The sequence below is a fragment of the Eschscholzia californica genome, unplaced genomic scaffold (assembly GCF_041429995.1).
Source record: "Eschscholzia californica isolate CP2 unplaced genomic scaffold, dmEscCali1.0.p SCAF_1, whole genome shotgun sequence".
NCBI classification, from domain to species: Eukaryota; Viridiplantae; Streptophyta; class Magnoliopsida; order Ranunculales; family Papaveraceae; genus Eschscholzia; species Eschscholzia californica.
In genome coordinates this window covers 51,722,418-51,866,596 of record NW_028238198.1, presented here as the reverse complement: position 1 = coordinate 51,866,596, position 144,179 = coordinate 51,722,418, and the positions used below count along the sequence as shown (strand labels likewise).

At 36.3% G+C, this 144,179-nt stretch overlaps 6 protein-coding genes, 2 long non-coding RNA genes and 1 other non-coding gene across 11 annotated transcripts; 3 read left to right on the top strand and 6 right to left on the bottom strand.

Annotated features, from left to right (window-relative positions):
* Positions 1 to 33,170: 33,170 nt before the first annotated feature.
* Positions 33,171 to 36,436, bottom strand: LOC147567517 (protein terminal ear1-like). Its single transcript, XM_086654131.1, has 5 exons — positions 35,320 to 36,436; positions 34,526 to 35,066; positions 34,268 to 34,387; positions 34,020 to 34,161; positions 33,171 to 33,937 (listed from the first exon to the last, which is right to left on the bottom strand). The coding sequence occupies exons 1-5, from the start codon at positions 36,056 to 36,058 to the stop codon at positions 33,542 to 33,544; spliced, it is 1,938 nt and encodes a 645-aa protein (XP_086510257.1). The 5' UTR covers positions 36,059 to 36,436; the 3' UTR covers positions 33,171 to 33,541.
* Positions 36,437 to 63,082: 26,646 nt separating this feature from the next.
* Positions 63,083 to 74,568, bottom strand: LOC147567516 (oxysterol-binding protein-related protein 1D-like). The gene is made up of 8 exons (XM_086654130.1): positions 73,352 to 74,568; positions 72,111 to 72,467; positions 71,408 to 71,495; positions 68,537 to 69,012; positions 66,952 to 67,107; positions 66,263 to 66,571; positions 65,304 to 65,648; positions 63,083 to 63,456 (listed from the first exon to the last, which is right to left on the bottom strand). Exons 1-8 carry the CDS (start codon positions 73,886 to 73,888, stop codon positions 63,274 to 63,276), a joined length of 2,451 nt encoding a protein of 816 aa, XP_086510256.1. The 5' UTR covers positions 73,889 to 74,568; the 3' UTR covers positions 63,083 to 63,273.
* Positions 74,569 to 84,557: 9,989 nt separating this feature from the next.
* Positions 84,558 to 93,146, top strand: LOC147567515 (uncharacterized). Of its 3 annotated transcripts, XR_015237744.1 has the most exons (6): positions 84,558 to 85,085; positions 85,920 to 86,010; positions 86,643 to 86,728; positions 92,184 to 92,302; positions 92,515 to 92,636; positions 92,865 to 93,146. It is a non-coding gene; the product is annotated as an uncharacterized LOC147567515 (long non-coding RNA). The 3 variants fall into 3 exon arrangements; XR_015237743.1 differs by lacking the exons at positions 84,558 to 85,085; positions 85,920 to 86,010; positions 86,643 to 86,728 and having other exon boundaries at positions 92,096 to 92,302; XR_015237742.1 differs by lacking the exons at positions 84,558 to 85,085; positions 85,920 to 86,010; positions 86,643 to 86,728 and having other exon boundaries at positions 92,094 to 92,636.
* Positions 93,147 to 98,510: 5,364 nt separating this feature from the next.
* LOC147567514 (uncharacterized) lies at positions 98,511 to 99,921 on the top strand. The gene is made up of 2 exons (XM_086669655.1): positions 98,511 to 98,862; positions 99,355 to 99,921. The coding sequence occupies exons 1-2, from the start codon at positions 98,511 to 98,513 to the stop codon at positions 99,768 to 99,770; spliced, it is 768 nt and encodes a 255-aa protein (XP_086525781.1). The 3' UTR covers positions 99,771 to 99,921.
* A 3,669-nt stretch (positions 99,922 to 103,590) lies between these two features.
* Positions 103,591 to 104,280, top strand: LOC147567513 (uncharacterized). Its single transcript, XM_086654129.1, has one exon. The coding sequence runs from the start codon at positions 103,694 to 103,696 to the stop codon at positions 104,177 to 104,179; it is 486 nt and encodes a 161-aa protein (XP_086510255.1). The 5' UTR covers positions 103,591 to 103,693; the 3' UTR covers positions 104,180 to 104,280.
* An 11,640-nt stretch (positions 104,281 to 115,920) lies between these two features.
* Positions 115,921 to 117,494, bottom strand: LOC147567512 (uncharacterized). Its single transcript, XR_015230779.1, has 2 exons — positions 116,512 to 117,494; positions 115,921 to 116,009 (listed from the first exon to the last, which is right to left on the bottom strand). It is a non-coding gene; the product is annotated as an uncharacterized LOC147567512 (long non-coding RNA).
* A 533-nt stretch (positions 117,495 to 118,027) lies between these two features.
* On the bottom strand, positions 118,028 to 119,877 carry LOC147567511 (transcription factor FER-LIKE IRON DEFICIENCY-INDUCED TRANSCRIPTION FACTOR-like). Its single transcript, XM_086669647.1, has 4 exons — positions 119,332 to 119,877; positions 118,777 to 118,980; positions 118,506 to 118,679; positions 118,028 to 118,403 (listed from the first exon to the last, which is right to left on the bottom strand). The coding sequence occupies exons 1-4, from the start codon at positions 119,824 to 119,826 to the stop codon at positions 118,314 to 118,316; spliced, it is 963 nt and encodes a 320-aa protein (XP_086525773.1). The 5' UTR covers positions 119,827 to 119,877; the 3' UTR covers positions 118,028 to 118,313.
* Positions 119,878 to 127,995: 8,118 nt separating this feature from the next.
* On the bottom strand, positions 127,996 to 128,069 carry TRNAV-UAC (transfer RNA valine (anticodon UAC)). The gene has a single exon. It is a non-coding gene; the product is annotated as a tRNA-Val (tRNA).
* Positions 128,070 to 129,859: 1,790 nt separating this feature from the next.
* LOC147567509 (very-long-chain 3-oxoacyl-CoA reductase 1-like) lies at positions 129,860 to 133,389 on the bottom strand. Its single transcript, XM_086654127.1, has 3 exons — positions 132,190 to 133,389; positions 131,021 to 131,090; positions 129,860 to 130,270 (listed from the first exon to the last, which is right to left on the bottom strand). The coding sequence occupies exons 1-3, from the start codon at positions 132,825 to 132,827 to the stop codon at positions 130,016 to 130,018; spliced, it is 963 nt and encodes a 320-aa protein (XP_086510253.1). The 5' UTR covers positions 132,828 to 133,389; the 3' UTR covers positions 129,860 to 130,015.
* Positions 133,390 to 144,179: the final 10,790 nt, after the last annotated feature.

Sequence of the window (144,179 nt, the reverse complement as noted above, 5' to 3'; positions counted from 1 at the left end):
AAGTTTGGGGATCTTGATGTGACACGAAAATGTCACATTTGGAGAGCCTAACTTAGACTAATTAGTCCTTTTCGAGTGTTATCAATAATATTTTATGTGTTTTTCATGTTAGGTACCTATTTTGCAGTTAGACATGAAAATCGAAATAAAGGGAACGAATTGTCACTGTCATTTCATGTGCCGAAAACGAGAGAAAAAGACTTCAAGCAAATCAAATGACAAGAGGAGTTAATGACGAGTCCGACAAAGAAAACGGAATTCAATTCGGAGTTCGGACGAAAAAATTGTGAAAGATAGAAGCCAAGGTCTTTTCTTGAAGACACCCCCCTTTGGTTCCAATTGTAGAAGCTAGATTAAGGCACTCCCTTGGTCTCTAATTCAAAGCCCAACATCTAAGCCCAAGTTCAAGAATACCCAAAGAAGAAGGATGGATTAGAGATTTTATGGGCACCCTCTCTTTATGGATCCAAGTCAACAAAGTCTAAAGAAATTGACTAAGTCTTGACCTAGGGTTTTAGTAGTAGAGAGTTACTATTCATCTTCTTCTTCATTCGTCAACAAAGGAATCAAGCAACTAAGGAAACAGGCTAGGGTTTTCCAGGGTTTTGGTAGTTCTTGAGTTTGAAGCTAAAGGTTGATGAGGGAAAAGAGAAAGGAGGAGGACTGTCGGCCAAGCTTAGGCCAGCCAACACTCAAAGCCGGCCAAGCTTGGCAGGCTTAAGAGCAACAGCTCGGGCAGCAGCACGGGAGGCCGGAACACCAAAGAAGATGCTCGGGATAGCTATTGAAGTGCACGAACAGCTGTTGGCTCGGGACTGGTAGCAGATCGGCAGAGGACAGCAGCCGCTCGGGTTTTTGAAGGAGAGCTGCTCGGATTGGAAGCTCCACAGCTCGGGTTTCACGTCATGGAGCATGGGACGGCTGTGGGACGTGCGCAGTAGCTCAGGACAAGCATGGAACGGCTAAGGACATCACCTGTGTGGCCGGATTTCCAAGTTCTTGTGGCCGGAATCTTCATGCTATGGCCGGACTTATCTAGGGTTTCCGGCCACTTTTTTGGCCGGAAACTTTAGGGCTTTTGCTCCCCTCACTATTTGCTAGCTACCCCTTGTGTTTGATTTGATTTTGGATTGAAATTTCTAGAGAGAGAAAGCTAGGGTTAGCTTTAATGGAGGTTGTGTTCTAAATGGAGAAGATGATGGTGGTCACTATGGGAAACCCAGAATTTGCTAAAGGGAGACCGGCTGCACCTTAAAGACTCATATTTTCCGACGATCTTAGCCTCAAACCACATCGAAAAAGGGGGATTCTCTCATCATTTTCTTTCCATTTATTATTCAATCATCATGTTTAGCTAACTTTAGTGTGTCGATTATATGAGATGAAATGTGATTAATTCATGATTATGTTTGATATGATTTGATGTTTTGATTACAAATTGATGTTCATACATTTCGATTATCGTTTCGATCGTATTTTCATGTGTCTTGTCAAGCACTTCGCATAGTTAATAGATGAAACGAAGTATTCGATATCAATCGTAGTCTAAGTTATAATTTCATGTGTCTTGTCATGCACTTCACATAGTTAGGCGACTAGACAACACTTGCTATGACTCGGGATTAACCTATTTAGACGTTTGTTTGACTAAGTATCATCTCCGGATATACGTAGTACTTAGAGACATCTACTTTAGGAGTCGAACATCGATTATACTTTGAAACATTAAATCGGACTACATATAGTCGTATGTTTATCATTATGGATTCTCGGACTTCGACGCCTCACTTAGTTGTTGCCTCCCGACTCTTGTTCCTCCGACTCTTCTCTCGAATCTCTCTTGCCCATTTACTTAGATTGTTTAGTAGTTTTATTTGTTTTCATTATTTCATCCTAAATCAATCTTTAAACCCCCCCCCCCCCATTTACCTTTGTCCTTTCCGTTTTTGTCTAAGTTAGCTAGTAACACTAAAACCGACGGATAAGATCCTTCGATATCCGAACTACCTTCCTATCCTTGGATCGATTACTTGATATCTCCGCTTGGGTGTGCAACCTTTTCGGGTGTGGATGTGTTTTCTTCCCAAAGATTCTTCTTCGACAATGACAGAGGTACAGTTGAAGGCAAAAGAAACTGATTTCTTCTGCGATGCCTTTTGTTATTTCTTTAGAGAAAGTATAGTTGAAGAAAAAAGAAACGGAGTAATTATTTGGGGAATATTCTTTGGGTTAGAAGATTAGAGAAACGTTTATTTAAACGAAAAATGAAACTTTTTATACGGAAGGAAACTTGTTATTGGGTAATTATTTTCACGAAATTAAAGAGACTATTTGTATCTTCTAATTTAGGTGATTTTTTTAAGGTGGGGTAGGTTAGGAAGTAGTAGAGAAAAGAGAGGTTAGATATGTAAATTACTCCTAATGGATTTATTTTCTATTTCATATATATTTTGACTCTAGACCCATTGAACCTGTGATTTTGGACCTAAAACTCATCCCCCTGTTAAAATTTTTTAATCTAAGGTCCAAAAATAGGGAGAATGGACATTATATCATAAAATTCAAGATTTAATGCTTTTAATGTCATTCAGTGTTTGCTTATTTATTTGCTTTTTTTCTAATAGTTGTTGCTCATAGATATCCTTCATACACATGCATCCTTAATGTGGCTCATATCTCTTAATTTTTTTGAGTGCTAGCAAAGAATTCTGATGTATTTAGAGACGTCTCAAAACCATATCGAGCTCATATATATAAATTTTAATTTTGTATTCGCAAAGACAAATTTACAGGCCTTCATCGTGCTTTTGTATATACTAGATTGATGCATGTACCCAGATATAAAAACAAATGATTACTGCAAGAATTTTGTCTTTGACATGGACTCCGTTACTGCCAAACAACTATGATATCAATAACATTTTCTGGTTATTATTTTCTTGTCCAATTCATTCCAAAAGTTGTATGGCAGTCACACTTTTCCTTGTGTATAATCAATTACAATGGTTACAGGTTGTATGCACACAGGAAATGTTGTTCAAGCTTTCTGAATCTTGGACCATAGTGTATACATATATTTTAACGGGGTTGTTAGTACGCGAATAACTATATGTTACTTGTCGCGCTTATAGTTTAGTTTGTGTTCATGAATGTCATCTACTTTAACGGAAAAATGTCTCTAAGCAAGTTTCAATTCCACTGTAATCCAAATTGTTTAAGGAAGTAATCTTTGTTCAATTACTGTAGAATAAAAGAATTTGTCACGTCGGTAAAGTCTCTCGACAATCTTATCAAAACAGACTATGATCTGAAAGCCGAGAAAATAAATCTAAAAGCTCACACTTTAAAGAACGTATATTAAAGACGCACGTCAAAAAACACAAACCATTGGAATGAATACTCCCTTTCCGCCCAAAATTTATTAGATCCAAACCTAACAAATGAAAGTCAATTGATACACATATATAGGCCAATTCTATCTCAATGTTACCCTAATTTTGAATTTTTTTTCTCAATAGATGTCATGCCCCTAGGTTTAGGGTTATTATGTTAATAAAACATGAATTGGGGACAAGAGGAAAGAGGTCAATGAGAAGACACAAGTAGAAAGCAAAAAAGGATCCGTATAGAAATTTTTTTCTTTTACTCCTTTACATAAGGAAGATTTGACCTTGGTTTCTTCAGTCTTCCCTCCTCACGTTCATGCAGCTGGTATAAGTATATAGTATAATATATATATTATATTATATATATATAATATTAATACGTCCACCATCCTTTGGTCCACTGTTGAACACTCCTTCTTAAGTCCATGAGGTCTTGGAATCGAGTCTTGGTGGAAGTAGTTTGTCATCAAGATTTTTCCAATGTAATTTCGACAATAAGTAGATGGACTTTCAGACCCCTAGAATAACCTATGGGTCTTTATATTTAGGGCCCAATATGTCTCAATATGGCGGTTATAGTTCTCATCAAAATTCATGATATATTGCATATTATATTCATGATGTATCAATGTCATCTAAATGTAATGATTCTCAGAGTCCAATCTAAATAGAAGCTAATATAATATTAATATTATCATAATATTATAATACACTATTATATTATAATTAATATTATTATATCATTATTAATATTATCAATATTATTATAATATATTAGTATTACTTATCTAATTATTATCATTAATAGTTGTAGACGGTCGGAAGTCTGAAGGTCGGAAGCGTTAACGTCTTAAGGAATTCCAAACGTCGAGATCTTGATTGATGGACACCAACAGCATCTAGAAGAAACCTGCAAAAAAAATGAACAAACACAAACAACCCCGTGAATGCTTGGGGGCACCGAGATGGTGTCTGCCGAGGGGCCTCCGACAGTCAAGTCATCAAAGTATAATCATGAATAATGAATGAATGATGAGGGTGTCGCCGTTGACGTGTAGTTACCAGAAGCATCGACCAAAAAGAAAGTTATGGCCTGGTTGAGGATGTCTAGAAACGTCGAGCAAGTAAGAATCTTCAATATCCTTGAAGACGTCCAGTCGATCCGAGTAGTGTGAACATTGCGCATGTTATTCAGTAACTGCTTTGAGTGTACGTGTATACTATCTCATCAACGGGTGAGATGCTTCCACGCTACGTGTGTCATTAACGAAGGGAATAATTTTCTAAGGAGGCTTGTTGAGCAAGTCTGAGATCTCTATCGTCTTGGGTGCATTTGACACGTGGAGGATCTCTTCGTTAAATGATTTTTTCCACATGGTGCGTGGAGATTTAGACGTGTCAAGCTCTGACCGTGTCGAGATTCACACACGTGGGGTTTTGTGCATGTGGAAACTCTTTGAACGTGTTTGGCTTCAACATGAGCTTTAGGGGTTTAGTCGAAAAAAGTCCATCGAAAGACTTTTGGGTTGGGGTCTAACAAAAACAAGTGTGTCAAGTTGTGTTTGACGTCTCGATGGAGATTCTACCGCCGAGAGCCCTGGTGTAGTTTTTGGTCAACACAGTTTGTCCCCACTCTCTAAGTGAATAGTTTTATTCTCTTAGAGTGTATATGAGTGAACAAATAATTGGTGAGAGCGATCTCCCTGATTTGGGTAGTTCTCGTGCCAGTCACATCACCCAAGTTAGAAGATGACATCGATTCAATTTAAGGGGAATCTTCGAGATATTCTACGATTGACCGAGTTTTGTAGTTTCGAAATTTTTCTAAGTCACAGAGTGGTGGAGGTAGGGTCCTTATGGACAATACGGAGATCCCTTATGTTATCGGGCAGGCATAAAGGTGTATCCCACATTATCGGGCAATGTGAAGGCACCCTTCGCGATGTTGGGCAGTGTGGGGAGCTTCTCCATGTTGCTGGGCAACGTGGAGGCCGAGGTTCATCCCTACTGGTCGTGGTGCCTGCTATGTGGGGGCAGCCGTCGGATTGACCATGCCCGGAGGCGTGGGAGACCGGTTTTTTCCAAGGCGTCGGGTAGCGTGGGAACTTTATCCATGCTTGTCGGAGTTGTGCGAAGTGTTTCCTCTGTCGTTCCTTGGCGCCGCAATTCTTTTCAGGATAATGAGATTTTGTGACTTGGCGAATTTGTGACATGTGGACACTGACGTGGCGCATGTGTCATGGATCGTTACGATCTTTCCGTGTGGCGATGTGACCATTAGACCGATGTGACCCTTTGATGAAGGGTTGAGAGGCGAATAAAAGGGATACTTGGTACCTTAGAATTCATTGTTGTGTAAGTGAGTTTTGAGAGATTGTGGAGCTCTAGTGGTCTAGAACGGTTTTCATCCATGGAGATGTGCACGTAAAACTCGTAGTACGTGGAGATGTGCACGTAAAACTTGTAGTACGCGTAGGTGTACATGTGTGCTTATAAGTAAGATGCGCGTATAAACCTCTAGTAGGTGTTTTGTGCGTGTATATTGATTTTCAACAACTGCTATCTAGACATTAATATATGGATGTCGCGATTGACTAGAGCAGTGTACGTGATTATAAGTGAAAAAATTATTCGGCATTTAGATAGTGTAGAAGGTACCTCAACGTAGTGCAGCTCATCTGTACACGTTCTTGTTTTGTAAACGTCTTCATTTTGTACGCGTTTCTATTTTATGTGCGCTCTTTGGTTAGCTTGTTTTGTACTCGTATATCATGAGAGACTTTGCAAAGAGTGTTTTCCTTTGATACGTAGGATGGCGAGAGCTTTCCCGTATTCCGTTAAGCAACGCAATGTTGATATCTCTCCGCACCTAGGTGATGAAGAGCCTCATGTTGATTCCTCTTCTGATGATGAAGTTGATGTGGAACAATAATTTTCAATATTGACTGAGGAGTATGTGGAATGACTTAAAGTGAAGTATGAACTTCCGGCGACCCTTGTGATGAGAGTGCCCGGCCCTGATGAAACCGTAGTTGAGTGGCTTCAACCGGGATATCTTGCTGCTTATGAGAACTTTTTGGAAGCGGGTATTCGATTCCCCATTTTTTGCCTGGTGCAAGATGTGTTGGTTCGGCCTAGGATAGCTCCCACTCAACTCATACCAAATGCATGCAGGTTCTTATTGGCTTTGAGAAGCTCGGTGAGAAGCCTGAGGAACCTCTGACCGCACAAGATGTATCTGCCCACTATTTTTTAAAGGAAAATGATCATGGGAAGAGGCAGTACCAACTTAAGATCCGTTGATGAATGCCTCCGATAGTAATGGTTTGACGCGTTCCGAAAAGAATTGGCAGCGCCGGTTCTTTATGTTAAGAAAGACGACATGTTTGCTCCGCGCGAGAATGGGGATGTCCCGTTCAAATGGAGAGAAGCTCGTGAGTGTTGTCTGTATCATTGGTTTGTTTTCACATGATTTGTCTTCATGCTTCTAACATTTCTTTTGTGTATGGCAGAAGTAGAAGACGGAAATTCGCATAAACTTTCTCGTGAAGATCAGCTGACAAAGTTTCAGGTTTTCTAGAACGAGCATATGTTGAGCATAAATTGGAGAAAGTTGATTATTGGAGAAGTTGAACCTAAACCTCGCAAGCAAGTACACAGTACGTGTTCTACTCTTTGTCTTCTTTGCGTGTATTAGCTTTCTACATCTATTCACCCTTTAATTATTTTTTACAGGTGGGAATATGTCCCAAGAAATACTTTAAGGGTAGCGTCGGCTAAGGAGGTGGCGAATAGAAAGAAAATTCAAACGAAGAAACCGGGAGTTGAATTTTCCCCCGATTGTTTGTCGCTTCCTCCTCCTCTTTCTTGTGTTGGACCATCTTCTTCGAGAGTTAACGCGCAAGAAGAGGATTCTGATGCAATGTGTGTGGACTTTTCTTCTTCGGCGTCGCTGTACGAGGATCCTTCATCCTGTGGACGTGTATCTGGCTCCTTGACCTCTGAGTAAGACAAGGCCTATCTCCGGAAGGTAGGTGTTCAGAAAGCTTTGGAACAGTCGACGTTTAGCAGCTACCAGGTTTATAGTCGTTGTTTCCTGTATACTGTTGGTTTTCTTGATTTATGGGACGTTAATGTTTCTTCTCTTTTTCGTAGGCGATGATGAACGCGAACTACGCTGAGAAACATATTGACGCTTTCAACAAGCAGGTCGAAGCGGAGAGTAATCACCATGCGGAGTCGGAGAGAGCGATGCAGGGGCTTACGAGGAACTGGAGGTCAAGTACTCCAAGCTGAAGATCTCGCATAAGAAATGTGCATACCTATTTCCGGAGATCTCTGGCAATATCGTGGAGGTATCTCGGGGGGGGGGGGGGGGATGATGAAGGTGTAAGTTGTGAAAAAACATAAGGAATGGGATATCACAGGTGAGATTGCGCGTTATGAAAATCTGAAGGGCATGGATTATGAACTGGATTCTTGTTCCAACTGGAAGGGTTTCATGAGTCAGGGGACTCTATCTTTTTTCTTTCACGTTTGTTTACCTTTAATTCTGTAGTAGTTGATAGATTTTGTGAATAGGTGTGGTTTTTACCCCATTCTTGGTTTTAAGTATTTTGTGATCTGAACTTGGTGAGTTTTTTATTCTCACTTGTTATATTTTGAATGAAGTATTTCGTTTACGCTTATGTTGTGCATACAAGTGTTGAATGCGTTTTTTTAGGCAATCGGGTTGCCTTTTGCAAGTCGTGTTGACTTACGTTTTGTAGATGTAAACGAGTATTGAACTTGTGCCTGTAAAGAGACAAGTAATAGTAAGTGACTTAAACTTTGGCGTGCACACATAAGTGAGTTAGTACCTTAGGCAATCCTTTATTGAGACAAGTGAAAATTTTTCGTATACCAGTACTAGAGGAGCAAGACAATCGAGCAGTCATATGTGAACCTTTTTCAAGTGTAAATGAAGAGAGGCAATCGGGTTGCAGAGTACACGTAAAAAAGGAGCAATCGGATTGCCATTCTATCGATGCTTGCGAACATTGGTAAAGAGAGAGACAATTGGGTTGCCTTGTAGCCAAGTTCATGTAACGTGGAACTAGGACTTCATGCCTGGTTTCTGTTACTTCTGCAAATGGTTTTATGGCTTCTTCGTCTACGTACACTTAATTGTTTCTTCACCTGTGTTTGCTATCTAATGTGCACTTTGTTTCTTCATATGTATTCTCATGATTTCTTCATCTATGTTTGTAGAACTGAACTTTGTATTAGACTTAGGTTGTGTCTTCTTTCAGGCAAGAGGTGTCCTCGTTTTCCTGTGGAGGAAGAAACAAGTGGTCCATGGCAGCGTCATTGGACGCGAAAGCTACTTCCCACTCTTTATTGACATGTCAATTGAAGATATTTAGTCAAATAATAACAGACCAAAGGGATATGCAACAGATATTCACTGATCACTTCTCCAACATTGCACAATCCTCCAATCCAGAGTCTGATCCTATTATCTCTGAGCTATTTACTCCACAAGTATCTCATTTAGAGAATGAAATCCTATTATCTATTCCATTTAGGGAGGAAATATCCGAGGTTGTCAAACATCTTAAGGGAGAGAAAGCTCCTGGTCCAGATGGGTTTTCACCTATCTTCTTTCAAAAAAACTGGGATACAGTTGGAGAAAATATTACATCCATGGTTCAGGACTTTTTTAAGCATGGTCAACTATCTAGAGTAATAAACTCAACTCACATATCTCTTATCCCCAAAACGAAGAATCCGATGACCCCAGCCGACTTTCAACCCATAAGCTTATGCAACACTTCTTACAAGATTATATCAAAGCTTCTATCAAATAGGCTCAAACCTCTTCTCAACGATATAATATCTCCTAATCAAGCTGCTTTCTTACCCGGTAGGCAAATTACGGATAATGTCATTCTTGCTCATGAAATCATTCATTCCATGAGGAGTAAAAAAGGTAAGAAGAAGTATCTGGGGCTCAAATTAGACATGTCAAAAGCCTTTGATAGGGTAGAGTGGCCCTTCCTATTATCCATTCTTTGTACCTTGGGTTTCTCTACACAATTCTGCGCGATAATTCACCAATGTATCTCCACTACTGCACTTTCAGTATTCCTCAATGGACAACCTTCTCAATTCTTCGTCTCGTCTAGAGGTCTGCGACAAGGTGATCCCCTTTCACCCTATCTCTTCATTTTATGCATGGAGGCACTTAGTAGACTCATCCACAAAGCTCAAACTGAAGGTTATATATCGGGTTTCAAACATTCTGTACATGGACCTGTCATTAGTCATTTACTATTTGCAGATGATTGCCTCATTTTTGTGAAGCTTGGCCTTGAAGATGAACACTACTTATTCAACTTATTACATCATTTTGGAGAGATGTCTGGTCAGGTCATCAACTTTCAAAAATCAGGAATATTTTTCAGCAAAAACACTCATCATAGGCTAGGAAGAATGGTGGCTAGAATCTTAAAAGTTAAGAGAATGAGCGAAGAAGAAAAGTATCTGGGAACTGGCCTATTTATAGGAAAGTCCAAAATCAAAAGTTTCGAGAGCTTAACTCAACAGATGCAAAAGAAATTAGCAACTTCGAAATCCAAATTGCTTTCTCAGGCAGGAAGAGCGGAATTAATCAGATCCTCTCTTTCTGCTGCCCCAAAGTACCAAATGCTTTGTTTTGATATTCCTAGGAAGATCATAAAGAGCATGGAATCCCTGCAAAGGGACTTTTGGTGGGGGAAAAAGAAGTCGAAAGGACTATGTTTGAAGGCCTAGTCCGTTCTGACAAAAAAAAAATCTCTAGGTGGATTGGGATTTAGAAATTTGAAGATGGATAACATGGCTCTCTTGTCCAAACAAATATGGAGACTAAAGACAAGTACAAATTCTCTAGCCTCTAAATTTATTTCTTCTAAGTATTATCCCAACAGAGAATTCAGACACGCCAGAGTTCAGGGATCCTCTTGGTGGTGGAAAAGCTTACTTAAGTTACTTCCCACATTCGATAAGGAAATAATATGGGAAGTTGGGGAAGGTAAGGCCATTAATATATGGCAAGACAGATGGATTCTAGAGACAGATCCAATTAATGTTTCTATTACTAGAAATGTTATTCAAACGGTGGATCAACTTATTCATACTAATCCAAATACAGATCAACGGGAATGGAATCTTCAATTGCTTGGTGTGCTATTCTCAGAGGATATAGTTAGAAAAATCAAGACCATTCCCTTACATTCCATCGGTGTAGACCAACTCCATTGGAATCCCTCTAAGTCAGGTGAGTATACAGTGAAATCCATGTACAATATTCTCACCAGGAATCATCAACCAGAATTACAAGAGTCAAACTACTGGACTAAGTTATGGAAACTTCAATTCACTCCGAGAATTCTACTCTTTCTATGGAAAGTATCAAATAAGTCTCTTCCAACAACTGATGTCCTCTCGAGGTTTATACCTCTAAACTCTAGTAAGTGTGGATTATGCAACACTCAATATGATCATTGGCAACACATATTCTTCGATTGTCCATTCACAAGGGCGGTTGCTTTGCTCTACCCCTATCCCTTCGCATTGAGGCATTCAAAAAGGAGACTTTCATTGATTGTATGAAGGAATTACTGTCTCTCGACAAGGAGTTCAGCAACTCCCTAATTTACATAGTCACTGCTTGGTGGATAATATGGAAAATCAGATGTGAAGCATTATTCCAAACCAGAAGCCATCTATCCCGAATTGTCTGGCACGTATCCAAAATCTAGCTTCGGCTCAAATTAATCTAACAGGTTCTTCTAGACAACATGACACTTCATCCAGAATTATTCAGAATTGGTCTCCCCCACCAGCAAACACGATCAAATGCAATTTCGATGTGTCATTCACAAAACTTACTGAACATGCCGCAATTGGAATGGTATTCCACGATTCTCATGCTAATTGTATTGCAAGTAAATCCTCCATTATTCACTGCAGAACAGTAGACGAAGGGGAAGCTTTAGCGGCTGGCTCTTCATGCTCTATACATGGCCAAAGATTTGAATTTTGAATCTCTCATATTGAAAGGAGACTCTTCCAACATCATCAAACCTATCAACGGAGACAGAAAGGCGGCCCATTGGACCAGCAAAAACACCATTAACTTAATCAGATCCATTAGATCTTTTGTTTCCCTCTCTTGTAAATTTGTAAGTAGACTTGCTAACAGCAAAGCGGACATGCTTGCAAAGCAAACCAGAATCTCGTTTTCCTCTCAAGAAAGGCTCTCTTCTAGGCCTATCTTGTTGATGAACTGTTAATTGTATTTCCCCGTTTGATGTAATGGAACAGTTCACATTAAAAAAAAAAAGTCACAGATTTTTCAACAAAAAAGTGTAGTTTTTTTTTTGAAAGACAAAATAGTATAGTTGTTCAACATAAAAAAAAAAGACAAAATAGTATAGTTAAGCTTCCTGGGAATGTGAGTACCCATTACAGCCTCGAAAGGGCAAAATCAAGGAGGGGAATTTATCTAAGTGTTTGGCATGTATTGAAATATCATACTTTCATCATTTTATGCGCACGAGTCCAAACACAGCAAAGGGCCGTACATAATACACATGCCCTTTTGTCCTGCACATTTATCCATATGGTTTTATGTTGCAAACCAATGTTCAAAACACTAAAACAATATATTAACAAAATTTAATAATTGAGCGTATAAGATAAAAAAAAAAATTAAAAAAAACAGCAATTAAATTTGACAGTTGAAAAATGTTCACAAGTAGCAAACCAATTAGTTGTCTTATCCAAAATTCAACAAGTTGTGGTGTTGTTAAATACAATAGTCGGAAAGTCCACATGAGTTAGTAAACTTATTGGTTGTGTATCTCCTCCAAAGTTCGGGGGGTTTGATATTTTGGATGCGTGAATCGTGATAAAAGTTTCCATGTCATTTATGGAAAATGCTAAAGTTACAAAAGATTTTGACAAAAGAAGTTACCCAGCTGATGTGGCGGTTGTGGTTTGAAAGTTTGACTAAATCACATGCGTTGAAAGATGAATATCACAACCGCCACATCAGTTGGGTAACTTCTTTTGTCAAAATATTTTGTGATTCTAGCACTTCCCGTCATTTATTGGTCTAAATATGAGTTGCTAGTTATCATGGCTTTCAAGATTTGTTTGTTTTATTTTATGTAATTCTTTGTGTTGATTTATCTGCTTAATTCATTTTTATGAGATATCTATGCTATAGTAGTATGATCTTTTCAGAAATAGTTAAAAATGGTTAAAAGAGAAACACAGATTAAATGATAGTCACTTAAAAAGCTCAATATTCTAAAGAGGGATTGGGTTAACCATCCAAAATGAGGGAAGAAATAGGTTTCCCATCCTAGGTAGCCAAAAAATGAAAGGCAGGTCCAAAGAGTCAGGTTGGGAAAAAAATGACGAAATGGCCCTTGGAAAACAACGTATTTACGGTTCATGCCATCGACAATTACAAAATTGCCATCGAAATTTTCTCGGGAAACGATTTTTTTTTCTGAAAAGAATCTGACAACCCGTTCATCAGAATCTGTACTGTTCAGAAATTTACGGAATTGCCACCGAAAAATTCCCGGGAAACGAATTGTTTTTGAAAAATTGTTTGACGCACCGGGAAATTATTTTATTTACTGGAAATTTTCTTTTGTACTAGACACTTTTGTACCGGGAATTTTCTTGGGACCGGGAAATTATTTTATTTAACGTAAATTTTCTTCTGTACTAAACACTTTTTTTACCGGGAATTTGAAATTTCGTTTGAAAATTTCAAATTTTTAAAAAAATTTGAAAATTCATGTGTACGGGAAATTATTTTATTTACCGGGAAGAGATGGTTTGCTGGGCGGGAATTTCAAATTTCAAATTTTCAAATATATTCTTGTGTATGGGAAATTATTTTATTTACCAGGAAGAGATGGTTTGCTGGGCGGGAATTTGAAATTTCATTTGAATTTTCGAAAAAATTTGAAAATTTGAATTTTTGTGTACGAGAAATTATTTTATTTACCATCCAGTTTTTTTTTGTCAGGAAACGTCAGCATGTCCCGTCCAAGGGCAAGAGGGGGATAAAAAAAAATCAGGAAACAATGAGCCGTCCTGACATTTGGACTGGAAACTCGTTTTTTGGCAAGGTTGGATTTATTTTGGTTTTACCCCCCAAAAATTGGACCTTTCACTCAAAAATCCTATTCTAAAATTATTTGTGAAATTAGACATCAGATAAAGTAGTTGCTATTAGCATTGTACGTAGTACATGATCAATATACAAAACTTAGACAATGGTATCTCTAGTAGACTTTCCCAAGAATATAAACACTGGTCCTTTGGAGAATACAAGTTTGATTCTAGAGAACACAAAAGGTCAGTTTTTAATCCAGCTTTTTCATCTTCATCCCTTCTCGCGGCCACCACAATATTTCTCGCCCTCTCTCTCAAGTGGTCAAGTTATGCCCAAGTAGTTTCTCTTTGTCTGAACTTTCTCTCTCGTACTGTTGAAACTTTCGATATCTGATGTGGGTTACAACCTGCCAACTCGCTTGCATTATCGGCACGAAATTTTGAATCCATTCGTTGGACTGATCTCGGAAGCAGGGTTGGTATGCGAGGCAGAGCCTATGGTAAAGTGGTTATGAATGTTAGCGGTATCTATATATATTTCGAGAATTATTAAGAGAGTCGTTGGGACGGTGGGCCAGTGGCATTAGGTTTCAGTGGCTATATAAACTAAAAATTGTAGGGATATCTAAGACATGAAATGGTTAGCTCGTGGCATTGATACATAAAATTAAGATGTACGAAACTGCCGAATTCAAACTATGACAAAAAATGGGCCTATAGCCCAACTAAACTATGGCCTAAAGTCCAACAACATTATTTATACCGTTCTCGGGAGAATCGAACCTGAGACCTCCAGGATTTTGGAATTTATGTCAACATATTGGACCATTTGGCAACCAATTGTTGACCATGTATCAATACTATTACTCTTTAATAATTAATGGTCGCTCCTTCTGGTCATCCAAAATAGTCTTCCCAGCATCAAAAGTTTTGTCAATAGATTTTGATTTAGGGACAATATGTTTTGAGTCTAAAAGTCTACGCATTTGTCTTTTACCCCCAGATCACCTAAACCTCTCTCTCTTCGCAGTTGGACTAGGAATATGAGAAGGTTTACATTTTACGGTTTACAATATAAAAGTTGAAGATTCATAAGTAAAACAAAAAAGTTGGTTTTCAGCTCAAAATAAAGTTGTCTTGATTCACTGAAGTCTTTATGCTCGGGAATATTAGAGGTGCACAATTCCACGCCTTAATTTATACACAAGATACCATCATAAAACAACTCGTGTGTGTGGGTGTGTTCTGATGGACTGATTTTAGGAATAGTGGATAGAGACATTTGTGGACATTCATTGAAATAATGGTTCATAGACATTTGTTAAGATATTTCAAATATTGCATCTACAAAATGTCTGGTGGACATTGAGATCATTCTCTGTGTGAGAGGCCGTTTTGCAATATGATTGTAGGTTGTTTGTTTTGCTTAGGCGGTTTATAAGCACTCAAATTTAGAAACCAAAGAGAAACCAAAGTTCCTATTATTTTGGCTTGCTTAGTCGGTTTCAATACTATATATATATAGGGGATTTGAGTATTGGAACACATCAACAACAACACAACAACTACTCAACATAGAGTGAGCTAGAGAGAGACCAAGCGAGAGAGAAATTTTATTCATTGTTTTGAGCGGTGTTTAATTTCTCGGTCGTCGAAGATCTAGTGTAGAAGGTTAATTTCTATACGGTACCATCTTGGGACGAACTTGCGGGTTGTGTGAGTTGTCTTCATCTATCCTTCAATAAAGATTTCTTGTTCTCCCGAGGACGTAGGCCTTAAGCCGAACCTCGTTAATTCTGTTTGCATATTTAGTTTTGGCATAGCTTTTCGATTAATTTTCATAATCGGATCAATTTCTAGGATAGGTTCGATAGCTTCCGCGAACTTTTAGTACTAACACTCTGAATATCTTGTAGACATCCCACGATGTTGAGGGTATAGACTAAATATCTTCTAAACATTAATATTTCGACAAAAAGAAATATAGATAAAATATCTTTTGAACATTTTTAAAGCAATTTCTTCTTATTATTATTAATTTTTACTATTATTAGTAATATTATTATAGGAAATGACATATTTGAGTAGTGATATTTCAAAAATATCTTGTCAGGTTTTCATGGACATTTATGGACAAATTGTGGGTGTTTATTATTATACATTGTCTTATTATATAAAATAACATATTTTTACGGAGATTTCAAAATATCTTTTTCTTAACACAGAACATGTGGAAATTCATGGATAATTGGTGGGCATTATTATTTTTATTACTCCTTCATACGAAACAACCTATTATTACTAATATTTTTAAAATATTATCTCGAACTCTCATGGACACATGTGGACATTGAGGAAAAATTGGTGTATAATTATTACTATAATATTATATTATTATTGTTATTATTATCTTATTTATGAAATAACATATTCTTACAAAAATTTCAAAAATTTATTTTCGGACTTTTGTTCACATCTATGGACAATTGGTGGATATTTATTCCTATATATGATATTATTATTATTATTATTTACTCAAATGAGTAATTTTAGTCATTCCAACCTCGAACTTTCATGGACATATGTGGATATTGATAGAGAATTGGTGGAACTACTACCATTGTTATTATTACTATAATTATTATTACTATATTATTATTGTTTTTGTTATTTTATTAATATTATTATTGTTATTATTATTTGTTATTATTATTAAGTATTGCATTGTAATTTCTACAATTGTCTTCCCCAATTGAGTATCCAAGATATCTCCAAGTTTATTCTGAAAAAACTACAATTCTATCAATGTCTGTGCAATTAAAACGGGATAAAATATTCGTTATCCCAAATTAACAACACGGACTTTGATAGACATTTGAAGTTTCCCAAACCTGTAAGATATACTCCCTCGGTCCCAAAATGAATGACCTATTTTGAAAACTCAACTTGTTAAGGAAACATCATTAATTAGAGCTTGACTTTCAAAAATAACATGAGTTTTCCAATTGTATCCTCATTAACTTTTTTAATTTATAATGAAAAGATTGAACTTACTTTTAAATAAAGTTATCATTAAATATATAATAATGAGTATTATTAGAAAGAGCGAAAAGTTCTTTTCTTTATTTTTAGAAATAGGACACTAAAATGAGACAACCCAAAATAGAAATTAGGTCATTCAATTTGGGACGGAGGGAGTATATTATTAGCATTTGAAAGGTCCTAAACCAATAACATAGACTTTGGTGGACAATTAACATGACTCAAACCAATACCACAGACAATAGTGGACATTTGAATTGTCCAAAATCAATAACACAAACCTTGGAGACATTTAAATTATCTGAATTGATTAACACAAACATTGGTAGAGATTTAAGGAGAGAAGATCAAGACATTGATGGACATTCCGCATTCTTATGATTATCTTATTATATAAAATAATATATTTCGCTCATATTTCAAAGATATATAATTTGTTGGATTTTGGAGGACATCGTAGACAATTGGCGAATGTTAAATATTATACTTTTTGAAGGTCACAGTTTTGGGAAATAAAGAAAATTCTCCGGGGAATAAAGAATTTGTCAATAAAAATTGATTTAAAGAGCATATTCTTCTTTTAATCCAAAAATTGACTTCATCAAATATTGCCCCTTAATCTTCATCTTCTCTCTCTCTCTCTCTCTCTCTCTCTCTCTCTCTCATTGACTATCTCATTGTCTTTCTCACTCTAGATCTCTCTCTTTCACTGTAGACCACTCTCAACTCTCTTGTTGTAGACATATCTCTCAGTAGATTAGTTTTTTTCTCTCGCAGTCTTTATCTCTCTTTCTCGCAACCAATATCTCGTCATCTCTCTCTCTCTCTTGTATTATGTATAGATTTCTCTGTGGGGATCAGAGAGTTCGTGGCCACGAAACGTTTTGCAGTCACGAAACGTTTTGTGGCCACGAAATGGTCAGCGTCACAAAACGTTTTGTGTTCACGAAATACTTGAAGGGTTTTGCCAAAAAACCCTCCTTGAGGTCTGGTTCTGGCAAAGGGAATACTTCCCTTCGCCGAAATAGTGTCTGTGAGTGAGAGAGAGAAAAAAAAACAATGGGAGATCGATCAAGAAACAATAAAAGATTGAGAGAGAAACAATGAGAGATCGAGAGACATAGATAGGGAGCGCAATAGAGAGAGATGGTGAGGGAAAAGGAGAAACCGAGAGAGAAGGAAACGGAAAGTGAGAGAAGAGAAGAAAAGAGAGAGAAGAGACAATGGTAGTCAAAATGGTGGTAGTTGGAAGTTGTGGTGGTGATGGTGATAGAGAAGATGAAAATTAGAGGAAAATGTTTGATCAAGTTCATTTTTGGGTTAAAAAATAATATTCCTCCGAGAATGTACAAAAGAACATGGATTCCCTAGAGAATTTATTCCCCGAAGATTATTCTTTATGCCCTAAAGCTGCGGCCTTTTTTTAATATGGTCTCAAAAGTCGTTACATCATTACACGACATGGATATACATCATGAATATGTTAATATCATGAGTTGAATAAGCTCTATAACTACCATCACATATACATCTTGGGCCCTAAAGGCAATATAAAAACCCATTAAGGTCATCCTATAAGGGTCGAACGTTCATTTATTTCAACCTCTACTTCGATTTCCCAGTTAAACAATTCATATATTTCTACTTCCATGAGAATTAAACATGGAATCTCAGAGATGCAGAGTGAGCGTCCAACTACTGTACTGTGTTGATGGATATTATTGTAATGTTCCTAATACAGTATTATTATTATTATATAAATTTTGGGGGACATCAGTGGACATTTGGTAGATAGTATTTATATCTACAATGTCATTGTCCCTATTATCATTATTATTATTATTATCATTATGGATAAATATGGATTTTCGTACTCCTAAGTCTTATATATATTGATTGCCATTTGTTTTCCAAAATTATTCCAAAAATGCAATAAAATGTCTTTAAAAGTCTACGAAACTAAAATATTTTTCAATTGTCTGTAAAATAATTTCTCAAATCCATTCCTAATATCAATATACATTTTAAATGTCAGTACAAGCCAATATGCTGAATATTGATGGATATTGCCAACAACTGGTAGCTTAGTTGGTAGTGAACTTACTCCAAGACTCTGGAGAACCCAGATTTGATTCCTAGGAGAGGTGAAATTCATGATCATTAAATTTAAGTTATCTGTATAACAAAACACAACTTGTTTTGTTGACTGAGACAAAATAAATGAAGATGACTAGGACAAAATAAATGTTGATGGTGATGACTAGGACATTGTGACTAATTATCCAAATTGTGCACTTCCATATCCACATCTTAAAGTTTCAACCTCCCAATAACCTTCCATATACCTTCAACAAAAAAAAACCTTCCATATACTTACCCTATGCCTATGGTAACTCTCCTTAAAAACTCCTCACTTCCTCTACCAATTCAATTGTTCAAGAAGGCAATGGGTTTTTGGGGAATAAAGAAAATTCTCCAGGAAATAAATTCTCGAGGGAATCCAGATTTTTTTGAAAATTCTCCGGGAAAAAGTTTTTATGGGGAATACAGAATACAATTTTTTGAAAGTTCTCTTCCATCTCATCTGTTCTCTCTGCCACTTCATCTTCTCGCTCACCTCATCATCTTCTCCGGCGAAGGTTGACGGTCGGCTAATTTTCCGGTCGGCGACCTTCAAACATAAAAAAAAATAAAAAATTTATGTTTGAAGGTCGCCGGTCAGCGACCTTTGCCGGAGAAGATGATGAGGTGGCGAGAAGATGAGGTGGTAGAGAGGGGTGATGAGATGGAGGAGCCTTTTAAAATTTGTTTTATTTTGAACTCCCAAAATTAGAAGCCCCTTAGCAATAAAAAGAAACATAAAAGTCAATCTTATTTGACTAATTTTAAGAAAAGTCTTTATTCCCCGGAGAATTTTCTTTATTCCCCAAAGTCGCGGCCTAGAATTATCAACAATGATCGACTTTCTCTCGCTAGAATTTCTTTAACGACAACTAATTCATTATCATCATCAATTTCACATCAGAATTTATGTCAACCTTTAGATTATTTCCGTTATGATTAGTGTCGGAGAATCATTAATTTCGTTTTAATGGAGAGATTTTATATTATAAATGACCATTTGGACAAATTTTCCAATCCCATTTCTATGTAATACTCAGCTCCAAATGAGGCAAAGGTTCTCAACATTGATTGGTGATTCTTTTCCTTCTTGATTGTTATCTTATTTGTTTTTTCTTATTTACTTTCAACCTTTCATTTAAAACTGATTTTCTTCTCTCACAGTAGCTCCATTAGAGCAAACAGATCAACTTTAGGTGAGTTAGTTACTTAATTGTGTTGTTTTTTTTTTCAAATGGATGTATATTTTCTTTGAATGTGCACACTTTTCTCATCCTAAATCACAAAATAGAAGAACGAGTGTTGACCGGGACAAACCCCATGATAAATCATGGTGATTCCTTTCGTTTCCCAGATTATTTGGACAACCATCCCAAATCCCATGGAAACCTTGTCCATTTCATGCATAAAGTTTTTCTGCCATCTATGTATATCTTACATCTTTCGTCTCTTCTTCATAAAATCCACACTATTTCATCTTTTTAAACTAAACAACTACAGAGAAGTTTCATTTTCTTTCTCTTATTATTTTTTCTTTTTAGAAATCTTTTTAGTTCTGTAAACTTAAGTAACTTAACAACTCTGAAATAGTTTAATCTTCTTTTTCATACTTGTCTTTCTTACGGTTTCATCTTTTTTATCTAAAGACACCATGTTTATAAATTGGCGGTATAGTTGCTGAATTTTCGCTTACACAGGAAAAATCCGAATTTGAAGGATAGTTCATTAATGACGCTAACAAAGAAAGCACGGTACAATTAAAGGGGCATAGATTAGTAGGTGAAATGTGAGGTTCGATTGACAATGCAACGCCTTTAGCACGAATTGAGAGAGGGTTGCTTTTGTGAAGGATTCCAAGAAAGACATGCTTGATGAATGTTCTTAAATTAATCCTTGCTTTCAATTTTGGTTGTTCGGGTGGTTTTATTCTGTATTTCTTGCCTTTCTTTTCATCTTTATTTTTTTTCTTGCCCAAATAAAGTTGTTATTATAATTTTATTAATGAAAGGACCATAGAAGCGTAGAATTTTATTGTTTAGTTCTGCTTATTTTTCAGGATAGTAAAAAAGTATGTTACTTTGTTATGTTTTTCTTCTTATTTTTCATTTTAAATATAGCAAGTCCCCGTCATTGATATCCTGCATTCCCCGGACGACTATTTTAGATTTAGATTACAGATTTATTTCAATAAAATTCCCAAAAGTCCATTTCGTTCACAAATTCTTATGGTTTATGTTACAATTTATTTTCGCGATATGTGTATAGTATACACTTTGGTGTGAGTTGTGTTGGTCAATTTATATGGACTTTTGATTTCGCTTCCCGCTGCATTCAAAATCATGAAAATAAATTTTACAGCAATAGAAATTCAAAATCTTTTAAATAACATGTTCAATGAATTTCACCGTGCTGGAGGCACAGGCCATACCTAGTATAGTGTAAAACAGATAATTCAGTATCAACAATATCTAATATTTCATAAGTTTATTAAAATCTCTAAACATTTTTTTCTTTTAATAATTATTTTTCAAATTCTATAGTAAAAATTAATAAAATTAATTTAATCATTTTATTATTATATATCTTTAGCTTAAAATATAAATTTATTTTAAATATGAGTGGAATGTTTTATTACAAATAAATATAATTAATTAATAATAAAAAATATATCATAATTAATAAACAGTAGAAATACATACGTAGATGAAACTGATAATTCGGTATCAATATTATTTGATATCATGTAAGTTTATTAAAAGCATTAAACTTTTGACTCTTTTAGTAATTGTTTCAATTTTTATAGTAAAAATTAATGAAACTAATTTAATAATTTGATTATTATTTATATAAATATTTAATTTAAAATATATGTATAAATCTTCGAATATAATTGTAATATTATTAAAAATAAATAAATAATACAATCATTACAAAATTGTAATCGAATATCGTAAAATAATTAAATCAAAAGACAGAAGTTAGATAATGAAATAAAGTCGGTACTCAGTTTCATCAACGACAAGACACAACTACTTTAATGACTAAACTTTCTATTTCGAATGAGGAGAGTGCGGATCCGGATTTTTCGAAGTGAAGAGCATGGAAGAGTTTCAAAAGAAAGTACAAGTCGGTGGTCAGATTTCAAGTGGCCTATTTTTCGTTTCACTGTCTACAATTTTTTGGTCTTAAGCTTCGAATGAGAGGGTGGGAAGGATTGGGATTGATAAGCTTGTCAAAGTATTACTTCCTATTGAGAAGAAAAGATGTTACTAGTAATTTGGCAAAAATATATTTATTAAGATAGTCACAAATTCTGTATGCCAACTCATATATATATATATATTATAAAACATATATTTCAGTATCAACAATATCTAATATTTCATAAGTTTATTAAAAGCTTTAAACATTTTGTTCTTTTAATAATTATTTTTACAATTTTATAGTAAAAAATTAATAAAATTAATTTAATAATTTTATTATTATATATCTTTAATTTAAAATATAAATTTATTTTAAGAATGAGTGGAATGTTTTATTCAAAATAAAATATAATTAATAAATAATAAAAATATATCATTATTAATAAACAATAGAAATACATATGTACGTGAAACTAATTATTCGGTATCAGTTTTATTTGGTATCATGTAAGTTTATTAAAAACATTAAACTTTTGACTCGTTTCGTAATTTTTTCAATTTTCATAGGAAAAATTAATCAAACTAATTTAATAATTTGATTATTACTTTTATAAATATTTAATTTAAAATATATGTATAAATCTTCGAATATAATTGTAATATTATTGAAAATAAATAAATAAAACATTCATTACAAAATTAATCAAACATCGTAAAATAATTAAATTAAAACACAGAAGTTAGATAATGAAATGAAGTCGGTACTCAGCTACTTTAATGGCTAAACTTTCTATTTCGAATGAGGAGAGTGGGGATTCGGAATTTTTCCAAGTGAAGGGTATGGAAGAATACAAAAACCCAGTAGGGATAAATTTGAAAGAAAGTTTAGCCATTACAGTCAACTCCTTGACAGGTTGTTTTGACATTCATATTTTGCATGATTTCATTGGGTACTCGTACCATGTTGAGTTTATCACATTAAATTTTTTTTTAATAAAATATTTATTTACAAAAAAAAATATTTATTTACCAAAATTTTCTTTTGGGATAAATGAAAATCCTCTCCACTCAGCTAAAGAGGGATAAATTTTTCTCTCTTATTTAGGAAAAAGTAGTAAGATAGTATTTTTCCTTCCCATAACACCTTTACTTTCTCTACAAGCGTAAGGCTTATTTTAGTTGGTTATTTTTGTCAAAAGATAAGGTTTTATATAGCAACATCCTAAAACGACTTCCCTCGAAATAAGGTCATAGACTCATAGATGAGATAAAAGAAAGAGAAAGGGAGCTTCAGAAACAGATCGGTTACAACAGCTAATAGATTAAATATTTATTGGAGAGGAGATCGGGTCAGCTTCCTTTCTTTAATCAATTATTACTTTCTTAATAAACCATTATATATATATATATATATGTGTGTGTGTATATATACATTGATTAGCAAATTCTATTTATTGATTGCAAGGGAAAAAAGAAATCAAGAAGATTGACAAAACAAATAGTGGGACCATATGTGGAAGGGAGACCTCCTCCTAAGTAGTCTAGTGAAGATATAAATAAGGTAAGTTAGTTGTAGTTTTAGGTTTTCCACTAAGTTAAGGCTTTTGGTATAGGAAGAGCACTATTTAGTAAAGGTAGTGGCGTTAGAAAGGTCAATTTATGTATTTGCTATTCCTTTACCAAATTAGTTTAAGGATGACGTTATAAGGATCATATAATAAATAGTGCCAAAATAGAAGGACTTAAATAAAAAATAATAATAAATCTAATATTTCTTCACTTGTAGTTTCTCTCACATAGCAACCAAAACCCTAATATCGTCACTACTATCAACATCACCATTAGTATTAAAAAACTTGCAAAGTTTACTATCACTATAGTCTTAGTTTCGAGCTTTTAATGATGCCTCAAGATCTCATGGATGATGAACCACCGTTAATGAAGGAGGCAACCTACATCAAGAAAGAACTTAAACGTAGACATCGACTTAAACGAAAACATCGACTTAAACAAGGACATTGACTAAAACAAAGTTATAGACTTAAACAAAGACATTTATAATTAAGATAATATGTCTCAAGTAAAGAAATATCATTTTCTTGTCTTCTTCTATGGTTGAACAAACATTTTAGGGTTTTAGGTTTTTTTTTTCGTAAACAATTTTCGGTTGGACCGACTGAAAAAGACAACAAATTTCGGTAGGGTCAGCTGAAAAAGACAACAAATTTCGGTCGTAACGGCTGAAAAAGATGACAAATTTCTGTTGCGTCGATTGAAAAAGATAACAAATTTCGGTCGGTCCCGCTGAAAATAGTAATAAATTTCGATTGAGATGGCTGAAAATAGTCTGATGGGAGGGACCAAAGTATAAATTTGATATATTTAAAAAAAAATGTTTATCCCTCCCTATTCTAAAAAGAGTGCTCTCCACATCTAATGCACTGCATTTGCTAAAAAGTGTTCTTATACCAAAACCCTAAGTTAACTGGGCTTTAGGCCCCTTTTGGTTAGTATGTAAGAATCTAATTTGGGAGATTTTATAGGGCCCTTCATTTTTGTTAAAAAGCCTCCCCTCAATGATAATTTACCAAGTAAAATGGTTTATGGGGAGGCCTTATAAAACTTCCCATCTAATTTAGACGTCGTTTTTATCACATGTAAATGATTCATTAATGACTATAAAACATCATTAATGGACGTTCTAATGTGGAACGAAGTACTGATCCACTCCGAGGCCCGGCCCCTTAGGAACAAACAAAATAAACGGAGAAGGTATGTTATTATTGTCAAATGTGACAAAAACAAATAAAAACCCGAATACAAGACATAAAGAAATGGTTCGAACTTGTCAAAAATTGAGTAGAAATGAAAAGATGGCTGTGAGGGCTGACCCATTCATTAGACGGCAAGTTTTGATCAGAATCATTTAGAGAGAGAGAGAGAGAAAGAAGTAAAACAAAGCAAGGTAGATGACAGAACTGATGACGTGGGTGAGAGAGAAAGTAAGAAAGAGTCACGAGAGAGAGAGAGAGAGGGAGACGCGACGAACGAACACTAAGGTTTGCAGATAAAAAGTGACAGTACAGTAGTACGGGATTGGTCAAACCTTTTGACCTTGAGAAACTAAACATGCATGTCATCTACCTTCTTTTATTACTTCTCCTCCCTCATCTCTGTATCCGCCACTTCCTCTCCTTCAAGTCTTTTCCTTGGTTTTGAGTCTCAAGTATCCTTCTTTTATCACATTTCTATCAATGAACAAGGGATGGAATATTGTTTTTAATCTATATTAATTTGACCATGGAAGATCTCCCTCTCTTTCCTCCCCCAATTTGTAGATACCCCACAATTTAAATAGAGGAAAGGAAATTAAAAGCTAAAGAAAAATAAAATTAATAGTTAACGAAAGAAGAAATTATCAAAACAAATATATTAAGTAATATATAGTAATTTCATCAAAAAAAAAGTAATGTAGAGTAGTATAGATGTTTATTAAATCAAAAAAGTTTATATTTTTAATCTATAAGTTACCACAAACAACAACGTACTTTTACATAGTAGGGCCGTTTACAGATCTATGCCCTACGTTTTATATGGTATAATTGCTAAATAGATCGTTCTAAATTCTCCCTTGTCCTAATGCCGTCATATTATTAGTTTTTTCTCTCTTTATTTTATTAAATTAAAGTCAAGTATTCTCTTTTATTCTTAGGAGGTTAAGATCATTCTCTAACTGACATAGAAAATGATGCCCTCACATGATTGAAAAACCTTCTTTGATTACATTGTTTAGGAAGTAAAACTTAAGATCCGCCAAACTTCGTGTAGTGGTTGGACGTCCATCTTAGAGTCATGAGGTTCAAAGCTCGATTCTCAAGGAAAGTATAAATTCATGATTGACCCTAAGAATCTTTAATAACTTTTATTATCTCGTTACCATTGACAGTTATAAGACTTATTCAATCCATAATTAACGTACATAATATCTCATGCAGCTTATGTCCAAAAACTACAACTTAAATGTATAAACAACATATAGGGTTATAGTCTAGCATTTATTTGCATATATTTATTGGAAATTCTAGTTATAAATAAAGTATGTAGAAGTTGTCTTAAAAAGTATGTGAAAGTTGACTAAACAATGCCATAAAGTACTCAGTGGGTCTAATTTCATACATGAAAGACTGGAACCCCTAAGTCTAGGAGGGTCTGGCTTTGCATAGCTTTTAGCTTGAACATGGAAACACGAAGTAACTGGATACTTCCTTTCACCCTGGTTATTTTCTTTTTAGGGTATATAGATTAAAGTACATTTATTAGGATTATCTTGTGCCGAGTCCAAAGTTGACTCCAAGATGACATCTTCTTTAAATTTGGACTCATATTTTGGAACTCTACTTCAATAATGAAATATTATTTAGTATCTTAATTGTTTTTGTCTATAATTTAAATATAATTATTTGTACTTAAACAAACACTCAGTAATAAAATTATATTATGATAATGTCTAAAAATGATTTTTATTTTATCATTCAGGATATGAAAATTCAGCGAACTAAACAGTGAATTATTTTTCGTGATTTTGATACAAAATCAACAAAAAATTCAAAAAAATAATTTTGACGCTCAAGTCATTAAAGATATTTCGCAGTTAAAGAATTGAATTCAAATTCAAATCTGAGTTTAGAGACTTGCATGGTTGATTAGGGCGAACATGTTACTTTAAGTAGGCTCGGTTAGCCCAATGTGAATCTCTGACATGATGCGGTGGTGAATCACCGATTTAGATTGAACAATGATTTCAATGGTCGTAGAAGGATAAGTTTCTTTATTTGGATATATTTCATATTTGATAGATCTTATTTCTGACTTTGTGTTTGTTGTGGAAGTTGTTTTTCGTCGTATTCTCGTCTTTCACATTGCTTAGATTATGTTTATTTTGCCGCGCCGGATCTTGAATCAGGTTAAACCGTTAAAGCTTAGGTTGGGAAACCGAGATTCGGATTCGCGTTCCCGTGCCTTAAGACAAGACGGGCTTAAGAACTGAGTTAATCTCCGCAGACCTCTCTTACTATTTTAAAATCCGGACCAGAGCTATGAATATGGATGACCTGGTTGGTTTTAGAGTCAGAGTAAGACTTAAGGCGCCTATGATACTTTTGTTGACCTGTTTTATTCTTCGTCTTCCTTTAACTTACTGATTCAATCAACTGATGATCAATATTTCGATCGTGTATTATATTAATAAAATAGTCGTTACATTTAAGAATTAATATTCTAATATAAATATATTACTATTTAGCTTTGTGTTTGTATATCAAATTGTATTTTTTTATTTCTGTAACTAAAATTTTACTTGTGTTACTTTTTCAGAAAAGTATTATTAATTTATTAAATATTTTTCAATTAAAGTATAAATGTATAAATTTAAATGAGATGTAAATATCAATTTCAAAATTATATTTTCCCAAAAAAGGTCAAAATAATATTAGACAGGTAAAATTAAGAACCTAAGGCATATGATTGAAAACTAAAAAAACACACAAAACTTAATATTGTATATGGACCCAAAATTTTTGGTTAAGACTGAAAATGAAACACATATCTTTCAAATTTGTAGAAGTGAATAGTGTCCCTCCATATTCAGAAGGACATAAGTCAGCTTGATCCAAAGCTATAGAATTTGGAGCAAACCAGAGTCTTCCTCCAAATCTTGTCCACTTGGAGGTTTCGACCTCCCCTTGGAGATGCTCTTAGATAGTCACATTTTTTTTTTAAAACAAACATAACATCTATGCCATAGTTAATAAGTTTGTTACATTGATGCTATGATGAAAAGAGTTACCGTTAGGAAAACAAGATGAGTAGGAGGAGCTCGAGTTCCTAGAGTTAATAGCAACATGATGAGCTTTGTTATTGAACTTTCTATTTACATACAAAAAGGAGATAGAAGTGAAGGAGAGAGATCGAAATTTGATTTCCTAAGTGTTGTGCCTAGCTGTCCGGTGTAAAGAGTTTTTGTGGCCATTCAAAAAGTTGCTAAGGTTGAGAGAATCTCATTCCGAAAAGAGGTGCTTTACTCCATGATTTGCAGCCCACAAAATAGCTTTCAAAGCTGCCTGACTTTCGCTTTCATCTACCGATCTGATGGAGGTGATGTGAGATTCTCCTGCGACTTGCTTGCCTGTAGAATCATGAACCACAAAAGCCAAGTATGACATTAGAGAGTTAGACATAAATGATGCATCATAGTTGATTTTGATGGTGTTAGGAGGAGGTGGTTGCCATTGATTTGACTATCTAGAAAGAAGTGAGTAGGCTGCAAGATTGGTTGTTTGGTTATGTAAATATGTTCATGTGTTCTGCTTCAGGGTTTCCAGGTGAGGAAACAATCTCTGAAGGTGTGAGGGTAAAGGAGTGATCAAGTGAACAAACCACATATGGAAATTAGTGCGGGTGGTATGTGGGACATAAGTAGGGGATATCTCTTGAAGAAAGGCCTTAGATAGTTAGATGAGACACTTATTATTTGGATGCCTCCCCCTGTACATGACCTTCTAAAATGATATTCTCAGAATTTAGACCCTCTCTCAAAGCTTCATTCAGATGGCAAATTACTTTTTACCGCTCGTAACTATTTTAACTCATTATTCAAATCTAGTTGATTACATATGAGCAAAAATCTTTAGTACAAGTATATTAGAGTAAAAAAAAAATGATATATTAAAACTTTTACTCTGATAGTCATATTATTCCAAACTTATTTCTGAAAGCATCTCAGTATCCACTTCAGGATCCATTTCTGTACCATCCTCTGTAGTCACTTCCAAAGATACTCCAACGATGTCTATTACTGATAGAGAACAAGCGTTGATAAATACGATCGAGGCCGTGTATTCGGATGCGCAACATATATTTTATTTGTGGCATATAAACAAGAACGTCCAATCGAAGGCTGGAAAACACTTGGAGAACAATGTCAAAAATATGAAGATGGATGAAACTGAGAAGAAACTTGAGAAAGAGAAGATGGTTAACGATTTTTTCAATAAATGGCAGCATTTGGTTTGGGCAGCTACTTAAGAATTATACAACAATCTCGTAAACAAATGGACCAAAAAATCGTTAGAGTTAGTATCTTATGTACAAGATACATGGTTGTCACCCTACAAAGAGAGATTTGTTAATTATTGGGCGAACCAGATAAGACACTACGACACCACATCAACCAGTAGAGATGAGGGACACCATGGTAGGTTGAAGTGTTTCTTCAGTAATTCGACATGTAATTTTATTTCATGTTGGGAAGCTACTCGTAAGTGCTTAGAACATCAGATTATTGACATCACAAATGATGTTCCAAAAAAAATTGAGGACGGTATTGCATGTCCATCAAAGATGCTTGTTTGACAAATTAAGAAATGTCGTTTCACATCGGGCAATGTCAATTATTTTGGTTGAGATAGAGCAGGTTGATCATTATGAAAGTGAAAATGTTTGTCTTTGTATACTTAGGCGCACACATGGGCTACCATGTACACACAAGTTGTTCGAGTACAATAGTAGTAATGTACCTATACCCCATAACACTATTGATACATATTGGGGACAGATGTCATACAATGTCTTGAGAAAAGTCGAAATGAACTACGATGACCTACGTGAGCACGTGATAGCTAAAGAAATGTGACAAAAAGTCTCACAACTGCAGAAGGAGCAAATGAGAATCGAACTAAGGTTAATTGGGGCTCCTAAAACAAGAAAGATGAGAGATCGTGAAGATCCTATTGTTGGAAAAGGTCGCCCGTCAAAAAAGCCAAGTCAGAAGGATAAGACTACAAAACGAGTACCATCAAGCTTTGAGGTTTTTTAAAGCAAAAAAACAGTGAAGGAAAAATTAGAATAAAAAGTGGAAAAAGAAAGGCGTTGAAGGAGAAACAAGAGTAAAGGCATAAAATGAGAAGGCAAAAAAAATGCCGAAACAGAACTATTCATATATAATATTCAAATAAACATCCAAAAACCATTGTCACAAATAAGCAACGAAAAAATTGACGACAAGTTAAAGAACATGATGCAAATAACTGAACGGAAAGGACTCGTACCACATAAAGGCACGACTCGCGTGATATATCCGCCATTGATAGAGTCACGTTTGTTGCGTTCAATTCCCTATCAGATGACAAAGTACGTCCAAAACATAATAGATGTTTCGAAGGGACAGACATTGTGGTTTTCATTTTGTTGGTAAAGCAATTACTGATGGACGTCATGAGATGGGAAAAGAAACTTGTCGAATGTATGACCATATTGTTAAGAACATTGACTTTTACAAGGTCACGAAAAAGGGATCTTCTCCTACGAAATTATTTTTTTTTTCCGCAAATCATTTTTTTCGGTAACTGAGATTTCATGAAACCTTTTTTTTCACGAAAATCATTTTTTTCCCCCGAAAATCAATTTTTTTCGTGGAAAGCAAACGGTCTTCATGAAGCAAAAAAAGTTCTAGGAAATTTCAGTTATCGAAAAAACGGTTTTTCGAGAAAAAAAAACGATTTTGCGATAAAACACAGGTTTGGAGAAAAAAATCAAGGAACAATTTATTTTCGAAAAAAAAGGAAAAAAATGATTTTTGGGAAGAACATTTTTCGGAAAAATAAACAATTTTGGAAAAAAAAATATTTTAAAGTATTTTTTTTTTGTTGTTGATTTTAAGTTCGAAATCTAGGTTTATTAATCTAAAATCCTAACAAGTCCTCATGGTAGGGTGAGATTTTGGTCTAATACAAATTGGAATTAGGAATCTTTAGGATTCAAGAGTCTTAGGATTCGTGGTGGCCAAATAGACCAAGGATTCTTGATTCTTACCAACTCTCATTTTTTATAGAAATCCTGCAGCCAAACACACCATTAGGGTATCTTGACTTCAAACATTTACAATATGCAATACATCATTGAATTTGGATAACTACTATAACTGTCAATTAAGACATTTTGGACTCTAAAGGTCATACAAAGACATTTAGAGTCATCCTAGGGGGGCCTGAAAGCCCATCTATTTCTACCTTTATTTATTGCTTAAATTAAATTAGATAAATTTTGATAGCAAACTGCTTCCACTGTAATTCCATGCACGACCTCATAGACTTAAGAGGGAGTGTCCAAACTACTTATCTATTTCTGTGAGAAGTTAACCTGTAGTATACATTAAGTTTTAAGATTGTAGACAAATAAAAAAATATAGACTGGAAACAGAGAACACATAAAATTATGTGGTCCAGTAGAATGGTTTCCTTTTACCATTTCTACCTGTACATTCACCATGAAAGCCGTTAAAGATTTTTTTAACATGGGACTCCTAAGAGTTATTTGATTCATCATATGAAATCCATATGTCATGAAGAAATATAGTGAATTACAAAAGCCGTTTCAACAACAAAAAAAAAAAAGAATTACAAAAGGCGATATAAAATTCCTGAGGTATCATTAGAGGCCATTGCCCCTATTTCTTTCTACATGCATTTATTTTATGTATAATCTGTAGATTTTCACTTTTATGAAGTTTTGAGCCTATGCATACATTTTTTTTTGTTCAACTGCCTATCCATACATTAGTTTCATAAATTATATTCCCTGTATGCACCTGAATGTGACAAAATACTCACAACTTTATTCATATTTATAGATTGATTTAGGTTCTTAGTTTCCTGGACCCACAACTAATTCAAGAACTAGATACATATATTCTATTCATCTCTCCATTTTGATCCCTCCCGCTGTTGTGGCGACATATCACTAAAGTATATTGTCTCACCATACTCTCCATATGCTCCACACTCAAGTGATATGTCGCCACATCGGCGGAGGGGTAGGAGAGGGACCAAAATGGAGGAATGAATATAATTTCTCTTGATCGGTCGAATCTTTATGTTCTCTTCTGAATCCTCAATATGTGAATGGTGGAACTAGAATGAAAAATGCTAGGGTACAAGAAAACCTATGCCGACTCTAGCCCACGATTAGTGTTTTCGTTAATCTAAGAATTTCTAACTATAATGTACTTAGCTTTTTTGTTCTCTATAATTACTCGTATTAAGGCCTCAATTTGTTCCGCTTAAAAAAAAGCTAAAAGCCAACTTTTGGCACATTTTAAGCGCTCATTGAAAATTTTGCGCATTTGGTTGAAAAAAGTTGTAGCTTATTTTAAGCTAGAAAAGCCCATTTTCTCCAAAAAGCAGAAGCCACGATTTTATGGCTTTTTTATAGCTGCTTTTTAAAAGCTAGCTATGAAAATAATTTTCTTCAAACAGCAGAAGCCACGATTTTATTGCTTTTTTATAGCTGCTTTTTCAAACCTAGCTATGAAAATACAATAAATTTTTTTTTTTTTGTCACTATCAATAAATATCCACCACCATCACAACCACCCCACCACCTCTGCCCCACAATCACTCCACCACCTCTGACCATCACCCCACCACCTCTACCACCATTCCACCACCAACACTTCACCACTCCATACCACCTCCGACACAACTCCATCACCACCACTTTCACAGCAACCCCACCACAACTATTCTACAACCATCAAATGTTTTTTACAACCACTCCATCTTCGCCACCACTCTACCACCATCACCGACGCTTCACCAACTCCACCCCAACTCCTCGACTTCCGACGTAACTTCACCTTCGGCGCAACTCCATCACCACCACTCCAGTTTTGCCCCAACTCCACCACCACCACAACTATTCCACAACCGCTTCACCACCATCGCCACAAATCAACCACTCCACCACAATTCTATACCACCTCCACCAACACCATTTCACTACCGTTGTTGCAACTTTACCCCCTAACCACCAACACCCCCTCCATTCTACCCCCCACCATCACTACCATAACTCCGCCACTATTAAGCACCACCACAACACGTACCACCATTGAGCGCCATCACACTACATAAGGTTCAAATTTTGATCTTTATGTGTTTATGAAAAAAATTTAAAACTTAAAATTTATATTAATTTAGTTTTTAATATTAGATTTTTTATTAATATAATGATATAATCATATTTGTTTGATAACTACTATATGAAGATTACATTTTTTTTACCAAATGTCATATTTCAGCTTTTTAAGATGTAAAAACACTTTTTATGTAGCGTACCAAACAATTCAGACAGATTTTTTAAGTATTTTTTTTTCGAAAAATCGACTAAGATCGACGTTAGTTGTTACAAGGCAATGATACATCATTAAGATATGATAAACACGATCACTGTTTAAGTTAAATCAATAATAAAAAATGCCTAAAGCCCAGAAACCTAAATATTTGATTATAAAACGAATAATACATACCCAATTAATACAACCATGAGTCTAATTAAGTTATTACATAAAGCTTGGATGACAGAAAATAGAAACATCATAAAACAAGAAAACTTCATTAGTAAAACCATTTCACACATACGATCATAAGCATCTCTTTTCTAGTGAGAGGAGAGAGGGTAGAGAGGGAGAAAGTATAGAGAGATGGAACATCCTCGATCTCTGCGGATTGCATGCATGTCGAGAATGTGTATTAATTCTTTTCATTATAATTTGCAAATCAGAGTAGAGAGAGAGAGTAGGAGATGGAAGCACAAGTTGAAGCTTTGGGGTGCGGATGTTGGGGTAAGTGTTCAACGACAAGCACCCATTGGGTGGTGCACCTGCGCTTGTAATTTCGAAGCAACACTAGTCATGCCCATACTACTCCTCTCACTTCTTCCTCCAAACATACCTTCTACTTCTACTAATGACGATCCTGACCCACCTTCATCATTCCCATCACCACCGCCGCCGCTGCTACTGCCATCGCCGCCGCCGTTGCTATTCCCATCTCCATCATCATCAACAACCTTTCTCTGACATTTTTTTATTCTCAATTCTCCATCAGCCGCCTGACCACCCATCACCAAAGGCTCCGTTAACTGACACTTTCCATCACGCGGGGGAGAGAAAACCACCGGAAGATACTCTTCTGTCTCACAAGCGAATTTTGAGTTCTTGAAATGCTCCTTTAATGCTTCCAACCCCTAATCTCATAATTTAAAACAGATCAAATTCATTACATCAACTAAAGATATATTCTAAAGAGAGAAACAAAAATAAAAATACCTGGAGACGTGCATAAGTAACCTCACAGATTTTTCTAGAATTAAAGACCTCCCATGGCTGCAAATGGAATGCTTTATACAATCTCCATGCCGCTTGAGGAGACGTTAAATTCACAAACCCATATCCAACATTGCATTTGTTACTACAAAATTTCATTCATAATTTAATGTTGGAGGTGACTGTAATTATATAAATTAGGGTTTTTAATCATTCATCACTAAAAGAATATATTTAATTATATTACTTACTTGAAATCAATTGGAAGATAGAGGAAGTCATAGGAAGACAAGGGCTGATCGTCGCCGTCGTTAATCTGTTCATTGCAGTGAATACAGTGGTTGTCCAGCATATTCAAAAGTAACTTCTGACTACATCACCCATCAGATCAAAATTTCAAATTAATAAAAGATATTATTGATCGGAAGATAAAGATTTATATATAGAGAGAGAGAGTAGAAAGGGCATGTTGTGATATACTAAAAAGAAAACTAGAGAGAGAAAGATACCTGTACTTGTTAGGTATGTTCTTGATCATGACAGTAGTTCTGGTATCTCTGATACAATTTGATTCCATTATAGCAGCTTCATCTATTAAGAAATTTGAACCTAAACCCTTTTGTCTACTACTACTTCCACTACTACTACTCCCACTCTTCCATGATCTACTTCTCATTAACTGTTTTCTTTCTGTTAACTCTTCCCCATTGTTTTTCTTCTTCTTCTTCTTCTTCTTTCCAGTATTCTTCTTTGAAACTGAAGCATTACTGAAGTTATTGTTTCCTTGATCATCACAACCAACTAGAGACAATGAAGATACAGAATCAATCATTATTTTTTCTTCTTCTTGTTGTTGTTTTTGTTGATCAGAGAATTTGATTTTAATCTTGTTCTGACCACCTGGTCTACTAAATTCAATCAAAATACATTTCCCATTAATTTCTCTTCCATTCATCTCTGATAAAGCTTTAGATGCATCTCTAATATCATAATATTCAACAAATCTTTGATTCCTTTTGGATGGTGTTTTTCTCAATTCCTTTACATCCCCTGAAATTAATCAAGAAATGGGCAAGTCATAAACAATTCCCAATAAAATTATACTTAATTTTAGTATCAAATTGGAAAAAATAGGACCACTTGATATTAATGACTAGCTAGGTAGAAACCCTAAAAAGAACAAAGATATGTTTACTCAATCATATAAACAAACAAATTATTCTTCAAACTTAGAGAAAGAAATAGATCAAATTATAGAAACCCATTAAGAATTGAAACAAAATTGAAGTTTGTTTTTTCATACCAAAAGCTTCAAAGATTTCTCTAAGCTTGACTTCAGAAACACCAGAATCCAAATTGAATATAACAATAGTCCCTTGATTACGACCACCATGACCCGGTAAAGAACCCGGAATTGTAAACTGAGCCCAAACAACCCGACCCGCTATAAGACCAGGACCCGGCGGTGGAGGAGGAGGCGGCGCCACCATCTGGACTGAATAACAATAATTCATATAATGAAGTCTAGACCTTAGTTGTTGCTGCATGTGTTGTTCCTGAATCTCTTTCATCGCCACTTGTGCATGTCTCAAGTCATAAAAATGAACGGTCACGATTCCATCTTGATGAAGTCTTTCCATCTGAACGGCTCTTACTTCTCCAAAAATTTCCATATCTCTTCTAACCATTACTTCTGTTACTTCTCTGGGAACTGAAGTAAGTAATAAAACCCGGGTCGCCGTCGTGGAAATCGGTGGCCACGGTGAGTTACTAGAAATTTGTGCGGCGGTTGAGCTAACGTACGCCGTGGCTGAAGTAGGTTGTTGTTGGTAACCTAAACCTCCATCATAAAAAGACATCATTTGAACTGATCCAGTTGATGATCCTGATGGAGGAGGAAATATAGAAGGGTGGTACGGGTAGTAAATTTGAGGGGTTACGAGGGTAAATTGATTTTCTGGAGAGTGGTTTCCAGGCCGGAATTCTTCCGCTCTTGGGTCTAATAAATATCCTGCCGGAAACCTGATTCCGGTTTCTTCCATGGTAAAATTTAACCGTAAAACCGCTTAGTAAAATATGGAGCTGTTTTCCGATTAGGGTAAATTTGTAAAAAAAAAAAGAGATCGAAGATGACTGATTTTCTACCCACAATAAAAAAAAAACTACTCCAGTAATAAGGTATTACAAACACTATTCATCTTCTCCTTCCTTTCCAAGTAAGGAACGGTCCGGTCCCTTCATTACTACTACTACTTTCTCTCTCTAGTTTCTCTCACTAAATGAGTATTTTGTGTGTCGTCTCTCTGTCTTCTCTAGGAGTACAAAGAGTCAAAGAGATAGAGAGAGAGAGGTCTTTCATTATCAATTCAACCTTTACGAGGCCTTAATTTATTTTTTTTGCATTATATGGGGTTCTCTGCTTAAGTATGAAAATGACCAAATTACCCCTATTTCTAGTACTTCATGTCTTTTTTTGTGTTTCTATAAATCGTACACGTAGCTACTGCAAAAAGTTTAACTTGTTTGGTGTATAATACCTCCTCCTACGCGGTAATCAATGGTTGGATGAAACGAGTGTATTGTACACCTCTACCTACAAATGACCAGCAAGTCTAATGTAGAGGCCTCGAGCTTCCAATTGGCCAGCGCTTTGGAAAAACTAAATATTTTCTGGGGTAAGAAATTTTTAAGCGAAAAAAAAACCTCTACCTCACCTCTCTGTCTTCTCCGACAGGTCGCTGGCCGAAAAACAGAGAGGTGAGGTGGAGGGAGGTGAGGTGGAGGGTTTTCTATTTCCCTCTAACATTTTACAAAATAAATTTGTCAAACTAAATTGACCAAGTCTTCACACCCCGGAAACTATTTAGCTTTCCCCAAAGCGCTGGCGTTCCAATTTTGGGAGTCCCTGATTTTATTGAACTCTAATGTCGAGCTTCCAATAGTTACTTTCAAATTCAAATTATGTATATGTGTGATGTACGTGTGCGGGATTTGTGTCTCATATTTCCACCATGAAATTTTTGGTTGTAAAAATTTAAATTTAAAACTTTCCAAATTTTTGGAGGGAAATTGAATTTCAAATTTTACGAAAATTTTGGGGGGAGTTTGAAATTCGATTATTTTTTACGAGTTAGTGGATATGATCATCCAAGGTGAGGTATAGGCTAGGGAAGACGATGCAATTTTACATGAAATGTGTCTAGAATAGAGAAGGGTTAATAACTGCGTACCCATCATGTTGGTTCTGTTTCTGGTCGTTGTCATGGTCCAACAATCATACTACAAGACGTTGCATCGTTTAATATATGGATGGCATGCATTTTTTAGGTTACCTGAATCATGTAATGATATCAATGTGTTGGAGCGTTCCCCAAATATCGCAATGACTGACGAATCTTTTATTGTTAATTTATTTGTTTTCAGTTATATGCAGTTTAGTTTAAATATGTATCTGGCTTTTCAATCTATGAAATATCTACTAAAAAATTGCATTAAAAAAATAATAATTTAAAACAAGTAATTAAAAAAAACGAATTTAAAATAAAATAGAGTAGATCACCATATTTCACTGTTGGGAGTGCCCAACTAGTCGTTGGGGACTCCAAACAGATAGAAATTGGGGTTGGTAGCCCAACCGCGACCAACCCTAGTCCCATCACCTTGGAGATGCTCAAAGTTATGAAAGTATGAAGGGTGTTGCTAATGGCGACCACCAGAAAAGTTGTTCTTGAGAGACATTGTTTGATTGCTGACCCGACATACAAATTTGTGGAGTGAGAAAACGCGTACAAGACTTGGTCAAGCAGGTTCACCCCAGTGACTTATGGGCATACAAGACCTGATCAAGCAGGTTTGACCCCAGTGACTTACAAATACACAAGACTTGGCCAACTTCATATTCATCACCCTTCCGCCTGCTACCACCTTCGACCGCCACTGTCACAATTTTCATCTGCTTCACTGTCCTGTTTGTCCTTATCTTCTTCCCCACTCTCTCTTCTGTTAAGAGTAGGATTGTATATTTAGTATCAAAACCGACTAAATCAATCCGATCCAAAGGGATTAGACATTTAATTACTGAACTGAGGGTTATTCGGATCGGCTAAGATACTAAAAGTGCATAACCAAAAGGTCGGTTCGGGGTTTGTATACGGATTTGTTTGATCAATAACCTAATGAAATTGAACCAAACTATTGTTTTGATGTATTATCTATATCAATAAAACAGATGGAAAAATTGTTGACTGGGACCAACATCCTTTTGTAATAAAGGATATTGTCTAGAAGTCCTTCTCTAATATTACAATATCATGTAAGTCTCCATGAAGAAAAGCTTTCTTAACATCTAACTGATGGAGAGGCCAATGGCGAATAGCAGCAATCGAGAAAAAGACTCATAAGGAGTTGGTCTTGCCAACTGGGGCAAATGTCTCAGAATAATCAACACCTGCAACTTCCTTCTTAGAAAAAATAACTTACTTAAAAAAAATAAGCCTTATAAAGAAGAAAAATTAGAAATAAAATAACCCATATAAATAATTATTTCTTGCCTAACATATGTTTAAAAATAAAATAACCTATTTTCTTTTACATTTTTCTCATAATAACGGTTTCTAAATTTGAAACACTAAATATCAAATTGGAAAATAACGGGTTCTAGGGTTTAGTACTAATATCGTTCAGTTCGATTTCTTCATTATTACATTTTTTTGGTAATATATGTTTATGACAATTTGATGTTCAATTTGATGTTCAATTTGATTTCTTCAATAATTTCGTTGAATGTGATTGATATAACTGTCTGTGCCCTCGGGCACGAGCTATACCCTAATATATAGAAAAATATACCCTAAGTCCGTGTGTCAAAACACAGCAAAATTTTCTATAAAAAAAAACTATCATCCCATACCCCTAAGTCATTGGGCCATATTTCATTGATCGATCTTGCATTTCTCGTTAGTCATGATTGATTTTTCCACCAAATTTTGTATTCCTCGCAACTAAAACAATATTGTAGAAACAAGTTGTCCGCGAAAATGTTATTTGACTCGTTCAGGAACACCTAATCCAGGGGAGAGGTTGAACCCTCTGATCACCCATCTGAAATAATTCAATTTGGAAAAAACATAAGTAGTTATTCTAATGTTTTGGACCAGGCCCGAGAAAGACGATGAATGCCTGGATCATCCAATCTGACCATCCTTATGAATATTCAAATTGAGTCCACCTAGAGGTAAAACATTGGAGTAAATGCGAATTTCTCAAGGGGATCCAACTACACAGAATTTAAGTTATATGAACTATCTCTTTTTTTTAAAGAAATAATATATAACTTAATCTAACCGTTTAACCAGAAAGCTATTTTTTTTTCTCTCTATCTCTATCTTTTTTTCTCTCTATCTTTATCTTTTTTTCTCTTTATCTCTATCTGAAATTTGTGTATATACTGTCCCTGACAAATTTTTAAGTTGTGTTTGATATCAGAGAAAGAATTTCGAGGAAATAAATTCCATGGAATATATCCGCAGACTTAAGGTTGTGTTTGATAGTCATTTATTATTCCGTGGAATTACGAACTCTATTATTTGGTTGACAACTAACTTCTACGAATATAATATTCAATTAAGAGTTTTTATTTACTCCTTATGTAGTCAAAATGAAATTTTTTTCTTTTATGTTACTAAAACTACATTTTCGTCCTTATGTTGTCTAAATTACATTTTTATCCTTACATTTTCAAAATTATATTGTTATCTCTATGTTGTAAAGTTATTTAACCTTGTGTCATTTCAATGTAAAAATGTAGACATGCCATTTTTACAAGATAAAGGTAAGAATGTCACTCAGACCACATAAAGGTAAAAATGTCACTTTGATTTATACGAGGGTAAAAATGTCATTTTGACAACATAAGGGTAACATGTCAATTTGATATTATAAAAGGGTAAAAATGTAATTTTGGCTATATAAAGCCAAAATGTAATTTTGGCTATATATGTCATTTTAACAACTATGTAAACATGTCAATTGGTAAGAAGGGCAAAAATGTCATTTGCCCAATGTATAAGTAAAATTTATTTTGCTAAATTTTATGGGTAAAATGTCGTTTAGAACATATATGGAGAATAAATATTAGGTATCAAGTATCCGAATATATTAAAATATTTTTATTTTTATTTTTGACTTTCCACGGAAACTAATTCCTATGGTGGAGCAAGGAATTAAGAGTGGGCTATTTTCATGAAATAGATTCCCTAGGGAATTGAAGCCATGGAATTATACTTCGTATCAAACGGTGAAAATACCTAATTCCATGGAAATTCTTTTATTTCCATGGAAATAAGAGATATCAAACACACCCTAAGAGTTCTTTGGTTTAGTCGTCTCTTATTCTTCCTCGGAATTACAAATTTTGTTATTTAATTGACAACTAACTTCTACGAGTATAATATTCAATTAAGAACTTATGTTTACCCTTTTTGTAGTCAAAATGAATTTTTTTACTTTTATTTATACAAAATAACATTTTTTACCCTTATGTGGTCAAAATAATTTTTTCTCTTGTGTTGCTAAAATTACATTCTTACCCTTATGTTGTCAAAATTACAATTTTATAAAAACGTCGCTTTGCAAACTTAAGAGTAAGAATGTCAATCCCTTAATACAACACAATAAAAAGGTTGATTTGCCAATATACAAGGGTAAAAATGCTATCCTGACGACGCATGGATAAAACAAGGTTTTCTAATAAAAAAGAGTAAAAATGTCATTCTAACATAAAAGGGTAAAAATGCTATTCTAATATAAAAGGGCAACGTACCATTTTTACAAAATAAAAGTAAAAATGTTATTCGAATCACATAGGGATTGGTTTCTTAAGAGGGTAATAATGTCATTTTGACAACATAAGAGTAAATTGTCAGTTTGATATTATAAGGTCGCGGCTCTGGGGAATAAAGAAAAATCTCCAGGGAATAAAGACTCAATCAACCATGATTGACCCAAGGGCCATATTTATTTATTCTTACCCAAAACTTAGTTAACTTGTCTACCCCCTAATCTTCATCTTCCTCAAACCTCATCCCACCAAAAATTCAGGCCACTAACAATTCTGGCCACCACAGATTCTAGCCACCACCTTCATCTCTCACCTTCTTCCTCTTTCTCTCTTTCTCTTCTTCTTCTTCTATCTTCCTCCTCTTTCCCTCTCTTCCTTCTTCTTCTCTCTTCCTCATCTTTCTCTTTCTTTAAAGCCTATTCCTTCAACTGAGATCTGAGTTGAAGAAGATGACGAAGGGGTTTCCCCTTCATCTCATTCATTAATGGAGGCCTAATCACCCATATTGTTTACTCTATGTTACCATGTTTTACGAGAATTACCAAATTTTTAGGTTTAATTTAAATTTTCAACTTAGGGTAGAAATAGAGGACGAAAGTATTGCAAAAGAAATATATGCAATCTAGCTTGTTTGCCATACACAATCTATTCATTTTTCGATTGTTTGTGGAGTAAGTATTATGTTGGAATTGCGTTGTTGTGTGGTGATTATTATTATTACTTTTTTTTTTATATTGGACGCCAAGAGTCATTACATTGGATGACATTGATACATCATGAACAACGCACTTACTCTTTGGTGTAGTGGTTGGACATCCCACTTAAGCCCATGAGGTATTGAGATCGAATATCAATAAAAGCAGTTTATCACCAAGATTTATTCAATGTAATTTAGGCAATAAATAAAGTATATCTAGGAATAGATGACCTTTAAAGCCCCCTAGAATGACCCTAAGGGTCTTTATATGGTCTTTAGGACCCAAGGTGTCTTAAATGTGTGTGATTGTTGAACTTTATTTTCTTTTTACAACTTGTATATTCATTATAACAATGCCCCCAGGTAAGTAGTTGTTAATTAGGGTTTACGATATCCATATTTATTTTAATGACTCATTAAAATTATATAGACAAAATAAATAAATTTTCACAAAGCAATTTATTATGTCCCAAGCCTTAAACTTTATTGATACTGACTCCATTTTTGACACTTGGTCTGAATTTCTACGGAGACGGAGTTAGTTGTCGGTGAAGGTGTAGGGTTTTACATGTATGTATCTAATACATATCTAACTAGCGGAATCTCAAACATCTAATGTTTAACACTAAGTTATCCAGGATCTATACATGAACTAACTATGAACTAAAAGGAAGAAGAATACCTTTAATCGCTATCTATGTCTAATGGGCTTTCTAAGTCTATTTTCGTAAAATTCGGACTAATGGCCCAGTTAGTTTCTTCCTTTATGATTTCTAAAATCAAACTCGAAAAAACTCTGCTTTGGGCTTTCGGATAGCCCGGGTCAATGTCGTAAAAAAAAAATTTCGGAATCGGAAGAAAAAGTAAGAAAATATCCCACTCGAGTCAAGGCCCAAGTTAAACTCGAAAAGACTCAAGTCAAACTTGGTCAAAAGTCCCTTTGACTAGTCTTGGTCAAGGCTAATCAACAGTCCAAACTTTTCCGAAAATGGGTCCTAGACCATGTCGGATGGCACGTGTTAGTCGCGTCCTAGACGCAGTCTAGCACGGCATGACCCCAGGCCATGCTCCATTGGAACGGGTTGGACATGAAGACTGTCTCGGACTTCAAGTCTGAGACGTGCCAAACACGTCTGGACGTTCCAACGCACCCTAGACGCGTCTGGACGTTCCAATCGCACCCTAGGTGCGTCTGGAAGCATCCAGACGCATCTGGTTGCTCCAGACGCATCTAGACGCGTCTGGAAGCACGTCCCTTGTCTCGGTCCTAGACCGAGACCAACTGGGAATCCCAAACGTGTCTGGGACGTCCGAGATGTTCACATCTCAGACCGTTTTAGTCCAACTCGGACAGGGACTTCCCAGACGCGTCTGGGATGTCAGAGATGTGAACATCTCGGACTCCCAATCCGTCCTGGATTAGGAATCCCGGTCCTAGACGGACCGGGACTTCCTGTCCGTGTTTTTTGGCTCGGGCCCGAGACCTGCTGTCCAGTCCGGACGCGTCCTGGCCGGTCCGGACCTATGAGGTCTTTTGAATTTTCAAAATTCCTCCCTCCAACCGACTTTTACCTTCTTCTTCCTACTGTTTTTCATGAAAAACTGTTGTTTTTCTCATATTCAACACCCAAAATCCATGATTTTGAAATAATTCTATCTATCAATCTTAAGTTCGAATCTAATTCATTCTAGCCAAAGATAATTTCATGCAAACGGCTCGTGATGCCACTGTAGGGTTTTACATATATCTAATACATACCTAACTAGTGTTGGTAGCGGAATCTCAAACATCTAAGGTTTAACACTAAATTATCCAGGATCTATATATGAACTAACTATGAACTAGAAGGAAGAAGAATACCTTTAATCGCTTTCCCACGAACTAAATTCGACCAGTATTCGGAAGATAAAGAGCTTCAAGTGGAGCTCCTCTACTCGAGACACCGAATTGTATAACTCGAACTCCCTTCTTTCAGTTAGCTAGGACCTTCTTGAAGGTTGAGATGAAGAATTTCTTCTTCTAGACTTGATAGATAGAATGGGAACTTTTTCTCTAAAATCCTCTCTCCCCAACAGTTGTGTGAAGAGAATGATTTTCTTCAGAGAAAATTTCACACCTTTTCTGAACTCATAATGGGGAACTTTTTCTCTAAGGTTATGTTTGATAGACCTTTTTCCCTGAGAAAGTAGAAAGAGTTTCTTTTAAACAAGCATTTTCATGGTGTTTGATTGCTCATGTAGAGAAAGAGAAAATGGTGCTCACGTGACCTTTTCTTTCCGCTTTTCTCCAAAAAGAGGGAATTGCTTTACCCACCTATCATTGAAGAAATTTTTTCTCCAAAAGAATTGTCCGGGTATTACACAATGGATCATGCATATGTCCAGGGACACCAATCCCCTCTGGCCTCTGTTGCAAAAATGTTTGTCAAGTCATTTCTTTCTCTCTCGCTCTAATTTACATTGGAATTCGTAGTGAAAGAAGATACCATGATTAATCTTGATCATTCCCCTCAAAATGACTATCACCAAAGATTAATAATAGTGAGAATGAACTTCTGTTGATAGAGAAGATGATGAAAAAAAGAAAAAGATTCAAGCAGTTTCATTTTGAGATTTCAACTTTAACATTTGAAGATGAATCAATTGTAGTAGTGAAAATGGAGAAAAAGAAAATAATAGAAAATTTTTGGTTTCCCTGTAACCCATGAATATCATTGTTCTTGATGGAGTCATGAAGTGTATGAAGCCATTAAAATGGTTACTGTAAATATAGCATATAGATACCATAGTTATAGATAAACTGAAATGAAGTTTTATAACTGAAGTTCTGTCTCCCTAAATGAAGATACTATAGAGATGAACTGAACTTTTAGTTTTGTTCTCTCTAAATGAAGATACTATTAGTATTATTTCATTTTATTCTTTATAGATGAACTACTACTTATCCATAATTATATGTTGTTTTTCTCTCTCTAATTGAAAAACTAAATTTATCATATAAAACTAAAATTCCTATTGAGATTATTTCAGTTTCTTTTTTTTTTATAGATGAACTGCAATCAAAGAAAAGACTCTATTCTCAAATTGTAAGAACAAAGGTTAGTTTTTTCTGTGTTACAAGAAAATGGATTATTTTCTCTTAACGGACCAAACAATAGAAAATGCGGAAAGTACCGCAGAGAAAGTGTTTCTTGGTGAAAAACTTTCTTGGAGTAATTTTTTCTCTATTTTTTTTCCTTTCCCTATATTACTATCAAACACAACCTAAAATCCTCTCTTCCATATTAAGAGTCCCACTCAAATAAGGAATCCTAAAAGTCCCATAGAAAAGATAAGTTCAAGTTAGTGTTTAAACTAACTAGGACTCTTAATATGGGAAAAACCCTAATTAGGGTTTCCCCATGGTGTGGCCGTCCAGAGTAGCCCTTAATGGGCTTACTCTGCTCGACCCACCCCCTTAATAAGGCCGACCAGGGATCTCCCCTTAAGGGAATCCCTTGTTGCTCCCTTAAAGTGGGTTTTTTCCTTTTCGGACTTCTCTTTCGAGCCCGATTCTTTATGTCTCTTAGACTAGATCATATCCATCTATATACTAGTTCCCATTAGTCTATTCTCATTGTTCAAGTTACCGATTCTTATGTGTAACCCGTTGTAGGATCCGGTCTATGTTAGCCGCGGATAACCGAAGTGATCCGACAATTGTAAGCGGCTTCTAGCTAAGCATTACGACTCCTAATTGAACCAGATTGATTGAACTTCCAATAAAGTCATCATTATCCTATGAGCCAAATCGTACGCATTTCCATCTTGGTCGAAGGACTTTCCTTCGGAAGGATATACCTTCAGACTCCAAGGACATATATCTTTCAGAAGGCTTTTCGGGTTCACCTGAAATAACTCGACACTTTACTAAGCTTGGGCACGCACCTGTAGCTCGGGCTCTAGATGTTATCCCAAGTAATGTGATATCCCCTACCCTTGGAGACGAGTCGTCCTTGATTCAGATACAGTCTGTAATACTTTAAGTCTTAATAGTTAATTGATATTGTCTCTACTTTTGACACATATTCCCATACCAAACAAAAATAAAGTTTTCTTGTTGGTGAAGTCTTCACGAACCCGTGACACCTATTCACATACTAAACAAACATAAAGTTTTTTTTTGGTCAAAGTCATCATGAATCCCACCAAAAAGACTTCAACATTTGTTAAGCTTAAGCGCGCAGGCACACACACATATACCCTAAGCTACAGACGCCCCTAAGCAATATGAGAATACTACATTTACTTGTCATTAAAGCTACCACGACGGGCAATTAGCTTAGTGATAGAGCGCCCCCTCATAATTGTGTCGTTGTGCCCGAGTTTCGAGGGCTCTCAACCACATGGATAGTTCAATGTGTTCATCAGCGCCTAACCTGGAGACATCCAAGGGACATTAGCATGGCGTACTCTTCCTGCTCACCCAATTTTAAACCAAACTTTTCATCAGGGGATAAATGCAGCGATTCAAGTGTGACCCAATGTAAATCCAACTTGTATTCACTCGTGGGTTTCCTTGTCCATACACTCATAAGTGAATTCTCAAGTAGAGAGGATCACCACAAAATGAAACACTCCAAAATGAAGGGGTGACATAGGGATCGTAACACCCGAACATTTTTTTATGTTTTTCCCGGAGGTTCGGGGAAAGCAACAATCATAGGATTTAGCTTTCCTCCCTCCTCGAAAAAGTAGAGGTGGGTATCCGAGGAGCATGTTAGACAAAAGCCTTTATGGCTTCCTCGATTTCTCAATAAAAAGAAATATGACCAATAGTTGTTCGATTTCACATAAACCATTTCTCTTGTTGCAATAACGTACGAAAAAAGTCATATAACTTCGATAAGAATTTCTCTTGTTGATATAGCGTGTTGATCTAGTGGCAAAAAGGACTATTTAAATTGATTTGTTTCTGCCTATAAGCTCCAAGTGCCTTATAGGAACTAGAAAATGTTTTTTTCCTCTCGTTAATTATAATTATTGTCGTCATTTTTCTTTTATAGTTTATGTGATTCCAATCTTAAAAACCAAGAATGAAACTCCAATAAGCAAGCAAATAAAAGTACCTTTTTGTCTAGTTAGTACTTGTAGATCAAAATAGATACTTCAAAACAATCAGTATAGACTTATAAGTAATATGAACGATATGTTGTTTCCCTGGTTCTCTTTTAAAATAATATTCTTTATCTTTCTGTTTAAACAAAACAGAGTACAACCACTTTAGCTTTCTTTCTATCTGATAAATCAGAGATAGAGTTATCTTCTCTAAACTAATTGAAAAAGATGAAAAACAATGGTTATAAAAATGAAAATTAAATGTAACATATATCCGAGTCGAGGATACATGTGTCCTTAAGACAATTTACACCTTGTGTATTAGTACCAACAGGAATGATGCATGTCTCTTGAGATAAAACGGATTATCTATCAAGTTAAAGATGACATCTCTTAGTTATGATAGTCTGTTGAACTTTGTAAGCAATACGAACTTCTGAAACAATGATCCTTTAACTCTAATGCTCTGAAAATGCTAATAATTCATATGTTTAGTTTGCCGAATTCTCATGGTATTTATATGGGCATTGGCAACATTTCTTATGGCTGCTTATAGACGAATGGATGTTTCCAACAGTCACAGTTGACTTGTTGGGTTTCAAGTTTAATTTCAACTATCAGATCTCAACGGATCTATCGGATTCGTTGATTACATCTCCACCGTCGGATCAAATTGCTTATCCTAAAAATGAATGGCTCAAATCTTTCCTAGATATGATGCGCACGTGCGAAGTGTGTTCGGGCGCCTCTAAAGCGCCCAATGCGTCGTACAAGCCCACGCCACGCGCGTGCGTGTCACGTGGTTTGCGTGATGCAAACCACGCCAAGCACCACTTCGTTTCGAAGAATCTATTATTAGTATGTGGAAAAAGTCTATATAAAGATGTTGAACTTTCCTTATTTTTCCAATAGGGTCTAATAATAAAACTACACGTTGTAGTTATTTATTCTTATATGTTCTCCAAGTAAATCAATGATAACTCATTCATATGAAATCGAATTTTGACAAACTTTATGCCTAAATTCAATTGCTCGACGAGACGAATCCAATGGTCTGACCTGATCCTGATTTGGACGACTTTTGGTTGCCCAAATTGGCCAAAAAACAGACCTGGTGTCTACGGGATACTTTAGAGATTTTATGATAGATATACAACTAGTGAGATATAAGATCCATATAACATGCCAACGTCTTTCTGCGCTTAAAGAAAATTGATAGAGCTTTTGGTATAGAGTTTGGTCTTACAAACTTTGTCAAAGATTTCTAATGATAGATTCATCAATTATGTGATAATCAAAAAGATAAAATGAAATAATCTATACAAAGATTTATCGTGGTTCCGTAAGAGATTTAGGATCTAGTTCTTTTATAAATTCTAATATCTTGACTGATCTTGAACTAGTTTATTCTCCATCCATATAATGACGTTACCAAGAGTCGAAATGATAATTCATGCTAGTTTTAATGTAGATTAAGTTAGCAAGTAGGTAACTAGAGGAGTTTATCCATTTTTTGATCAATGAATAGAATAGGAAAACAACTAAAAATAGGTCATGCAAGTATGAAAGCGAAAGAGTTGGGCATGTAGCTACCAACTGTTGCAGAACTTTATTTTGTTTTTGAGGATGTAATTTTTATGGACAGTCATACCCCTAGCATGGCTTTTACGGTCAGATTTCTAACTTTAAATTTGTAGGAAGGTGTTTGGTTGCATAACTGATCTTCTTTTTATCTGAACCCTAGCAGAATTGAATCAGATGATGTATCTCGATCGACACTTATTGCTCGTCAAATAAAAAGCATCATATTTCATCTCCCTGCCTCGGGATTTGTGCAACTATTGATCAATTGGTGACTCAAATAATGTAGGTTAGTTCTAGAAGGGCTTCCAATTAGTAATAAATAGGAAAATTTAGCTTCTATATTTGTCACCAATGCTAAAATGTCCACAAAACCATACTTATATAAAATAGTTAATTTGTTTTTCTTTTTTACTCTTTATTTCAGAAGTGTTTAATTTATATCTTTTCTCTTTTCTTCATTTTTCTTTTACTTGCTCAATAATTTTTCTATTGGGATGAAGGACGGCAGTAAACGGCCGATCGACCATTTGCAGACAACTAATTTCTGACGACTGACAAAATACTTTTGAAAGAGATTAATTTTATTTTGGCATCTAAAGACGACAAACTCACCAAATGTCCTCTTATAGATGACCAAATTCCAGTATGACCTTCTTTTGTATTTTTCTGATAATTAACTTAACAGTTCATAGTTATTTTTATGTTTCACCTTTCATTTTTTAAATGAATTCCTCTATATCTTTCCCTTTATTTCTTTCAGACATGCCTACTGTCGCCGACTCTCAACATATTCAACATATTTTCTTATTTTCCAATTCTTTTTCTTACTCTTCATCTCTTCCCATTCACCACTGCCTTCACCGCCCAGCTGCCACCACGATCATCTATCACTCCCTTTTCCCATTTTCTCTCTATCTCTGTCTGTCTCTCTCTCATTTTCTTTTTCCTCGCTCCCTCTTTCTTCTTTTCTCCCATCCCACTCTTCATCTTATTTTACAAACCCTAAATCCAGACGAGTTTGTCTGATTCAAAAATCCAAATTCAAATGAATTTAGGCCCTCTAGATCCTAATGAACTCGTATCGGTATGAGACTTCCAAATCTAGAAATTTTGTCTCGAATGACTATTTTTGTGCGGATGGTCTCCCCATTTTGAGGAAAGTTGACACAGAGATAGAGAATGATATGGGAGGAAAGAGGGGGGGGGGGGGGGGGACAAAGAGAGAGAGAGAGATGGAAGATGGTTAAAGAGATGGTAATGGTGGTGGTGGTTGGTGGCCGATCTTGCTACGGATGGGAAATTTTTGGCCTGACGCCCCAACCACACCTGCGTCCATGACCATAAAATATCAAAGACTTATGATATTGCGTCTATAGGCACACCGCCTTTTTTTACTCTTGGCTCATTTCTCTTTAGGCATAGTTCGTTAATAGGAAAGGAGACTAAAGAAATGCTTCAAAAGAAAAGTGTTTATCATCGGTTAGGGTTGATTTCGAGTGATTTGTAAATAGGAATCGGTTCTCTCAAATCTAAAAAGTTCAAGTTGTCCAGGACTGATTCGAGTCTAAGAATATACTTACCTTTTCATACTCTCCAGTCCGAAAGAAATGTGTCTACAAAGGTTTTGAGTCAAAGTTTAACTGAATCAATCTCTTTTAAGTTACATCAAGAGCAATTTTTAGGTGTACCTATAGATGCACCTCTAATGAGATCGAATCGAGACATCCCTCACCATACAAAAAACAACAACCTCCCCATCTATGACTCAGATGCATGCAAACATCGGCTGTGTTTCCCCATTCCCGAACTACTATATCACAATTGCAGTGTGGAAACTAGGGTTTCCTAGGGTTTCCTGGTAAGAGGATAAAGAGGAGATTAGGGCAACACTTGAGTTTATATACGGTTAACATGGATTGGTCATATGTGTCAACAAATATTGACCAAGCTCAGTCAACAGGACCGGCCCAAAGTGACTTCTCCAAGACTTGTCTAAAGGCAGCTTCTATTCATGTCTAAAGGCCACCATCACCTGAAATGGAAACAAGAAAGGTTGTTAACAACTTTATTGTTTTCAATTCAGTTTTCAGTTTTTTAGTTTCTGTTAGTTTGTAACTGTTTTTTTACTCTTTCTTCTCTAATCTCTTTCTATATAAAGAGAATTGTAAAGTCAAGAACATTCATTGAAATAAAATAGAGTTGAGAGCTTCTTCTTACATGGTATCAGTTAGGTTTTTAAAGATCCATAGCTAGGTTTTCTGCTCATCAACTCAAGAACAATCAGTCCACAATCTCACAAAACAAACAACAAAGATCAAAATTCAGTTAAAATGGATCAATACTCAAAGATTATATCAAAAATTCAGACAACAAAGATCAAAATTAGATAATAAAGATCAAATTCAAGCTACAAAATAAGTGATTGGAATCACTTACTGCTTTTTCAGACTCATCTTCCAGCTTTCTCCTGGTTCTTTGATCATCTCTTCATCTCTTATCATGGCAGCTACTTTTCAAGGTAATCTTCCACCTATATCTTCTGTAACTAGCTTTATCACAGAAAAGCTAGATGATAGTAATTATTTAATGTGGAAAGACCAAGTTGAAACACTACTTGGAACCTATGAATTGATAGGGTTTGTTAATGGTACCATAGAAGAACCCCCACAACTTAAGATCATTCATGGTGTAGAACAAGTAAACCCAGATTTTTTAATTTGGAGAACAAAAGAAAGTTTTGTAAGATCCTACATCAAAAGTACTTTGTCAAAATCTGTATATTTTGACACTTATGGATTAAAGACTGCAAAAGAAATATGGGATTACTTAGATCTTACCAACAATGAGGGTCTAGAATCAAAAAAAGATCAACTTAGAAGGAAATTACAGAATATTAAGAAGGGAAATGCATCTATTGCTGAATATCTCAGAGAATTGAAACTTCTTGCTGATTCTCTAACAACAGTTCATGATAAAATCAGTGAGTCTGAACTTGTAAGGATAGCATTACATGGTTTAAATTCTGAATATGATCAGTTTATCATAGCTATTAGGGCAAATAATGAGCAACTAACATTAGCCCATCTAAAGTCAAGGCTTATTCAACATGAGCAGTGGCTAATTCAAAAAGAAACTGACCAAGAAGCTTACTATGTTAAGAGATATAATTCAAGACAACCTATAAGACAGTCAAATAAACCTTCTCCATCTTATTATAAAAATCAGGCTTATGCTAAAAGAGATGGTTCTCCTCCTAAGGGAAATTCTTCCATGAATAATCAATTAAAAGGTCAAAAGGCTGAGGATTTTGATTTCTCCTCAGTCCCATGTGGTCTCTGTAAAAGATGGGGACACACACCAGGTGTGTGCTATTTCAGGTATAAGCCAAACAGAAACTATCCAAGTTATCATACTGAATCATATAATCCTCAAGAAGACATAGTTGAATGTAATAATGATGAAAGTGCAGAAATCAAGTCTTACCCTTATGAAGAAGAGGGTATGCTGGAGTGTAATAATGCTGTTCTAACACATTATAACAGTGATGGTGATGATTTTCAGGAATGCTATACAGCTATTATGACAACAGACTTACATGATGAAATATTTTATGATTGTGAAACACATGATGAAGAATGTTATGTTTCTACAGACTCCTCAACCAAGGATAAATCTTGGTTGGCTGACACAGGAGCCAGTAGTCATATGACTCATAGTGAAGATAATCTTACTCTTATTCATCCCTATACTGGGTCAGATGCAGTTATGGTGGGCAGTGGCAAATTTTTGCCTATTTCTAGCACTGGTATGTCAAAATTGTCTACCTCTACTCATGATTTTGAACTAAGTAAGGTTTTATGTGTTCCTCACCTAAAAAGAAATCTGTTGTCTATATCAAAGTTTACTAAAGACAATTCCTGCTCAGTTGAATTTCTACCATGGGGCTATACTATAAAGGATATTCACTCTAAACAAATCCTAGCAGAGGGACCAGTCAAAAACAATTTATATCCAATAGAAGTTCACAATGTGGTGTTACAACATAGAGTAAATTCTGCCCTTTTATCTCAGACAGCATCACAGTATCATATATGGCATGCTAGATTAGGACATGCTCACAGTGGTGTTATAAAACAACTCCAAGAAGAACACAAAATTGAGTTATCTACTAAAATTGATAAGACTTTTTGTAAGTCTTGTGAATTAGGTAAAAGCAAGTGTTTGCCTTTTGATAATTCTTCTACCACTACAAATACACCCTTATATTTGGTCCATTGTGATATTTGGGGACCAGCCCCTGTTAACACTCCAAATGGTGCAAGATATTATATACTTTTTCTTGATGACTTCAGCAAATATAGTTGGATTTATGCAATGAAACTCAGGTCTGACAGCATAAAATGCTTCAGTCACTTCAAAGCTACAAATGAAAACCTTCTCAAGGAAAAGATTGTATATTTCCAGTCAGATGGGGCACCAGAACTCAAGAATGGTGAATTCAGAAAATTCTTGGACAAATGTGGTATTCTTTTCAGGTGTTCATGTCCTTATACTCCACAACAAAATGGAAAGGCTGAGAGGAAACATAGACACATCACAGAACTAGGTAATACTCTCTCTTTTCATTGCTCTTTACCAAAGCAATTGTGGTTTGATGCCTTTTCTACTGCAGTCTATATCATAAATAGACTTCTCACAAAAACTCTACAAGGCAATACACCATATGAGACACTTTTTCATCATTCTCCTAAGTATTCATCTCTGAAAATATTTGGATGTGCCTGTTATCCACATCTAGGAGAACTTAGAAAAGACAAACTTAGTCCAAAAAGTGTCCAATGTGTGTTTCCAGGTTATAGCAATGAACACAAAGGTTATAGATGCTATGACCCTTTAACAAAAAGACTATATATGTCTAGACATGTTACCTTTGAAGAAGACAATTTTCCTTATGCCGACCTCAACAACAGTATGTCTAGTGGTGATCAGATAATAAAGCCACATATTTCATTACCACTGCCTCCTATTGATAAACCTTTAACTAGGGCTACTGAATTAGGGACACCTAATATCTCTATTAGTTCACCAACTAACTCAGTCTCTAGATGTCTGGCTTCACATGATGAGGGCATTACTAGTAACTCTACTAGCACACCAGCAGCATCAATAGTACCATTACACTCTACACAGCCTAATCAGATTACAACAAGAGGCAGGAATGGAATTATCAAAAGTAAACAGCTACCTACTGATTTTGTGGCCCATTATACATCCCCTCACACATTAAATGTTGCTTATTTGTCTATTTTACAATTACCCTCTGAACCATCAAGTTATAAGGAAGCAGCTAAGCATACTGCATGGGTTCAAGCCATGAATGAGGAGTATCAAGCTCTAATTGATAATCAAACATGGTCTTTAGTTCCTTATCAACATAATATGAATGTACTTGGGTGCAAATGGGTATTCAAAATAAAGCAAAAGAGTGATGGGACTATTGAGAGATACAAAGCAAGACTTGTAGCAAAAGGGTTTCATCAACAAGAGGGGGTTGACTATGATGAAACTTTCAGTCCAGTGGTTAAAGCAAATACTATTAGACTGATTCTTACTATAGCTATCACAAAAGGCTGGCAAATAAAGCAACTTGATGTCTCAAATGCTTTCTTGCATGGAGTTCTAGATGAAGATGTATTCATGATTCAACCACCTGGTTTTGTTAAACCAGGAACAGAGAAGCTTGTGTGTCACCTCCATAAGGCTCTATATGGCCTTAAACAGGCCCCAAGAGCATGGTTCAACAAATTTGCATCTTTCCTTCTGACTTATGGGTTTCAAAAGAGTCAGTCAGATCATTTAATGTTTACATATCATCAGGCATCAACAACAATGATATTACTACTTTATGTTGATGATATCATTTTGACTGGAAGCTCAACTTCTCATATTACTACTCTTATCAGTGACTTAAGCAAGAACTTCAAAATGAAGGATTTGGGACCATTATCTTATTTTTTGGGGATTGAAGTATCTACTGATTCAACCAAAGGGAAATTACTTCTAACACAGAATAAGTATACACTACAACTTCTTCAGAAATCAAATTTACTTGATTCAAAGCCATCAAAATTACCAGTTTCTAGTGGAAAAAGGGTTTCACTTACAGAGGGTGATGAGCTTCCAAACCCCACTGAATACAGAAGTCTTATGGGAGCCTTGCAATACCTTACTCTCACTCGACCAGATGTGTCTTTTGCAGTCAATTACACGGCTCAGTTCATGCACAAACCCACAAGTACATTTAGTAGTAGTAAAAAAGATCTTGAGATACTTAAAGGGTTCAATGGGGTCTGGAATTACTTTGTCCAGAGGAGATCTTACTACATTTACTGCCTATTCAGATTCAGACTGGGCTGGATGCCCTGACTCGAGGAAATCAACAGGGGGTTATTGTATTTTCTTAGGGTCGAGTCTTATTTCATGGAGTTCGAAAAAGCAAGCCACAGTGGCAAAATCATCTACAGAGGCCGAGTACAAATCATTATCTAATACAGCTACAGAGTTGGTGTGGTTATCATACCTTATGGATGAACTTCGACTTCCTCTGAATCGACCTTTGCATCTTTTTTGCGACAACATCAGTGCAAAATACCTTGCTTCAAACCCTATTTTCCATGCCAGGACGAAGCACATTGAAGTCGACTTCCATTACGTTAGGGATTTGGTTGCAAATGGATCGGTATTGGTTAATCACATACCAACGAAAGATCAACTTGCTGATATCTTTACGAAAGGATTATCAGAAGATCTATTTCAAAAGTTTCGAGACAAACTGATGGTGTTTCGTCTCTCCTCACCATCGGTTTGAGGGGGGATGTGGAAACTAGGGTTTCCTAGGGTTTCCTGGTAAGAGGATAAAGAGGAGATTAGGGCAACACTTGAGTTTATATACGGTCAACATGGATTGGTCATATGTGTCAACAAATATTGACCAATCTCAGTCAACAGGACCGGCCCAAAGTGACTTCTCCAAGACTTGTCTAAAGGCAGCTTCTATTCATGTCTAAAGGCCAGCATCACCTGAAATGGAAACAAGAAAGGTTGTTAACAACTTTATTGTTTTCAATTCAGTTTTCTGTTTTTTAGTTTATGTTAGTTTGTAACTGTTTTTTACTCTTTCTTCTCTAATCTCTTTCTATATAAAGAGAATTGTAAAGTCAAGAACATTCATTGAAATAAAATAGAGTTGAGAGCTTCTTCTTACATGCAGCAAAAAAAAAAACACAGACTATATCACCAATATTGGTCTTGACTCATGATTTTCATTATTTGAGAACCCAGGTTAGTTTAACTCCACGAGGGTCGAGGGACCAAGTTTGAACCGTTTGATCATCTCGGAATTAACTCAATTCGGATCTCAAGTTATAATAATAAAAGTTCCATCATTTGTAAGTGTCTAAAAGTAATTAATTACATCGAATCTATTGATAATTAGAGACCGTGCGGTTCAAACACTTCATAATGACTTTTAATTGTTTGTTTTCTGGGAAGACGGGTAACACAAATGGAAAGGTTCATAGGCAAAATACAATTGTTGATTTCTTGGGCAAAAAGAAAGAGTGTTGTCTTGTGCACCTCTTTCCATATGGGTGTGCAATACTCCTCATCATGTATCTCCATGAAAGATATGTTAGTGCATTGTTGGTATAAATCTTAGTATTTTTCCACCTGAATCAGACCTTGTTCAAATCTTACCAGTGGGCGCTTCTGTAAGCACCCAGTCTTTTTTTTTAGGTCTGTAATTCTCTAAGGGCTCACCTTTTTAGCCGTCCGTTTTTGTACGTAGACGTTCGCCGCTTTGATAATGCATATCCCTTTACTACATGTGTTCTATATCTTTCTCCCACTGTTTTAATGCTCACCAAAATATTTAGATTTCTTTGTGTTTTTAGAAAGATATCATCTCTAGTTTGTATGTTAAGGAATGAGTTAAAGAAAGATTTCAAAAGACTTTAATTTCTTACTAAAAATTGATTATAATTTATTTTTTCATGATTCCATCTTTTAATCGAGTATTTTAAAGGTTTTTGAAGTTGTTAAAGCCTTGAAAAATTGTTCATCATCAGTTCTGGGTTGATTCCGAGTGTGGTTGCAGGGATTTGTAAGTAGCAATGGATTTACTTAGATCTGAAAATAATTCTGAACGAGCTCGGATCTGAACAGTTCGAGGGAAAGGTGCCTACATATCGTGCCAACCAAATTGAATTGAGTGGAGTCACGGACTCCAAACGGGTGTCTAGAATAGAAAAGGTGGAGCACCTATAGAAGCACCTTTCTTATTTACGAAAAGAAACGACTTAAAAAGATTCACAATCTCTAAGAGGAATGAAGTACAATGTCAATCAACCCCAAATTTAAATTCCACTTCTTTTTCAATGACGAAAATGCGAAGTATTCAAAACTAAATTTCCAAAGAACCTAATAAAAAAATCTGGGAGCTTCTCAAGAAACTTTATGATCATCTTCTTCCTTTTTTTATTTGTTTATTTGTTATTTTAGTGTTGGACCGTAATGGAGAACACTTAACAACAACAACAACCTACTACTCAACTTGTTTTTGTCAAGTTTAGAGTTCTAGAGAGAGAAGTTGAAATTCATGTTCTTGTTAAGCAAATTTGCTAGGGTTTCCAGTTTTTTGATTGTTTATGTTAAACAAATTCATATTGTTGCTTAAAATTAACTTTTTAGAGTTTTCAACTTGTTTTTGCCAAACAAGTTTTCAATTAAACAAATTCTAGATAGAGAAACTAAAAAGCGTTTGCAAAACATCTTGCAAGCCTTTGCAAGAACTTGCACGAGCTTTGCAACCGTTTGCAAGAGCTTGCTAGAGCTTTGCGAGATGTTGTTAGAGGCTTGCAAGAGCTCGCAAGCCATTGAATATATTGCCCTCATATTTGTTGGACGAGTTATGTTGGTGTAGTTACTTGTAACAGTAGCTGAACCTGAAACCTTAATGGTTGTTGATGCTGCAAAGGTTTGCAAATTGTTTGCAAACTCATTGGTAACTGTTTGCAAGCTTTTGCAAGAAGTTTGCAAGCCTTCGCAAGTACATTGCAGGAGTCTTGCAAACTCTTTGCAAGCCTTTGCAAACTCATTGCAAGAGCCTTCCCAACTCTTTGAAAGATATTGCAAACTCGTTACAAGAGCCTTGCAAACTATTTGCAAGCTCTTGCAAATCTCTTACAAAACTTTAGAAACTTTTTGCAACTTAGTTAAAAATTACATTTTGGACATACTCGCATAACCTTCAATGCACAAGAAATCATTTTATGAACACCATGTCTGTTTAATAGAATAAAGAATTATTTTCTTTTTAGCCCCCTACTTTGTGACCAATTTCTTTTGTTTCCATAATTTCCCTTCTTATAAAAGTGATGTTTTAATTCAAAATTGGCCCCCTTTTAATATGGATCAGTTCCCAAAAAATTTAAACCATTTTAGACCAAACTCGAGGGCCAAAATGGAAGTCACTTTAAAACACTAAAGACGCCTCAACTCTCCCGTTCTCTCTCTCATCCATTTTATCACCTCTATCCTACACATTATCATTTTCTCCTGCGGAGGTCGCCGACTGGCTAAATTTTCCGGCAACCTTCAAATATTTTTTTATTTCTACTTTCTCTCCCTTCTTCCATCTCTTTTCTCTCTTCTTTCTTCTTTCTTCTCTATCTCCTCTCTCTCTCTCTCTCTCTCTCTCTCTCTCTCTCTCTCTCTCTCTCTCTCTTATCTCACTCCACTTTCTCTCTCTCTCTAAAGCTTCGGCGAAGGGGAGGCGAGGAGTCGAGTCAAGTTAGGGAACATTAACTTCATTGATAAGCCAACAGGCACGTTAATATTACAATTGAAGTTAAATAACATGACTAATCTAGCAAATAGCCTTGTCTACGTACTATTGTAGAAACGGGAATTTGGTCAAAACTCCCTAAGAAATTATGACTTTGGTTAAAAAAGATTCATCAAACTTTTTAGGCTTCACCTCCTTATGGAAATTACGTAATCTTTTATTTCAGTGAAAAAACCAACTTAACACTAGTCTAACAAATTATATTTTATTAAACAAAAGTCAGGAAATTACACTTTCTCGCTCTCTTTAAACCACGATTAAATCACCAAAACCTAAAATAGATCGACCTATCTTATAGCAAAAAATCGACTTCAAATCCTAGAGATTCAACTCGGCGACGCCAATTTCTCTCGCTCGTCTATTTCAATCGTTAGAATAACTTCCAGGTTTATTATAAATTGGGTTTTTTGGTATTTTTAATTGGAGAAATGGTACTTTTGACCTTTAAAAGAAGAGTGTCTGTAAAATGTCCTTCAAGAACATTTTGAAAACTTATTTGGGGTCTAACTTGCCAAATAGATAGGTTGTCTTTTTAACAAAAAAAAAAAAAAATCAACCCAATTTCCTGTTCTAGATACAGGAAATTGGGCCGGAGGCCCAATTTCTAGTATTTTTTTGTTAAAAAGACAACCCATCTTTTTAACTAGCTAGGCCCCAAGTAAGTTATAAAAATAGGCTTGAAGGACATTTTTAAAGGCACCAACTTTTTAAGAGTTAAAAATACCCTTCATTCAATTAGAAATACCTAGTAATAATCTAACTAATAAATCAGGAATTTGAGTTTTTCTCATTGACCGAACCGAGTTGGATTGTCGACGCCGATTAAAATTTCTGGGGTTTGAATCGATTTTGGTTATAAGATAGGTTGATGTTTTTAGGTTTTGGTGATTTAATCTATTTGCTTGTTGTTTGAAGAGGCTTTTTAGGGGTTTGATTTAGTTTTTGGTTCTAAATTCTAGAGAGAGAAAGTTTTATATACTTTCAATGGAAGGAGAAATTGATAGTGTTTCAAGGTATAATTCAACTTCTTCATTGCTTTATTTTCATTGAGTTATGAATGATGGATGACAATTTGTTAGTTTTGATGTTTATGTTCAAACTTATTTGTTGGATTTATATGGAAGTTGTGAAAGTATAGTTGATGCAAGCAATGTGTTTGATAAAATGCTTGAAAGAGATGTTGTTGCTTGGAATGCAACGTTAGTTGGTTATACAAGACTTAGATTGGTTGAAATAGCTATAAAGTTGTTAGATGAAATGCCTATGAGAAATATTTTTTCTTGGACAATCATAATTGGTATTTATGTTCAAATTGAGAATTTCATGAAAGCTTTGGAAGTTTTTCGAAGAAATGTAAAATGATGGTGCTACAGCTTATAAAATGACTATTATGAATTTGTAGGGGTTTTAGCTAGTTTTTCGATACAACATTCTATTAGACAAAATATAATAATTTGTAACAAATTTCATGTTAAATCAATTCAAAAACTAATTTGCAAACCATTTGCATGGCACTGCAAGGTGTTTGCAAGGCTCTGCAAGGTATTTGCAAAGCTTTGCAAGGCTCTGCAAGGTGTTTGCAAGGCTCTGCAAGGTATTTGCAAAGCTTTGCAAGGTGTTCGCAAGGTTGTGCAAGGTATTTGCAAAAGTCATGCAAGGTGTTCGCAAGGCTCTGCAAAGTTTTTGCAAGGCTCTGCAAGGTGTCGCAAGGCTATGCAATTTGTTTGCAAGGCTATCCAAGGTGTTTGCAAAAACCATGTAAGGTGTTTGCAAGGCTCTGCAAGGTGTTTGCAAGGCTTTGCAAGGCAGTGCAAGGTGTTTGCAAGACAGTGCAAGGTGTTTGCAAGGTATTTTCTTAGACTAGGGTTAGGTTGGTCTTTTTACTGAAATTGAAAATTACATAATTGCCATCAGGGAGGTGAAGCCTAAAAAACTTTGATGAATCTTTTTTAACCAAAGTCATAATTTCTTAGGGAGTTTTGGCCAAATTCCCCTTCTAGATATTAGTTAGATTACTAGCTGGACCTAGAGCCAAGTGGCCAGTGTATGGGCCTTGGAACTCTCGAAATGAACAATTGTATCAACAAATTGCTAGTTGTATACTAGATTTCAAAAGGTACACTTGTACACAGTATGTTTGACACTACGTTAAAAAACACTCTATGTCTAACACCAAAACATGTAATCTGTAGTCTTTGCCCCAAATAAAATATTTCTTCTCCAAACTAGACTTTGGAGCATGCCTCACATTTCAAAATTCACAAGAGCTTTTACATATTTAGGGCGTCTTTTATGGATTTGGTTGAAATAGTGAAGTATAGATTGTTAAACCACTCTTTCACTAATTTTCTGGATTTCACAGGCCTCATTTTGAGGGAAATAATTACATTATGCCATCCAATACTTTATATCTCTCCACATCTAGCCTAGGTATCTAGCAGATAAACTAGCTCCTTTCTTGCAGTGGCGTGGCTATAAGTTTAGGGGTCCGGTGCAGAATTTCTCATGGGACCCTTTATGTTAAAAGACAATCAATAATCTCAATGTTGAAAATTTTATATAAAACTAAACATTGAATAAAAAAGTGAAAAAAATAAACTAGTTAAGAATTCGTGAACAATTTATACGTAAATTAAACTAATCAATTGAAAATCTTTAATCATTACAGGATTGGGTAAGATTTTAAAAGAGTGAAGTATGAATTAATAAACTTTAATGGGAGATTAGCTCTTCATAGTAAACTACTTTAATTAATCCATTGAAATTTTTGCAAGTTCTAACTATAAGTTTGGATGGAGAGAATGTATTGAGTATTCGAGTGAGTGAAGCTCAAACTTTTATTAGTTAAGTGATAGAGCACCAACAGAGATTGTCTAAACAGAGAGTGTATTAAAAAACTAACTTGGGTCGAGAGAGAACGAAAGAAATAGGTGACAAGTGAATTAATGTGGGTAAGAGAGAGTATGTAAGAGGGCGTTGATGTTGTTAGGGAAATAATCAAGTAAGAGAAATAAAAGAGAGGGAAATTTTAAAAGGCCCCCCCGTTTTTGTTAAAAGGCCTCCCCGCTAAAAGCGCCCCTCATTATAACCCATTTGGTTATAGGGCCCCCTTTACAAAAGAGCACCTCCTTCATCAATATTTGACCTAACGGCAAAGTTAACGCCGTTAGGTCAAACTTAACCCAAGACCGGTGATGTTGACCACGCCACATCATCATCTTCTCCGGCTGGGTCGCCGGCCGGCCAAACTTCCGGCCGGCGACCTTCAAAATTTTTTTTTTTATCCTCTCTCTCTCTCTAAAAAATAAATAAAAAAAAAATTTCTCTCTCTAGATCTGGTTCATATCTAGAGAGAGAAAAAAAAAAAAAAATTTGTTTTTAGAGAGAGAGAGAATAAAAATTAAAAAAAAAAAATTGAAGGTCGCCGGCCGGAAGTTTGGCCGGCCGGCGACCCTGCCGGAGAAGATGATGATGTGGCTTGGTCAAATCATGTGGGTGAAATACACCTTTTAAGGGGTTTTTTTTCACCCATTCAAAGAGGGGGCCCTTTAACCAAGCTAAGTCAAAGGTTTTTTACTAAGTCAACGAAACCATGGGGAGGCCTTTTAACAAAAACGGGGAGGCCTTTTAAAATCTCCCTAAAAGAGATGTAGAAGAATTATCTGTGCCTTGGGTCCATGCCTTGAGTTTTGTGGGCCCTCAAATTCCAAATGACAGTGTAGATTAGGTACACATTAAAAAGAAGCTTTGTGGGGCCCATACTGCTGTCACCCCCCACCACACGCTACTGCTTTCTTGATAGAATAAGCGGGGATAAATAGTAACTTGTAGTGGTGGGAATGGGTCCGGGTCGGGCTGGTCGGGTTCATGTCGTTCATCGGGTCGGGCTGGTCGGGTTCATGCCGTTCATCGGGTCGGGCCGGTCGAGCTTTTAAACTTTCTGTCAATTCGGGTTTAATCGGACAGGTTATTTAAAAAATCCTAGTGTCCAAAATTCGTCAAAGTTCGTCAAACTTTTCGGGTTTCTTGCGTATCGGGCGGTCGAGTATCGGGTTTTCACCAAAATTTCAAAATATCTCGGTCGAAATAACCAAAATATTTCTATATGGTACCGAAATTTCTATCGAAACTAAAATTTAATCAAGTTTCTCTTAGCAATGTTGTGTCAAGGACACTCCGCATTTGGACAACAATATATGTGTATATATATATCTATATTATACACTTCAAACACTTTAAAAATGTATCTGTATATATATCTTATATATGTTATACATGCATACATAAATAGATACAAGCTCGCATGCCGCCCCCTCGGTGAAGCTGCACGTAACCTCGTTTCTTCCTGCCTTTGTTTCATTAGATATCAATCAATATTATAGGGAGTTTAATAGGCAATACCCAAAGTTGTTAACGAAAATGTTTTTTTAACCCAAAGTTGACCTAAGTATAGTTAGAAACAATGTTCATCTTCTTTCATCTTTGGCAAAAAGTTGTTACCCAGCAATCCCCGTCTAGTGACGTTGACTAAAAGAAAAAAAATTCTTCTTATCTTCTCTCTCTCCCTGCTCTCACCGGCGAAGGGAGGGTCCTCCCCTTTGTCGGCAAGAGTAGAGAGACAGAAGACAAGAATGAAGAAGAAAAAAGAAAACTTTGTTAAGATCGCTGGCCGACGACCTTTTGCCGGAAGATGGGCAGTGCCCTCAAAATCTCACTTCCTGTTATTGGAACCCCCTGTCCTCCTACTCCCCTCCTAGAATTTGCCCCGCCCCAATTTGGCTATGATCACTAGAAGCGACATTGACATCCGAGCACAGGCACTGTAATTTGTTAATGACGGAGCCTCTGCATCTATCTAGTTAAGTGGGTGGCAGGTGACCCGGTGAGTCCGAGTCAAAAGTACTCGTTGATGCTTTGACCTGAGAGGGCCTACAACAAACCAGGGGTGACTACAAAATGTCCTTCCATTTTCTTGCTTTAACTGCTTTTTGACAATATTTTATTCTTAAAGACAGCCACAGAGAGAAAATTGGAAGCGCTACAGCAACCGTAACACATTTCTTCATATTAAACACGTAAACAATTCAGATTTACATAAAATTTAAAGAAATCAAGCTTAAAATTGCTATCACTTAACTCACTCTTCTTTTTGGGCATGAGGAGAAACATCGATGCTGCTTTGGCCAAATATATCAGGAATACTATCCCATTTCTTATTCTCTCTCATCTCCCAGTATCCTCCTACATACCGGTAACACTCATCTTCGTTGTCTTTCCTGAACCATCTTGGCTGCCATCCTCTCTCCTGCAACCTCCTTGCCTGCACCAACCACATTAACACTTACCAGTAAGATGAGGTTTTAAGCTAATGCTTTCCAAGTATCAGCTGTCGGGGGAGGGTTAAAAGCTGTTAATATATATATATATATATATATATAGTTTAAGTACATGGTACTTGGTAACATTGTGAACTAGTGCTGTAATGGAGCTGATCAAAATACTATCTATTACTGTCCTAGTTCGTATACTACTGCTGGTTGCTGCTAAAAGCACCCGGGAAAAGTGTTATCAGTAGGCGGGTCTATTAGCACGCCGTCAGAGACCAGCCCGCCCCTCTAATTCAACTAAGAATCCCGCATACACCTTCCCGCTCTCTCCCGTGCACATCTTCAATCACGTGCTCATCCCGTGCACAACTAGCGTAATGGTCCCACATTGCTCGCAAGAGTGTCTGGAGTCAGGGCTATAGGTGTACGCTCAAGCTTAGTTACCGAGGCCTTTTGGGTGGGCTCGTGGTGCCTTCCCCAAGAACAAAACCCCGTACCTGTGTGAGGTGGTGAAAGCGGGACAATATCGATAACTGCTAAGGCTTGGGGCGTTACAAAGTGGTATGCGAATGGCTCCAATTGAACTACGTGAACTCAAGGACCAGATTCAACAGTTACTTGACTTGGGTTTCATACGCCAGAGTAGCTCCCCGTGGGGTGTGCCTGTTCTTTTTGTTAAAAAGAAAGACAGGTCGATGAGGTTGTGTATCGATTATAGGTAGTTGAATAAGGTTATTGTAAGGAATAAGTACCCTTTACCGAGGATCGATGATTTATTCTATCAACTGAGAGGATCCAAGTGGTATCAGAGTCGAGGACGACTCTTCGCTGAGGGTGGGGGATTGTAATAGTCCCACATTGCTCGCAAGAGTGTCCAGAGACTGGGCTATAGGTGTACGCTCGAGCTTAGTAAATACAGAGGCCTCAAGTGGGGAACAAAACCTCATCCCGCAGTAGGTGGTGGCTAAAGTGAGGACAATATCGTTGTGGGGGGTCCACGGTGTCATTGCGTACTCTGATGGTCGGAAGAATTGTGTGTTGTCGCCCATACCGAGGCCTTTTGGTAGGCTTGTGGTGTCTTCGCCAAGAACAAAACTCCGTACCTGTGTGAGGTGGTTAAAGCGGGGACAATATCGATAACTGCCAAGGCTTGTGGCGTTACAAAGTGGTATCAGAGCTGAGGACGGCTCTTCGCTAAGGGTGGGGGATTGTAATGGTCCCACATTGCTCGCGAGAGTGTCCAGAGACTGGGCTATAGGTGTACGCTCAAGCTTAGTAAGTACAAAGGCCTTTTGGGTAGGCTTGTGGTGCCTTCGCCAAGAACAAAACTCCTTACCTGCGTGAGGTGGTTAAAGCGGAGACAATATCGGCAACTGCTAAGGCTTGGGGCGTTACAACTAATAATCCCCCTCTGATTCCAGCGTAACAATTACACGAAAAAGCTCCAACTTAGTTTTGTTCTTAAACAGAAGTTTGTGGAAAGCCTTTCTCTAGACCTAGTAGACAAGTCAAGTGATGGTGGTTTCTGAGTCCTGGTAGGTTAATGGGCCAAATTCAACCTTAATTGGTCAGCTAGGGTAAAGCCCCTAGACTGTCCTAAAGAACAGGGTCAACCATAATAGTGAACCGGTTGGATCCAAAGTCCCAACCAAAAACCTGACTTGTTTAGCAAACAGGTAGATTCACCCCGCTGCTAGCTCTAGTTTTATAGACGTGCATAGAGAAATTAGAGCTGGGTCAAACTAAATTACAAATCAGCAAATAGCTCTACAACACAACAAGGAAAACCCCAAACAAATAATGACGATTTATAAAATGCGGAGAAGAGAATGTTGCGCACCTGTCTCTGTAACTGTTCAAGTCTAAGTTTCTCTGTATTTGCCAGCTCATATTCACCATTCTCTAAGTGCCTTTGATCTGGCCTAAGTCTCGAGTCGGTTGGAGGCAATCTTTCTTGTAGATAAGGTGATAATTCATTTAAGGAGATCGCAAAAGGTGTAAGGTTATATCTTGTCTGGGTAGAAGATTTTTCTCGTTCCCATAAGAGTAAAGCTTCTGACATAGGGTCATACCCTTTCGGCTTTGTTGTTGGATCTCCCAGAACATAATACATTGCCTCATCCCACTTCCCTACTAACATAGCTACCTTCTTGCCCGTTATATCATCTTGCACAAATCCTTGTACCTGTGTAGTCATTGAAATGTAATTAGATATTTAGATGTATATTTTCTAATTAGCTTTCTATATTATGTTTGTCGGCGTCAACTCAAAACCAATTAGCAATGACCGGAGAAGCCCTATATTTAATATTTTTGGCCATGAGACCACCCTTTGTACATGTAGTTCTATTCTCGCACATTTCCCCATGTGTGGCGTTTTTTAGCCTGACAAATATCTTTTTGGTTGGCGACGTGGAGCACATGTAAGTATTAAGTTTATCAAGTATATGGCCAATGGGTAGATAGGCCCTAGATACTATATTCTTGGTAATGAGACTGCCTTTTGGGGCATATCCTACTAATCCTTTCTTTACACTCTTTTTACATTCCTTACTAGGCAAGCAAGAATATGCCAACCCATACCAATTCCACGCTTGATTTTGTCCAGTATCGAAGGAGTAGCCTAAGAAAATATGTGCGTTAACCAATAATCTAGGTCTTCTATGAATTTATTAGTTCCTTCAAGATACTACTCGTGGAGATTCATTCGCGTAAATCAAATGTCTTTTTGTACACTGATAATATGGTTAAGTTTCTGCATAAGAAGACAGATAATTTATGTAAAAGGAGGACCCATACCTGGTGAGGGTTGCGATCAATTATAGATTGCTCCTTGAATTTGAGTTTGCAGGAGTAATTTCCACTCCCCTTAATTCGCATAGTACCATAATGGTCACAATATATTTTCCCAAGAATAATGTTATATATGGAAGTAGTAACCTTGCTCCACTGAAACGTCTCTCCATCTTCAAACTGCAGAGTAAGAACTCCAACAGGATCAAGCTGGATAGATCGACCCCAAAACTTCCCTTTCAGATTAGAGTCTGCCCAGAATTTCCAGCCTCTTCCATCACAATGACAAGCAACAATGGTTGGGTGGTGACTGACCTGAAACAAAACCATACATAGTTCAATGACAGGTTGTTCATGAACATGGTAACAGAATGATCTCCAATCCAATTGTCATTTCTTCACATCTTTAAATTGGTTAACCACTTAACCAGAATATTCTTTGAAGAGGCAAAGCTAGAATAACGATAACAAATCTCGGTTAAGCACTTAGAAGAGACAAAGATAGAGTAAAGAAAATAAATCTTGGTTAAGCAGAGCAGAATATTTTCTGAAGAGGCAAAGATAGAGTGAAGAAAATATATCTTACGCCTATATAAATTCTAAGCAACATAGTGGTGGTCATAGTTATGAGCTCGCACAAACCTACCATCGTTAAGATGTTCATTGATGTATAATAGTGGAATAAGAAAATTAACCTTTTCAGAAAAGAAACGGAGACCTTTATCTGGATAGTCAGCTTCATAGGTCTCCCCAAGGAGAGGGTTGAAAGGCTTGCACTGCCGACCTTCTGTTGACGCATAGCCAGACACAGCAAATGCTGCAACACTAAGGATTCGCATCAAGCTGTTCCCCTGCACCATGCGCATCATTATCACGTTTTTTGTCAGACCAGCTGAATAATGTCAGCCAGATCAACTCACCACAAAATACAACACGTTTTAAGTCATTCCTATTCATGTTAGACAAGTACCAGATCCTAATCTTAAGCCACAACAAAAATTGTGAAGAAACCTAGCAGGAAAGCGTATTACATTAAAAAGTATACCAAATATATTTAGATGGTGGGAGAGCTAACATGGAGCTGAAGGATGTAAATGGAGCTGACTACTTTGAAATGAATCAGTAATTTCCAGGATCTCAAGATGGTAATGAGATTCAATCATTCAAGTAGCTGATAAGAATGTAATCATCTTTGGCTGATGAATGAGGACATAGATATTTGTGGGCACCGCCCCAAGTTGCACAGATGAAATTGGATCTAGTCAGATTTTCTTCAGTCTGTTCTGGTATCCTCAAAATATCACTAGCATTTGTTCTTACATTCTTCGAAGTTTCAAGATAAAAATAATGGATATAGGTACTTGTGTTGTTTTTCTGCAAAAGTCAATAAACAAAGGGTTGCCAGATGTTTCGTGTAATCGTCGTCTCCTAGTTGAAAAGAAATAATGAAAAATCCTACATATGATAGAGGGTGGCTTCTAATGCTCAATCTCCTAGTAACCTTCTTGTGCAAAACTGCAAAGTTTGAAAACAAGCTTTTGTTTCACATAAGAGATATGGATCCAGAGAAGGTGGATTTAGTTCCTTTAGACTTTAGTTATGAATATTTTCAGTTTCTTCTTTTGATCACATGTTGATAGATAGCTTAATGATGATTTCAGATTCTAGAAATTAGAAGTGAACTACAATTTCATCCCCACCTGGTCAATCTGAAGCATAGGGCAGTTTAGGCACATCATAGTGGAGTCCCCAAGAGATTTTATCAACTTGTGCTATCTAATATATTTAAAAGATAGATAATAAGGTTTATTTATGAGCATTTTCAGTATCCTTTTTATGACATTCTCATAGTAGCTTCAAGATGATTTCAGACTCTAGACAATTTAGAAGTGAACTACAATTTCATCTCTACTGGTCAGTCTGAAGTGTAAGACAGTTTATGAACATCATGGGAAGTCATCAGGAGAAATCATCGACTTGTACCATCTAATTTATTTAAGAGATAGGCCATAAGACTTGAAGAATATAATAAAAAGATAAATCGACATATTCAGATAAGAGGATAACTAAGTTACTGGAAACTTTGTTTCGAACTTAATATCAAATTAAATATATGGATTGTATGTGCGCAAGTGACTATGAAGTATCTAACAGCAATATTGATTTGAGAAGAGCAAAGCAGGAAAAGTAACCACTTCCATTAAAATGAGACAAGCAAATCTCGGTCTCAGGAACTAACTTGGGTACATAAGAAATTGAAATTAGAGGTGAGAATCTAACCTGTTTGCCCCATTCCAGTGCTCGATCTACCAAATATGAATACTCTAAATCTTCAAAGCACTTCTGCAATGAAGATAGTGGCTCGTTAAAGTAAACGGGAAGACAAACTCCAGATAAGTCCTTTCCAATGTTTTCTTTGATTATTGACCACAGCCCAATTGGCTTTTCCTTTTCTTTTGGTTCAGGCAATCTATCCCTTCTCTTGATATAGGGATAATTAATGGTGTTTATCTCCAAATCAACTTCACTGCTGCGTTTAGAAAAGAAAGAATCTTTATCATTAGATAAAGCACAGGAATTGCCGCTGGTCTCCCTACAACGATATGAAGCACTTCTGAGAGACTCCGAAGACAAAAAATCCCTTGTATCAAAAAAGATGCCATCATCCTCATCTGTTTCAACATCAACTCCATCTTGACTTTCATTACATGCATCAGAATCACTTGCACTGCCCTCGGACATGATAGAATAGAAATCTGTAACATGCAAAAAGAAAAAGGGGGAAGATGGGAATGGGTTAAACTGATAAACTCTCCATAAGAACTAGAAGACAGTTAGTAGTGGTCTTTTTCTGGAAGAATTTCTAAGGAGAGAATGACAACAGACTCACTTTTATAAAGAATATTTTAAGTAGAAGAGAGCAACTACTAATAATGAAACGATCATGCAAAACGATACAATAGTAAAAACCAGCAACTTCGTAAGAAAGGGAAGCATTATAGCCTAAGGAAAGAAAATGAAGTGAGTTCAACGAGCTCACAAGATGGAAGCTGGGAATGGGCAGAAAATATATTTTTGGGAAGACATTTGGTATTCGACTTTAAACTCAAGGACAGGTACCCAGCCATATCCTCTATCTCAACATCGAGGAGAAGTATTAGTCAGTCAAATGTTTAACAGCAACCTGAGAACATGGGAGATAACTTTAAGAAGAGGCCTGAACAATTGGAAGTCCCCATCATCACATAACTGTTGCAAGTGCTGGAGAGGAATAAACCCAATGACAGTGAGGACACACGAGTATGGACAGAGGGCGAGGGAGAGCCCCTATCAGTAAGGAACCTATATAATAGAGCAGATTACGATGCCACATATAGGGAATTACTCATCTATAACCTCATTTGGAACAAAAATGTCCATCCAAGAGTGAGTGTCACTATATGGGCTGCATGCGTATTAAAAATCCCAACTGTGGAGCAATTGAACCACAGGGGACTTCAACTCGCAAACAGATGTGTCCAAAGTAAAGAAGCAGAGGAGACAGCTGATCACCTATTCATCCATTGTAAGATTGCTTCAAATCTTTAGCAGCACTTTATTAGGTCGGGGAAGGTCAGCTGGTGCCAACCTTCATCCAGCGAAGATGCAATCGAACAATGGCCGAAGTCTAGAAGGAGGAAAAAGGCAAAGAAGTTTGGAATGTGATCCCAATCGCCATAGTGTGGTGTCTATGTAAGGATAGAAACACCAAGATTTTTAAGGAGAGCAGCCTAGAGAGTTCAGTGCAGGAAGAAGATGTTAAAGGGGTATTATATCATTGGAGCAGGAATACAGTAGGGGCTAAAACAATGGCTTACCATGATATAGTCTTAAACTGGGATAACATAAGGTCATAACATAGTAGTCCAAATAAATATGTATCTTGTATCCTTTTGATACTTTTTCTTAATACATGTTCTTTCGAAGTTTCAAAACAACATGAAGTGAGTTAAGAAAGTTATAACATCTTATACAGCAGTTGGTGACAAAAACAAGAATATAAAAGATAAAACTCTACAAGAACATTTTGGTTATGAACCTATTTAAGGCCCTAGTAAACAAGTTGACTAAAATATATTTCAGTGGGCGAAAACAAGAAAAAGGTAAGTCAGCTTTTTCTGGAACAGTGTTTGGATGTATAGGGAAAGTGAGGGTTACATGACCAAAATAGGGATCAAAAGTAGCACAGGGGACTCACAGACCGAACCCCTGACGGAAAAGAAAATGAAAACAAAGCTGTACAAGAAAACTCTTAAACAACAAAATATGTGTTTGAGACGGCTTCCCCGTTAAACATGAAATTGGTGTAGACGTAAATTGCCAACTGTTAGAACTAAAAGTCGCGGAAGCTATCGAACCTATCCTAGAAATTGATCCGATTATGAAGATTAATCGAAAAGCTAAGTCAAAATCAAATATGCGAACAGAATTTAACGAGGTTCGGCTTTAAAGCCTACGTCCTCGGGCGAACAAGAAATCTTTATTGAAGGATAGATGAAGACGACTAACACAACCCGCAAGTTCGTCCCAAGATGGTACCGTATAGAAATTAACCTTCTATACTAAATCTTCGACGACCGAGAAATTTAACACCGCTCAAAAACTATGAAAAATTTCTCTCACTCTTGCTCTCTCTCTCTAGCTCTCTAAAGAAGAGTTGTTGATGTGTTTGTTGATGTTGGTGATTATTGTAGGCTCACAATACCCCTATTTATATAATAATATAAGCCGGTGGGATTGCTTTAAACCGACTCCAAATTGAACCAAATTGGAAACCTTCAAACCGCCATCATCAATTTCAAACCGCCTACATGAAGCCAACTAAACCGCCTACATGAATTTGGAAACTGCCTCCTCTTTTGAAATTTGGAAACCTTCCTCTCACACCAACAAAAACCCCAAGTTAGTTGATGACCCAAACTACACAACCCTGCTACTTATGCTACTACAAGATACAGTGAATCAATTTTGTTGTTCCGTAAAGTTATAGTGACACTGACGTTTCTTACTGAAAGTTTTCAACAACTTATATGTAAGAAAAATTAGGTTATCATGTATCATAATAAGATGCAATTTAAACCATGTAATCAATGGATACCCTTTTTTACTGACCACTCAATCTTCCATTCCCTGGTCCACAACATGACTTACGCCCCTTGGTTTCATCCACCACAGTAGTTTCCAGCTCTACCTTCTCAGTCTGCAAATTAGAAACATAAGATAAATGTAATAACTAGATTAGGATAAATTGAAGGAAAACTGCAGTTTGACCGTTGTAATTTACTTCCTAGATTAGGTTAAATTGAAAAATTACCTGCGATTCTAAAATAGAACTGCTGTAATCACACTCATTAAAGAAAATGTAACTCCAAATAAACAGACGATGAATGATATAGGAATCTATATGAGATCACAAAGCAAAATCAGCTCAATCCGTGACTAACATGGACATATGTATGGGTATAGGTATTTGATACTTGTATTACATACAGAATGTGGCAACCTAATAATCCCAGTAGTTGATACACGCAGACTCACAGCCATTTTATTTAGAAAAATTATTGTTACATCACGCTAAAATGACATTAACCTACAGCAGTACCATGTACCTAACTCGTTTTTGTTAAAGCATATCCATGCTATACATACAAGATCTCAGATTTCCTTGTCGAAGTGATTGCAAGTATCGTTGTTCAATTACCTAACACGATTATCCGTTCTGGGCACGAAAATATTGTTCTTATTACATAAAACGTAGCAATGTGCCAATGTTATTAATTTATTCTGACTGGCGAAGCAGAAAAAAATTATATACCTCCAACTGCCTCAATGTGTCAACCAGGGCAACATGTTTACGTTGGAGAGCATTTAGCTGAGTTTGCATCTCCGAGAGTTCTGATAGCATAATAGATTCACAATTGTCTATAGCTGCTTCGCTCAATCCTTCCTGCAGCAGACGTGATCGTAGCTTCTCAGTTGAGACAACAATGTAGTCAGTGGGTGTAAAGTCGTTGCTTGTCAAAATTCTAGGGAAAAGATCTTTAGCGGCCAGCAGTGCCTCAATCCATGTAGCCCTGTCCTCTCTAGACACACACCGCAAGTGAAGAGTCTTCGTGCCTGAGAAAATGGAAAGTCTCTTATCATCCGACTTGCTTGCTCTGATTGAAGAAACCTGTCATCCATATGATCACAAATTACACCATTCTACAGAACTAAATATATGAGATAAATCGTAAATGTTACCCAGAAAACCAATTAAGATGTCCATTATCCATACCACCTTCTATTTTATCTCTTACAAGATAGAGCCTAACAGAGATTAAGGAAAACCAATTTCTGAGTACAAAACCCAAGCCTAAAGCATTCAATCAACGACTCAAAAGAACATATCAAGCTCTTATGAAAGAGGAGACACCCACTTGAGGGTATTCTAGTTATCAATCTATTTGAAACATTTCAACAACCCCCTAAACCAGTACGTCTTTCTTACGTTCTTCTAGTTCTAAAAATTGTCTTTACCAAATAAAAAATCATGGTTCAAAAGTTCGTTAGAGGTGCACGCCTCAAATGCAATTTGGTATCACATTTTTCTTTAGAAAAAAAGTTAATGTATGCTTCAAGGAGTACGCTTCGCTTTATTGGAACAACCCACCTTGAAGCAGAAAAACATTGTTTTAAACATTGTAAATGATACGACTCCCAATCCTATTTCTCTTCTTACCTTTCTTCTTTAGGTATTCTTTTGGTGTCAAGTAGAAAGTGGGGGATTCAAAGGGTTGTGGAACAGTTTTTGCTTTGTAGGTATTACCTATTTACCTCATGTTCAAACTTTTGGCTCTAATATCCAATCTTCACCTGCTAACTAGTTCATTATGGAGCTAAGGGAACAATGAGGAGTTGTTCATACATTGTAGTTGGGGTTACTGATATGAGATAAGGTGAATGGGGTTACTCAAATAAATTTGTTTCGAATTGCTTTCATCCGTTAATCGTTAACAATGTAAGCGAAAAATTAATAATAATCAACACAATACTTGGGAGGAAAGACAATCATACCTTAAGATGTATTTCCCCAGACGGTTTCCACTGTTTTGTAGAGCGAAATGCCCCATTGGTGGTCCTGTTGCCCTTTCGAATATACCTAATCGATTCTTCGCCAATTACTTTAACACCATTCTCTCTTACAGCATTAACTGAAATCTTATCAGGTCCATGAATTTTATAATATGAAAGAACACCATCTTCAAGCATGAACCACCTTGACTTCCATCGTTTCCCATAATTTACCCATTTATACAGAATTCCAGCTACACTACCACTCACAACACCATTACTAAAACCACAATTTGAATTTCTTACCTCATCACTTAAACTTGGTGGTACTTGATCATGATCAGATGGACCAGACAATGCAAAATCATAATCAGTTCCTACTGATGAAACTTGTGCTGAAAATGTCTGTTTATTTGTTCCATTCCTAACAGAGTTATCAAACCCTAATGGACTTTGTGATGATGATCTAACAACAACTGTAGGATTACTACTACAGTCTTGATCAATTGAAACAGGAACAATGCAGCAAAGAGGATTCATCTCAAGAGAACATAAATCCAACTAATCAAAATTCTCTAATCAACTAATTGAAAAGAAAAACGATTTCCGAAGGATCTCTCTTGAGAGAGAAACAATAGATTCGAGTAAATTATTAGGTCTGGGGGAAACTGGCAAGTCGGAGATCAAAAAGCAGAAGAGGCATCTGAAACTCGTAATCGGAAATGACATAACAACAAAACGATTACAAACAAGTACGTGTAATTGATCGAGATCAATATAATATTACGACGATCAATGTGGTGATTCTGACCTTAGAGAGAGAAAGTAGAGAGAGAAAGTAGATAGAGAGAGAGAGTAATTATGTGACAGTTGTAATTAGGGGGACAGAGTTATAAGTAAGTAGCTGTGTAAGTTGTTGGAGTAGTCTTTGTAACAGTTATGCGCTTAGGAAGACGATAAAGAGAGAGAGAGAGGGTTTTGCTTTTGGTGTCATAACAGGTCCATTAAATTCGCTGATCACTCTATCTATTCTACAACACACCACTCTGATTAGTAGTTGAATAGAGTTTTTAGAGAGAGAAAAAGTAGACTGTGGTTGTGGGGGTGGGAGGGGGGAGATGTATAGGATGGCGTAGGTTAGCTTTCAGTGCATTTATGCGCTTATTTGTCTTGCTTTACAAGTGTAATGATTATGGAGGAAAGCTACTCTGAGTATAGATAGTAGGATGTGGACTGGTGGGGTTTATAGGTTCGTTCGTTGGAAACGGCTAAAAGCACCCGAAAATTGCTGTTAGCACGCGGGTGATGAGATCGGCTAAGGTCAATCTCCTTTGACTCTAACATCTATTGGGACCTGGACACGAATCGACCGTCTAAAATCCAAACAAGGTTTCAGACTCGGTCAGTGGGCGATCATAAGTATCTAATAAACTTGGGATACAAGAGTCTCGCAGGGAAGAAACTTTTTCCACAAGATAAACATGATCGGAAACACGATCTATCCTAAATACTGAGTATATTTGAATAAGGAAATTCACACCATCTATCGATCATAAGGAAAATCCGAAAGAGAAATCTTGATATCTTAATCTACGAAATATTAGTTTCAATCGAAGACGGTGAGTCTCAACCGCCTCATCTCAAACGCTCGATTCAGTCGGCCAAACAAACTTATAAAAGGAAATGAACTCACCTTGAACGAGGCACGGTCACAAGCTAAATCTCAAACTATACAATCAATCAAAGGTCCGATCTCCTAAACTATAGTCACTCAATATCCATTACTTACACTGCAAAAACACCCTAACTGACACGAGTGTCTGAGAGGTTTTCGAGTTCTTTGCAGATTTCGCCCCCAGCTCGTGGAAAGCAAGTATGAGATTCAACAAAGCATTCTTTTATCCTGAATGAACGCGGTAGGACAAATTTTGGCATCATCAATGTGGATGGAAACAGTCAATTTCCAGTTAAGTTTCAATTGTCCGAACTGCACATGTGAATTAAGACAATATACATCAATGTGGATGGTAAAGTTCAAATACAATCACAATGTCAATCAGTCACTGCTGAATTCTACGACGTGTATTTTGATTTTCAAGACTACCTAGTGTGTTTTTGGTAACCAAGAGTTCCCCAATTTGCAGACAATCATTCATGATTAATTGAAAGAGATGTATACCAACCTAATCTGCAGAGAATCATTCATCAACTAAATGTTAATGCTTAATGACTTCTCCGACGAATCTAATATCAACGCTACCAGTTGTCGGATTAAAGTAAATAACACCAAATGGGAGATCAGTTTGAAGAAGAGTATGAGTTATCGTATACGGTACCGACGTTCGAATATTGTTAGAGGAAGGATTAGCCAAGAAAGAGAACAAGCGGGAGAGGGAAACTTAAAGTTCTATTGTGTCGTCTGATTGAGGCGAGCCTGATATGTGGTGTTTTTAAGCAAAAGATGAACAAGAACAATAAAGGAGATTTTAAATGTGAGTTTAGGGGTAAATGTAGCAGCAAATATATGGCCAATCGAATTTAACATGTGGACAAAAAAATTGGGTGAAAAGACGATCATTTATTTTCGAACGTCGGGAAAACTGAATCCCTACATCTTCTTCTTCCTTACTAAAAAGTAAAAAATGCTTATAACCTTCACAAATTCTAAACAGAGAAACTCACGAACACCAATTCATTCTCTTAGTTTATTGCAAAAAACAAAATGTATATTCTTATCATCATCATCATCAATTAACTGAATACACCGTATAAAGTGTCCGATTTTAAGTAATCGATATATCCACTATGATGTCTGATTCAAGTAGTAACTTGACTATCAATAAGTTTCTGAAAAAGGAGAAGTAGTGTAAGCTTCAAGTAAACCAAATCTAGGCAGAGGAAGGATAAATGAATACACCAAGTTTACTGAGGGGTAACACAAGAATAATGGTAAATGAATATGTGAAGAAGTTAGGTCATTGGGTATTTGGGTAAATAAAAATCCTAGCTTTTGAATTTAATTATTAGGTGTATTAAGTATGGGTTTTAATGTCTCCACGACAAAAAAAAAGTTCATAGTGGTAATCAATTTTGAGATCTTACGGCTTCTAATAGGCGGCGCCGAAGGAGATCTGAGAATGGTGGGGAGTTAATTGAGATTTTGTGAAGAAGAAGTGGGTATCACGAATTAGGTTATCCCCTTAATAATCTGTTTTTTTATTTGGGCACCCAAATATTAGTTGTTCACGTAAAAAAAAAAATTGATTGCCCGCATACTGACGGTCGTAAAAGAGGACTAACCTAAAACTGTTAGATCACATTTGGCGTGCAGGAATGGTGTGGCAATGAAATGTGATTTATGTGAATCACAATTCATTTTATTGTTTAGTTCGCAGGAATTTAGGGGGAATCATATTCCTCTGGGAATGGGATCCCTTTTAAAGGAGGTAATACCAAATCCAGGGGGTGGGTTTGTGATTCCAATTCCTAAAATGATTTATTTATATATTTATGGACAACTAAGAAAAATAAAATCCTAGGATTTCAGCCACCACAATAGCAACATTCTTTCTATCTCTCAAAGGTAACTCTCCCCAGCTTTTTTCCTTCTCTCTTGTTTTTTGTTCATTCAAATTGATTTCATATTGCTTAAAAAAAATCTTTGGGAGATTTTGAAGGCAATGTTTTTTTGTTGTTAAAACAATGTATTTCTTAAGTTTGTCTTGATCAATTCTTTATGACTAAGCTTTGTTAAAGGCAATGCTCCATGTGAAAGTTACTTTCACCCATCCGGCAGAAAGTCGCTGGCAATCTCGAGCCGGATTCTTAATTTAAAAAAAAAAAATCTTCATCTTCTTCTGCCTTCGTCTTCTTTTTCTCTCTTCTTGTTGGTCATCTTCCTAATTTACAACATTTAAACCTAGTTAATAACAAACTTACTCGAATTATTATTTTAAATTCCCAAGTTCTTCTTGTGGTCTAGTTTTTACGGTAAATTCTTGTCTTCTTTGTTTTTGTTATTCGGCAAGAGAACTCGAAAATGGGTTCTCTAGAAAGTTGCAGAATGGAATTACTAAAGAGAAATAGTGGCACCGGGAAGTCAAGATGCGAATAACAAACTTGTACTCTTTCATGGTTGTAACTATTTATTCGATTTAGAACATTTATTGATAACTTCTGCAAAATTCTAGGTAAAGGAACACTTTTAGATTTTCATTTTGGTGATAATAGGGGTGGTGAACAGTGAAGATGTTGGTGGTGGTGGTTGGAGAAGATGAAGATAATGGTGGCGGTGGTGTGGTTATGGTGATGGAGGTGATTAAGGTGGTAAAGAAAGAAATAGCCTTTGACTAAAATTTAACGAAGGTATTTTTGTTTTTATTCAAAAGCGAAATTAGCAAACTTCAATAAATAGAGATTGACGTTTTCCGTTTTCTTAGGGACGTATATTAGTAGCTTTAAGAAAATAGGGGTGTTGTCCTATTATTTATACAAGAGTGGGTCAATGTCAAAATCTGCCCAATTGAAATACAAAGCCTGTCTCCAACGAGCCTTCCAAGTTACCAATTAATTGATCTGACGGTTAGTTGAATGTCCTACTCGACCGTTGGTCAGACTTTATTGGTCTCTTATTGGCTGCCAACACCATAGATTAGTTACCCAGTCATGTGGGCCCACCAGCGGGGAACTAAATAGATAGTAGTCATGATGTACGAAAAAAGAAGGGGAAATGTTAGTAGTTTCTCTAACAAGTACATAGTGTTGAGTAAAAAAAAAAAGAGTTAATTTCTATTTGGCCCCCCACTTTGTGACCAACTTCCTTTATGACCCCCTATTTTTCATAAATTTAAATATGACTCCCTTTTTTAGTTTAAATGTCATAAATACCCTTCCTATATATATTTATTCAAAATAAAATTAATTATAACACATTAAATTCCACATCACTTATAATAAAATTAATTAAAGTCATGAAATTCCTACTTTGTGACGTGGAATTCCACGTGTTTTAATTAATTTTATTTTCAAAAAATATATATATGAAGGGTACTTATGACATTTACGCTAAAAAAAGGAGCCATATTTGAATTTATAAAAAATAGGGGGTCATAAAGGAAGCTGGTCACAAAATAGGGGGCCATATAGGAATTAACTCATAAAAAAAGAAAAAGTACATAATGTTGAATTGGGAATGGAGTGTTCCTTTAGGCGTCCGACCATAGTGCTGTGAGGAAGCGAACTTATTTTTTTTTCAGAGATGCTAAAGTGATTTAGAGGATGACATAATGACTTAGAATTCAAATGAGGAAACATGTCATCCTCTAATTACCCAGTTCTAAGTCATTCTATCATTTCCCTTTTTTATTAACGAGTTAATCAGCTTCGACCACACACCCCATTTCACTCTAATGCGGTCCTTCAGAGACCATAAAACAGAGCGTAAACAAGCTTTCGTACTAGCAAATTCGAATGATTTTTTTTCGTATTGGACAATCCAATGATTTCTCCGACTAACCAATTTGTGATCTCTCCGACTGACCAATCCATATGATCTTTTAGACTTACTAGTCCTAGGACATTACGTATTCTGATAGGTTAGTCTGAGTGCCTGCTTATGTTATCAGGTTGTTCTAGTCTATCACTATTTACAAATCAATCCATAATCGCTCAAAATCAAGCAAAATTGACGCAAAAAATATTTTATGGGTTGAACAACTTTAAATACTAGTAAATATTTTGGAAAAAGAACGAACTTAAAATAAATGAAGAAGTGAAAGGGAAACATTTTTGGAGAAAAAAACTTAATCAATCAAGATTGGCTCAAGGGGGCGTATTTGTTTTTGGCCCAAAATTAAAATCTGTATGTATGTTAGCTCTTGATCTTCTCTTTATCTCCGCTCCACCTCCACCCACAGATTCCGACCACCATCACCATAATTTCCACCCACCCTGCCGCTACCACCATTTTATTTTCTCTTTTTTTTTTTCCCTCCCTATATCTCTCTCTCTCTCTCTCGCTCTCTCTCTCTCTTCTTCTCCTTTCTCTTTCTCATCCTTTCAATTTCTAAAACTCCTAGTAGATCTTAGATCTGTTGAGATTTATCCTCTCTAACTCAGTGACGAAGGGGCTTTCCCTTCATCGTCTTCTTAAACACCATCATAATTGGTTGAATTTTCCTTAGCGGCTGACTCGTTGACCGAAGTCCCAATTGAAACCTCGTATTTTGTTGCATTAGTAGTGGTGGAACTCTATTCCCCCGTAGGTATAACAATTTCCACCAGATTGAAGCTCACCATTCATATCCCTCCGGTGGAAGTGGCAGGCGGCGCACTTCGAAGCGTCACCACTCGTGATGATTTCTCCACAACCATCAATTGAGTCCTCGGATGCTAGTTGTGTGATTTTTTTGGCATTCTCCATGTCAAATGATAGATTTGTTAGTAGTACTAGCTTTAGGGTTTCTTGATCCACCTGCAACTGGTGAAGATGGAGGGATGCCGATTAATGGTTTATTATATTGATTACTAATTGCCGACGGTGATGATCTTGGGTTTAAGATTAATTTAAAGGTGTAAGTCCATTATTGCCCTTTCCACTTATTTCTAATGAAGTAATATTGGAAGTGCACATAGCAAATGACATCTTCAGTCATCAACCATATCCAGCACAAAGGAAATCTCTTTACAAATTCATTAACCCTTCTTTGTAAATAAATATATTATTTTCAATTATTTGTAATTAGGGTTCCTATTTCTTGTTTATTCAATTATGTTAAGTTCTCCTTTTGTAAAGCTATAACTACATGACCACTATCAATAAACGTTTACCTTTGATTCTCTATTAGTTGTGGCGGAATTCTTGATTTAACATGGTATCAGATCTTGAGGATTTCATTGTTTATCCTTCATTGATATTTTTTCTCTCCCTCAATTTGATATTTTTGCCATTGCCGACATGTTCTTTTCCGGTTGCTTATTTGACTCGATTTCAGTACATTCGTGACAATTTTATTTAATTCTGTCACTGTTCTTGCGACGGCTTGACTGTTGTTGCGACTATTTTTTTGAGACACTTTGTCACGTTTTCCGTCTTGTACAGAACCGTCATGTTTATTAGCCTCATTATTTTTCCTAATTGTTCCCCTATTCTGCCACTCTTTTATTCATTCAATATCCGACAATGATTTTCTGTCGACTTCAAATACAACAACATTATTTTTGTTGTCACACATTATGTCAATATTTGACATTTTTTTATAAGGATCTTCTTGTCGACTATAACGACAACATCACGTGAGTTGTTGCCTCTTAAGCCCATTTTTGGTACTTTCTCGTTCTATGCTTTTTTGACAATGCATTTCCTGTCAAGCATAACTACATCACTTTTGCTGACCACATTTTTCTTCATTTTTGACTTTTCTGGTTTACCCAACTACGACTCTCTTTTCAGAAATGATGCTACGACCATTACGGTATGTTGTGACATCATTACAAAATTTTTAAAAGTTATTCTCTCGAGTTTTTCAACTAGTTTGTGCCGACTCCGGATTTTCTTTCCTTCTCTCTTGAGAATGTTTCCTTTTCCCACCACAGCGATCGGTGATCCTAGGTCTACAGCTATGACACTTTTTGCGGGAACTATTCTCTCCATTCATCTTACATTGTGGATTAATGATAGCGGTGCTTCGAACCACGTCTGCTTTTCATTACAGTGTTTTAGTTCGTAAGAACTTGCTCCTCCATCACTTTATGTTCAAATTCCTGATGGGAGTACCCTTCCTGTTAAACATATCGGTAAAGTAGTTTTTCCTGACTCTTTACATATCGAAAATGTTTATCATATTCCTAGTTTCAAGTTTAATTTGATTTTTGTACGACAATTATGTAAATCTTGGAATTGTCCTGCGACTTTCTCACCTTCCCAATATGTCTTTACGGAAGTTTTGACAACCCGCCTGATTTTACAGGCTAATGACGTTGGCGACCTCTATATTTTACGTCGTAACTCTACATCACTTACTCTACATAAGTCGCTTGACATTTGACACAGACGATTGGGACATCCTAGTTTGGATCGTCTCAAACACTTATCTAAGCGTTTTGATTTCATCCGCTTTGACTACTTGGATGACTGCACAATTTATCCTATGGCCAAGCAATCTAAATTGCCCTTTCATAAAAGTACTTCTGTTAGTACTTTTCCTTTCCAATTAGTTCATGCTACATTTGGGGACCTTTTCCCGTTCCTTCCCTCACAAATAAGCGATACTTTCTCACCTTATTTGATGATTATTCCAGATATACTTGGACTTTTCTTATGCAGTCCAAGTCTGAGACTAAGAAATATTTAGAATATTTCTTCAATTTCACAATTAAACAATATCAAAAGACTATTAAGTCCATTTCTTCTGATTCGGCAACCCACTCTACATGCCCTATTCAGACCTTTCGCTCCGACAACGGAACTGAATTTCTCACCAAGGACTTATAATCTTGGTTTTAGTCGAATGGTATGATCCACCAACGCAGTTGCGTTCATACTCCACAACAAAATGGGGTCGTTGAACGCAAACATAGACACTTACTGGATGTCGCTCGTGCCTTGCGATTTCAAGCTAATCTCCCCCTTAGTTTTTGGGGTGAGTATTTAAGAATGGCAACTTACTTAATTAATCAGATGCGAACTCTAATTTTATCACTGAAGTCACCTTACGAGGTTTTATACGACACTCCACCAGACTACTCGATCCTTCGTGTTTACAAAATTAGAGGTGAACGTAATGAAGTAACATTGGAGGTGGTAATGAAGTAATATTGGAGGTTTTATACGACACTCCACCAGACTCAGATTTCTTTCCTAGCTCCAACTTGCGGGGGTGGTAATGAAGTAATATTGGAGGTGAACGTAGCAAATGGCATCTCCAGTCATCAACCATATCCAGCACAAAGGAAATCTCCTTACAAATTCATTAACCCTTCTTTGTAAATAAATATATTAGTTTCCATTATTTGTAATTAGGTTTCCTATTTCTTGTTTATTCAATTATGTTAAGTTCTCATTTTGTAAAGTTATAACTACATGAACACTATCAATAAACATTTACCTTTGATTCTCTATTAGTTGTGTCGGAATTCTTGATTTAACAATTTCCATTGAGTTCTAGGATCACAAAACCTCTCTCCCTCGAACTTGTTCTCCATGCTTAAGATCAACTCATAAACACTTAAATTTTTATACCTTCCAAAGAAAATGTTGTTGGTGGCGGTGACCGTAATTTGTGGGTGAAGGTAAGGGGAATATGGAAATGAAGATTAAGAGTTAAAAAATATCCAGACTTATTTAGGACGAAGAATGAAGATGCACCATAGGTCAATCTTATTGACTAAAGTCTATGCCTTGGAGACTTTCTTTATGCCCCAAAGTGGCCTTAATTGATTAGATGCTGCTAAAAGCACCAAATATTTGTACTATACGCATGCGACTTATTAGTTTGACTAAGGTTAATGAACGCCGACCTAAACTTTTTATGAGCATACACATCCGGATAAAAAAAATATGAGATTTTGTGTTTGTTTTTTCATTCCTTATAAATATTCAAATTCCTAAAAATAACTCCTAACAACAATATAGTGTTGGGAGTGATAGATAATGAATAGATTTCTATATCAACGGCTAGGGTTGAGAAAAAAGTCCGAAAACCCGAAACCCGTTACGGGTACCCGAGTCCGTTAGAGGCCACAGATACCCGAAATTCGAAGACGGGTTTAGCCCGACCGACCCGGTGAAATCAACGAGTCGGGCTCGTATTTTGGAGTGCTACCCTGCATCCCGTCTGTTAATATTTACCTGACAGAACCCGCTTAATAATGTCATCCATTTATACTATAATACCTGTGTACATCATATGTATGCTTGCTTGTATGTATTTATGTATGTATGTGTAACATATATATATATATATATATATATATATATATATATATATATATCTATTATACAAAACACATCAATATGACTAGAACAAAATGAATGATACATCAATATGACTAGAACAAAATGAATGATCCTGTTGCTGACTGGGATAACACTTGGACTGCTTACTAGGATAACACTTGGACTGCTTACTAGGACAAATACTTGGACTTAGACAAAAAGTACAATCTATTCGTGCAAAAGCCATTTTGATTTTAATCCCAACCACTTATTTAGTTTGGTTCATATAATGTAACTGCCCTTCATTTGAAATGACGGTCAAAATATCTAAAATAAGCCCTTCATGTTTTATCGAACATCTCTTACTATTCAATTCTCTTTCTCTTCAATGGAACATGTCTTTCTTTCTTCCAAATGAAGCTTGATTCTACTTCTTCCTTCCATTGCCAACATAGGTAACATTGACCTAAATTGTTCGTTCGACGAAAGCCCTATCTATTATGCAAAACACATCAATATGACTAGGACTGAATGATCCTGTTACTGACTAGGATGACACTTGGACTGCTTACTTGGACTTAGACAAAAAGTACAATCTATTCGTCCAAAAACCATTTCGATTTTAATCCCAACCACTTATTTAGTTTGGTTCATATAATGTAACTGCCCCTTCATTTGAAATGACGGTCTAAATATCTAAAATAAGCCTTTCATCTTTGATCGAACATCCCTTGCTCTTCTATTCTCTCTCTCTTCAATCGAACATGTCTTTCTTTCTTCTAAATGAAGCTTGATTCTACTTCCTCCTTCCATTGCCAACATAGGTAACATTGACCTAAATTGTCCGTTCGGCGAAAGCCCTAATCCTATCTTTATACAAATTAGTTGTCTTTCAATCTCTAAAATTGTTGTGATTCTCTGGTAATTTTTATTTCAAGTTTTTGCTTGTTAGAATTAAAAAGATAGGATTATTATTATTCTTACCATGGGATTGTAAGTTGAAGTCGAAGATGGTTGAAAATTGTAACCCAATACCTTCGATCAATAAATTGTGTAAGTTTATCTCTCCTTCTTGGTTACTGATGTTTATAATTTTGCAATTGGATGTCAACTCTGCTTGTGCGTCCAGAACAATACATCAACGAAAATTTGAAATTTCTATAATCTAAGAATTTTCTACTTTTCCAATTTGGCATAGAAGGAACAAAGGTATACTTTTATCATTGAATCTCTTTTTGTATGTTATCTCAAGATCATTCCCATCATTCAATCTGAATAGTTCTTAATTAAAAAGATCAATGCATTTATTTCATTTACAATATATGATACTTTATTGTTTCATATATTTGATCTTTGATTTTTCTTCCTGTATATTCGTCTCAAGATCATTCTATCTGATTCTTGGAGAAATGGATTTTTCATCACAAAATTGATTACTTAGTTCACACATATATGCCCAATTCATTGCCTTTCTCAGCCTCTTTCTCTCCGAGCTAGCTTATTCATTACCTTTCTTCTTCTATAACACCCTTATTCATTCTCATTAACATCCTAAGAATCTAGCCAATTCAACTCTGGAGGCGGAGCGACGATGAATTAAGCATATGCTAGCTAGGAGATAAAGAGGCTGAAAAAGTGGAAAATTAAGGAGTTTTATGCGGTCTAATGATCATTGGAGAGAAAGAGGCTGCGTCATTTATGTGCTCGAATGAGTATTGCAGTAGAGAGGCGGAACGACGATTGGACACGACTGGTCTAGAAGGGTTGGTGAATTTAAGTAATGCGCATAATTTGTTGACGAAGGTATTGCTATTACTTTAGTATTAATTTCTGTTTTCCTGTTCATGATGTTCGGTAGTGATTATTCGAAGTTGTTGCTTCTCTCACTTTTAATCATGATTTTATTTTTAATTTGAACGCAACTAGAAGTCAGTGACAAACTTTAGTTCAATGGCTTGAAAATAAGGATCACTTAAGGGCTTCTTATTTAAGTTTTTGTATACCTTAAGGTTCCAAAGTTACACACTTTTTCATTTATTAAAATTTCCTTAGAAATGGTTATAAGGGTCCAAAAACATTATCAAATTGTATTTTTGATGCACCGATAAATTGTCCGTTCGAAATTTGTAACCTCATATTTATCGAACTTGAAAGAATTTCCAAAGGGAAAGATACATCACCTCCAGTTGTTCACTTTTCGTCAGTACATGTTTTTAACTTACATCTTAATACTTTGTTTGTTCCTGTTAATTTTTATAATATGACGTATATGTTTTTCTTTATTTGTATATGATACAATGAAGAGACAACAAAGTGGAAAAAGAAGGAGATTTTGGTTTTAGCACGGTTTAATGTTATTAGAGATGGTCGTACTGATTGTTTTTGGAGTATATTATTGATTGCCTTTTGGTAGGTTCAAATTAACCAATAAGAATATTTATATTAATGTAGCCCAGTTTGCTATTCTCTATGCTTCGTATCTATATTTTGTATGCTTAATTGGCCATTGTTTCCTTTCTTAAAAGCTACTTGAAATAGAAATGGCCAAGTCTGCGTTGTACAAGATACAAGTCGTATTTGTTGTATTTTTGCATTTGTTGTAATGTGACATGACCTGAAAATTCTCTTTTTGAATAGGAAAGGTGTTACCCTATCGAGAAGCTTCAGTTACAAATGTTGACTTAGTACTAGAGATGTTGACCTGCAATTTCTAAACTCCTATAACTCTGTAAGTCATGTCTCTTATCTCTGCTAACTCAACATAAAATTAGACATTTTCATTATTTTAACATGCAAGCATGGAACATATATGGTCCTGCTTATTGGTTAAAATGATGGTTCAATTGTATGAAGTCTTTGCTAGATTTTGGAAAATTGATTTGTGCACGTGTTTAAATGACTTATCTCATTTATCAGTGTCATTTAAGTATATATTTAGTCACCTTTGTAATGTGTTGGAGGTATAAAATTTTGATGTCGAAATGAGCTCATGTCGATCAAAATATGCATTGTAAGGGAAGGTATAAAATTCTCACATATTAGGCATGTGGGGTATATCTCTGTTAGGATGTGGAGTAAAGAGTCAGGGTTGTGATACATTTTGAGAAATCACTTTATTGAGTTTATTTAATATTTTCGGCTATGTTGTAATCGGGTAATTATTTAGATATCAAAAGACACCCTCAAGTACTTCCATACGAACCCAACTAGAAGTTGCTGCTACAAAATTGATAGGTGGACATGTTTTGATTTCCGTAGTGTGTCACTGTCTAATATTAGGAACTCATTTCCGTTTTTTTGTTGATTACCAAAATTGTTTTTTGGTGAATGTATTCTCCCTCTTCATCAAATAATTATCAGGTAGCAACTAAGGACACACCTGATGATGCTGAGAAAGATGAGTGGTTCGTCGTAAAAGTAATTCTTTATGCTACCAAATCAAAACAGTAAGTCATCTACTATCAATTTAGCAAATTTATTTTTATTGTTCCATGAAAAAAACCCGCGTTTCTGGTTATGTTTTTTTTTCCTTGGTTTTAAATATTTGATCAACTTCTTCGGCAGAATTATAGTTTTTGACCAAGAACTAGATGATTTGTAGTGGTGCTTATTTCGAAAAAAACGATGCAAATTTATTCCAGCTTATTTCTTCAGTTTAAGTACATCATACATGTTTTAGATTATGATAAGGTCCCAGTCAGAACTGGTACACCAAAATAGATTTAATGTTAGTAAATATTCTGCTTATGGTGAGAATTAACCAGTATAAATTGATTGGACTCAAAAAGTTGCTTTATTGCTAACTCTCTAAGAGTTTAAATACAACGAAAATTAACAAAAGACTCCTATTTCTAAGGCATATCTCTAAGACATGGAAACAACTGAATATAAATGGGATACATGGAAATAACTGAATAAAAATAACTAACACTTCTGAAATCCTAACTACTTGACCTATTCTATAGCAGCATTCTTGTCAACAACTTGACCCACTTTCTACGACCACAACTCACGATGCATTAGTAACCATTACTAAAGGAACTTTGTGTTCTTTCTTGGCACTCTATCAGATCTTCTTGGCTTATTATTACTCCCCCCTTTTTCAGGAACCTTGTCCTCAAGGTTCAAGTTCAGAAACCTCTCTTGCGACTCATTGGTGTTTTCCCAAGTGGCATCTTCAGCTGGCAAATTCTTCCATTTAACCAAACTTTCTTCAACAATTTTGGAGTCCTTTTTAATCTATCGTGTTTCCAAGATGCTTTCTGGTTGTAGAAGAATCTCTCCATTGTCATTGGTAAGGGGCATTTCTTCAATTGTAGAAATCGTGTCCCCCACTTTCTTTTTAAGTAGTGACACATGGAAGACTGGATGAACGCGAGATCCTGTCGGCAAGCAAAGTTGATAAGCCACTGAGCCAATTCGTTTTTCAATATGATATGGACCATAATAACGGCATGCCAACTTCTGAAATGCTCTCTTAAAGACTGTTTGTTGACGATGTGGTTGAAGCTTGAGAAAAACCCAATCCCCTTCTTCAAACTCAACCTCACGCCTCTTGGAGTTAGCAATCTGCTGCATGCGATTTCGAGCTGAGTGTAAATTGATCTTGAGCTGTCGAAGTATCTCGTTTCTAGTTAGAAGATGTCTATCAACCTCATCGACGGGAGTCATTCCTTCTTGATAATAAGGAGTTAGTGGTGGTAGGCGTCCATACAAAGTTTGAAATGGTGTCATGCCAATGGAGGAGTGATAAATTGTGTTGTACCAGAATTCAACCTATGGAAGGAAATACCACCATTTTCGAGGTTGTTGGTGAACCAGGCATCGGAGGTACTGCATAAGACATCTATTTACTACTTCAGATTGGCCATCGGTCTGTGGATAATTAGAAGAACTCATCTTTAGCTGAGTACCAGACATCTTGGAAAGCTCTCTCCAAAATTTGCTAATAAAATAGGGTCTCTGCCACTAATGATTGATTTTGGCATTCCATGTAGCTTCACCACGTTTTCAACACTGCCCAACCATTATCTTTGCGGTAAAAGGATGCGCCAAGGCTATAAAATGTACTGATTTGCTAAGCCGATCTACAACAACCAGGATGGTGTTCTTACCATTAGACAGTGGAAGTCCTTCTATGAAATCCATGGGGATGTCGTCCCAAACTTGGCAAGGGATCAGCAATGGTTGTAACAGTCCTGTTGGAGCCAAGGTATCTGATTTAACTCGTTGACAAACATCACATGCCGACACATAGTCCCGCACACTACGATGCATCAATGGCCAATAAAACTGTCGAGCAAGCCGTTCGTAGGTTCGCAACACCCCTGGATGGCCACCCAACTGTGAGTCATGAAATTATTTGAGCAGTTGCTGTACCATGTTAGATGTAGGAGGCACTACCACACAGTTCTTATAGTAAATCATACCATTTCTACTTGAATATGGACTCCCTGATTTTTCAACAGCAAGTCTTCCAATTTTCTGCATGTAGGGATTGTTTTTGGCTTCTTTTTTTATATCATCCCACATGGAAGTGTGTGATACAAATAAAGCATCAAGAGAAGGACTACCTGGTTTTCGTGATAGTGCATCCGTAGTACCATTTTCCTTGCCTGGTTTGTAGAGGATTTCATACTCATACCCAAAGAGCTTAGACACCCATTTTTGCTGTTTCGGAGTGGTAATGCGTTGATCCAACAAATACTTTAACCTGCGTTGATCTGTTTGAATGAAGAATTTGTGACCCATTAAATATGGTCTCCAAGTGTGTACTGCTACTATGATGGCTAACAATTCTTTAGCATATGTCGACCATGATTTTTTTGTCACTCCTGAACCTGAAGCTCTACTCATGTATGCCACTGGTTTCCCTTGTTGAGTAAGTACAACACCAATTCCATCACTGGAAGCATCAGTTTCAATGACAAATGGCTTATTAAAATTTGGTAATGACAATGCAGGTGTTGTAGTCATGACTTTTTTAAGACTTTCAAAGGCCTTGTCAGCTTCTTCATTCCAACAGAACTGCCCCTTTTTTAGTAAATTAGTAAGTGGACGAGCTATTACGCCATAGTTGCAAACAAATTTCCTATAGTAACCTGTCAAGCCTAAGAACCAACGTAACTCAGAGACATTAGTTGGTTTGGGCCAGTTGCACATTGCCTGAATTTTGCTTTGGTCTACCTTAACACCTTGAGAAGTAATTAAATGACCCAGATATTCTAGCTCTTGCTGTCCAAACTCACATTTCTTGAGCTTGACAAAAAATTGGTGTTGCCTTAAGACCTCAAAGATTAACTTAACATGTTCAAGATGTGTATCCCAATCAGGACTATAAATCAAGATGTTGTCAAAAAAGACTAACACAAATTTACGCAAATACGACTGAAAGATAGAGTTCGTAACTGCTTGAAAAGTGGAGGGTGCATTGCAAAGACCGAAAGGCATAACTAAGTACTCATAATGGCCATTGTGGGTTCGGAATGTTGTTTTGTGGATGTCGGCAGGATTGTCCCGAACTTGATGGTAACCAGCAATAAGGTCCAATTTAGTGAAGAAAATGGCACCATGTAATTCATCAAGCATGTCATCTACCGTAGGGATAGGAAAACGGTCTTTGACGGTGATCGAGTTAAGGGCTCTATAATCAGTGCAGAAACGCCAGGTTCCATCTTTCTTTTTAACCAATAGGACAGGTGAAGAAAAGGGGTTGGTGCTTGATCTAATTATCCCTGAATTAAGCATGTCATGAACTTGTTTTTCAATCCCTGCCTTTTGAAAACAAGTGTACCTGTATGGCCTTACATTAATTGGCTCAGTTCCTTCCTTTAATGATATGTGGTGGTCAATTTCCCTTTTTGGAGGCAATTGTTTTGGCTTCTGAAAAACATCATTGTAGGATTCTATCAATTTTTGCATTTCTGCCTGGACTCCTTTCTTGGCCAATTCTGCCTCAGAGAAGAAGCACACGGCAAAAATAACATTCCTTGTCGCCTTTCCTTGGCCAATGTCTTTGCTGATGTAAGTTGGATGGTCTGCGCATCAAGCCCTTGTAGTTTGTACACCTTGTCATTCCAACTAAACTCCATAGTCATATTTTTCCAGTCACAAGCCACAATTCCTAGTAGCTCAAGCCACTGAACTCCTAAAACCAAATCAAACCCAATTAGTGGAAGTCCATAAAGTGTAAGAGTAAAAGGAATACCTTGAATCAAGGCAGGGACGTTTCCGAATCGTCCTTGGCACTTCAAAGGTTTCCCATTTGCCACTTTAACTTGAAAATGACGGGTAAGCACTACTGGAAGTTTCAACCAGTTAGAAACTCGTTCATTTATGAAATTATGAGTCGACCCACTATCAATAAGGACCACCAACTCTTGATTGCCAATCTTGGCTATTACTCTCATGGTTCTTGTTGTTGACCATCCCGTGAGAGCATGAAGGGATATTTCAGGTTCTTCAATCATAGACTGTTCATCTTCTATTTCCTCATCCCCTTCCAATAGTAGAATTTGGGGTTTGCGACACTTGTGGCCCGCGCTGAAATTTTCATCGCAATTGGAGCATAAGCCTTGTGCTCGCCTCTTCTGCATCTCATCCTATGTAAGACGCTTCATGTACATGGAACTTGTTGATCTTACTTGAGGAACTAAAGTGAGAGAATTCTGGTTCACTCGTGATGTTATGGTTCTCGTGAACTTTTGCTGGCGGGATAATTGTTCAACTTTCATTCTAGCTAAACTTATTGCTTCCTTTAGCGTCTTCGGTCTGAACATTCTGATTCCTTCAGCAAGTTCTATTTTAAGACCTCCCATGTATGTTCCCACCAATGCCTTTTCTTTCCATCCTTGTACTCGATTCCCAAGCCTCTCGAACTCCCTTTGGTAATCACGCAAGGAGCCCACTTGTTTTAATCTAGATCATGATTCATCAAAATCTTCACATTCGGTCGGCTAAAACCTTGCCCATAACTCTTCTTCAAACACTGCCCATGTAACTTCCCTTCCATCTTCCTTGTAAGCTCGTCTAAAAGACTGCCACCACTGATTTGCTTCGCCTTCAAGGTGAAAGGAAGCTAGTGGCACCGCGCTTCGGTAGTGCCTTGGTACCCGAAGAACTGCTCCACTCTATTAAACCATTCAGTGGGGTCATCACCCGAGTATTTTGGAAATACCAGCTTTTCTAATCTTGATGAAAACATGTGTCTTCCTCCATCATTTCTCTCTGCCCCATCTTCGCGATTCCGATGCGTATATCCATTTCGATCGTTAGTGTTGCTGCTGTATCCTTCTTATTGGATTGCAAACTCATGGTCATTCTCTCTAGTGTATCTTCAAGTTGCCGGAATTTATCTGTGATTCCCAACTCTAGGCGACTCATGCTATCCTGTAGACCCCCGAACTTAGATTCGAGTTTTTCGATTCGTTCCTTGTTAGTAGCCATCTGCAACAAAGCTCTGCTACAATTTGATAAGGTCCCAGTTAGAACTGGTGGAGCAAAATAGATTTAATGTTAGTAAATATTCTGCTTATGGTGAGAATTAACCAGTAGAAATTGATTGGACTCAAAAAAAGCTACTTTATTGCTAACTCTCTTAGAGTTTAAATACAATGGAAATTAACAAAAGACTCCTATTTCTAAGGCATATCTCTAAGACATGGAAACAACTGAATATAAATGGGACACATGGCAATAACTGAATAAAAATAACTAACACTTCTGAAATCCTAACTACTTGACCTATTCTATAGCAGCATTTTTGTCAACAACTTGACCCATTTTCTACGACCACAACTCACGATGCATTAGTAACCATTACTGAAGGAACTTTGTGTTCTTTCTTGGCACTCTATCAGATCTTCTTGGCTTATCAGATTATGGTTTGGTTTCTAATTTCAGGCCACATAAACCAACATTTTCGCATAATATTTCTTGTGCAAAGCGAAATGATCTTTCTGGTGCCAGATTACCCAAACTGACACTCATGTTTTGGTGCTTTGCCCCGACACAAACGAAGAGTGAGTTGCTTCCCTTCTTCAATCATGAAGCTTTTCGTTACAACTATTGGTTTATAACCTTGCATATTGGAATGTTTAATTTCATCATTTCTCTGTTGTCTCTTCTTGAAGCAATCTTAGTTAAGATCTTGAGTAGATATGAAAAATATTTTTTTGAATTTTTATTTCCAAACTGAAGTGAGACGGTTGCACCATCTATACTTGTTTTTTAGCTACTTATTAGAGTTTGATGGCGATGAAGAAGATGGGTTGATTCCACAAAAGGCAATAAGGCAATACCAGTTCATAAGGTGGCTCCTCTACCATAAAAAGGCATCGCAAGTAACTCTTATCTGTAAGTGGGATGTATTAATTGAAATCTTCGTTTCATCTCTTATAATGCGCTATGTATTCATTTTTCTGGTGGGCATCATTTATTGCCCGTGCGTATCATTTATTGCCCGTGCGTATCATTTTTCTGGTGGGCATCATTTATTGCCCGTGTGTATCATTATTTTAGTCATAAATTTCAATCGAAATTAATAGTTTCCCATCTTCTTACGTAGAACTACGTATTTCGCAGGTGATTGGGATGATCATACTCATAATATAGGCGAGCGCGAAGGATTGCCGAACTGCGAAAGTTCAGTTAGAGAAGGAAAAAGATTTTGAACGAACATTGACATTATGGTAATGATTTTAGGCGAATGTTCTCGATGACTTGTAAAACTTCTTTTATTTCCTCATTGAATGGTGTTTCCATATGGATATCTTGAAATGCTTTTGCAAGTAAAGAACTATATATCCATGACTTCGCGCGAAAATTGCCCTTATAATATTATACGTTTTACATGGGTTTTGATTATTATTTTCGCTAACCTATTTGTTCCTCAACATTATGTTTTCTTTAAAATAGGTCATTACTTGGTTAAAAATAATTAATTCATTTTTTTTAGAAATTTTTTGGATTGTATTTTGTGTATCTACATCTTTGAGTTGCGTAAACGGTGTTCCCTTGCCCGTAGGGCGGGGGGTTATGCCTAGTATAAGTATATAACACATAATTGTACATTACTACATATAGGTATTACAGTAGACCATGAACGTGACAGATGTATGGTGGTGGTGACCAATGTGACAAAATATAGTAGTGATCCGGTGAAATGATGTATAAAATAGATTAAATGTACTTTGATATTTTTAAAATATTTTAAGTATATATATATATATATATATATATATATATACGTATATTGTTTTCCTAGTAAGGATTGTCCTTGACAAAGCATTGTTAAGAGAAACTTAATTAAACTTTAGTTTCGATGAAAATTTCGGTACGATCGATATAGAAATATTTTTGTTATTTCGACCGAGATATTTATAAACTTTGGTGAAAACCCGATACCCAAGAAACTCGAAAAGTTTGGCGGACTTGGACGGGTTTTGAACACTAGGATTTTTTAAGTAACCTGCCCGATTAAATCCAAGGCCCCGAATGGACAGAGAGTTTTAAAGCCCGATTGACCCGATGAATGACATGAACCCGACCAGTCCGATTCCCACCCCTATCAACGACCGAGCGGATCTAGAATTTGGACCTAAAGTGGGATGGAATTATGTACCAAACTATAAAAAAAAAATTTAGAGTTTGAAAATCGAAAAGAAATTTTTTCGAACTAACATAAATTATGTGAAATTCCTTTTTATATCCCATATCACCAACTCTTATTTTAGTTTAGGAGTAAATCTAAAATTTCTAAAAATAAGGGAGTAATTTCATTTGGATTTGGAACCTCCACTCAACTCTATATTGGTGCAACTAAAAGAAGGTGTTTAAAATTAGGGTTATTTCCCAAATAGCCCCTAACTTTGTGACCAGCTTCCTGCCTAGCCCCTAACTTTATCAAATATTCCCATATGACCCCTTTTTTCAGTTACCGTTAGCACACCGTTAACTAGTCATCACCTTCTCTCCTCCATCTCATCTTCTCTCTCTGCTACATCATCTTCTCGCCACCTCATCATCTTCCCCGGCGAAGGTCGCCGAAAAAAAAAAAATTTATCTCTCTCTCTCTAATTTTTTTTTTTTTTAAATCTCTCTCCTCTCTCTCTCTAAAACTCCGAGGAAGGGAAACCCCTTCGCTGGAGGTGAGTCTGTTCACGAACAGATCTATTCGTGAACACCACTAATAGATCTGTTCGTGAACAGGTCTGTTCGTTGGACAGGCTCACCTCCGGCGAAGGGGTTTTCCTTCGCCGGAGTTTTAGAGAGAGAGATTTCAAAAATAAATTTTTTTTAGAGAGAGGAGATAAATTTTATCTTATTGTTGAAGGTCGCCGACCGGAAAATTGGCCGGCCGGCGACCTTCGCCGGAGAAGATGATGATGTGGCAGAGAGAGAAGATGAGATGGAGAAGAGAAGGTGATGACTAGTTAACGGTGTGCTAACGGTAACTGAAAAAAGGGGCCATATGTTATCTTTCTGATTAGATTTGTCGACTGATGACGCCACCACCCTCTGCAACTTGGGTAGTCCCCCAAAATTAGATCTACTCATACCGAGAAACCAGTCAGTCTACTCATGTACGCGCCAAGACTAGTCCTTGTGAAAAATTTTAAACATGAAGTAGAGTTTAAGATCAAACATCACAAAAAATGTTTTTTTCTTAGAGCTCTTTCACCTTGTATAGAATAATCAACAATAATGCCTTAGTTAAACCCACATGAGAGCTCCTAGGCTGTAAAAATCCCTTGGTAAAGAACATCTGACACCAGATCAAAGGTCGAACTATGAGTTATTGTTTGGATGTTAGAAAGGATAAGCAAAAGAAAAAATATCAAAATCTTAAGAGTTGAGTGAAAACTTCAAATTGTTCATCAGTTGTTGCAGAATTTCATGACACGGTCAGGCTGCAAGACAATGAGTTGAATGAGATTCTTGTTCCCAAAATGATGTTTGGTTCTCCAGATGTTCAAACAAGTGGGTATTTCGAGCAAGTTCTAAATCGAATAGAACTAGTAACACCCCACATAAAATGAACCCTTACGCCCTACCTTATTGTTACAAATTATAATCAAGTAGTTATCATCGGCAGATCCACCCAAGTAACTCAGGGACTGGAATGGACTAATAGATCAGCTCGGGTTTAGCCGAAGCCGAACTTAGGCTGAACCACTGAGTTAGTTGTTAATACTTGTTATGTTTGAAACTTTTAGAATTTGATTTGAATGATTACAATAGAGTTTATGGTATACAAGGGTATCAATATTCTAAATGTGGTTAATTTGTGTTGTAACTCTTATTTAACAGCTATAGGAGTTAAAGATGATGCAATGTGGAGCTATACAAGGTCGAGGTACGAAGTGGTCTAACTCCTGCTGATGATTTGAATGTAAGGGATAAGCGTGTGAGCTTTTGATTTTATATAATGTAATATATTTGGGTTGGATCGATGCATGAACTTGAAACTTGTGTTACTATCAATCACTATGAGTTGTTTCGTTTTATTTATTGTGTGGTTAGCTCGAGATGTCTATTTTGTTTTGGTTTTTTGAATTATAAATAGGTACATCAGTAAAAGCTGCAATATTTTGCAGCTGGATTCCAGAGGTTTTGAATTTTTTTTTTCAAACCAGACATTTATAACGGCCTTTCTCGTCAAAGCCGTTACAAAAAAACATTTCTAATGACTACTTTCAAACGGAGCCGTTACAAGAGGAGGCATATATAAAGGTCTTACTCAAAACTGTCGTTACAAATGACTCTTCTCATTTGGCGCCATCAAATTCCCGCCAGTTCTGTGAGCCATTTTTATAACGGCTGAAACACAACAAGCCGTTATAAAAAGAGGTATTATAACGGCTTCTAGCCGTTGCAACTGTATTTGCAACGAGACTTTTTATAGCGGCTCGTTTTTGTATATAACGGTTAAAAGTCGTTATAAAAAGCCTTTTATAACGGCTTTTCGGTCTTTTGTAACGGCTTTGGCCGTTATAATTGGGACGTTTTTTCGCAGTGGAAGCTGGTCACAAAGTTAGGGGCTTTTTGGAAAATAACCCTTAAAATAATTTCATGTTGATATATGTCAAACTAAAGTGTCATGATGGTACATGCAGGGGCGGCCCAGGCCCAAAGCAGCCGCTTTGGCTGCTTTGGGCCTCCGTTTTGGAAGGGCCTCAAAACTCATATCTTAAAGGCACCTATAGGTAAAACAAAAACTCACCAGTCTTTGTATTGGTTGGGAAAGTTAGAAAAACTAAGTTTTAAATAAAATAAAAGGAACTTTCTTTGGACGGGGCCCACTCTAAAGTAATAATGACCTAATTCATTCCCTTTTTTAAACATACACGACTCCAACGAAAACTACTCTACCTCTATTAAATATTGACGGCTACCAAGTCTAATCCAACCTAATTTTCTGTCCGGAAACTTTTGGAATTACCTTTTCTAATTTTTTTATGCTGGTGTTCTCCTTCAGTCCTTCTCTAGTTCTCTCTCAGCAAACAAGCAAAAAATTCACAATTTGTTATCTTTCATTCTCTCTTTAATTCTTCTCCATTCTTAACATCAGGTATTTAGTTCTCTGACTCTCTCTTACTTTCATTGTTTTAACCATCAATTACTTTTAATTTACTGTTTCCCAATTTATAATAGTTAATTTATTGTTTCCCAATTTATAATAGTTAATTTACTGTTTCCCAATTTATAAATAGTTTGTTGTATCTCTTTTAATACTATTGCTATCCTATTGCTGAACAATAAGAGTTGACAAATAACAACTACATAGTTACTTTGGTAATTATAAAGTTGTATGGTTCAACTAGAGTATGTGGTTGATTTAATTAGTTTTAATTTTCAATTTTAGGTCAAAACTCTCACAATACTTTCATAATTTTATTGAAATTAGTGTAACAATGAAGCGCACACATCCATCAGGTCATGCTAAAAGAGAAAAGAAAAAAAGGTTAGAGAAATTGACGAAATCTCAAGAAGGATCCCTAAATAAATACTTTGCGAAAACTATAGATCCGAAAAATTCTACAATGGGTAGTTCTAGTGTAGAACTTACTAATGTAATTGAAGATTCCGTTGAGGGGAATGTCATTGAAGAAATAATTAATGAAAATGTTGGGCATGATAATACAAATGAAGGGCTACAAAACGAAACTATTGTTGAAGAACAAGAAAATGAAAATTATAGTGAAGAATTTGTCAACAAAAACATTGATAAAGCAATTGAAGACAAAAATATCAATCAAGATTTTAGTGATCCAGCTAGTTGGGAAACAATCGATCAACCATTAAGGGACATTTTAGTCGAAAGAGGACCTGTTAGAGTTTTAAGAGATGAAGATGATTTCCCAAAAGATGCTCTTAAGAGACACTTTTCTTCGAAGTTCTATACCCGACATTTATCTAACGGAGATAAACAAGATAGGAAGTGGCTTGTGTACTCAAATGTGTTGGACAAAGTATTTTGTTTTTGTTGCAAGTTATTCAAGCAAGACCAGATGTCATCTTTTTTAGCTGAAGATGGAACAAATGATTGGCGTAATTTGGGGGCCAAACTTAAACAACATGAGACGAACATTGAGCATATTATAAATATGACTTGGATCGAGTTGGAAACAAGATTGAAAAGTAATACAACCATTGATAAGAATACACAAGATCAAATTAACAAGGAGAGAGATCATTGGAAGGAGGTATTGATAAGAATATATAATTGCACTGGTGAAAACTCTTGCTAGTAACAATTTGGCTTTTCGTGGTAAAAAAGAAAAGATTTATGATCGTAACAACGGGTTGTTTTGTCAATTTATTCAAATGATTGCTGAATATGATCCAATTATGAAAGAGCATGTTCGACGGGTTCAGAAGAAAGAAATATATTCACATTATCTTAGTCACAAAATTCAAAATGAATTGATACTCACACTGTCAGGGGAAATTAAAGACAAAATCATTCAAAGAATTCAGAAAGCAAAATACTTCTCAATTATACTTGATTGTACTCCTGACATAAGCTGCACCGAACAATTGTCTCTTGTAATAAGATGTGTAGATGTTACAACTACTCCAGTAAAGATTGAAGAGTTTTTTATAGAATTTTTAAAGGTGAATGATACATCTGGGAGCGGTCTTTTTAATAAACTTAAAGATGTATTAAATACTCATCAACTTGATTTATATGATATACGAGGACAAAGTTATGATAACGGTTCTAATATGAAGGGAAAACATAAAGGTGTACAAAGAAGATTGTCAGATGAAAATCCAAGATCTTTTTATACACCATGTGGTTGTCATAGTCTTAATCTTGCTCTGTGTGATATGGCAAAGTCTTGTTCAAAAGCAATAAGTTTTTTTAGAGTCGTACAACGTATTTACACATTATTTTCTTCATCAACTCAAAGATGGGAAATCCTTAAAGAAAACATATCAGTTACAGTGAAACCGTTGTCAGATACTCGTTGGGAAAGTCATGTTGAAGCAGTCAAGGCGATTAGATATCAAGCTCCAGAAATAAGAAATGCGCTGGTTCAATTAACAAATATGACAAAAGATGCTACGACGAAGAGTCATGCCATGAGCTTGGTAACCAATGATTTAGAAAGTTATGAATTTTTACTTGGTTTATGCATTTGGTTTGATTTGTTAAATGTAGTGAATGTTGTTAGCAAATTTCTTCAAAGTGAAGATATGCAAATTGATGTTGCTATAACTCAGTTACAGGAACTGATCATATTTTTTGACGATTATAGAGAAAACGGATTTGTTTCAGCTATTTTAGCAGCTAAGGATATTGCAGATGCCTTAGATATTGAGCCTATATTCTCACAAAAACGTGTCATTCGTAGAAAGAAACAATTTGATGAGGATACCAATGTCACAAATGAAACGACTCAGACAGCTGAAGAATCTTTCAAAGTAAACTATTTCTTATATATCGTTGATCAAGGTCGGATTTCATTGAAGACTAGGTTTGAGCAGTTTCAAGAATATGACAAAAAATTTGGGTTTCTGTTTGATCTGAAAAGATTCACTACTGCGGATGATGAAAGCTTAAAAGATTATTGTCTCAAACTTGAAGGTTATTTGAAGCATGACATGCAATCTGATATTGATGGAACACAATTGTTTTCAGAACTCAAAGTCTTAAAAGTGATTTTACCAACTGGCATAAGGAAAGCAATTGAAGTGCTTAATTTTATTAGTTCTAATTCTAGAGAATTAAATTTTCCAAATGCTTGGATTTCTTACAAAATTTTATTAACTATACCCGTTACAGTAGCTTCTGCTGAGAGAAGTTTTTCTAAGCTAAAGTTGATCAAGTCTTACCTCCGCTCCACCATGTCACAAGAGAGATTGAACGGGTTAGCTATGTTATCAATTGAACAAGATATGACTGAAGAGTTGGACTATGAACGGATAATTAGTAATTTTGCATCTCAAAAAGCAAGAAGAATGTTTTCAAAATATATTTAGCTCATCTCTATATGTAGATTCGGTGCACTTTTTATTTAATAAATAAGTTCAGGTTTATATTTTTTTGTCAATTTTTTCAAACTTATATGGTTGACAATTTTTTTTTTAGTACTTAGTGTATGAAGGGCCCCATATTTTAGTTCGCTTTAGGCCTCCCAATTGTTTGGGCCGCCCCTGGGTACATGTAAAACTAAAGTGTGATGAACAATCGGTTGTGAAGGTAGGTAGCTTCATGCGTCTTGTTAGTTTCTTTGCCTTGATCTTTGATAGGAGGAAATGGCTTGTCCGGCCTGTAAGAGGGTCTCTCATAGATTTTTCTCTACATGTATCTTCTTTATATCTCCTATACTTTTATAGACTAGTCCTCTTGTTTACTTCTCTAGATCTATTTCTGCCTTTCATTTTGATTTTGTTGGTTTGTGTTTCTTTTGCTATTTCTTAGTCATTTCCAGCAAGTGCCTCTTTCTTCCTCCATCCTTTCCTTCTCTTCTTATCTGTTCTTGGTATTTCCTTAGACCTGGCTTGTTCCTTTGTAGTTCTTTCTATCTCCCATCTAACTCTAGCTATATTTAAGCCTAGTTAGTCACTAGAGTTTGTTTCATCTACGTCCTGATGAGTTTGATGGATTATGGATCAACCTTACATCGTGAACCTATTTGACTACTATTATCAAGAATCTATAATCTCAAGCTTCTCCTTCTCCGGCGTCCTTGAAGTTTGTCAATGGGATTCCAACGATATCACACGTGTGTGTCCAGCAGAATGAACCCATGTTGGTTGTTGCCAACACATGTTCTTTCCCTTGCAACATAGGTGGTGGCTTATCGGGCTTGGGCTTGATTCATAACTTTGAGCCTACACATTCATTGAGTTGGACGCAATTGGCTTATTTCCTAAGCACTCCCTTTGACACAGGAGAATTAAGCAGGGCTTGGTCCTTATATCTTTTGGGTAGACATTTTGATCGAGGTAAACCAATGTTGGCTCATTTAATATCATGTGGGTGCCCTTCTACATCGATTAGCCTTGCTATTTGGATCTCAATTATGGCATTACTTTTTACTGGTTTTGATTCTCTCCTTCACCAGTCTCCTTTGGCAGCTTGTCTGCAACTGCTTTCTAGCTTTGCTAAGTCTTTCGGCTTGAGCTCAGCCAGCAACCTTAATTTCCAGGTGTCTGATTGTAATGTACTTAGATTGTGGGACATGATTTCTTTTTCGAAGAGAAAACTGGGGGGTAACCATGGAATCTTCGGGTTCCGAATCAAAGAATTATCAAGGCTTTGTTAAAGTTTTGATTTTCTTTTTCCATCTTGTTCACTTGGTGCGGTTCGGACTATTTTTGGGTTTAAGTGGTGGTGTTGGTTGGCTCGAATAACAGAAGGCTACTCTCAAATAGTGAGGTCATGTTCTCGTTTGCTGTTGAGGATATCTGCGCACGATGGCTGGAGGGTTTTTCGATTTGAGATGATCGATGCGACTCGTAATACAGTCACAGGGGCGGACCCACGTAGGGACCCGTGGGAGCACGTGCCCCCACGGGTCCAAAAATGAATATCTTTCCAAATAGAGGTTAAAATGAAATAAGAAAACAAATCCTTCTTTGACACTAAAAAGGAATTGGAGTACTGATTTAAGTTCAAAGTGTGTGCGTATGATGTCCGAGTTCGAATCCCGTAGCTAGCTAACATTTTGGTTTATTTATGGGTATATTCATATTTACCCCCTAGTCTTTTAGTAGTTATCTTATTTGCACTATATTGTTTTTATTTTGACCCCCTATTTAAAGATCAATTCATCTTTTAGTCTTTTTTCTTTGTAAATTCATGGTTGACTCTCGTAAACGTTGTTAGAGTTATTTTTCTTCATATCATTCTTATGTTTTTTTTTCTCTCTCATTTTCTTATATATATACACGTGTTTATGTTATTATCTAACTATTTCTCTAAAATGAATCTGTCTTCTCTGTTTCCTTAACTTCTGTATATATTTCGAAAGTGTATGAGACTACTTATCTATATTGGTTACAATAAATACAACTCGTAAGTCCATAGTAGTTGAGTTGGCTTAAAATGTAACGATAATGTATAGAATCCACACATTCAGACACGACATTAAGATTTCTAGACGATTTCCTTATTATTATAACTAAAAGTGCCCCCACAATGAAATATTTCTGGGTCCGCCATACAGTCTTACAGGTTACTTATAGGAGTGTGTTCTTAAAGTTGTATTTTTTGTTATTGTACTCCTATGTTGTAGTTTTGTTTCTCTTGCTGTAAACATTTGATCTATAAATAATACGTTTCCAGTTGGATTTAAAAAAAAAATATGGGTTTGAAAACTTTCGCTCTGACATCTGTAAGTGCACCATAAGAAGGTATTTAAATTTATAGTCCACCTGATGAGAATTGGTAAAATGACATTTAAGAGATTAAATTCACTTCGTGTCCTCATTAGTATAATCCAATTATGGACGAGTGAGTGGAGTTTGAGGGATTAAAATTGAGTATCTGTAGATGAGCATCATTTTGTCCATCACCAATATTTATATATAAGTTATTGAATATACTCTATCCATTGATTACAAATTCGTCTTTTTATTCGGTAAGTTTCTATACTTGATCATAATTGACTTCCATTTAAAGTTTCTTCCATAATGAAAATCTGTTCATGGTATTTGATAATACAAATTTATGTTTCTTCCATTCGGTTGCATGATATTCATGTGATACTTTGATGTCATTCTGGGTTAGTTTAAGCTAACCTGATTATAATGTCAACGATTTTGTTATATAATTCAGATTTTTTTTTTTTGTGAAGGAGTTATATAATTCAGATGTGCGCTCTACATGTTGGATGAAAAACCCTCAATCCACCCATACTTATCTTTCAAGTATTTAATTTTTTTTCGAGAAGGTGAAAATCTGTGTCAAACCAAAACTATTACATGACATAAGAGGAGATCAAATAAAAAGTACTTGAAATCGTAGTATGGATCTCTTGTCGAAAAGGTAAAAATCATTGTCATTGTTATAAAAAGGTGGAAGAAAAAAACTAGAAGAAGTGATGAAAAGTATCTAATAATGATTTGGTTACAAATCATTTCTACAAATGGTATAAAGGTAGCAACCAATTATGAGTTTTGTCTAAATTTGAATGTATTTCTAATTTATACTTTGCTTTTGAAATGTACGTTTAAAAATATTTAGTTTGGTACGTTTTTCTTAAAAAAATAATATAGTTTTGCAGATTTGTTAATAGGTGGTCAACTATTTAATATCATATATATTGTTTAACGAACAATCCGTGACGAAGACCCTGGTTATACCAAACATAAATACATAAGAAGTACTAACAAAAAAGGTTATTCTTCACTCAAAACCTATTATTATCGTTTTATACGTAGTAAAAAATGTGGGTTATTCATTGAAAAATGCTACTTGCGCCGAACATGAGAATTGACCACAGCTCAAAAACTGACATGGCCTGCCGCCACTGATCCGTGTGTTTTTCTCTCCCTATGTCCCGACTAATAGAAGCCAGCCACATCGCCCTTTGTAATCCTGTTCCATTTTCTCCCCAAAATAGCAATTTCCTACTCCATTTAGAACTTTGGAATCCTCATAAACAGGCTGATCCAGTCAATAACGCCAGCTCCACACCTTCTTACACACAAATATAGAATACCATAGTAACCATCAATTAACCTAAAAACGTGATAATCTTAACACGTACGTGTTTGTAAAAAACCCAACTGCGAAATTCATGTCACCATTCTTACTATATAAACTCATCTTCTTCCACCTTATTTCCTCATTCTTTTTTCTGTGCAGTCTTTCTCTATACATCATACAAACCTAGAGGAAGCTCTGTACTAAGAAAAAGAATCAGTATTTTACCTTCTATTTGTCATCAATAAAAATGGGTTCAAAACAAATTGTTGTTCTTGCTCTTATCTTCCTCGCTGTGGTCGGATCAGTTTCCGCAGCTGAATCACCCGCTAAATCTCCATCTTCATCACCAAAATCAGCTCCAACAAAGTCAAAATCAGCTCCAGCAGTTTCACCAGCTGCTTCTGATGATGATAAATCCGCTGCCGCCCCAGCACCCACTGATGATGAATCTGCCTCTGCAGCTCCTAAAGCTTCAGCTCCCACCACCACCACAGCTTCTTCTCCAGCCACCTCTACCCCATCTGATGCACCAGCTGGTTCTGACGAGACTTCGACTTTGAGTTCTCCACCTTCCCCAACACCTGAGGCTGCCGCGGCCGGTGCAGGACCTGTTGCTAATGACGCCGATGCACCAGCTCCATCTGATGATGCGGCAAAGAGTGATGGTTCTGCTTTGAAGTACTCTGTTGTTGCAGGTGTTACTGGTGTGGCCGCTGCTTCTTTCTTCTTCTGAGCTTTTCATTTTGCATGATTATGGGGAAAATGGATGATTAATTGTTTCCCCTTTATCTTAGTACATTATACATTTAATAATACTATCCATTTTCATTAAAATTATTATTATATACTAATTTCATGAGAGTTTGGGCTAAAATTGGCAGAAAATAGGAAAATAGTTCGAGAGATGCTAGAATCACAAAAGATTTTGACAAAAAAAAGTTCCCAGCTGATGTGGCGGTTGTGATTTTCATCTCTCAACGGCCTAGATTTGGTCAAAGTTTGAAACCACACCCGCCACATCAGCTGCGAACTTTTTTTTTGTCAAAATCTTTTGTAACTTTATCATTTCCCAAATAGTTTTGAGGTCCAAAATGGCGAGAGTAATAGAAATACCCCTCCGCCATGTGTACATGAATGTCATGAAGTACGAGAAAAATGACGTGTTATATATAAATAACTATTTAAGTAGTGCAAAAGTTCTATTTCTCCCTCCATTTTGGTCCCTCCCCTGATTATGCTTCATGTCTACATGAAGTACGAGAAAAATGACGTGTTATGAAAAACACAAAATTTCTAGAGAATGAAAAGAAAACCTTAAAAACAAATAGTACTATCATTCTGATCAGAAGAAAAATAAAATTTTGTAAAACTATATATTAAAGAGCCTTCCAAAGGTTGTCTATGTAATACTATAAATTGAAAGACAAATTCATCAAACAAAAAATGAAACTGATTTTGATGCATTTAACCGTTTTTGTTCTAGAGAATGAACCTACAATTGAAGCATAATCAAATGATGATATGTCCGATTTCTTTCTCGATCAGATTTTTTCTACATGGAAACAACATTAATGATGAATAAGTGTTAAAATCTTACCTCTAATGGATAATCGAATGTTGAAAGCTTGTCAAACGAAAATTAAAGAAGCCGATTTATTTTGATAAACAAGTCCGAATTTATTTTCTACTCATAACATAGTATGAACAATTAATAGTGTTGTGCTTGTTGATAAAATCTTATTCCGGTTCATAACGCATTATGACCAGAAAAAATGGTTTAGAAAGAAAAACGATTTTTTATTCGGGTTGAAGAACAAATTAGGAGTATGTCTTAATGCACTATGTTCGTTCGTAATACATTATAGCCAATAATAATGCATTATGAGAATTGACGGGATTTCACAAGTGAATGGGTATTTTGGTCAGAAAAAATGTAGTTTTGGACTTCTCGTGAAATACGGTCTTTTTTGTCACTAATTTTGCCTAAAACTAATGGTGTGTTTGGATGACGGAGCCATAAATCCGCGGATTCAAGAGTCCTTGGGATTCAAAATTCCACGGATTCATGAATCCAAGTAATATTTTTTGGTTTGTTTGACAACTAATAAGAATACTATAATTTATTATCATTTGAGTAATTTTAAACGCTTCTTTTAGAAAAAATGTTGAATAAACTTTGTTCTCGAAACTCGTTTTTTCAAATATCACTTCATTCGAGAACTCTTCGTTTTCTTCGTAAATTTTCCTAAACTTTTTTTTTTGAAAACCATTTTTTCTTTTCCGGTAACCGAAATTTCACGAAACTCGTTTTTTTTTTTTTCATGAAACTCGTTTTTTTTTCACGAAAATCGTTTTTTTTTTTTTCCGAAAACCGATTATTTTTTAGCACAGAATTCGGGAAAACCGGCCTTGAAGAAAAACTTTTTATAAAATTTCAGTTATGGAAAAAAAATTCGAGTTTCATGAAAAAAAATGGCACCACATGCATTTGATACCTTCCTGTATGATGGGACAGGTTTTATTTTGGCACCCTAAAGATTTAACAACTCAAAAAGATGCCTTGATAAAGATGACCAGTTTTCCAATGACCCCTAAAGAAGACCACCATTAAAAATGGCCTCCTAAAATGCTTTGTAAACTTTTCCATCTACAATAATTACTTTTATTTTTAATTTTTTTATTTGCGTTTGATTGTAAGTTTTTTTCTGGACATTATGAAGTTCATCCCCTCTTTTTCAAAGTGAGTGTAAGAAAGAGCATCACTAAGTTTATAATTTTTTGTTTTTTCGGATTTGATATGGAGTTCGTAAATATATTTTTGAAGAATTTAAAAAACATTAGAAGAATTTGGAAGAATTTTATGGAGGTTGGGGAGAAAGTGTGTATCCTTGGCAGGGCCGTGGATGGGGGAGTGCGGGCCGTGCGCACAGGCCCCCCACCACAAGGGCCCACTTTTTTTTTTTGTTTCGTTATAATATTAATATGTTAACAATTAGAAAATATAGTCTATAATCACGAAATGACTAGTAGCTTAGTGGATGCCGAAGCTGAGTTACACCAAGGCAACCAAGGATAGAACCCCACAATAGTTTAATTTTTTGTAATAGCTCACTAAACTCATTTATCATACAAAGTCAATAGTTTGGATACCGTGTTGATTTTAGTAGTTTTGAACAAAAAAAAATATTTAGTATAATAATTAAGTTTTTATTCAAATAGATACGCATTAAACACGAAGATTGTCATTACAGTATCAATGAGAAAAAAAATTAAATTGGTATAGTAATGCATACATAGTAAATTTTGGATCGCAAATTTCGTGCCTTCGCTTTCTCTCTCACTCTCGCTCTCTTGCAAATCTTTGTCTCTAGATGATTTCGTAAGAGCAGTAATTCGCGAGATTGATTTAATTCATATATTTTCAAATTTATATTAGTCTATTTTTACGTGGAATCTTAGTCCAACATGTTTCCACTATGGACTCTCACATTCATTACGTTTTTTTTATCATTTAAGAGTCTAATTACTTAGTTGTTATACTGTTTGCGTACAAATAATTGAAACGATTATTTAGAAACATCATACAATCAATTTAGTTTCGTCAACAATTTAATATCTTTTATATCATTGAATAGTTCTAAATTTTTATTTATTGATATATAAAGTACTTTTGGATATTATGCTAATGCTCAAGAAGGCGTCCAATAAAATTTGGCACAAGGCCCTCAAATTTTCAACCACGGTTCCGATCCTTTGAATTTCTTTGTTTCAACAAAATTTGTGGGGTTAGGCATTAACAGAATTTCGAAGTCAATCTGCTAAATTTTGTATGGTGGGGGGGGGGGGGGGGGGGTGGTGGTGGTGGTGGTGGTGGTTAGGCATTTGCAAAATTTTGTGGGAAGTCAATCTCTCTCTCTCTCTCTCTAAGTTCCCCTTCAAGAACTTAGAGAGGGAGATGAGAAGAGAAGAAGACGGAGAAAGCAGAAAGAAGAAGAATAAGAAGGAATATGGAGAAAGAAGAAGGAGGAGGTGAAGATTTTTTTGGATGAATGTCGTCGGCTGGGGTTTCCAGTCACCTTTGTCAGTCAATTGACTCAACGACGTCAATTATGCCGTTAGGTCAAACTTAACTTTGGCATTGCCCTCAATAGACCACATTGCCTCTAAACTTTTGTAGGATTGCTTCTAGTAAGATTTCTTTTAACAACTTTGGCCCGGCCTATATCCCTCTACTAAATACTCATTTTCTCCCTCCCTCCCTTTCTTTCTTTGTTTCAACATAATCTCTCAGATAATTGTTTTCTTCAGTACAATTTCGTGAAGATTTTATGGTACATAGTTGAACATGAATTTACATGAAAACTAATTTGGGGTTTATGTCATTAACTAATTTGAGGTAAAAGTGATATCACTTTTTTGTTCGTGATTTTCTCTTGTGGTTAATGATTCTATCTTTCTTTTTTGCTTTTATTTTGTAAACAAAAGACGATGACTAACAACTTAGCTTTCAACCTCATCAAATGATTGCAAGTAACAACGACCATTTATAAGATTATAAAGATATAAAATTTGAGTATGGAGAGAGTTAATGTCGAAAGTGTCTTGCATATGAGTTGATATGTAACTCAGTTTACGACTCGCTAACCTGTTTCCAGGATATCAATGACAGGCCATACATTCACTTCTAAATTATTAAATTGTCGTTGGATATGTGGATTAAGATTTTTCGAGAGATGTTGATAGAAAGAGATTACTGTCAGGTTATGGATCTACTTTTGTCGATCTGCCATAAGTTGAAGAGCAATACTACAGTCAGTTTCTTTGTCTACATCTGAAGCAGAATGCATGATAACGATAGAGGCAATGAAGGAAGCAAAATGGCTAATGAATTTTTAGTGGTGAATTGGGTTTTAAGCAAAAGGTGACAACAGTTCACTGTGATAACCATAGTGCGAATCATTTGACTGAAAATCAAATGTATTACGAAAGAAATATTCGCATTGATGTTAGGTATCACTTTATTAAGGATGCGATTGAAGAAGGAATTATCACAATAAAAAAGATACCCACGGAAGAAAATCTAGGAGATATCTTGACCAAGGCAGTGACCACTTTCAAGTTTAATCATTGCTTGGACGTGAATGGGATCTACAAATTTTGAGAGCGCTTTGGAGGGCAAGCCCTTATAGGGCTATTGCGATGATGGCAGAAGGCCTTGATCATATGATAGTGGCATATTTGAGTCAAGGTGGCGTATTTAAGTCAAGGTGACATATTTAAGTCATGGTAGAGAATTGTTGAAAGTGTCGTGAATATGGATCGGTATCTAACCTGATTTACGATCCGCTGACTTACGGAATTTTAGACCCTTTTAGCAAGAGTGACCTCGGAAGTAGGGTTGGTCTCAGAACCAGTGCTTTAGTAAAGGGGGTTATAAATATAAAGGGTATCCATGTATATTTTCGAGTTAAAAAAAAGAGTTGCGAGGCGGTGGGTAGGTAGGATTATCCCTCATTGCCTCACAAATACTTTAATAAAGGTCGCGACTTTGGGGAATAAAGAAAAATCTCCGGGGAATAAAGACTTAGTCAATCAAGATTGACTTAGGAGACATATATCTTTTTTAGTCCAAAATTTTAGCCGATCGAATTTTACCCCCTAATCTTCATCTCTCTCATGCTCATCCTCTCTCTTACCTTTCTCTCTCTCTCCTATTGATTCTCCCTCTCGGTCTCTTTCTCTCTCGGTCTCTCTCTCTCTCTCGTTCTCTCTAACTATCTCACTTTGTCTGGGCTTCTCTCTATGTCACTCTCTGCTACTTCTTTTCTCTCTCGGTCTCTCTCTCAGAAAAAATTAGTTAGAGATAAGAAAAATCCTATATTAAACCCTAATTAGAAGAAAGATGTGATTTTGATCCAACAATTACAGAAATCCATTGCTCAAACTCAATCGAATTTCAATTTGTACATCAAATGATCTCCAACTAGTGTACTCTAGGAAGATCAGATTTGAGAACAACAATTAAATAAATTAGGGTTTTTCAGCAACCATACATGGTAGCTTACAAGAATAAAACAACAGATTACATGGAAGCAAATATAGTCACAAAATAAAGAGGGTTTTAGTTCGAATCTATATTTTGATATTGATGTTGTTTTAGTTGGTGATCTAATGAAGAACAAGAAAAATGTAATGGAGGAGAGAATTAATGAGATATGAGTAGGGATGGCGGTGAAGAAGACGAGGATATGTGTAATGAAAGTGTGGAAGATATCATAGTCATGAGACGTGTGATAGTTGGTGGGTAGTGTTGTTTCTTCTGTCTGAGTAAGAAGGTTGTGGGATGGGTTTTGGATTGTTCCTATAAGTTTTAAAGAGAGAGAAAGTAGAGAGAGATGTTGTATAGAGGAGGAGTTGGTTGTCATGAATTCAGTTCAACTGTACTACTACTAGGCAAGTGGGAATGACGAGTGTTTTTTCTGAAAATAAATGTTGGCCGAGAGAATGAGAAAGATAGAGAGATACCGAGTGGAAGAAATAGAGAGAGGGAGAGAGGAGAGGGAAGAGATGAAGATTATGGAGCAGAGTTTAATCATGTGCATTTTTGGACTAAAGAATAAAATCATCCTCTAAGTCAATCTTGATTGACTAAGTCTTTATTCCCCAGAGCTTTTCTTTTATTCCCCAAAGAATCCACCTTAATAAATGGCAAGTCTCATACACACGTTTAAATTTCTTTATATAACTTTTCTATTCAATGTGTTATTCTCTATTTAAACTTCATTTTCTCTGTGTAGGTAGTATTCAATTATTTTGTATTTTGTTATCTTGATCTTAAAAATTTCGATTTGACAGTTGTACCTTTTCAAATATTAGGTGTTCATCACGCCCTACTAGAGCAGTAGATCTTTTCTTGCTAATACCTTTGTGGGAGATCATATCTTAGTTTCACGAGTAAGGTGTTTTCCAGTATTCTCCGATGGTGCATGTACCGTGGTGTATATGCTCACGTCGTTTGGGTCATGTTAGATTAGGTTTGGGAATCGGTCCAAATGGACAACCAGCCGACAAACTTGCTCCCATTCTAGACGGAACTGACGAAACTCCACTTTGACCGCTCAAACTGGCGGACTAAACGAATTTTTTCCCTCAAAGACCCAAACATATGCAAAAATTTATTATTTACTGAAGTAACAAATTTTCAGTTAGAAGAGTACAACTTATACAAACCAAAAATTTAGTTGATTATATCATCATTTGGCGGACACTTTCGTATTCGAGTCGAGTATCCGAGTATGACATACGTGTTGATGTTTAGATTAAAAATATTGACACACTATTATGTTGCCAATGAAATGGACTTCTAGTTGACTGACTATCTTTATAAGCTTCAAAATTTAAATCTAATAATCGACATAAATGTCGACTCGAAATAGAACTCATGAAACCTAAGTATCAAACCATGAAAATCGAAATTACGAAGATCCATCAGTGTTAAATCTCTTTATGAATTAAAATTTACAAAGTTACATATTCAAATTGATAGAGTCAGCAAAAAAGATAATATGATGCATAAGATAGAAGAAGCAGGCTGCAGTCTGCACACAAGCAACCAGGAACGAGGCAGTAGGCTGCAATAATGCGACACAAGGGAGCAAGGCAAAAAGCAGGAATTCAAGCAGGCAAAATGCTGCAGCTATAATGGGCCAAATTGCAGGAGGCTGCATCAATGATGCTGATGTAGTTTGTTGCGAAAGCTTTAAAGTAATGAAATCCACCATTAAAACTATAATAAAATAACTAAATAAACTGATAAAATAACGACAAAAACGATAAACTCGATTAATAATAAACTCGATTGATAATATTTCAAGATCTCTAAATAATAAGGACAGACTTTTTTTTTTGTTGAATAAATAATAAGGACAGACTAGTCTTCCTTTTATATGAACTTCTAAATGGAGGCAAACTAGGAAGAAGATATTTACTAAACTTTAGTTTCTTTGATTGCTACTAATCCTAATTTAGAAAACACCCAAACTTGGAAACTCCTAGATAAATAAAACATCTAAACTTGGAAACTCTTAAGCAATTAAAGTACACAATTCCTAAACCTAGGTGATTTGGACGTGAGGCCCGTTACTGCTACGGCTGAGAGGCCCATGCCTGTGATGGTCTCCATCATATTCCCTGTCCGAAAACGATCTTGACCTTCGGTGAGGATCAACAATGCAATCCTTACTTCCCATTTTGCACGAAAGGTGCCGAAAATTCGAAGAAGACAAATATGGACCAAATCACCAACTAGAATCTGAGTCCCATAATGCAAAGATACTTGAAAAATCAATGGGAGGAAACAAACTTTCAACAAATTTCTACATCTCCCATCAAATACTATTTCGACGAGGAAGATCGTGAACACCACATTATTCGCTATGGAAAAATTAACTAGGAATTTCGCCATCCACTTCATCACTCTCTTTGTTTCTTCCCTATCAATAAGTACTTGAATTATCTTCCCACGTTCATCTTCGTAATGTTTATAAACCAAAACTCCATCATAAATTGTAAAATTAGGAACTACCTTAGCTCATACATCACACAAAATCAGTTTTGTAGCAGAAATATTTAGGGTAGCAAGAACTAATGTCTTATTGACTTCTTCCTTGAATGGAAGCAGTTGAGTAGGTGAAAACCCTTCGAGGGATATTATATTGGACACGTGATGGGCGTCTTCAATTGGTTCCATGGATAAAACCCAGAACTTGTAATCAGTTTATGATCATTAGGAGATAAAACCAATGACGACACAATTTGATGTGGAAGAATTTTGTGATTCGAAACGAGGATTTCTTCTCTTGGAATCGCATATAAATCAAATATTTGGTCCGAGCATGGTTTTTGCATAGCATGACTAGAGTTTGCACCTAATGATGGAAAATTACTTCATTCTTCTTCCTCCACCATTGAAAGAATTTTATTCCTTTTGTCAAGAACTTCTACTTCAATTTCATCGATCACAGTGATCGAAGTAACTTTGAATAACTGTCTTCTCGAGTCAATCTTTGTTTCTACATATGACATATGTTCATCTAAAGGAAGAAAAACATACCTGAAGAATGAAGATACTTTCAATGTAGTCCATTCATCTGTGAAATTATTTATTGATCAATGAGTTTCCATTGCATTGCATTGAACTTTTTCATAGATTCTTTCAGACATATGTTGCTCAACCAAAAAACTTTATCTTTCGCACGAACATCTTGATTTCTGAACCAATACTCCATGTGTTGAATCAAAAAATTTATATGAAATTGATCGTCGAAGAATGGAATCTTAGAAACTTTATGAATTTTTCCTTCATCTTCTCGGTCAATATAGAATTAAGATGCATCTCTAATAGCATCCCAACATAAACGTGGAAATTTTTTCCAACATTCAAGATGGGTTGTATCCATAGATATATTTTTTCGTGAGATTGGTAGATGAAATCTTTTTTTCATGTTTTGTTCCCAGATTCTTCAAGCTCTAAATACCAGCTGATGTAGATTGTTGCGGAAGCATTAAAGTGATGGAATCCACCATGGCAACTATGATAAAATAACCAAATAAACTGATAAAATAACGATAAACTTGATCAATAATAAACTCAACTATGATAAAATAACCAAATAAACTGATAAAATAACGATAAACTTGATCAATAATAAACTCAATTGATAATATTCCAAGATCTGTAAATAACAAGGACATACTGGACTCCCTTTTACATGGTTTTAGACACTTCTAGATAGACTCAAACTAGGAAGGAAATAATTACTTAACTCTAATTTCCTTGATTGCTACTAATCCTAAATTTAGAAAACAAATAAAATACCCAAACTTGGAAACTCTTAAAAAAATAAAACATCTAAACTTGGAAACTCTTAAACAATTAAACTACCTAACTTCTAAACTTCGGCGACTTGGACGTGAGGCCCGTTACTGCTACGGCTGAGAGGCCCATGCGGGTGATGGCCTCCATCATATGGAACAAAAATGCCAAAAAAATACAAAGAGACAATAAGATAGACAATAAATCAAATTAAACATAAATGAAGAAATTAAGATAAAGAAATATGGAGAGAAAGTAACCTTTTTTCATGCTCAAGTCGGTTGAGCCGAAGGAGAAAAAGTAATACATAAAATCATATGGATTCAAACCCTGAAAAAATAAATTAAATAAAACAGATAAGAAAATCTCTTACCGATTTAGATCTGAAGATGGTAAGTCGCCATGGCCAATTATACAACAATATGACGTTTCGCTACATTCAAAGACTTCCAAGATTAAGGAAAAAAATATAAGAAAAATATAGGAAAAGATCAAACCAAAAGAATAAGAAGATGAAAAGATCTGAAGATGAGTAGATTGAAAAAAGAAGACGAGAAGATCTTACCGAGTTGATCGAACAAGAAGACGAGAAGATCTGAAGATAAGTAAACCCTGAAGACAAAAAGATATGGTGTGGAACAAAAACATGAAAAGTTGAAGACTTGATCCCTTGAAGGTCGAAGAACATAATACCGAAACACGAAAGGTTAAAGAGGCTTGAACTTCAAGGATGAGGAGAACGTTTGAAGTCTTGAAGGTTGAAGAAGGTTTAAGGGAATCAGTGTTCAGCCGCTCGGCTCTAGGGTTTTTGGGAATTAGAAGAGGAGGGGACGAGAGGTATTAAGATGAATAAAATGATTTTAGTTTTTTTTTATATATATATATATATATATATATTAAGTCCATCAAAAATGGAACAACTCAATTAAACCCTAAGCAATTTTAGGGTCAGTAATCTATCAAGGGTCGGGTAAAACGATCGGTCCTATATGGACGGGTATACGAACTGTCATGCAGGCCTTCTCTAAAGTGGACGATCCCGGTCGGACCTCCGGATGGACCCTTTTGTCTGTAACCGTCCGATAGAACCCTATCGGTCGAACAGGTATTGCTCGACTCGGTCACCTGACACCCGTGGTCACTTGCGGTCATCGTACGCCCGTGGTCACTTGCGGTCATCGTACGCCCGTGGTCACTTGCGGTCACGAGTGCCCGCGGGCGGACCCGGTTTTCCAGCCCATTTCCTAACCCTATGTTGGATTGACTTTACACACAGACGTGCATTCTTAGTGATGCTTATTTTCACAGTGGGGTCACGCGAGTACCTATCATCTGAAATGGTATACTGATTCCATTACACACTGATTTGCGATGACAGGTACACAAATGTCGCTAAACTGTGTGAAAATGGGCAAGAAGTGAATGCACGTCTGCATGTAAGCTTGAGCCAACGTGACCAATGATGACGTGAGCACAGACACTACGATACTTGCATTTTAGGGAGATGCTAGAAAACACCTTAATCGTAAAATTGAGATATGATTTGCCACAACAATGTTAGCCAAAAATCTATAGTGGGTATACAAACAAGGTGGACTACTGGACTTCTAGTCATCTTTAATGTGAATTCATTTATACTCATTAAATCAATATAAAAAAAAAATATTGAGAAGGATGTAAGACTGAAACAAATTAACATATCTTTCATATGCAGTTTTATGGGGCTAATCGACTAGGCTTACATGCCAGGTATCATCTGGTGGTCATAGTTGGACCAGGCTTGGGGGCAAGCCCGCATAATTTCTTGCATGTTCGACCCACCTATTCAATGGGACAGATGGTGTTCTGTCCGGCACTTGCTCACGAGCTGCCATGGTCTTTTTTTTTGTTGCAAAGCAGAAAGATTAATAAATTAAAACCTGATCACAATATTTATGTCTAATTATAGTGGGAACAAGCTCCCAATTACTAATGCTATGGGTCGTCCTGCCCCATTTGGATAGGGTGTCTACTAGAGGATTGCCTTGGCGAGGAAGATGCGTGAAGATCGTAGTTTGGAAATTTGTGAGGAGTTTCTGAATCACTGGGACGTGCGCCTTGGTTTGCCAATGGATTTGCTACCTTGGATCGTTGAGATGTTTGAATAATAGCTAGGTTATCACTTTCAATATGAAGGAACTCTATCTTGTGAAAGATTACCCAATTGATGCCTTCAACTATAGCCTTAATTTCGCCTTCTTCCGCCGTTCTAGTATCCGTGAGCGTAGTGTGGGCCTAAAAGATCACTTCCGCTTTATCGTTATGGAAGATGGTGCTAAATGCCTGCCGCCATGGTCTTATTGTGTGTTGGGTGAGCAGGACAAGTAGCGAGCTAGCTATGAGATTTTTTCCCACCCATTCCTAAGTGGGTTGTAATTACCATAGGTACGTATTGCCTATAGTCTTTTTACCTAAATTGGAATTTCCTCCATCACGATTATTGTGAATCGATATCGACAATAATTAGTCTTGGGCAGTTTATTTGTGAAAAATGTATGTATATCCAAATACAGACCACACCTCAAATCGGGTCAGGTTCTAATTATTCGTGTTGCCTCCTGTAAGAAATAGAGAAATTGTATTGATTGTATTAATTTCCTAAGCTATTACATAAGTCTTTATAAGGAGTTACATAAGAGAGAAGTTTTATCTATTGGGCAATGTGGTACTAAATATTCTAACACTCATATATTCTAACATTCCCCCTCAAACTAATGACTTTTGCTAATGAAAAATTCATGAGTTTGCTAAAATTTGTAGATGTTGACTTGGTATTGATATGGAGACATCATTGTGAGGTTGCTAAGTTGTTGTTCTTTGTTGTTGTTGTTGTTCTTTGTTGTTGTTGTTGTTCTTTGTTGTTGTTGTTCTTTGTTGTTGTTGTTGTTGTTGTTGTTGTTGTTGTTGTTGTTGTTCTTTGTTGTTGTTGTTGTTGTTGTTGTTGTTGTTCTTTGTTGTTGTTGTTGTTGTTGTTGTTGTTTTTGTTGTTGTTGTTGTTGTTGTTGTTGTTGTTGTTGTTGTTGTTGTTGTTGTTGTTGTTGTTGTTGTTGTTGTTGTTGTTCTTTTCTCCATTTGAAGACCATTTGAAGAAAAGTCGGCGCCATTGCCAGGTATTTTCCCTTTTTAAAGAGAAAGCGCTGACAATTATAAACCATTGTCAAGGTTTTGTTTGGAGTTCGTACTCCATTGATTTTAATAGCCCTCACACATGATTATTACTCCAACATCATCAATGTAATATAATGCAAACCCTTGATCTTATGATTTTATCATTTTTCAACCACTAGCAATCACCATTCTTGATTTTTCCCACTTCAATTCTTCTTTATAATCTTCTCTTATCTCCTCTTCATTTGATCTTATGAAAACTAAGGAACAATAGCTTGAGAGTTCTCAACTTGTATACAAGAAGTATGAGCAAATCAACTAAGATAATGAACTTTTTTGCCAAATAGAACCCACAAACATGGTTTCAAAACATCAAAAGAAAATCATCTTTGAGAATAAGCATGATTACTTTGATGCATTCTATCAAATACTTCATGTGCATCATCTTTGAGAATAAGCATGATTTCTTTGATGCAATCTATCAAACACTTCATGTGCATCATATTGGAAATCAAGATTTTGGAAAACTATAAGTATAGTTTCAAGATAAACATGGGGTATATAACTATTCTAACAAGAAATCCATGAATTCTTTTCCCCCTCTCTAATAGCTTTCCAATTTCTCTCAAAATATAACTTCATGGACCATGGGTACACATGGATTTGATGTTGTGGAGGACTTGACATTTGAAATGCTTGAGATCATTGAAGAGTATATCATGTGATTTCTTCAACAAATCACTCTTCTTTGGATCTTTCATCTTCTTGTTAATCTTCATCATCTTCAAATACTATTGAGAAAAGTATTGAAGAATGATTAGATCTCAACAATAGAAAAGAACTACTCTTATTGAAAAGAAAAAAAAAACACTAAACTTGAACTAAAAACCGATAAAAGCCCGGCGGACGGTAGCCATTAATGGGACTACCGCCGCCGGCAAGCGGAAGACTCTATTGACTAACCCAAGAAAGAAACCTAGAAGCTCTTATACCATGTAAGAAATAGAGAAATTGTATTGATTGTATTAATTTTCTAAGCTATTACATAAGTCTTTATAAGGAGTTACATAAGAGAGAAGTTTTATCTATTGGGCAATGTGGTACTAAATATTCTAACACTCATATATTCTAACACCTCCTTAGTAATAAGATAAGCTAAATCCTGTTTGACTACTCCGGGAGCAATTGTTCACGGACATTATGGTGAAACCCTTTACGAAGGAGATACATTAGTTACATATAACATATATATATATATATATATATATATATATATGAAAAATCGAGATCGGGTGATATAAGGCAAGGTCTTCCGAAAGTGGAACAAGTGTTAGAAGTGCCCTTGATTGATTCAACATCAATGCACCTAGAAAAGAGGGTTGAAGGTTGGAACGGACGTATAATAAGAATTCTTGGAATTCCATGGGGATTTTTTATTGTCACTGAGTTAACCATAGCACAAAGTCGTATCTTGTTGGTTAATAAGATTCAAAAAGTTTATCGATCCCAAGGGTGCAAATTCTTAATAGACATATAGAAATTATTGTGCGCAAAAAACTATTGCTTATAATCCTATAATCAGTTATTGAAATGAGTACGTTACTAGTCAAACAAAAACATATAGTCTTAAGTCTGAATCAAGTCAATTTAGATATCGAGTCAGATCTACTGACTTCAAAATACACTACCTAGGCCGAAGAATAATATATAGTAATTTGATTTAGTGTTTTCATGCCTAACATAGAATCTCTTGAATGAAAACAGAATTAGCACAGCCACTTAAAAGATTGCACAAACAAATCAATCTCCGAAATGACACCCTTTCTACTAATAAGCTAAAATTGCTTTATTGGTGTTCAAATCCTTGGTTCAAAAGAGCCCTATTCACCCATAACTTCAAGCTTGACAAGCTCATTTCCTCCCCACATTGTTTAACCTATTTCACAAAACAACAACAACAACAACAGAGTCAATAGCAAATAAGTAATACTCAACAAAAACAAATAAATTTATTATTCAGTCAATCAGGCTAACTTACATTGATGATAAATGTGAAAACAAATTTCTCAGGAAATGTAGCAAAACTCGAACTTTGGACCTCGAACGAGGTTAAGGAATCAAGAGCTTTATATAGGCCTACTGCAACACCTTCTCCTTTGTTACTCACCAATCTCGCATGATACACATTTTCATCCATTTCAACAATGTCCATCTACTCGACCACATAAAAAGAAATTTTAAAATTTTATGTTACAAAACCGAATTTTTAAAAAAGACTGGTCAAATATTATTAAGAGGACTTTGAGCACCTGCACAATCTTCTTGATAATTGGATGCTTATAATGGAAGTTAGTTGTGGTGGTGTTTATTGGATTTTTTTCTTGAGAGGATCTTGTTTCCTTCATGGATGATGAGGATTCAAGGTTTGCTATTTCAGCTTTAAGTTTCTTTGCTTGCATTTGGAGCTCTTTGACATATAAAACTGCATCTCCTACTATTGATGCCTTGTCCATCTAATACCCAAAAAAAAAACCCTAAATTAGTTGGAAAAGTAGCATCCATATCAACCACTTAAAATTTGGAAATAATGAATTAATTAGTAAATATAATTAGTTTTAAAATATTTGAGCTTATTTAGTTCATGTATTAATTTACGAATGATGTATATATACCACGTTGAATGTAAGTCCATGTAACATATAAATACATAAATAAATAAACGAGCATTTTTACGGTTAAAACAACATTTTACTTTCTGATGAATTTTTTTTATTGCTTTATAATAGTACGTTTTAACACTACGCACGTTTATCAAAGGAGTATGTAATGGGAGATTATTTTGAAAAAAAAGAAAGAGCAGATACCTTGGTTATATTAGGAACCAAAGCACGTAATGCGTAGAGCTTCTCTTTCATTCGAACTCTTCTCCTCCGTTCCGAAGTATTTATTGATCTCGAATCATCAATCGTTCCGCTCCTCTTCTTCGACATTAAATTAGTACTAGTCATTGTTCCCGAATAGTCTTCATCATTTGTTTCTTCCATTTCCTCCAAATAATTAACACTAAATGGCAATACATAATCATGATGAGCAATCAAATTGGAATCATAAGGATTACTTGTTGAGTTGAATCCCAACGTCGCCTCTTCAGGAGTAGAGGCGAAGAACTGATCACATCCATTGTCACCCCCAAATAAAATTTCATCTTGATGAAAAGGAGTAAAAATATCGACTGGATCGTTAGTAATTAGATCGATGAATTGCTCAAAATTCGCATCAATGATAAAATCTTGAAGATCATAACCATTTAGATGCACTTGGGATGTTTGGATATCTTGAAAGTCTTGATTATAGTTCATAGCTAAGCTTGATTTTGGTGGTATATTGTTGCTAATATGTTGCAAAAGTTGGTTATTAAAGAGATTAAGATTGGTTGTTGTATTAATAGCTGAAATTTAATTAATATAATCCGAACATGACTAGTGTGAATGGTATCAAATGTTATGTTGCTGATGTAGCCCGACAATTTTCCGACGTGACATTTTGTGCCTCTCATTTAGGTAAGAAAAGAATTATTTTTCTGTATAGCTGAAATTTAATTAATATAATGTTAGGTATATATAGCATGAAATATATGAAATAATGATAGGGAAATAGATAGATAGTTGAGATTCTTTTTTTTTTTTTTTTTGTTGAACTAGTTGAGATTCTTTCTTACATATCTAGATATGTCACTGCTTTTAATTTATAAATTACTAAACATTAACTATCAAAACTGAAATTAGTCTAATTTTGATGGATATGTAGTGAGTCATTTTCAATGTCATCAACATGTCCCATTCAATAACTACAACATATATTAGTTTAATATAGTACTTAAGATAAAAATAATATTTTCTCTAGTTTGAGTAGTAGTAACTTGAAAAAATAATATATTGGGGGATGAGAATACTAATGAGTCGGCCGAATCCAAAATATAATTGACAGTTCAAGCCTCACTGGGTAGTCACCTGAGAGGCAATTGGGCAAGAAAGAATAATTTTTTACATAAAAATATGAGGAAATTTGTAGTTATTAGTCAAAATCGATGAAGAAATGTCTTTTTCTTTTTCTAGTTCGTGGTAGAGTAGCAAGTCACTAAGAGCATCTCTAATGCGAAACATGTGTCAAGTCTCAGTTGAGATACTCTTTCTTGGATTTCACTATTGAGATCTTCAATTCAAAAGACATCTTCAATTCAACACTTAAAAAATTTAAAAATTACTTGGGTTTAGTTTCTGAATGAGTAATTTTATTTTTAATATTGAGTAACAATTGAGATGAGTAAATATTGAATTTCTTTTTGAGACATCTTATAATTAAGAGAATGCAGGCCCAACATATTTACACTCAAACTGAATTTTGCATCAGAGATAAGTTTTCGTGAAAACTCAAAATGCCCTAGATAACACAAGGAAAATATAATTTTGTAAAAAAAAGAATTCTTCTTTCTCAAAGAAAAATACCTGTGAAACACAATTTTAGAATTTCAATTTGAGTCTTGGATTGAAGATACTCTAAAGATTTGGTTGAACTCGGAATATAACTGCCCAGAGATTACATGATACCGTTGACCCTTCTGTTTTCTCACCTCTAAGCTTGATGTATTTAGTTCTACAAACGAGAGAGGGGAAAACGATATTATTATACAATGTGAGTTTGTGTACTGCACGCAGGACGTGAGGGGAGATGTTTGATGGATAATGTTCCACACAAGCTTGGTATCCAACCTTTTTATATGACTTAATTCCATTTTGGCCCTCCACGAATAGCCACCTCACTAACATGGTCTACTGAAAAATAAAAATGACGACCTTCCAGTCTTCCACTACGGCTCTCTTTTGAACTTCCTGCGAGTCAACTTTTACAATTGACATTTTCTTTCGCTCTTTACCCTCTATTTTCAACAAAATTACCTATCTTTTCCTTGTCTTTCGTCGGAAAATAGTAGTCACAGTCGGTCGACCAACTCTCTTCTTCCTCCTCTATTTTCTTCTTATTCTTCTTCTTCTTCGTCCCTAGTGAACGTCGTCTGGGATTTTGGATGTATGGGATTTGGGAGAGTTCCTTTGTGACTAAAGTTTAAGAATTTGAGAAAGAGAGAAGGGGGAGGAAGAAGATAGGGAATGTTAGCAGTGGTGGTGTCCGGTCGGTGGTTGATGGCTGAAGAAGACAAAATACTACTAGATGGTCATCGACAATGAGTTGGTTAGTTTCACTGTCGACTGTTTTCCGACAAAGGAGAGAGAAAAGTTGGCGAGACAATTTTTTTCAAATGAAAGGTAAAGAAAGAAAGAGAATGAAATTGCTAAAGTTGTCAGTTCAAAATGGGTCATATTAAAAGTTGATCATCTTTAGAGGGCCAAAATAGAATTGATTTTTTTTTTCCAATATCAATGTCGTGGTTTTTGACACCAAAAATAGTCTCTAGGGAACATAGAGATTGGCTTAGGGGGCATTTTATTGTCTCTATCTCTTCATGTTCAGATCACTTTCACCACCATTTTTTTTATCACAGACCACCACCACAATTGACCACTAATTATTTTTGTCTCTATCTCTCTCTTGATCTATCCTCCTCCTTTTAATCGATCTTTCTATCTTTCATTTTGTTGTTACCTAGTAAATCTGAGATCTGTTGGGGATGATGAATATAGGGGGATAATCAGAGGTTGAGGTGGTGGAGATAAGTTAAAGATGAATATTAGGGAATAAAATATAATGCAGTAAATTTTAGACTAAAATTAACGATGTCCCTACGTCAATCTTGACTGAGTAAGTCTTTATGCTCCCTCCGGAGAGTATCTTAGAAACTTAAAACCGTGGCCTTCTATGAGGACAATATAATCTATTTAATAACTCCTCACCCATTATAAAGGTTCCCTCGTTCCTTGTCATACCCCACCGCAAATGATATACAATCTGTGATTGCTTGTCACAGTTAAGCTTTTAAAAGTTACAGGTGGTGACTATTTAGAGCAATTCCAACCCTAGCCTGGCTTAGGACCAAAAAATCATTTTTTTTTTAATTTTTGTCAACTTAAAACTTTCAGCCTTAGCTCAGCCTAAAAAATTAGTTCTAACTACAGCCTCTCTTGAGGACTAAATTTTGTGCATGTGGGAAACACGTGTGTGGATTTTTGGTGGGTGTGCGAAAAACTTGTGTGATCTTGTGTATGTGCGAAACACGTGTTTGAACTATTTTCGAAATAATATTTTTTCCAAGGTTGAAGAATTATTTGGGGACCGACACGTTGGTGGGATGTATTTTAATTATGAGTTAATTCCTATATGGCCCCCTACTTTGTGACCAGCTTCCTATATGGCCCCCTACTTTGTGACCAGCTTCCTATATGGCCCTTTTTTTTCGTAGATTCAAATATAGCCCCCTATTTTCAAGTAAATGTCATTACTACCCTTCTCAATTCTAAATTTAAAACATTAAAAAAAAGTTATTTCCACCTCACCCCTCTCTCTCTCTCTCCACCTCATCTCTCCCTACACCTCACCCCTCTCTCTCCAATTCACCTCTCTCTCTCCAACTCACCCCTTTCTTCTCCGGCAAGGTGGCCGGCCGGAAAATTTTTTGGTCGGCCACCTTCAAACCTAAAGGATATACTTCATATAACCGCCACATTAACTAGGTAACTTCTTTTGTCACAACCGCCACATTAGCTAGGTAATTTCTTTTGTCAAAATAACGAAATGAAAGTAAAGGATATACTTCATATAACATGCCAGAGACAGGAGAAAAATAATGAAATGAAGGAGATGTCCTTTGACCAAGATGACAATGCGCTCAATTTGTCAGATATAACAATGATGATTTTACCTAGAAGATCATCAAGTCTAGTCAATTTAGGGATCGTAATGCTTAGCCAGAAGCCAACTTCGATCTTCGGATCACTTAGTGATTCACGGCTAACTTCGACCGAATTCTACAACGGGCTACACCAAAGAGTGATAGTTTGATCGGAGAGATAAAACAAGTGGGAACGGGGTAAAAGGTTGGATTAGATCCAGACAAAGATATGCAGAACCAGGCAGAAAAGGGAGGCCCAGATCAAAAGAAAGAGGGTGGGCCATGGCAATTGGGCGACAAGGCCAAGTCCACTAAAGGGGATGCTCTGACCGACCACATGAGGGAGTCCCAGATGAGACAGAATCCCCATTTGTATATCATGCTCAGATTGGGATTCTGAGTCTTATCATTTTTGTGGTACTTATTGAATCCTATTTCGAATGAGATTCTAACGTTATGTCTTTATATAAGGGGCATATTATAACCGGAAAAGCATGGACTTTTCTGTGGAGAAAATCTATCTCTGCAACTACCAAATAGAGAGAGGGAAATTGTAGAGAAAAAAACTCCCAACCTATCTATCTAGTAAAAGAAGAAGGATTATTCATCAACCACTTAATAGGTCCTAGTTTGACTCTAAAGGTGGGAGATCAAGTCGTTTGTTCGGGTGTCTCAAGTAGATTAGCTGCAATTTGAAGTTCTGATCTTCGGTATATAGGCATCCTATTTAATTCGAGGGAAAATAATCCAAGTATAATTTCTATCCCGTTCTAATTCATCTTTAGTTCTTGCATGTAATCCTAGTAGCTAGTGTTATACGTATTAGACGTTTGAGATTCTACTTATAACACTAGGTGACACCAAAACCCAGCAAGAAAGAACGAACAATTAAACTCCATCGCTTTTGACAAAGGAGAGGGAGAGAGAGGAAGAAAGGGTGAAAGAGAGAGAACGTGAAAGACATAGAGTGAGAGAGAAAGAAAGAAGGAAAGAAAATCAGCCATTTAGGGTTAGGTTAATATGAAAATGTGAAAAAAAAACAGAGAGAGAGAAAACGAGTTGTTTAAAGTTGTTTGGTTTGAAAATGAAAAAAAATCTAGTTTGTTTTTTATATATGAAGGGATAATTTTGTTATTATGGAAAAAAAAGTGTACATGACCTGGGTGAGTAAGCACATTTTCTTCGCCCAAACAATCATTTAGTGCACTTGGCCTAAACAGTCATTAGACCATATTATTTTACGCCAAAATAGTCATATTAATACTGAGTGATTGTGACCATCAGACTAAATTATTTTTGCCTAAGCAACCTCCTTTAATAGTTATTATTAAATATAAGTAAGCACATAAGACTAAGACAAAATAGTTTTAAGTAGAGAGAGTTGATAAAAAGATAAAATCTAATAGTTGTAGTTTGATGTGGCGTGAAAATGCCACATTTAGATCACTCATCGATGAGTTAGTTCGTTTCGGGTTTTATCTCTCATAATTTATGTGTTTTTCTTGTTAGATAGAAGAGACCGAAAGAAAGTAACACCAAGGGTATTTTAGTTATTTCATCAAAATCATAGGTCCAACGATAAGTGGAGTCAATGGTGAGTCCGATGGCGAAAGCAGAAGTCGAATCGGAATTCAGACAGGGAAGTTATGAAAGTAAGAAGTCGAGGGGCATTTTTGTCTTCTCTGGAAATTAGAGATGTAAAGACAAAAATGAAGGCACCCTTGGTTTATAAATGAGAATCAAAATCCAAAGCCTAAGACTCTAAAGAAGAAGACCAAAAGAAAGTTTTATGAGCACCTCAAGGGTTCAAGTCAAATACTCTAATGAAGGTGGCCCACTTCAAGTCAAGTCAAAGATTGACTCAAGGGTTTCAATTTAGTAGAGAAAGATCAAAAAGAGAAAGGAGGTCTAACTTTGGAGTCATCTTCTCCATTGGAAAAAGCTATAGGGTTTCAAGTTCTTAGGATTTGAGTTTTGTCAAAAGAGAGAATGAGAAGAAGAAGAAGCAACATACTAAGTTTGGCCAGCCAACACACTAGGTCGGCTAGCTTTGGCTGACAAAGCTAGAAAACGGGAAGGAGAGCAGCAAGGCACGGGTCTTCGATAGATAACACAACTCGAGCTGAGCTTCGTCACGGGAGGAGCAAGCTTCTTCATGGGATGGCAAATAACGCGACCAGGGACTTCTCTTGGCGGAGATCTTCAAGGATTTTTCGACCACTTTCTTGGTCGGAAACCATAGGGCTTTTACTCCCATTGTCATTGTTTAACTACCCTTGGTGTTTGATTTGGCTTTGGCTTGGAAATTTCTAGAGAGAGAAAGCTTGGTGAAGCTTTAATGGTGGATTTTACCTAAAAGAAGATGATGCTGATTGCTAAAGGGACTCTGGTTTTTACTAAGGGGCACATTTTTGCACTACTAAGGGGAAATAAGAACTTCACTAAGGGGAGATTGGCTTCACTTATACGCTTATGTTCTCCGACGATCCTAGCCTCGCGCCACATTAGAATACAGGGATTTCCTTATTTATCTTCTTGTCGTTTACTGCTTGTTTCGCCATGTCTAGCTAACTCTTGCAATCAGATACGTTTGAAGAATGATTTGATGTGTTGAATGACTTAAAATTTGTTTAAATGTTAATTTAATTGACTTCGTCTAATTCTATAAATTAGAAGCCTTGATCTTAATCGTCTATTGACATATCATTTGATAGTGTGTGCTTAGTTTGGTAGTCGATGCTTAGTAACTTTTGATCAGTTAGACTTATGTTGACGTATTATACTTAGGAGTGTCATATTTGTTCATTGTGAACTCATTTAAAAGTGCATGCTTAGTAGATAGTTGATGCCTAGTAACTTTTGATCGGGTTTTCTTATTTTGACACATTATACTTAGGGTTGACAATGTGAGTGAAGTTACCCATGCTAATAGATAATTAGTATATGTCACTATTGATCTTGTGGATCGAAGTTGATGATGCATAAAATGTCCAGACGTTGACTGAAAACGTCAGAAAGTCAAGCCTTGACCTGAACTCCAACGGGTCAACCCGGCTTAAGGCAGCAGAACAGCTAAGCCCTCGACGCTCCGCCACCTACACCCCTAACTGGGAGGTCGGCCAGGACAAGCTAAGCGGCATTAGCTCTGTTTCGCCCTCGGCACAGACAGATCAACCCTGGAATCACTAAAGGAATGAGGAGGGTCCGTGTAAGCTACGCCTCTGTCTCACACCCTAAATTGGGAGACAGGAAAGTGCCTACAGCTTACCGACTCAATCCCGGAATCTCCCTAAAAGATCTAGTCGGTTACAGATTTTAAGTGTTTAAGCAAGCTTGGGCTTCAAGAGTCTGAGAGGTCTCCAAAGATCTATCACTTCGGCAATATATCTACGAAGTATCCTTGAACATTGGAACTTTCATTTATCTAAGATCCAAGATAGACTCTAATGGAAACCCTAGATACGAATAAGAGGAAACTTCTCTAATGGTTTGACGGTCACCGCCTCACCACAACCACTAATCAAAGTCGGCTTAACATTTCCTATAAAAGGGCCCCCCATCGTCTTCCACAAGACAGGTTCACTTCCTCTGAGTAACACATACTCGCCCCCCAAAAGGTTCAATCAATATTCAATCTTTTACTGCAAAGAACACACTGGTTGTCTTGAGCTTCAGAGTGGTTTTCAAACCCTTTGCAGGTTTTCCCCCCGGAATCAAGGAAGCAGGAGCAAGAAGAAGGAGTTGGAGCTTGGAGCAAGGAGCAGGAGCAGGGAACCAGAGCTGGAGCGAAGACCAGACGAAAGAATCAGACTCAACATCACAGAATATTCACACATAACGGAGGTTGGAATGCTTGAAAGTGATATTATTGAAGAGTGCCCTCGAATTTCGTATTTCTGCCAGCACAACCTGTGAAGTCCAATGTATATTGGATTTGTTTTGTGTTAACTGTTTGATAATAGACTGGTTATGTCCTTCAATTATGATGTTGTCTAGATTTAACGATCCTGCCCACTTCATAGCTTCCAAAATGGCTTTTGCGTCTCCTTCTTCGTTGTTTCGTGCTCGAGATCTGATGGAGCGAGTATTTAGAGTACGAGAATTGTGATCCCGTATCACCATCCCAACACCTATAAGTTTGGTATATGTTTGAAATGAGACATCAACATTGATTTTGTAATGATCATGAGGAGGTGGTTGATATTGGATCTAATGATTTATGAACTTGCTGTGTTTTATCATGATTCTTCATAAGTCGAAATTTTGGATAGTTTTGAATTGTATTAATTTTATTCTGAATTACTATGTTATTATTTTGAAATTGAGTCTTACATCTAGCTTTCCGGATATTACAAAGAATTATTGGACACAATTGCGTATGAATAATATGTTTGTTTTTTAATGTTGGTTTCCATGTAGTGATCCATTCTGAGATGGATATAATGTTTTCCGAATGAATGTTAAAGTAAAATCATGCCCGCCGAGCATGTCGACAATGTAATTATTTCTGTGAGACTGTAAAAATGTTGCACTAATTCATTGCAGGTTCTTCATAAAATTGGGTGATTCATTGGGTGAGGTGGTTCATGGTTGGGTCCTAAGTAAAAAAAAGAGGACCTGTCTTTCAATAAAAAAAGGACCTGTTGGATACAAACATTGATTAGAAGATGCAAAAAATAACAAAAAATGGTGCTGCCCAGGCTCGAACTGGGGACCTTCAGTGTGTAAGACTGACGTGATAACCGACTACACCACAGCACCGTATGCTACGTTTACGATCTCACGACTATATATTGTGTAGCAATACAAGTTTTGGTATCACTTCACTAGAAAATAGTTGTGTATTCGTAGATGTGTAGTTTAAAAAAATCTGTTTTGGGTGGACTATGTGTCACCATAGTAAATAGAGAAGTCTGTTCTGGGTGGACTTTACTACAACATATTTCTTATTATCGAAGTTAATAGACCTCTTTTAGCAAAAATAGACTTACTATATGAAACTGCGCCAACCTTGCCGAAGAACCTGAAGAAAGATCGACCCAATTTTTCACAAAAGAAATCTAAACTAGGTTGTTTCCTAGCATATAACCCTAAATACAATAGGGCTAACCATCCTCATTGACTCATTATGTACCAACAAGGTGGCATCACACCATTAATTGAAGCAAAATAAGTTACTCCTAATTTAAGAGGGCAAGAAGTGAGATTGTATAACAACCACAAACTACATCCTAAATGCAAGGAAGATCCAACAAAAACACATTTGTGGTTTCTTCTTCTATTTAGCTCCTGAATTGGGATTAAAAGGGAGGAAACAGAGGGTGTTTCATTTCAGATAACAGATACCAATGGCAAACACAAAGGTAGTAGCTGCATTGCTATTTGTTCTTATGACAATAATGGCAATGGCTGTATTGATCAATGCAACAAACAGGGTTGATGCTTTTGCATGTGCAAAAGATTGTTTGAAAGATTGCAGCTCTAATGGAGATCCTCATCTTTGTGCTCTTGAATGCAATCTTAATTGTATGCATTAACTCATGGATATGATATTATCATTATTACTATATATATACAATGAGATTACTTCATTCCCCTCGATGTCCTAAATGAAGACCTAAAAATATTTCGTCTTCTTCTCTTTTTTCTTTGGAGATTGTATAATTCTTCGATTATGAATTATATTAAAGGGGGACTTCTTATTCGTTCGTAATTTGTGTATATATTTTTATTAACTTGGTCAACTCTTGTTTGTTATATTTGTACTTAATATTTATTTATGTGACATTTATATTATATTTGCAATGCAAGACTCACTCGTCTAAATATCAAGGAAGCCTCAATCTCGGATTGTTGGCCTTGTCGAGTGGCTAAACTCGTCTCGTGGGTTTCGTCGAGCCCCAAACCCGTCTTGTGACCCTCGTCAAGTGCGCCAAACTCATTTCGCGGGCCTCATCTAGTGCCTCCAACTTGGGGTATAGGCCTTGTCGACTGCCCCAAACCCATTCGCGTGCTTTGTCGAGTGGTCAAACTTGGCTCCTGGGCTTCATCGAGTGCTCCAAACTCGGAACGTGGGATTCGTTGAAAGCCCACTCATGTGCTTCCTGAAGTGCCCCAAACTCGGAACGTGGGCTTCGTCGAGTGCCTACTCATGTACTTCCTCTAATACCCCAAACTCGTGTCGTGGGCTTTGCGAAGTGCCTACTCGTGTGCTTCCTCAAGTGCCCCAATCTCAGCTTATGGGCTTCGTCGGGTGGCCACTCGTGTGCTTCATTGGGTGCCCCAAAGCTCCTGGGCTTCCGACCTGCCCGCTTGTAGGCCTCATCAAGTGCTTCAAATTCGGGTGGTGGACATAGTCCAGTGCTCAAGACTCTGGCTTGTATGCCTGGTCCAATACCCCAAACTCGACCCATCCCATTATACCGTTGAGTCTACCTTTGGGTTCAAACCATTCGCGAGGCCAAGTAGTTGTAAAGAGTCCATTTATTTGGAGGTCTAAACAAGTATGATGCAATTATACTGACCAAAGGGTAGTTTCTACTATCAAGATATTGAAAGAGAACTACAGAACAAAATACATTCATTCAGAATCATCCAATTTTTTCCAAGTACACAGAAACTAAAAGAACTCTAAACCAAAAGAGTTTAAACTTATCTTGTACTCTGTTATAACTAGAGTAGTTAAAATGATAAGGATTTAAAACTCCCTAATCTTTCTTTCTAGAATCTTTAAGTTGACCTTTCTTACGAACAGCAAGGCAGAAATTTAGACGCCAAGCATCAACAATGGATTCCGGCAACATATATACCAAACTCCAGATAACAGAATGTGGCCAATAAGGAGTACATCGTGGTTCGTATCCGATCCATCCCATAGCAGCCTTAGCATACCCATCTGTTGATGGCACTATAAGAGAAGCTCTCCTTATTGAAGCCATTTTCGTCGCCACATATAAGGGAACCTTTATTTAAGAACAGAGATAAGAGATTAAAATCCATCACTTGAAAGTTCAATATTCTAAAATATGGGCTTTACACATATTATTTACTACGATCACAAACATTGAAGAACCTATAAACCAAATTTCTAATTAGAAATCCGCATACTACACTTCCGGAAAATAATCCTAAGGTTCATTTGGATTTGACTTAGTCTCACATTGCTTATGAAGCCCTTCTGGACTTGTATTACAAAAGAAGCTTGTCTTGCATATCATTAGTGGGCCTTTTGAGTGGATTTGGCACCAAGGATGGTCGAGTGGAGAAGCCTCGGGTGTTTTTCAAACAACGCCCGTCCACAGGAAAAAGCATGTACCATGTGGACCTGGATGATCCAAAAACAAGGGAGACTATACAGCTGGAATTAGGCCAGGTTTGGCGTTGGGTTCTTTCACATGACACATACCTCACGAGTTTGTCTAGGATCTTTTGTAAGTATATGTGGAAGACTTCACAAAGATGTAAAAGATTCAATCTTAGGTAAAGAGAGACAAAACTAAAGGTGTCTCTCAATTTGAAAGTTACACGAAGATTATGATACAATACGACCAATCATTTTAATTTCATCATGTTATCCTATGTATGCAAAATTAGTCTCAACTTCAAAGCACAATCACAAGAATAAATATGATTAGGATTGGAGAGCAATGAACAGTAAGCAAAAAGAATGGGTTATTTACCGAGCTATCAAAAACTGGTTAAAAAGATCATACCTGACACTGCACGTCGATTCCACTCTTCTTGTACTCCACATAGAGGCATCTTGAGAACTGGTCAATATACCTGAAGATAAATCCAAATAACCTCATATTTAGATATTGTCCTCTTACCAACCATGGGAAAGAGATCGTCATGCCAAAGCAAAAGCATAAAGTGTTCTTCGTAATTGCTAATGCTGTGTAAACAAAATAAGATCTGTTGAAAAAGTTTCTTGAGTATTGGTTGATATCCAACCCAATCTGTGACCAAACAATCGTTTTCGGGGGTATTCTGTTTTCGTCTAGTGGCCCGAGAAGAGGTCTAGAATTTTGTGGTTATTCAGAAGTAGCTCTTGTGAAATCTCTATCATCGTGTTCTTCATACATAATAAAACCATCTTGCCATTTTTCACTCTGGAGTAGTAGGTGTTTACGACAAAACGACAAATTCTCTTGCACTCCTGTGCGTGATTGGTTAGTTACATTGTTTCTTCGTTGGATTCTTGTGATAAGTTATGACAGGATCCAGGTATTTTAGGCAATGAAATGGCAGATCTAGCACAACATGAACCTTTTAGGAAATAATTTTTAGCCTTTAGGACCTTGGAACTATGACTAACCTCATGATTTATACCTCTACCTTTTACAAAATTTCATTCTTGTCATCAATCATACGTTCTTTTACCTCCTCTTCGAAGAGGAAGCGAAAACTTTCAAACGTCAAGGAAGAGCAAGAAACAAAACCATGGAAATGACATGGGTATTAAAGATCAAAACACAATTAGAACCCGTATAACACACTAATGTTTTCTAAAACTAAGGTAGTATTTCTTTAAGTCAGATATAATTCGTCTGAATCAGGTTGGTTTCAGAATGTCTGTTGTTGTCCAACTCGTACATCTGATTCGTCTGAATGACTGACTAGGAGTCTAGGACTAATTTTGAATCTACTTCGCTATTTGAGTCGGACATAAAATAAGTTTCAAACATTTATATATATCTAAAATAACCTAAAATGATTATCAAACCTCTATCCAAAACAAGTCAGACTCAGATAAGAGAAACTCAGACTATTCTTATTCAGTCATATTGGGACGAAAAAAAAAACCAACACCACCTAAGAATTTTCTACATAATTCTTATAAAATGAAGCGACTAAAAAATTAGAGAGAAAGAAGATATACGCTTTAGTTCCAGCATAAACAGCATAAAGAGGGTCAGAAGGAACAACAGTAGCAGCACCAGAACCAATATTAACAATTGCCCCTTTCTTCCTTTTTAACATTCCTGTTATAACAGCTTGTGTAACCCTAGTAGTACCTTCTACATTAATTTTAATAAGATTCCTCAACAGTTCTTCATCAACTTCATGGAAAAATCTAGCATAAGGATATGAAACCCCAACATTATTAATCAAAACTCCAACATCTAAACCTTCTATTACTTCTTGAATCCTTTTTATCCCTTCTGAGAGATCACCAGAGAAATCAACAATTACATTCTTGATCTGGGTATTACTAAATTTCTTCTGAATTTCATCAGAAACTTCTTTTAACTTATCAGGATTTCTACCTACCAAGATTAAGTTAAGACCTTTTCTTGCTAATTGAAAAGCAAAACCTTTTCCAATACCATCTGTTGGTCCTGTAACCATTGCCCATGAACCATATTTCCTTAAATTCTTACCAGGTCTGAGAAAAGTAATATAAACCCATTTGACCAAAGATAAAGAAGGTTTCAAGACAGAGATGAAACCTAGAATCAATAACACAAGAACCCATGATGGTAGTGATTTTAGCTGCTCATAAACACAACCCCCCATTTCTTTTTCCCCCCCACTGTGATTCCTTTGACAAGAGAGGAAGTATTTTGTGGATCTAAGAAATGGGTATTGTAGTGAATTATATAAATAAGGAAACCCAGGGAGGATCTAATACATGTGAGTTGTTTGAGTTAGATAAGATTTGAATAGTAATAATAATAAGAGTGAGAAAATGTCATGCTTTCAAAGTGAGGTAGGAAATACAGATGGGGAAATAAATTTTGTTAATTTGAGGGAAAGAGTGTGAGATTGGGATTTAAGTAGTAGTTGAAGTAGATGAGCTGAATTTTCTGCAACAGAAAATAAGCATTAATCAGCTCCCAACCGTAAGCAAAATTGTTGGGATGGAGATTGCAGAATTGTAGATATGTTCATAAGGCATTTGAAGATATTGAGTTTATAGACAAAATGAACAATTTTCAAAACATTACAAGACTTTGAGTCTATAGACAAAATCTGTTTTGGACATTATTATGTTGCAAGGACAAGCTACCGATTGTTGCACCTTAGATGACGCGAGTCCAATAGTGGAAAGCGTCACTAGCTTATGCTCTGACCCGATAAAGATGGTGTTGGGGTCCCTCCTTATAATAAAAGAACTCCTAGTTGGAATAGGATTTCCCTTATTCCTTGTTTGGGGAAAAAATAGAAGTTTCTATTTTTTCAAGCCTAAAAAGGAATTCCTATTTCTATTGGTAAACCTCCCTATTTATCATTATAAAAGGGAATGAAAGGGAAGAGATTATACACAACAACTTCCAGAACAAAAAGAAGTCAGAGAAAGAGAGATTTCTGAAGTGGTTCTTTCAAGAGAGATTCAAAGAGCAGAATATTGGTTTGAAGAAAAGAAGATTATTAATCTTGTGAAGCAATTTAGTTTGTGGTTATCTTCTTCGACCTTTAGTAATCTAGGATTTGTTCAAATCCTAAGGAGTAAGAGATTGTATTTCTTTGTTTCTTTGTTCAGTTTATCCACCATAGGTTTGGTGAAGAGTTGTCCAAGAGTGTTTCTACACATCTTGAAAAATTGTGTAACCCATTATTTAATTATAGTGGAAGATTTCTAGACTAGGTCCCGTGGTTTTTTACCTTCTAGTTTGGAGGGGTTTTTGCCACGTTAAATAATCTTAGTGTCTCTACTTTTACTTTCACATCGTTTATCTTCATATTCCTGAACAAGTTAATTAGGTTATTTTTCCTAACAAGTGGTATCAGAGCTAAGGTTGGATTTATTGTTCAGAAATATGGAAGTGAATACTAATCGAATGATTAGTTTAGATGGAGAAAACTACTTGATGTGGAAAGCAAAAATGGAAGATTTGTTATACTGCAAAGACCTAGCTGCACCCATTGAAAATCACGGTACAAAACCGATGAAGATAGAAGAAGACTGGAAGGTATTAGATCGTAAGGTTGTTGGATTTATTCGACAATGGGTAGAACCCAGTGTTTTTCATCATGTATCGACGGAGACTTCCGCTTATAGTCTATGGAGGAAATTAGAAGAATTGTATGATCAGAAGACAGCTGCCAAAAAGGCTTACTTGTTCAGAAAGCTAGGAAAATTACAATATAAAGAAGGAACCTCAATTGCTCAACACTTGAATGAGATGAAAAGTCTAGTAAACCAGCTTTCTGCAATGAAGTTAGTTTTGGATGATGAGTTGCAGGCCTTACTTCTTCTAAATTCTTTACCAGATAGTTGGGAGACATTGGTGGTGTCTCTTAGCAATTCTGCTCCTGATGGCATAATGCGTATGAATCACGTAACAGGTAGTTTGTTGAATGAAGAAACAAGAAGGAAATCATCGTCAGACGAGTCTCATTCAGAGGCACTTGTTACAGAAAGACGGGGGAGAGGTAAAAGTAGAAAACCTCATAACCGTGATAAGTCAAGGGGGAGATCAAAACCAAAGAAAGAAGTTAGATGTTTTGGTTGTGGAAAAATGGGTCATTACAAGAGTGATTGCAGGAAACCAAAGAAGGAAAATAAAAAGGATGATGAAAAACAAGATAATGTTGCGGCAGTTGCCTCAGGTGATGACATTATCTTACTCTCAGGTTGTGGAGACACTTGCTTAAGTATGACTGAGTCAGAACCAGAAACAACATGGTTGGTTGACTCAGGTGCTTCGTATCATGCTATTCCATGTAAGGATTTCTTTAACTCTTACAGAACGGATGACCTTGGCAAAGTCAGGATGGGAAACTTAGGTTTCTCAAAAATCGTAGGAATTGGAGAAGTGAAAATTGAGACGAGCACAGGGAGTACATTGATTCTTAAGAATGTGAGGCATATACCAGATCTTCGATATAACCTAATCTCTACCGGAGTCTTAGATGATGAAGGGTACCACAGTCACTTTGGTGATGGAAAGTGGAAGCTCACAAAAGGGTCAATGGTGATAGCAAGAGGGAAGAAGTGTTGTACTTTATACAGGACTCAAGTAAAACTGTGTAAAGGAGAATTGAATGCAGTTGAAAAAGATTCTTCCACTAATCTTTGGCATAGAAGACTCGGGCACATGAGCGAGAAAGGACTTCAAATCCTTGCTAAACGACAAGACTTACCGAACATAAAAGGTATAAATTTAAACACTTGTTCTCATTGTTTAGTAGGAAAGCAACATAGAGTTTCCTTTCAAAGGAATGCATCTGAAAGAAAATCCAGTGTTTTGGAGCTTGTTTATTCTGACGTTTGTGGACCTTTAAAGGTCAAAACACTTGGTGGTGCTTTGTATTTTGTTACTTTTATAGATGATGCTTCTAGGAAAGTTTGGGCATATGCCATAAAGACCAAAGATCAGGTACTTGCAGTTTTCAAGAATTTCCACAACATGGTAGAACGGGAGACAGGAAAATCATTGAAGTGCATTCGCACTGACAATGGAGGAGAATACATCGGGTCGTTTGAAGAGTATTGCAAAACCCATGGTATTCGACATGAACAGACAGTTCCCAAAACTCCACAACAAAATGGTGTAGCAGAACGCATGAACCGCACTATTGTGGAGAGGATCAGATGTATGCTCTCAGAAGCAAAGCTGCCTAAAAGCTTCTGGGGTGAGGCAATGCGTACTGCATGTTATCTGATCAATTTATCACCTTCAGCACCATTAGATGGAGATGTAGCTGAGAGAGTGTGGGCTGGGAAAGAAGTCAGTTATGAACACTTAAGGGTGTTTGGTTGCAAGGCTTTTGTGCATATACCTAAAGATCAAAGGGCAAAGCTTGATGATAAAGCCAAGCAATGCATCTTTTTAGGGTATGCAGATGAGAAATTCGGATACAGGTTATGGGATCCAGTGGATAAGAAGATTATTAGAAGGAGAGATGTGGTCTTTCTTGAAAACCAAACTATTGAGGACTTCGGGAAAGTTGAGAAGCATGAGAATCATAGTAATGATCTCATTGATCTAGATCCACATATCTCTTCTAAGGTTATGCATGATAATGCAGGTGAAGAACAAAATCATGAAGATGAAGCTCATGAAGATGTTCCTATGGGTGATGATGTTGAGCAAGAAATGGAAGTTCAACATGAACCACCAGTTGAATTGAGAAGATCGACTAGAGAGAGAGCACCATCTACCAAGTATCCTCCCCACGAGTATGTGATGGTCACAGACAGTGGAGAACCACAGTGTTATGAAGAAGCTATAGATGATGAACACAAGAAGGAGTGGTTGAAAGCTATGCAAGATGAGATTGAATCATTGCATAAGAACAACACTTTTAAGTTGGTTGAAAAACCTAAGAATAAGAAAATTCTTAAAAATAAGTGGGTTTTCAAAATCAAGACCGAAGAAAGAAATTCACAACCACGGTATAAGGCACGCCTAGTGGTGAAAGGATTTAGGCAGAAAAAGGGTATTGATTTTGATGAGATTTTCTCTCCGGTGGTGAAGATGTCCTCTATACGGTTAGTATTGGGATTGGCTGCAAGTATGAACCTAGAAATTGAACAACTAGATGTCAAGACCGCTTTCCTTCATGGTGACTTGGAGGAAGATGTGTATATGGAACAACCAACAGGGTTTGAAGTTAAAGGTAAGGAACACTTGGTTTGTAAGTTAGAGAAGAGTTTATATGGGCTGAAACAAGCACCAAAACAGTGGTACAAAAAGTTTGAATCATTCATGAAGGATCAAGGGTATCACAGGACGACTTCAGATCATTGTGTTTTCGTTCATAAATTTCTTGATGGAGATTTGATTATACTTCTACTTTATGTTGATGATATGTTGATTGTTGGTCAGGATGCTAATAAAATTAGCAGGTTAAAGAAGGAACTAAACAAGTATTTCGATATGAAAGACTTGGGTCCAGCAAAACAAATTCTTGGCATGCATATCTCTCGTGATAGGAAAGCTGGAAAACTTTGGCTATCACAAGAAAGATACATTGAGAAGGTTCTAGAAAGGTTCAATATGGACAAGACAAAACCAGTGAGTTGTCCATTAGCCAGTCACTTCAAGTTGACTCGTGATCAGTGTCCACAACTAGAAGTGAGAAAGAAGAAATGGAGAAAATTCCTTATGCTTCAGCTGTAGGAAGCTTGATGTATGCAATGGTGTGTACAAGACCGGACATTGCATTTGCAGTTGGAGTAGTAAGCAGATTTCTTGCTAATCCAGGCAAAGAGCATTGGTTAGCAGTGAAGTGGATTCTGAAGTATCTTAGAGGTACGTCTAAAGCTCGTATATGTTTTGGTAATGATAAGCCAGTATTAGTCGGTTACACAGATGCAGACATGGCAGGAGATGTAGACTCTAAAAGGTCCACATCAAGCTACTTATTAACACTTTCAGGGGGAGCAGTGTCATGGCAATCTAAATTACAAAAGTGTGTAGCTTTATCTACTAAAGAGGCGGAATATATTGCCATTACAGAATGTTGCAAGGAGATGTTATGGATGAAGAGACTGTTAGAAGAACTTGGTATGAAACAAGATAATTATGTTATTCATTGCGACAGTCAAAGTGCCATCCACCTCAGTAAGAATTCTAGTTTCCATTCTAAGTCCAAGCATATAAATGTGAGATACCAGTGGATCCAAGATGTTCTTGAAGACAAGGTGTTGAAGATCGAGAAAATCCATACTGACGACAATGGTTCAGATATGATGACAAAGCCATTACCCAAAGGCAAACATGAGCTATGTAGCAGTGTTGTAGGTTTGGGGATGGTAGGTCCCTCTTCATAAGTTGGGAGGGGGAGTTTGTTGGGGTCCCTCCTTATAATAAAAGGACTCCTAGTTGGAATAGGATTTCCCTTATTCCTTGTTTGGGGAAAAAATAGAAGTTTCTATTTTTTCAAGCCTAAAAAGGAATTCCTATTTCTATTGGTAAACCTCCCTATTTATCATTATAAAAGGGAATGAAAGGGAAGAGATTATACACAACAACTTCCAGAACAAAGAGAAGTCAGAGAAAGAGAGATTTCTGAAGTGGTTCTTTCAAGAGAGATTGAAAGAGCAGAATATTGGTTTGAAGAAAAGAAGATTATTAATCTTGTGAAGCAATTTAGTTTGTGGTTATCTTCTTCGACCTTTAGTAATCTAGGATTTGTTCAAATCCTAAGGAGTAAGAGATTTTATTTATTTGTTTCTTTGTTCAGTTTATCCACCATAGGTTTGGTGAAGAGTTGTCCAAAAGTGTTTCTACACATCTTGAAGAATTGTGTAACCCATTATTTAATTATAGTGGAAGATTTCTGGACTAGGTCCCGTGGTTTTTTACCTTCTAGTTTGGAGGGGTTTTTGCCACGTTAAATAATCTTGGTGTCTCTACTTTTACTTTCACATCGTTTATCTTCATATTCCTGAACAAGTTAATTAGGTTATTTTTCCTAACAGATGGAACACGTGGAATCTCGTGTGAATCAACAAGGACCACCTTACAAAGCTAAATACTCTTAGGCGAGTGATAGCAAAGAAGTACTGTGAGATAACGGTGAAAAAAAACCCAAGATGACGAGAGTCGAGTAGTCGAACATGTCACGAGCTTAGGCTCTGACCCAAGCAGCATGGAACATGTGGAATGTCGTGTGTATCAACAAGGACCACCTTGCAAAGCTAAATACTCTTAGGTGACTGTTAGCGAAGTAGTCTGTGAGATAACGGTGAAAAAAACCCTCATTATGGAGTGAAATAGCACATCAAAGTATAATCTCCGACGCAGTGGCAGGAGACCAGAGATCCGACTGCGTGATTGTTGAAGGATGAGTCGACGACTGACAAGAAGTGGCATGTTTAAACGAACCCACTGGAGTCGTAGGGAAGTGGGTCATAAAGTATTGTCAATGCTTATAGACCCGGACCATGGCTGATTTATCGATGACCATAGGTGATTTATCCATGACCAAGATGAAGCATGGCCTAAACTAAGTAGATGTCTGGACTGACGAATGTTAAAGAATCATTGGAAGAGTTGGGGTGAAATGTCATTTCAATCAGAGTTATCTAGTTCATCTCTAAATGTGTTGAGGCGCAATAGCTAACTGGACATCTATGGGTAAAACGTTGTTTCAATATGGGCAAGAGCAATACCAAATCGAGGCAAGCTCTGGATACATGATATGACCCCAAAATAAAAAATAACTGGGGTTAAGATTGGCAAGTGAGACGATTGGAGACGAGCTTCATTGTCCAGATAGAAATAACCTCGACCAACAGTTAAGACCCTAAAAGTTATTATTGATAATCCAAAAACTAATCATCAGTTTACTGAGGTCAATAAGTCAAGAAAAGACTAAAAGCCCTATGGGTCAACCCGCTTCAAGTCTATAAATAGGTTGATTTCGAAGGAGGTGTGTCGCTCAAGCCCAGAACTGGGGGGTTGGTAAGATTGCCCTAGAGGCCTTAAGCCCTGCCTTGACTTAAATACAACCTGGTCCGCTCTAGGACTTACGAGAAGACTAGGGGGTTCGCGTAAGGGGGGTCAATACCTCAATCCTGAAACATGGGGGGTATAAGTGTGCATAATGTTTACCGCCCTAGGACTTAGTCGGTGAGAATCTTAAGTATTTAGTTGACTTGTGCTTCAAGACTCTTTCAAGGAGGAAACATCTCCTAAAGAATCTATCAACTCAGAAACATAATCTATCCAGAATTCTTGAACAAGGTAACTTCTAGATATCAATGGTACGGGATAACCCTAAAGGGAAATCCTGATATCTTCTCACTACGAAATAGTTGTTTCAATCGAACATGGTGGATCTCAACCGCCTCATCATTCCCGCCTCTCTACAGTCGATTAAAGCAGCCTATAAAAAGTAATCCACTCACCTCGAAGAAGGTACGCCTTCACGTTCACCCAAATTCCACGGTCCAATCAATACTCAATATTTAAACTGCAAGGGTAATATTACTGTCTTGAGCATCAAAGAGGTTTTCGAGATCCTTATAAATTTCCCTCCTAAATGGGAGGAGTAGAAGCGGGATTCGACATAACGGTCTCATCATTCAAAGCAAAATTCAACATCACGGTCTCACTATTCTGGCTGATACGAGAAAAATAAATTTTCACATCAGCAAATATGCGCTACAAGGAGGGTCTGACTCCAGCAAAATCATCACAGTTCGATAACTCGAACTTCAACTCGATTCCTTGCGGAATCACGCTTTACTATACTTTCAAATTTACTTTGAAAATTTTCGATGTCTTCACCAGATGATATGGTTAACGAGGTGAAACACCTTGGAATTGGGGAATTAGTCACTGAGGTCTAACGCCTCAAAGATGAAAAGCTACGAGATGTCGAAAATTTGCAAAATTTGCAGGCAAACCCTTTCGAAAGCTCGGAAAGAAGCAGCGTCTATGAAAAGAATTCAAGAAGCTGTAGAGCGGATGGAAAAAATAAGGACGCTCGCAAAAACTCTTTTCAGCCCTCGCTAGCGTTTTCGCACCTCGCTCCAGCCGAAACATCACAGAAGCTATGTGGTTATTGCATTCACAGACAAGGGCGGAACCAGAACTTGAAGCTAGCCGGGCAGACTTAAATAAGACGTATCAAAGAAAAATAATTTTAAAAAGCAAAAAAGTTATATAAGGGGCAAATTTAAAAACAGGTTAATTTTTTTGGGTCATTTTTGGGAGTTGGTCATATTATAAGGGCAGCATAGAATTAGTCCTAGTGTACTTTTAAGGACGCCCCAAAAAAGTTTTAGAGGCACCGTTTTTCATAACAAAACTTTGCCTGCTGGAGGCACCTTTCGTATATGCACAGGAGATAAGAGCAAAAATTAAAGATGAAGTGGGATCGAATCCACGACCTCTAGCGCGCAAGACACGGTTCCAACCACTAAGCTACAATACCATATCTGATATAGCTTGAAATAAAAATATAGAAAACTTAGCCTGGGTCGGGACCCAGTCTGGTCTACACATGGGTCCGCCCCTGTTCATAGAATAAAAAGATGCAGGAACGAAACATCGGCCACCAAGATGAGACAGTCTTGATAGCAGAAACCAAAACAGAGGAAGTTGAATCGATGTCTGTAATAGCAGAGGATTGGGACGAGTTTTCAATAAACTATTTGGTCATCCATACGGTGTCTGAACTCATAAGGATGTACGAGGAAAAGAATGCGCCGATCAGAATGAAAATAACCTCGCTTCTGCTGAGCTCTGAGATACTTGAAGCACAGAGGCCTCAAAACTTTAAGTTCCCTTACTTGTAGAACTAGGAAGGGTTGCGCGACCCCAAGCATATTCGTACGAGATTACATCTCGGTAATGAGTCTAAGTACCACCTATAAGTCAATTTTGTGTTTGGTCTTTTTGACAGTCCTAAAGGGACCAGCACAGTCGTAGTACAAAACTCTTGAAGCTTGATAGATCCATTCATTCGACGAGCTCGCTTCGGCCTTCTAATAGGCTTTTCAGAGCAGTCGAATAATGGATAAAACCAACAAAGACCTATTCAAACATTGTGCGGGGAAAAGGAGAATCATTGGTTAGCTACTGGCAGAGGTTATGAAATGAGATGGTCCAAATACCTTGCTAGAACTCTGATGTCATCCGTATAGCCTTGAAAAGGGGAATATGGCAGGACAATATACTTCAAAAGATAGCCAAAGATGAATCACCGACCTTGAGGGGATTCATCGAAAAAGTTCAATCTGTGGTAAAGACCGAGGATAACTATAGAAATTAAGATGAAAGAAATCACTAAGTTCCTCCTAGACCGCCTAGGAGAAGGGAAGAGAAGAGGATCGGCGTGCCAAAGAGTAGAACCGGTATAAAAGAGTCAGGTCAAAATATGATTTTTACACCCCTAAACCACAAAAAGGGGTGAGACCCTTCAAATATTGATGAAAGACAACAAGGTTCGGTTGCGAAAGTTGAACCCTGATAAAAGAGACTTTGAACCTAGGGATATGGCATGGTGTGCTTTCCAGCGAGACTACGACCATAAAATTGAGGACTATAGACACCTTAGAACCCTCATAGGGGAGTTGGGTAATAAAATGAGAGCTCGACATGTACGTCAAAAGAGAATACCGGGCTCAAATGTTTGATTATAAAGTAAAGAAGTCCTCAAGTAAAGGAGTGGCGTCGGGGACCAATAAAAACCCACTTCACTTCTTCGAAAAAGTCAATAAAAGAAAATGAGTCAGAAGAAGACTCGGAACCCAAAATAGTGGGAACAATCACGCCCATAGGTAGAGGTTCGACATCGAGAGGAAACACCAAGAGTGCTCACTGCTGATATGTGAACGAAGCTAGGGACTACCCTTGTCCATAAAAAATCTGGATCCGAAACTCCTTCAATATACTTTTTACCCTAGTTAAAGCCAACATAGTTATCTTTGTAAAGCATGATATAGTTTTTTAGAGTGCAGAAGTTGTTAGTAGAGTATCGAAAATTTATGCAAATTCCAAGAAATGCTACAAGAAACTCAAGGGTGCTGACGGCAGCTAAACAAACTTGCTCGTTAAAAATTAAAATAACATAAATGATTTTTCTAGGTAAGTCAGAAATATACAAAACTCAAACATGTTGTTTAAAAAAATGCTACGAGAATGTATAATATTTTTGAAGAAATACATTATTTTTCCATGTTACTTTTTGTAGATAAAATCTGATCCCATAGAGAGTAACAGTTACACAAAATATGTGAATAATTTTTTGACTTCTTTTTACTTTTTTGGATTTAACAAAATATTTACAGTTTGTATATATTTTTTCTAGAGAAATCTGATTTTTAGAGTAAAACGGTTGAAGAAAATATATTAATGATTTTCTGATTTTTTTTTCTTTTAATAATTTATTGGGAAAGAGATTGGTGAAAGTAAATAAGATTTTGGAGTAAGAGATTTTTGGAGAAAGAGAGATGACGAGAGAAACCGTCTTCGGTCTTGTGAAAGAGAAAATGGTAGTGGTTTGAGCATTTTGGAGAAAGATGAGTAAAGAGAGAACGAAAATTTGGTAAGTTTTTTAACAAGAGAATAGTTTGGGTAATAGGATAAAAGAAAAGGGTTATGATTGTATCTTACTCGGAGGACCTAAATCATATTTCAAATTATAGTTGGTCTTTTGACCCATTAACCCTATAATGTTGGATCCACAGTCCATCCACCCATGATTTTAGAAGTTTTTCTATTTTTGTAAAAAAAACATTCACGAAGAATTGAGTAGAATGTTGATCAAAAGGGGAATGTAATATAGAGGTTTTTAGGAGAGAGAGAGAGAGAAAGAGTCTGGGGTGACGTCACCCACTTTCCCAAGTTTTTTCCTCTCTCTCTCTCTTTTTCCTCTCAAACCATAGCCGACTATCATCATCGTGATCCCAAGAACAACCTAGCAAATCATCTATCCAGATCTACAAATCTATAAGATCATCAATAGAGTGTTAAATCTTTTTATCTATTGCCCTAAGTTAGCCTGATCGGGATTCAATACCCTAGTTTTCAACAGCTAATCGAGACTAAACGATAAAGACACAAATTTTAAGCACAACCCGGATCGACCAAGAAAAGACCACGAAGAAGACACTGCTTGCAGCTCCACTTCTACAGTAGGGAAGCAGACTCGAGAAGAAACCCCTTAGCAAACATCAGATCTTTCTTATCCAGGGAAGACACCCTCTTTAACTCTATTTTCTGATTTCAAATTTTAATCTCTTGCATGTTAAGTTCGATGGGTCTGGGAGACTCTTAGACTATTTTTATTTTTTTTTGTTGATTTACTGGTTTATATAACTAAATCTTTGCTATAGTATCCTAGGGTTTATAGATTTGGGCTTTTGGTAACTAAATCTTTTTTGTAGTATCTTAGGATTTATAAATTTGGGCGTTTTTAAGCTTGTTTTTAGTTTGGTTGCATTATTTCTTCCTTGCGTCAGAC

Excerpts from the sequence above, each read along its gene's own strand:
- LOC147567509 (XM_086654127.1), bottom strand. The coding sequence starts at position 132,827 with ATGGGGGGTTGTGTTTATGAGCAGCTAAAATCACTACCATCATGGGTT. Across the intron at positions 131,091-132,189 it reads GTTTATGCTGGAACTAAAGC|GTATATTGACCAGTTCTCAA; the intron begins GTATATCTTCTT and ends ATTTATCTTCAG. Across the intron at positions 130,271-131,020 it reads GAATCGACGTGCAGTGTCAG|GTTCCCTTATATGTGGCGAC; the intron begins GTATGATCTTTT and ends TCTTAAATAAAG.
- LOC147567516 (XM_086654130.1), bottom strand. The coding sequence starts at position 73,888 with ATGAATCCTCTTTGCTGCATTGTTCCTGTTTCAATTGATCAAGACTGT. Across the intron at positions 72,468-73,351 it reads CTGGGGAAATACATCTTAAG|GTTTCTTCAATCAGAGCAAG; the intron begins GTATGATTGTCT and ends TATGGATGACAG. Across the intron at positions 66,572-66,951 it reads TCCGTTTCTTTTCTGAAAAG|GTCAGTCACCACCCAACCAT; the intron begins GTTAATTTTCTT and ends GTTTTGTTTCAG.
- LOC147567513 (XM_086654129.1), top strand. The coding sequence starts at position 103,694 with ATGGGTTCAAAACAAATTGTTGTTCTTGCTCTTATCTTCCTCGCTGTG.
- LOC147567511 (XM_086669647.1), bottom strand. The coding sequence starts at position 119,826 with ATGAACTATAATCAAGACTTTCAAGATATCCAAACATCCCAAGTGCAT. Across the intron at positions 118,680-118,776 it reads TTATCAAGAAGATTGTGCAG|ATGGACATTGTTGAAATGGA; the intron begins GTGCTCAAAGTC and ends GTGGTCGAGTAG. Across the intron at positions 118,404-118,505 it reads TTTTCACATTTATCATCAAT|GTTAAACAATGTGGGGAGGA; the intron begins GTAAGTTAGCCT and ends TTTGTGAAATAG.
- LOC147567514 (XM_086669655.1), top strand. The coding sequence starts at position 98,511 with ATGAAGGGAAAACATAAAGGTGTACAAAGAAGATTGTCAGATGAAAAT. Across the intron at positions 98,863-99,354 it reads AAAAGATGCTACGACGAAGA|ATTATTGTCTCAAACTTGAA; the intron begins GTCATGCCATGA and ends AAAGCTTAAAAG.
- LOC147567517 (XM_086654131.1), bottom strand. The coding sequence starts at position 36,058 with ATGGAAGAAACCGGAATCAGGTTTCCGGCAGGATATTTATTAGACCCA. Across the intron at positions 35,067-35,319 it reads AGAAATCTTTGAAGCTTTTG|GGGATGTAAAGGAATTGAGA; the intron begins GTATGAAAAAAC and ends GATTAATTTCAG. Across the intron at positions 34,162-34,267 it reads TATCTTCCAATTGATTTCAA|TAACAAATGCAATGTTGGAT; the intron begins GTAAGTAATATA and ends GAAATTTTGTAG.